General features: G+C 49.9%; 2 protein-coding genes across 2 annotated transcripts in view; one reads left to right on the top strand and one right to left on the bottom strand.

Annotated features, from left to right (window-relative positions):
• Window positions 1-10355: 10355 nt before the first annotated feature.
• plek (pleckstrin) lies at window positions 10356-83519 on the bottom strand. The gene is made up of 9 exons (XM_072506806.1): window positions 83426-83519; window positions 31716-31871; window positions 28915-29096; window positions 19366-19457; window positions 17480-17664; window positions 15272-15376; window positions 13153-13236; window positions 12603-12678; window positions 10356-11217 (listed from the first exon to the last, which is right to left on the bottom strand). Exons 1-9 carry the CDS (start codon window positions 83471-83473, stop codon window positions 11078-11080), a joined length of 1068 nt encoding a protein of 355 aa, XP_072362907.1. The 5' UTR covers window positions 83474-83519; the 3' UTR covers window positions 10356-11077.
• A 53878-nt stretch (window positions 83520-137397) lies between these two features.
• Window positions 137398-144179, top strand: part of cnrip1b (cannabinoid receptor interacting protein 1b) — a 20608-nt gene continuing 13826 nt past the window's right edge. Inside the window, exons 1-2 of the mRNA XM_072506819.1 lie at window positions 137398-137808; window positions 138672-138816. Of these exons, the coding sequence (XP_072362920.1) occupies window positions 137630-137808; window positions 138672-138816 (324 nt within the window). The 5' untranslated portion in view covers window positions 137398-137629. The remainder of the gene's footprint in view (window positions 137809-138671; window positions 138817-144179) is intronic.

A 144179-nucleotide genomic window follows, 5' to 3' on the forward strand; every position in this document is an offset into this window, starting at 1 on the left:
GCCCCTTGAAATCACAAAATCCGGGTGCCGGGAAAGTGCTCGTAGAAATATTTGAGAAAAGGACATCTCTTTAAGTTTCTGACAGCAGCACGAGTGGAAGGAGGTTTTTTGTGAAGCAGAAACACTAGCATGGGTCAATTGGACTGAATGTCATGTTTGTCTGCTGTAGATTCAACTTAATTCTCTGTACACTCTCAGATGGTGTCCAATACAGTAGTAAACATTCACAAAGTAAACCACAGCAAACTCCATTACCACATGTGTGTGCATAGTAATAGCTACTTATGGTTCTGTTCTACTTGACAGTTTGCATCGATACAGAATTGCTTCAGCTCTGAGGTTGAAATTGGCCAATGTATCACATTTTTAAAAATAGCACCAATGTCGGTGAAGTGTTTCAAAATGTGTTATTAAGCAGAAGGTTACTCGACATGCTATTTTAAAATGTGCCTCTGACTGGCATAAAGGGAACTCAGATATTGTCAGAATGCTGGGATGTCATTTCTGACAAACCACATAAGAAATGTTTCAGGAAGCTTCTGCGTCATTCAACCAACGTCCTGGGAGATCAGAGTTCCTGCACATGGTGACCAGCCGGATGTTGCTGTAGGACTTTTATCAATGATCAAGAAACATGAATTCAATACAATAAACTGGGCCCCGAGTTAAGAGCTGCATTTGCGGGAGTGGGTTTTCAACCCTCAAAGACGACGCAATGTAATGCTCAAATACAGAGCATGAAACTGGTCACGGACAGAACATAAGAACATAGGAAATAGAGGCAGGAGTGAACCAGTCAGCCCTTTGAGCTCAATCTGCCATTCAATGAGATCCTGGCTGACAGATATATTTCTGATTTTAAAAAACAGGTTAAAGGGACCTGGGCAACAGATGGGGAGGAAGATTTGAGACCAGGAAGAGATCAGCCATGATCGAGCAGGCTCGAAGGGCACAATTGACGACTTCTGCTCCTAATTCCTATGTTCCTATGTTCTACTTCAACACCATTTTCCTGCTCTATCCCTGTATCCCTTGATGTTTTTAATATGTAGAAATCTATCTCAGTCTTGAACATATTCAGTGACTCAGTCTCCACAGCCCTCCGGGATACAGAATTCCAAAGATTCACCACCCTCCCAGTGAAGAAATTCCTCCTCATCTCAGTTCTAAATGGCCTGCCCCTTATTCAGAGACGGGTCGACTGGTTCCAGATCATCCCCCTCCCCCCCTGTATCTACCCTGTCAAGCCCTGTACAAATGTTGTTTTATTTTCCATTGACTTGGAAAATATTGCCAATATTTTTAATTTCAAACCAAGTAAAAATGACAGTGACACGAGGAATGGGAGGGCAAGATGGGCTTCCATAGGATCATAGTATGGTTTCAACACAGAAGATGGCCATGCGGCCTGTTGAACAAATGCCAGCTCTCTGAAAAAGCAATTCAGCTAATCCCACTGGCCTGTCCTTTCCCCGGAGCCATGCAAATGTTTTGCCTTCAGACAATTACCCAATTCCCTTTTGAAAACCATGATTGAATCTGCCTCCATCACACTCTCAGGCATTCCAGATGCTAACCAATCATTTTGTTATTAAGTTATGAGATGTGGACATCACTGGCTAAGCTAACATTTGTTGCCCATCCCTAATTTCCCTTTGCAAGATGGTGCTGAGCTGCCTTCTTGAACCACTTCAATCCCTGAGCTATAGGTACACCCACAGTACTGGGTGGGAGTTCTCGGATTTTGACCCAGCGACAGTGTAGGAACGCCGATATATTTCCAAGTCGAGGTGGTGAGTGTCTTGGAGGAGAACCGCCAGGTGGTGGTGTTCCCAGGTATCTGCTGCTTTTGTCCTTCTAGATGATAGTGGTCTTGGGTTTGGAAATTGCTGCTTGAGGAACCTTGGTGAGTTACTGAAGTGCATCTTGTAGATGGTACACACGGCTGCTACTGTTCATCGGTGGTGGAGAATTTTTATGAAAGGGGGAGCTTTGTCCTGGATGATGTTGTGCTTCTTGAGTGTTGTTGGAACTGCACTCGTCCTCCTGACTTGTGCCTTGCAGATGTGGACAGGCTTCGGGGAGGTCAGCAACTGAGTTATTTGCTGCAGGATTCTGAGCTTTTGACCTGCTCTTGTAGCCACATTATTTATATGGCTGGTCCAGTTCAGGTTCTGGTCAATGGTAAGCCCCAGGATATTGATAATGGGGGATTTAGCGATGGTAATGCCTTTAAATGTCAAGGGGTGATGGATTCTCTCTTGTTGGAGATGGTCATTGCCTGGCACTTGTATGGCACAAATATTATTGCCACTTGTCAGCCCAAGTCCAGATCTTGCTGCACTTGGACATGGACTGCTTCATTATCTGAGAAGTCAGTAATGTTGCTGAATATTGTGCAATGTTCAGCGAAAATTTCTGATTTTATGATGGAAGGGTGGTCATTGATGAAGCAGCTGAAGATGAATGGGCCTAGGACACTACCCTGAGGAATTCCTGCTATGATGTCCTGGAACTGAGATGATTGACCTCCAACCACCACAACCGTCTTCCTTTGTGCCAGGTATGACTCCAACCAGTGGAGAGATTTCCCGGATTCCCATTGACTCCATTTTTGTTGGGCTCCTTGATGCCATACTCGATCAAATGCTGCCTTGATGTCAAGGGCAGTCACTCTCACTTCACCTCTGGCATTCAGCTCTTTTGTCCTTATTTGAACCAAGGCTATAATGAGGCCAGGGGTTCAATCCTACAGCCATTCTGCGCCGGAAAGCAGCTCGCCGTGGCATAGTGTGGCCATTGAAAACCGTGAGACCCCGCTCCCTGGATCTACCCGGTTCGCCATGCCTCACGAGATTCAACGCAATCTCGCGAGACGTTGCGATGTGAATTCGACCCACAATGGGCGGGTTCACCTTTTAGCAAATCTGCAGATTAGAGCGAGGCAGCTAGCCTGACTCTCATGTGCAGATTTCCAAGGTACCTGAGGCTCTAGGATTCAACCTCTTCATCTCGGAGACCTCAGGTGAGCGCTGTTTGGTACTGGTCCCCACAAACGGGGACCCGACGGAACGGAACTTGTGGGGGGGCACTGCCAGCTGGCAGGGGAACTGCCAGGGTTCCAGGTTGGCATTGTCAAGGTGCCAAGCGGACATCTTTTTCATGCACGTGATTGGGTCGGTGTTGCCTGGGAAGGGTGTGCTGGGGACCCTCCCATATTGCGTTCAGGTTGAGGGGGGAGGTTGGGGATTCTTCGGGGTCCTCGAAGATTGGGGCACCATTTTTAAATGGTGATCTCTCGCTACAATGGGACGTTCCGGCAAGCAGAGCTCCCCACTGTACAAAACGGGGCTAAGTGCGGCCTCAGCCGCAAGTTCCCCATTCAGGCCCCTTATTCAACATGAGTCGCGTTGATTAGCCATGTGATTCTTGGCACTGCTAATGCCGGGAAACGCGCGGCTAAACGCGCTCACTAGATGACTTTGTTCTCCTTTGGGAGAATCGCACCCCAGGAGCTGAGTGACTCTGGGGCAACCCAAACTGGGAGTCCATGAGCAGGCTAATGCTGAGTAAGTGCCACTTGACAGTACTTGACAGTGATATAAATGTAAATAATCTTGTCTTAACCCCATCTAATTTTCCCCTGATTTAAAGTAGTAAAAAGAGGAGGTTGAATGGATGAATGAGCTTTTGTCCTCTTCGATTTTTGTTATGCTCTGCGGTGAAAGTTTATTGAACTGTGATAAATTTATAGTTCAATCTAATCCTGCAGTGTACTCGGATGTCATGTGCAGTTTAGCAAGAGTTAAGCAACCAAAATAATCCAGAGAGCAGAAAGACATTTGAACGTGGGTGTACTTGCAAAAGCAAGCATTGGGCGTGGTGCTGAAACTAAGCAGCTGACAAACTGCAGCCGAACTGTTGAAATAAAGAAGCCTGTGCATCTGGCACCAAGTAACATTGTGGTGAATCAATTGAGCAGGTATGACAATTAAAGTGCTAAGATAAAAGCAGAAAGTTTTCCAATGTCAGGAGATTGAATGAATGCTTGTTAACATATACGATTTTCATGATAAACATGTGATAGTTACTTATTTTGCCCAAATGATGAAGCAGGGATGTACACAGTTCATTGATACAAGGCCTTAAAAGGTGCCTTACAAATAATTCCTCAAGGCTTCTCCAGCAAACATGTACGTAATATTTCTACTCAGGCCCACTGCCGCAACTCTTTTCCCATTACATTGACGACGTATTGGTACCGCTTTATGCTCTCATCCGAACCTGAATAAATTTATCGATTTTGCTTCCAAAGTCCAGCCCTCTCTCACCTTCACATGGTCCATCTCCAACACTTCCCTTCCATGACCTCTCTGTCTCCATTTCCGATGATGGACTGACCACCAATGTTCATCACGAACCCACCAACTCTCACAGCTACCTTGACTAACATCCTGCTTCCTGTAAGGACTCCCATCGGATTCTTCCAGTTTTTCAGTCTCCTATTCTGATGATGCCACCTTCAAAAACTGCATTTCTGACATGTCTGCGTATTTGCTTAACCAAGAATTCCCCCCGCCCTGTGGTTGACAGGACACTAAACCAGGTTCGACCTTTTCCCACATCTCCGCCCTCACCTCGCAGAACAATGACAAGGTTCCCCTTGTCCTCATTTTCCAGCCCACCAGCCTCTGCATTCAAAGGATCGTCCTGGCCATTTCTGCCAACTCCAGCATGATGCCACTAACAAAATCATCTTTCCCTTACTCCTCCTATCAGCATTCCATAGGGACCACTTCCTCTGTGACACCCTAGTCCATTCCCCCATCATACCCACCTCCCCATCTCCTTCCCATGGCACCTGCTCTTGCAATCGCAGAAGGTGTAACACCTGCTCCTTTACCTCCTCCTGTCTCACTGTCCAAGGGCTCAAAATCTCCTTTCAGGTTAAGCAGAGTTTTCCTTGTGTCTCGTTCAATTTGGTTTATTGTATACACTGCTCCCAATGTGGTCTCCACTACACTGGGGAGACTAAACGCAGACTGGGTGATCGCTTCGCAGAACACCTTCACTCAGCCCGCAAGCATGACCCCAATCTTCCTGTTGCTTGGCATTTTAAGTCAACACCTTACTCTCATGCCCAGATGTCTGACCTGAGACCTGCTGCAATGTTCTAGTGATGTCCACGCAAGTTGAAAGAGCAGGATCTCATCTTCTGATTATACACGTTACAGCCTTCAGGATCCAACATTGAGTTTAACAACTTTAGACTGTGATGTTTCTCCTCCATCTTAACCTCTTTATTGATATCCCATACATTTTTTTTGTTTCAATGCAAAAAACCTCCCTTCTCATCTTTGCTCCAATTAAGTCTGGGGTGGGAGGGCTTGTGGGCAACTGTGTTGATTGTCTCTTTAAGAGCAACAGAGCAAAGTAAGGGTCACCTGGCTTTGGGGACCAATGGCAACGTTGTGAATCACCCCAGGGTGTGGAGATCTCTCAGCCAAAGTGACATTTTGGGAGTAAGCTGTACAATTCTTATTAATAAATACTTTTAGTGTTCACTAATGGAAGTCTGTGAATGTGCTTCTTTACAGCATCCTTCCTATTCGGATGCCAATTGAGGCCCTTAAGTGAACAACTAATGCCTATTTAAGGACCCCCATCCTGCTGTTGTTGGTATTTAATCAGAAGCGGGTGAAGCGGTTGCCATATGGGGAGCCCAAAAAGCAGACCTGGCATGTTTACTTGCAAGCTTCCAGGGTGGGCACTAGCTCATTCAAAGGCACACAATGCTGGATTGAGGGATCCTACTTTGGGAAGGGGGTGGGGGGCCTGTTCAAATCACATCCTTGCCCTTTCTACGACCCTTACCTTGTCCACCCTAGCCAGTGACCCCCCCTCCACTCACCAGTGCTATGGATGCCTTGCTGCTCATGGGCCTCTGGTGGGTGCATTAGCGGCAGCTATCACTGCTCTCCAGATGAAACTGATGGCAATGAGGAGTTGCCAGCCTCTAATGGGCTGGCAACTCTTGGCAGTCTGCCCCTGGGGCCCTGATCCCGGCACACCTGCCATTGGCCATTCAAGTGCCTAACTGGCACCTAATACAACAAGCCTTCCACAAAGGAGGCGATGCAAGGCTCTCGCCAGCCAGCAGGTGAGACCACACCCCCTCGCCCCTGGATTAAATTCCACGCCATTGGTGGGGCTTGGAATTGTTTAAATTCTGGTCCACATTCCCTGCTACAAAGAAGCCTTCATTAGCTTTTTGGTCAGGCACTCCATTAAATAACAACCTGTATTTACATAGCACCTTTAAAGTAAAAAATGTTCCAATGTAACAGGAGACAATATGTGATGCAGAACCACTCAAAGAAACTAGGTCATAAAGAGAACATTCTAAAGGAGGACAGAGAGGTAGAGAGTTGGAGAGGTTTGGAGAGGGAATCCCAGAGCTTAGGGTCCCAGCGGCTGAAAGCATGACTTGTCGGATGGAGAGGAAAACTGCAGGGGATGGGCACACTGGAAATGTGGAGCTTGTTCAAAGAACAGCTACTGCGTGTCCTTGATAAGTATGTACCTGTCAGGCAGGGAGGAAGTGGTTGAGCAAGGGAACCGTGGTTTACTAAAGCAGTCGAAACACTTGTCAAGAGGAAGAAGGAGGCTTACGTAAAGATGAGACATGAAGGTTCAGTTAGGGCGTTCGAGAGCTACAAGTTAGCTAGGAAGGACCTAAAGAGAGAGCTAAGAAGAGCCAGGAGGGGACATGAGAAGTCTTTGGATAACCCTAAAGCTTTCTATAGATATGTCAGGAATAAACGAATGACTAGGGTAAGAATAGGGCCAGTCAAGGACAGTAGTAGGAAGTTGTGCTTGGAGTCCGAGGAGATAGGAGAGGTGCTAAATGATTATTTTTCATCAGTATTCACACAGGAAAAAGACAATGTTGTCGAGGAGAATACTGAGATTCAGGCTACTAGATGAGAAGGGCTTGAGGTTCATAAGGAGGAGGTGTTAGCAATTCTGGAAAGTGTGAAAATAGATAAGTCCCCTGGGCTGGATGGGATTTATCCTAGGAATCTCTGGGAAGCTAGGGAGGAGATTGCTGAGCCTTTGGCTTTGATCTTTAAGTCATATTTGTCTACAGGAATAGTGCCAGAAGACTGGAGGATCGCAAATGTTGTCCCCTTGTTCAAGAAGGGGAGTAGAGACAACCCCGGTAACTATAGACCAGTGAGCCTTACTTCTGTTGTGGGAAAAATCTTGGCAAGGTTTATAAGAGATAGGATGTATAATCATCTGGAAAGGAATAATTTGATTAGAGATAGTCAACACGGTTTTGTGTAGGGTACGTCGTGCCTCACAAACCTTATTGAGTTCTTTGAGAAGGTGACCAAACAGGTGGATGAGGATAAAGCAGTTGATGTGGTGTATATGGATTTCAGTAAAGCATTTGATAAGGTTCCCCATGGTAGGCTACTGCAGAAAATACGGAGGCATGGGATTCAGGGTGATTTAGCAGTTTGGATCAGAAATTGGCTAGCTGGAAGAAGACAAAGGGTGGTGGTTGATGGGAAATGTTCAGACTGGAGTCCAGTTACTAGTGGTGTACCATAAGGATCTGTTTTGGGGCCACTGCAGTTTGTCATTTTTATAAATGACCTAGAGGAGGGCGTAGAAGGATGGGTGAGTAAATTTGCAGATGACACTAAAGTCGGTGGAGTTGTGGACAGTGCGGAAGGATGTTACAAGTTACAGAGGGACATGGATAAGCTGCAGCACTGGGCTGAGAGGTGGCAAATGGAGTTTAATGCAGAAAAGTGTGAGGTGATTCATTTTGGAAGGAATAACAGGAAGACAGAGTACTGGGCTAATGGTAAGATTCTTGGCAGTGTGGGTGAGCAGAGAGATCTCGGTGTTCATGTATATAGATCCCTGAAAGTTGCCACCCAGGCTGAGAGGGTTGTTAAGAAGGCGTACGGTGTGTTAGCTTTTATTGGTAGAGGGATTGAGTTTCGGAGCCATGAGGTCATGTTGCAGCTGTACAAAACTCTGGTGCGGCCGCATTTGGAGTATTGCGTGCAATTCTGGTCGCCGCATTATAGGAAGGATATGGAAGCATTGGAAAAGGTGCAGAGGAGATTTACCAGAATGTTGCCTGGTATGGAGGGAAGATCTTATGAGGAAAGGCTGAGGGACTTGAGGCTGTTTTTGATAGAGAGAAGAAGGTTAAGAGGTGACTTAATTGAGGCATACAAGATGATCAGAGGATTGGATAGGGTGGACAGTGAGAGCCTTTTTCCTCAGATGGTGATGTCTAGCACGAGGGGACATAGCTTTAAATTGAGGGGAGATAGATATAGGACAGATGTCAGAGGTAGGTTCTTTACTCAGAGAGTAGTAAGGGCGTGGAATGCCCTGCCTGCAACAGTAGTGGACTCTCCAACACTAAGGGCATTCAAATGGTCATTGGATAGACATATGGACGATAAGGGAATAGTGTAGATGAACTTTAGAGTGGTTTCACAGGTCGGCGCAACATCGAGGGTCGAAGGGCCTGTACTGCGCTGTAGTGTTCTCTGTTCTATGTTGATGGGGTAGCAATGGATATCAGGGATATGCAAGCAGGCAGACTTTGAGGAGCGCAGACATTTTGATGGGTTATAAAGTTGTAGGAGATTGGGTTATAGAGTTGGAGGACATTATAAAGATAGGGAGGGGCAAGACCATGGAGGGATCTTAAAATAAGGATGTGAATTTTTGAATCATGATTTTGCAGATTGGGAGCCAATGTAGATCAGCGAACACAGAGATGATAAGCTAACAAAACCTGAGTGTGTGTTAAGTCACAGGCAACGGAGGTTTGAATAAATTGAAGTTTATGGAGGGTGTAATGGTCTCCACATACCCTTTACAATAAATAATAATCAACAACTTTTATTTAAACACAGAACTACAGGATTAAGCAAAATAATTCTGTTCGTCAAAGATTAAAGCAAATTATTTCAATATTCTCAACAGGCTTTATCTTAGGATACATGCCTTTCATGAACACAGAATTTCTTCCCCAGTCTTCAAGGATTAGAGTTCATTTTTGAGGTGAAGCAAAGTTGGGCCTTCTTTTTAAAAATGCATGCTACCAGCTTGTATTAAAAGCACCAAACATTTGTTTTTGGGAACAAATTCAAAAGATTGTGAAATCAAAGATGAAAACTAGGTTGGTCTGCTTGAAGGAAGTGAGATAAATCAACGCTTCCCAAACTATTTTCCAATGTGATCCCATTGTAGCATATGAAAATTAACGTGAAAACACACACCAGCAAAAACAATAATCATAAGGCAGCATGATAAGATTCAGTGTATAATTATTAAAGTTTGTGTATTATAGACCAACATACATCATATAAATATGAAAACTTATTTTTAAAGTACTTTGTAAAACGTTACTATTTTATGTGCTCACAAATTCATTACTTCATCTAAACTGCTCCTGCTCAAGGACCTTTGCCAGGAGGCAGTGGAAGTGTAGATTAAAGGTCTAAAGGTGGCTGATGTTGGAGCCCAAGTTGTTCTGTAGCTCCAGAGTGAGGTGTGGTCTTAGACAGGGCACAGCTCAGCAGGGCTCTTTGTCAAGGTTGGGAATGATCGATGTTGGGTTCAAGGTCAATGAAGTGACCACAGGAAGCAGCTCATGGTCTGACGGGGACAAGAGGTGAGCAAGGAAGAGCAGGGCTGGCTGCTGCCTTGTCCTTGGTGCTGGTGTGGGATGTGGAGGAGAGGTTTCTTGGCCTGGGCCTCACATCATAGATTATCATAGGATGTACAGTGCAGAAGGAGGCCATTCAGCCCATCGAGTCCATCTGCCCCTCTGCGTGATTCGGTCACTTCAGAACAAAGTAGTGTCCTGCCCGGTTACAGGGTTTTATATTTTTGAAAACGTTCTCACTTTGAATTCTGGCACAGTCCATGACAAATTGAACATCATTTATACGGCAGGCAAAGCATTCAAGTCTAATCCTAACCCGCCTTGCAGAATTCTCCAGTTGTCCCCGCAACTCTTTAAAGAGAGTTATATCTCCAGCGAAGATAACCATGACCCAACTCATACTTTCCGGCTGTTGAGAGAAAGCAGGAATGTGGAAGCTAGATAAGCATGTGGGAGAGAAGGGAATAGAGGCTATGCTAATAGGACCAGATGGACAGGGATGGGAGGAGGCCCGCATGCAGCATCAATGCCAACACCGACCTGTTGGGGTGAATGGATGGCATCACGGCTATGTAACTCTCTGTGGCAATGATTGGAGAGGGGTGGCTTTGAAATAAAATAAAAGGAAACACAGACAACATGATGATTAGTTGGAAGAAACATTTAATTTAATTGAACCACTTGTGAAATTAGTGAAAAATTTTGTTCTGACAGTCTCCTGTGAAGCATTTTGGGACATTTCACTCCATTAAAGGTGCTATATCAAATCAAGTGACTTATCTTTAAGACTGTAAACAAGGGAGAAAATATTTAACTACTTCCACTGCGGCAAATGAAATGAAATGTTTATTAATTAACTAATGGAAAAACGTTCTCAGTATAATCGTTTATTAATGAATATCTCTGGTGAGCCACCAATTTTATTTTCATCAAATACTAGTCCAGTAATCTCTACTAAATTTTTCAGTTCAAAAAATATCTTGCAGACGTCACAGGTAAAGAGTGACGGCTGGTTATCATTCACATTCCACATGCCAGTAGCAAAAGTGTATGTTCGGCACATTGAGGTCAAACAACATTAACTATAAATAACTATTGATATTTGGTACAGATAACAGTTAAGAAGATTTTAGAAGAAAAACAAATAAAGCATGCAATTAAGAAAATGGAAGTGAAACACAGCTGATAATTTCAGAAACATTCACAAGTTACTGAAACATTATTTTAGTCATCACATAGTGTACATTCATTGATTATGTTGCGGATCTCAGCAATACATGGTTTAAGATTTATTTTAAGTGCTAATGTTATGTGTTTTAAATAGCTCTAGAATACCAGCAATCAGGTTGAAATTGTTGAACACTGCCTTTACTTTCCAGTACTTGCTACACTTTTAATGACTTTAATCCACTCGGCGAGTTCTTCCCGTGTGGCAGCCTGTATCAGATAGTGCACTTCATCTGCTGTGATGATTTCAAAGAGGTTTCTCTTTACTTCAGATTTCTTTCCTGTAAAGAAAATACTTTGTATGAGATACTTGGCGGCAAATATTCAGTTAAAAAAAAAACAACCAATAAGTGTTTATTTACGATAAACTACCCTCCACCTTTGTAAAGGAGTTTTTGTAAAGAAGTTATTTCAAAAGTGTTTATCCCAAAAGGGGGAGGATTTATTGGGCTATTTTTTGTCTGGGCAGACTTCTGAGGTAACCAGTGATGAAAAACCTATTTCCATCCATTCAGACCCTCACTCCCCCTTTTTTATTTAACGACTATTTCTCTTTTTAATGTTTAATAATAATAATCTTTATTAGGGTTACAAGTAGGCTTACATTAACACTGCGATGAAGTTACTGTGAAAATTCCCTCGTCGCCACACTCTGGCGCCTGTTCGGGTACACGGAGGGAGAATTCAGAATTTCCAGTACAACTAACAGCACGTCTTTCGGGACTGGGGAGAGGAAACCGAAGCAGACACAGGGAGAACGTGCAGACTCCGCACAGACAGTGACCCAAGCTGGGAATTGAACCTGGGATCCTGGCGCTGTGAAGCAACAGTGTTAACCATGCTACCGTGCCAACTCCTTCCCTTAGTTTCACTAGACTGTTTCAGTCCCCAACACAACTCACAAAATGTGTTTTCTATAACTTGTTAATTGACTTGTTAATTAATTGATCCCATAATTTAAACCTATTTCTGACTAGATTTAAACTGCCTATTTGGCTTTATTGTTTGCTTTGAATTTTTTATTGTTCGCTTTTAATACAATGGGCAAAAGAAAGTCAAGCATGTAGAAATCTTTCAGCATGAAAGCTATTCCAATTTTGACTCCGCCATTTCAGATACCATTCTTTTTAAGGCAGTTAAGCATTGGGTATCTAGCAACAACAACTTGCATTTGCATAGCACCATTAAAGTGGTAAATGTCCCATGACACTTCATTGGAGTAGTAATCAGACAAAATGTGACACTGAGCCACACAAGGAGATATTAGGCCAGGTGACCAAACACTTTGCCAAATAAGTAGGCTTTTAAGAGACTCTTGGAAGAAGATTGGCACAGGGCTTTTGGGAGGGACTTCCAGAACTTGGGACCCACACAGCTGAAGGCACGGCCGCCAGTGGTGAAGTGATTAAAATCGGGGCTGCTCAAGAGGCCAGAATTGGTGGAGCGCAGAAATCTTGGAGGGCTGCAGGGCTGGAAGAGATTGCAGAGAGGGATGGGGCCAGGGAAGGATTTGAAAACAAGGATGGGAATTTTTAAATTGAGGTGTTGATGCCTCCGATGAAATTATTGTGAAATGATCTGAAATTATTTGAAGGCATTTTTCTTGAGTTCTTGATGTGTAACCTGGGAAAACAATCTCGTGGGTCAAATCAGGAGGGATACTTACCATCTGGGGGACCATCTGTAGCAGTCACCACACAGTTCCGCAAATGAATGGAACCAAGAGGCTGATCCTGGTCATCCTGTGGGGGGAGGAAATTGGGAAAAGAGTCAATAAATTCCAACTCAAAGCACGGGCCTCATTGCACAGCCAAATACCTTGAAGGATTTTGAGTAAATAAGGAGAGATTGTTTGCAATGGGAGGCAGGTTGATAACAAGAGGGCAGAGATTTGATGTAATTGGCAAAAGAACCAGAGGTTAGATGAGGAAAAATATCTCCAGTAGGTAAACTAGGGGAAGTAATGACCCTGTGCTTTCTTGTGAAGGCTGGAAGAGAATTCCATCAGGGCATGGCATGAAGGGCAGTATGTCCTTCATTTGAACTGCAGCCGCTACACCTGGGCCCAGATGGGAGGAGTTAAATTTGCGCCCTGGATTTTGGAAGTTAGAATGTTTGGAGGGGGAGAGGGGGGGGGGGGTGGTGGGGGGGAGAGCAACAGTGTACAGAGAAGTTTCTGGAGAGTGAAGTTTGAAGATAGTGCGCTCAATCCGTACCGCTGTAGGGTCATAGTAATGCAAATAGGCAGGATCATCTCGCAGGACAAACTTTCGGACTTTCCAGTTTCTCCTCCTGTGGCCCTGTTAGAGGGAAAAAAAGACAGTATCACTACCTTCAGTGAAACATTCCACAGCACATCTGTGCCCATTGAAAGCTAGATCAGCTCCCGATGGAACATGGCAAAGATCAGCTTTTTTGAATCCAGTCAGTGTGCTGGAACTTGCTGACAAAGATCAGTGGCCATCAGGCCTGTACTCCATGTCCTGTGCACATTCCTGCCAGATCTGACCGCTAATGCTCTGGTGCGACATTCTCCCCGTGTCTGTGTGGGTTTCCTCCGGGTGCTCTGGTTTCCTCCCAAAGTCCCGAAAGACGTGCTTGTTAGGTGAATTGGACATTCTGATTTCTCCCTCTATGTACTCGAACTGGCGCCCTAGTGTGCCGCCTAGGGGATTTTCACAGTAACTTCATTGCGGTGTTAATGTAAGCCTACTTGTGACACTAATAAAGATTATTATTGGTGCCACAGTGAGTATCACTGGGTCTCTGAAGCTGTAGGCAAGAACACACAAGGGAACATCCGCAATTAATGCTTGCAGCACCACAGAAGAGGTAAGGACCCTGGTTAAGTGCAATAACAGATCATCTCAGAGAGGAGTGGGGGGGGGGGGAGCAGGGATGCAAAGCAATGAAGAAGAGCGGAGAAGGGTTGAAAAGGAGAAAGAGCACCAGCCTGAACGGAGGGAATGGAGCCATGAGGGCCAATTGAAAGAAAAGAAAGGCTTGAATTTAAATAGTGTCTGTTACAATAATCAGACATCTCAAAATGCTTTCCAGCCAATGGAATACTTTTGAAAATTTGTTACTATGTAATGTATGAAACAGGGCAGCCAGTCTGCACACAGCAAGCTCCCTCAATTGCAATGCAATCAAGACCAGATAATCTGTGTTTGTGATGTTAATTGAGGGATAAATATTGGCCAGGACACTGGGGAGAGCTCCCTTGCTCTTCTTTAGAATAAAGCCATGAAATCTTTTGCACCCACCTGAACAGGCAGAGAGGGCCTCAGTTTAATGTCTCACACAAAAGACAACGGTTGGGATTCTCCGACCCCCCGCCGAGTTGGGGAACCCCGGGGTGATGCGCGAATCCCGCCCTGCTGTCCCGACGCCGGCTGCCCTATTCTCCAGCACTGTTTTTCAGGCGGCGGTGGGATTCCTGCCACGCTGGTCGGGGGCCGTTGACAGCGGCTCCCCCGGCGATTCTCCAGGCCTCGATGGGATGTGCGGCCGTCCAGTTTTGGCCAGACCCGCAGGTGTGAATTACTCACCTCACGCACGGCGGGATCTGGCAGGTACGTGTGCGGGGGCGGTCCTCGGCGCGGCGCGGGGGATCCGTACCCCAGGGGGGCCCTCACGGTGGCCTGGCCCGTGATCGGGGCCTACCGATCTGCGGGCGGGCTTGTTCCATAGGGGAACTTCTTTCCTCCACGCCAGGCCCTTGTAGGGCTCCGCAATATTGCCTGAGGGCCGGCACGGAGAACAGAACCCCTGCACATGCGCTGAAATACTCCGGCGGGTGCGCAGACATACGCTGGCTGGTCTGCGCATGCGTGGAAATACGCTGGCCAGTCCGCGCATGCGAAAGGTAATGCCGGCCATTCCGTGCATGCGCAAACTCGCGCAGGCCCTGAATTCCTCACTTTTGGGGGCTGTTGACGCAGGAGTGGTTGGTGCCGGTTTTCCCACCGGCGTGGGGACTTAGTCCCCAGAAGGGAGAATCCCAGCCCACATCTCCGACAGTGCAGCACTCCCTCAGTACTGGAGTATCAACCTGGAGTTTTTTTGTGCTTAAGCACTGGAGTGGGATTTGTAACCTGTGCCTAGTTACTCAGAGGTGAAAGTGCTACCACTGAGCCTCAGCTGCCCTATCACAATATCTCATGTTGTCACTTGTGAATTAAGCAGACAGTGTTGCAGTAAAGTAACATAAGAATGATACTATACTGTTATCCTTCAACTGGCTCCACCACGTTATTGCACAGGTGCAATGCTGCTGTCCCTTTAACCTTAGACTTTAGTAATATAACGCAGATCCAGGCCTTTATCACCAACCTGTTTCAGCAGGCATCCTTGTTTTATAATAACTCCTCGAAACTCCTCTTTTAAAAGTTCATCATCATCACTTGAACTTCCTTCACTGAAAAAGCCACTGTCAGCCTGTAGGAAGGGAACATGCAATATAGGTAAACACAATTAAACAGCTTCCCAAAGTAAAGCAATCCACGCAATTTCACCAAACCGATTAAGGCGTGGGTTGGATTTCGCAGCCGTTCCTGCTGGCAGGATCATACAGTCCCGCTGAGGGCGAGCCCCCGCCACACGTTCCCCAGCGGCAGAGGGTGCAAACAACGGCACACCCCATTGACAGTGGTGGGACCACTGCTGGCCAATAGCGGGCCACCTCCGCCCCAAAACACGCCGCGGGGGTTGTGGAAAATTCAGTCCCTGATCTTTAATTGCTGGTTTAGCACAGGGCTAAAGAGCTGGCTTTGAAAGCAGACCAAGACAGGCCAGCAGCACGGTCCAATTCCCGTACCAGCCTCCCCGAATAGACGCTGGAATGTGGCGACTAGGGGCTTTTCATAGTAACTTCATTTGAAGCCTACTTGTGACAATAAGCGATTTTCATTTCATTTTCATTTCATTTTTCATATGCAGCAAGGGGCGAAATCGTAGGAAACACGAACCCTCTCAGTAATACGGTCCTTTAGAATTGTATAGTGGAATTGTCTGACTTTCTGTGTGATAGCATGAGGGGTTTCTATGTTAAAAGTAATTGGTATTGAGGGAGTGCTGCACTGTTCGAGGTGCCACACTAAACTGAAGATACAAAATCTTGGTTAGACCAAATCTGTGAGCAGTTCTGGACACCACACATCAAGAAGGAAATATTGGCTTTGGAGAGAATGCAGCGTACATTCCCCAGACCCATGGGTTAGTCTATGAGGAACGGTTAAACAAACAACGGTTGTATTCCCTGGAATTTAGAAGGTTAAGGGGTGATTTGATCTGAGTTTTCAAGAGACTAAAGGGGATATAGAATATATAGAAAGAAACAATTCCAACTGGTCGAAGTCGAGATCAGGAGATTTAGCCTGTAAATCAGTAAATCTAATACTGATAATGTTTTATTATCCAAAGGTATTAAAGGATATGAGGTTAAGGTGAGTAAATGAGGTTAGCTCACAGATCACCATGCTCTCATTGAATGGGGAAAAAGATTCGAGGGGCTGAATGGTCTCCTGTTTCTCTGTTCTCATATTCTTATGTTTCCATGAATGTTTTATACCGACTTGAAGAAAGCCAGTGACATTCTCCTCATGTCCCAGGTAACAGTTATCCCCCAACTAAGATCGCTGATAAAAAAGCACATCTAATCATTTCATCTTATTGCTCTCGTTGGAACCATGCAGTGAGCAAATTGGTGTGTTCTCTACATTTAAATGGCGTGCGCACCACAAAATTGGCTGAAACGCTATTATTAAGCCTGTGGAAGTCAGGTGAAGAATTTAGAGACCCACAAGTGATTTTTAAAAAATTGAACAATTATCAAAGATCTGCCATGGAAAAAATTGAAGCTACCTACTCCACCAGAATGAAATGAAATCTAAGAACAGTCTTGCTCTGTTTTGCTCGATTACACATGAACAGGATGAGACCATTCATGTACTTGAGACATTCAATTAGACAGTGGCTGGTCTGCACTTTAATTCTTATCAACCCATCTGAGTTCCAAAACACCCTTAATCATCAAATTAAGGATTGTTACAACAGAGAGGAACAGAACTTGACCAGTTGTGTCTGTGCTGATACTTTAGTAGAGTTCTCCGAATAATCCCATTCCCATCATTGTTCAGTAAATTAGTTACCCAAATTTCTTCTGAAAATTACCACTGAATCTACTTCCTCTAACTTGTCAGGCAGTGCATTCCACATCACAACAACTCACTGTGTAAAAAAATGTTTCCTCACCATGCTTCTGGCTCTTTTGCTAAATGCCTTAAGTTATGTTCTCTGGTTACTGACCATTCTGCTACTGGGAAACGTCTCCCTTATTTACTTTCTCAAAATCGCTCAGGATTTTGACCATCTCTATTAAATCTCATCTTAACCTTCTCTGCTCTAAGGAGAACAATCCCAGATTCTCCACATTAACTGAAGTCCCTCAACTCTGGGTACCATTCTGGACCATTGTCAAACAAAAAATATCCTGAAGTGCCAGACAGGAAAAAGAATCAACAAAATATTCTGACCACTTACGAAAAAATAATATGCATCAGAGTCATCGACAAAGCAGCTTTCTGATGCTTGTTCAGCTGCTGCCTTGGCCTTTTCCTCAGCTGGCTGAATGTATGCATCGCAGATGAGGGCTGCTGCCAACATCAGCCCCTCCCGACGATTCCTGACAAAGTTAGATGACAGCAGCCAGTCAATCACAGAGGCACCTGCAATAAGATTTTAAAATTAATGAAAAAGCATTTCATTCCTTTTTCTAGCATTATTTATTCTCGGGATATGGGCAAAGCTGAGGAAGTTGCTGCAGAAGTTGTTGTGGGAGGACATTTTGAATCAATCACGTATTGTGGGACTGAAGTAACCTGCAGGTCCAGAGTAGGTAAGGGTGACAGATTTCCTTCTCCGAAGGAAATTTGTACGCCGCTGGGTTTTTGCGACAATTCGTCATCTCTCGCAGCCATTTATTTTTCTGGTGCAAGTCCATTAAATTCCAGATTTGTCAAATTCAATTTCTCAACATGTAACGGTGGGATTTGAGCTCATGTCCTCCAAGTGGTTAGTCTAATTGCAATAACCTTAATGGTTTTAAAGCCTTACTGAAGTGTAAATATATCAAATCCACAGATTTTCCATTGAAAACCAGGTCCAATTTCCAATGAAGAACTCAAGTCGGTGATGACTTGCTAAACAACCTGCATGTTGGGTATATTGAAGTAGGTGGGGCTTGTGCAGAGTCTCTCCCACTTTTTCATTCAGGTTAGTTAATACTACACTGGTGCAGTGCATGCCACAAGCATAGCAGATGAAAGGATGCAGGTTTAATGTTGAAGATGCCCTTCTCCTTGATGAGCAGCTAATAAGGCTAAAGCATCTCATCTACTCTATACATCATTGCCCAGCACTTTGGCACGATTGTGATGAATATTGTGATCAGTTTGCATTGTCAGCCAATGTATATCTTACTAGTTAACCCGTTTCTGGGAGTTTTCAAATCAGAGTTATCCTAATAGACTGACAATTAAAACTGATGAGCCCTCCCATCCTGGAGTTGTCTGGTTTACAGGCACCAGACATGCACCTTCACACCTCCGCACAAAGTTATAAACAAGGCCGGGCACATGAAGCCAGGATGTAGGAGTTTGATTAGCAGAGGTTATTTGAGACGCTGGCCATATGGGACTTTTTGATGAAGAGCATCTCAACTCTTCTTCATCACCCTAGTCCTTTCTAACCCATTGATCCCTGATGTGTCTGTGCATATATTAATGAAGCTACAGAATTGTTCCTATGCAACCCAGTAAACACCTGGGTACTATGGGTCTGAATTTTATCCTCCATTAGTTGCATTAGTATTGTTGCTAATGTACAATGGCTTTCATTGACAGTTTTTAGAATATTTAATCTCACCACTCCTTGATTGCTGTTACCTCCTCTTGACCTACAAGATTTCAGGATCTCTGCACTCCTATTCTGGTCTCTTGATCATGTCCGATTTTAATCGCTCCTCCTTTGGCAGCTATGCCTTCAGCTGCCTGGGCCCAATTCCTTCGTTGAACCTCATTACTTCTCCTTAAAAGCACTCCTTAAAAACTAACTCTTCTGGCCCAATATTTGGCCATCAGTCTATTATTTCCCTCTTGTTCCTTGTCAAGATTTTTTTAAGCGTCCTGAGACATTTTGATACTTTGATGGAGCTATATAAACATTAAGTTGTTCTTGCATGATGTTTGACCTAATCTATTTAGTCGCTCTACTGAGGGGACTGATGAACATGAACCTGTGCACCAAACGTCTGTGAGCCGAAGTGACAGAGAGTCTTCATACTGGAGGCTGCAATCTGCTGATGAGTACATAAGGCATCCCTCAATAACACTATCACATCGGAAAACATTCATTTGTTTTAAATTTACCTGCAAAGCAATGATTGAAGACTTTCTTGTCTTTTTGCAATTTCAGCTCTTTGACTCCTGTCTCAGGGTCCTTCATCGAAAGATATAAAGCACTAAACATGGGAGAGAATTTTTTTTTCTAAAATTAGGACCCACAAGCCAGTCTCTTTGTTACAGCAACCAACATTGAACACAATTTCAAATTTGTTTTTAATAGGACCATCAATAGGTCTATATTTGGTGAGAAAAGCAGAATAGATGAGGTTACGCACTTTGGTAGGAAGAATGGAGGCATGGACTATTTTCTAAATGAGAACAGGCTTAGGAAATCAGAAGCACAAAGGGACTTAGGAGTCCTAGTTCAAGATTCTCTCAAGGTTAACGTGCAGGTTCAGTCAGCGGTTAGGAAGGCAAATGCAATGTTAGCATGCATGTCGAGAGGGTTAGAATACAAGAGCAGGGATGTACATCTGAAGCTGTATAAGGCTCTGGTCAGACCAAATTTGGAGTATTGTGAGCAGTTTTGGGCCCCGGATCTAAGGAAAGATGTGTTGGCCTTCGAAAGGGTCCAGAGGAGGTTCACAAGAATGATCGCTGGAATGAAGAGCTTGTCATATGAGGGAAGCGCAGTACGAAGTCTTACAACACCAGGTTAAAGTCCAACAGGTTTGTTTCGATGTCACTAGCTTTCGGAGCGCTGCTCCTTCCTCAGGTGAATGAAGAGGTCTGTTCCAGAAACACATATATAGACAAATTCAAAGATGCCAAACAATGCTAGGAATGCGAGCATTAGCAGGTGATTAAATCTTTACAGATCCAGAGATGGGGTAACCCCAGGTTAAAGAGGTGTGAATTGTCTCAAGCCAGGACAGTTGGTAGGATTTCGCAGGCCAGATGGTGGGGGATGAATGTAATGTGACATGAATCCCAGGTCCCGGTTGAGGCCGCACTCATGTGTGCGGAACTTGGCTATAAGTTTCTGCTCGGCGATTCTGCGTTGTCGCGGGTCCTGAAGGCCGCCTTGGAGAACGCTTACCCGGAGATCAGAGGCTGAATGCCCTTGACTGCTGAAGTGTTCCCCGACTGGAAGGGAACATTCCTGCCTGGTGATTGTTGCGCGATGTCCGTTCATTCGTTGTCGCAGCGTCTGCATGGTCTCGCCAATGTACCATGCTTCGGGACATCCTTTCCTGCAGCGTATGAGGTAGACAACGTTGGCCGAGTCGCACGAGTATGTACCGCGTACCTGGTGGGTGGTGTTCTCACGTGTAATAGTGGTATCCATGTCGATGATCTGGCACGTCTTGCAGAGATTACCATGACAGTGTCGTGGTCACTGTTCTGAATACTGGGTAGTTTGCTGCAAACAATGGTTCGTTTGAGGTTGCGCGGTTGTTTGAAGGCAAGTAGTGGGGGTGTGGGGATGACCTTGGCAAGATGTTCATCGTCATCAATGACGTGTTGAAGGCTGTGAAGAAGATGACGTAGTTTCTCCGCTCCGGGGAAGTACTGGACGACGAAGGGTATTCTGTCGGTTGTGTCCCATGTTTGTCTTCTGAGGAGGTCGGTCCGGTTTTTCGCTGTGGCGCGTTGGAACTGTCGATCGATGAGTCGAGTGCCATATCCCGTTCGTACGAGAGCATCTTTCAACGTCTGTAGATGTCTGTTATGCTCATCCTCGTCTGAGCAGATCCTGTGTATACGGAGCGCTTGTCCATAGGGGATGGCTTCTTTAATGTGTTTAGGCACACATCATATGAGGGAAGACTGAGGACTCTGGGTCTGTACTCGTTGGAGTTCAGAAGGATGAGGGAGGATTTTATTAAAACTTACAGGATACTGAGAGGGCTGGATAGACAGGACTTGGAGAAGATGTTCCACTCGTAGGAAAACCTAGAATCTGAGGGCACAGCCTCAGACTGAAGAGACGATCCTTTAAAACAGATATGAGAAGGAATTTCTTCAGCCAGAGGATGGTGAATCTGTGGAACTCTTTGCTGCAGAAGGCTGTGGAGGCCAAATCACTGGGTGTCTTTAAGACAGAGATAGATAAGTTCTTGATTAATAAGGGGATCAGAGGTTATGGGAAGAAGACAGGAGGATGGGATGAGAAACATATCAGCCATGATTGAATGGGCTGAATGGCCTAATTCTGCTTCGATATCTTATGGTCTTATAGTTTTATAGACCAACCCAGAGTCTCTTTAACAAGGACCAATAAATAAAACCAAGAAAACTGAATGGGGGCAGTTCGACTAATAACACATCACTGCTTACTGAAGAGCTATGATTTCCACTTGAGAGACTCATTTTTTCTTTGGATAATTTTGTATGTATTGTACATACTTGCAGTCATGCGCACATGTGCACATACACATCCACATAAGTACCAGCAAGCTACTTAACTGAAGAGAACTGTAATGATATGCAGTAACAGTGTATATGGCAAGTATATATAGCCTCCGACCACTAGGTGTCATGCAAAAGAGGCAGGACACCTGCACCGGACAGAACCAGTCTTGGTCAGAGTTACAATAGCATGGTTAGAAGCTCCACAGTTTGGTTAGCAATAGTTTAGCCTACCCACAGTTTATTCAACATTAAATAACAAGTCATGAACTAGATATTTTGTTGTTCACTGATTCATTTATTATCATAGTACATGAACATAACAAGAACTGACATATTTATTTGTTGCCACAAAGAGAAAGGGTATGAAGGTACATTCTGGATTCTTATAAAACACAATGAGAGGTGTATTAAGGTTCATACAGTCAAGATAGTGATCTGCCCAAAGCCCATGCAAACACTCTGCTGACGTCACTGCACGTCACGTGATGCAGAACCAGCAAGAATGTATTCCCAGATACATAACACCCCTCGCCCTTTACTTCATTAGTGCAATGACAACAATTAATATTTGTACAACAGATGCGGGGTTTTCCATAAGTCCCCATGCCGACGGGAAAACTGGCGCAAACCACTCCAGCCTCAACAGCCCCCGAAAGTGCAGGCTAGGAGGGCGCCGGAGGGGCTGGCACCGTACCAGCCGGCGCCGAAGGGACTGCACAAGTTAACGCATGCGCCGAAGTGCTGGAGTCATCTCGCGCATGCGCAGACTGGCCAGCGTATTCTGGCGCATGTGCAGGGGGTTGTCTTCTTCGCGCCGGCCATGGCGGAGCCCTACAGGGGCCAGCGCAGAAGGAAGGAGTGCTCCCAAGGTACAGGCCCGCCTGCAGATCGGTGGGCCCCGATTGCGGGCCAGGCCACTGTGGGGGCCCCCCACCCCCGGGGTCGGATCCCACCGCGCCCCCCGAGGACCGTCCCAGCCGACTTACCTGCCAGGTACCGCTGTGTGGGAACATGTTTAATCCACGCTGGTGGGACTGGCCAGAAACGGACAGCCGCTTGGCCCATCGGGGCCGGGAGAATTGCTGGGGGGGGGCCACTGCGTGAACCCCGCCCCCGTCCAAAAACCGGCGCCGGAGGATGCGGCAGCTGACGTCGGGGCGGCGGGATGGGATTCGCGCCGCCCCCAGGGATTCTCCGAACCAGCGGGGGGTCAGAGAATCCCGCTGCAGATCCCCTTTTATATTGTTTCTGTACATAAATACATTTCAATAAGACAGTCTCTGTGTTGGATGTCTATTCCTTTTTGGTAGAATTTGGCGTTCCCAGTCTCCTTTTCAAAGTATAGCTCTCCAGATCTTCGAAAGGTAGAACATCTTGAAAAGATTCTGCAAACTCACTTTGTGCACCAAGTAACTGATCAGCACAATGTCACCAATCTCTTTCATCGTCCGTCTATACAATGTATGATATTGGACCTGGGATCATAGCTGGTACCATATCTCATTGGTGGTTTAATTACTAGCTAGCACTCTCTTTCCCTGGTTAAATATTCGTCTTTTAGAGATTCACTCCCTCCTAGCAATTTATGTTTGTTGTTGCCGTTTGACAATCTCTGGAGTTAATAAATCAAACTGAATCAAGTGGAGTTAACAAATCAAACTGTGTTCATAGTTTCCTCTTAAACAACAGCATTGCCGGTAAGATTTGTGTGGTAGCAAGTGCAGTGTTCCGGTAAGATATTAGAAATTTGCTTATTCTTCTCGATAATGTCTCCTAGTCCATTGATAAAATACTTTAACGATTACACAAGGAGCGAGATTCCCCAATCCCGTGGCAGAGTGTCCACGCCATCGTAAACGCTGTCGCGTTTTACAACAGCGTGAACGGGCCGCTCCGGGGACTAATTCTGGCCCCTACAGGGAGCCAGCACGGCTCTGGAGCGGTTTGCGCCGCTCCAGCTGCCGATCTCGGCATGAACTGAGCGCCGCGGGATCCGTGCATGCGCAGTTGCGCCGGCACCAACGCGCACATGTGCAGTGGCACCGGCGCCAACGTGCGCACGCGCAGTTACCTCCTTCAATGCGCCGGCCCCGACGCAACATGGCACAGGACTACAGGGGCTGGCGCATAGGAAAGGAGGCCGCCAGCCACAGAGGCCGGCCCGCCGAACGGTGGGCCCCGATCGCGGGCCAGGCCACATCGGAGGCCCCCCCGGGGTCAGAGTCCCCCTCCCCCACACAGGCCGCCACTCGACCCTTCCATGCCGAGGTCCCGCCGGCCCAGAGGAGGTTAGAACAGCGGCAGCAGGACACTGTTCTTTTCTTACGTCCATCCGGGCCGGAGAATCGGCAGGCCGGCCGCGTAGAGCAGCTCTGACCGGCACCACGCCAACCACTCCAGCTCCAATGGCGCCGATTATCTGCTCTGCGGAGAATCGCGTGCCAGCGACGGGGCGGCGTGATCCGTTCGCCAGGATTCTCCGGCCCGGCCCAGGGCTGGGAGAATCCCGCCCAAGATGTTTGGCTGATCCAGTTGTTGGATGATATGGAGCTGACTTGATATGGGGTATACCGTTCCCTTTTAAGTGAAGCATCAGCATTTGCATGCTGCTCTGACTTGCGATACTGGATATCATAAGTGCGTGATGACAATATCAAAGATCATCTTTGCCATCTACTAGCTACCAAAGAAGGTATACCTTTATATGGCCCAAAGATTGTACCCAAGGGTCGATAATCCATCAAAAGGGTAAAATAACGGAATTAAAGGTAATGGTAGAACGTTCTTACACCGAAAATGATGCTTAAAGCTCCTTTTTCTAGCTGAGCATAATTCATTTCTGTGCTAGTAAGAGTGCATGAAGCAAATGCTATTGGTCGTTCCTCTCCTGACGGCACAATGTGAGAAACAATTTCACCTCCCCTATAGGGTGAGGCATCACAAGCTAATTGCAACTTCATCTTTGGATTATAATGGACCAAAAACTCTGACTTCAGTAAAGCTTCTTTCATTCATTGTATGTATTTTCACATTCTTCTGACCAGTGCCAAGATTGTTTGACACATAGCAACATGTGTAAAATCTTCCATCATGTTGCTAAATTTGGCATAATAATTGATCAATCCTAAAAATGACATTTAGAGGATGTGGTGTTTCTAAGATTGCTAACATTTTCTTTGTCTCTGTCAGGAATTAGTGTTGGACTGGATGGCTGTGACTGATGGAAGCCTTGACAACTTTGCAGCCCTTGTGAATTGGGTGCCCTTTAGGGATCTGCTTGTCATTCTAATTGCAGGCGTCAATCGAATCAGCTGTGCCTCGTCTGCAACAAGAGGCAGTTATTTGCCTGATAGATTACCTCACCCTTCGTTGACGAGTGATCAGTTGTGCCAATGAAATCTGCAGAGCGAAATATCATGCCACGGAATGGAGTTTTTAACCCTTTGAAGCATTGGCTCCAGGCATTGAACTCCAATGCTCATACAAGCATTAACGTGACATAGATGACACTGATGTGTACCCCTATGCAAGGTGTGATGGTGATGTCTATTATCATCACTCACCTATTTAAGGTGATGAAAGGGGTGTCTTTGAGGACCCCTGTGTGGATGCAGAAAACTGTCTTTTCAAGTAACCCCAGGGTTAGTGGTGGGAAAGGGGGGGGGTTATTTGGAAATGGTCAGGGTAAGGTGCCACTGAGATTCTCAAGGGTCCATGTGCCTCATCCAGGTGAAGTTGAGAGCGGAAGGGGCAGCACGGTGGTGCAGTGGACTAGCACTGCTGCCTCACGGCGCCGAGGTCCCAGGTTCGATCCCGGCCCTGGGTCACTGTCCGTGTGGAGTTTGCACATTCTCCCCGTGTTTCCGTGGTTTCACCCCCACAACTCAAAGATGCGCAGGCCACGCTAAATTGCCCCTTAATTGGAAAAAATGAATTGGGTACTCTAAAAAAAAATTTTTAAGACATTGAGAGGGACAACTGTGGGGAAGTGACTATAGTGAGAGGGGAGTGTTGAGAGGAGAGGGTGTGAGGCTTAGTAGAGAGGCACTCACTAAGAGGGAAGTGCATGGGTGGATGTCCCAGAGGTGTATAGGGCTGAGAGTCAGGCTCTGTCAGGAATGCTCAATGCTCATTTTGATGCTCTCTTCTTTTCAATGCATGATTCTGGTGAATCATGAAGTCTGTCAAGTTGGCTTTTCTACTCATAGCAATCGAGCAGCAGCAGAGACATTGATGTGTCGCTGCATGCAGCCAGAACCAGCGGCCATCTGAGGAGGGTGAGTCTGGACCTGTAGCTGTTCCGGCAGCAGCACCGTGGATGGTGGAGTCCCGTAGGAGACACTATCGGCAAAGGGTCTACCGACATTGGACATCCTACATGTACATGTCGGAGCTTCAGGGCCGGAGAAGACTTTGCCTGTCCCGGGAGACCGTGGATCACCCTTTCCAGGTTCTGCAAAAGCTGGCACCACATGGAATGGGAGGACACCCACTGCCCAGACGGCTGCTCCGAACGTCTGTGCCCTGAAAGGGCAGCACGGGTGATCTGTGTGGCATTTCCCAGTTAGCCACACACAAATGCATTAGGGAGGTGACAGATTCCCTTCATGCGAGGGCTCACATACATATAAACTTAGACCGGAACTAGGCGAACCAGGACTCCAGGGCCAGGGGCTTTACCCATTTAGCAGATGTGCACAAGATGCAGAGTGTGATCGACTGCACCCAATTGGTCCTGTGGTCTGCATGGCATCACGTAGCACCATTCACAAACTGCAAGGGATTTCACTCCCTCAATGTCCAACTCGTTTGTGACCCCATGATATGCACCATTCAGGTGTGTTCGATGCAGTTTTGGCACCTGGACCAATCAGGGGAGTCCTCTGACACTGTCTCCAGAGGGTGGCCAGCAGTATTGTGATCTGCTGCAGAGGGGAAATCAGCTCAACCAGGAAGAGATGGATGAGCGCCACATCCCCCGGTTGAGGAGGAAGTTGAGGAGGGCTGCAAGGGACAACCCGAGGAGAAGGAGGAGGAAGGACCTCATGCCATGGCCAGGCCCTGCATTGATCAAAGAGCCAGGGACGCCCTCATAGCCACGACCAGGACTAAGGAGTGAAGAGCTCTCCCAAAATAGGGTGTGACATCTTATTATTCCTGTGGTGCCTGCGGTAGTTTCTCGTGATGGTGGGCAAGTTCATGGCAGGGCACTAAAGTCATTGGCCGGACTCTGTGGGAGAATGAGGATGACTTGCATTGAGGACTGAGTAATGCTCATCTCATCCTCAGAGATGTGTCTGACTCCTGTCTGATAGAGAGCTGAACGCATCCAGTCAATGACTGGGCTAATCATGGGGTTCAGACATGCTAGATGACCTCTCATCCCCTGCAGCCTCCGCCCGAGGTCAAGGGTCCAGGTGTTTTCCTTCAACTCACCTCCGGGTTGGGTAAGTCTCTCTACAGTTTGTCAGCCCATTGCCTCCTAATTACTGGAGAAGAGTGGCAGAAATGAGAGGCCAGGGTGTTGATGTTGGGGGCAGGGGGATGGGTGGCCTGTGCCAGCAGCAGCACGTCTTTACTGAGTCATCTGTGTGGTAGGTGGCAGAGACATAGCGCTGCCATTCTCACAGTCCACGGGGATGGAGCACTGAGTGTGCATGGGGGTTTGCAAAGCATGGCGCCATGAAATGACAGGATGGAAGATCTGCTGGTGAACAAAGTGATGTTTGGTACAAGAGCTATATTACAATGGAGACCTATCTCAACTGGTGCCTATGTTCACCCATGCCCACTAGATGCCTACAGTTTCTTACTATGCCTAGGTGTATCCCCAGGATCCACAGCTGAGATTGAGGTAGTCTGCTGCCTTCCACGCCCTGTTGCCTCAGCTGATCTTGGCGGGTAACCCATGGGGGGCCTGGATCTTGAGGTTCCAGGCCTACCTTCGGGCAGCGTGGGTGTTGAAGTGTTACCCTCCTCTATGAGCTGGGGTTGAGGTGTGTAGCTCACAGAGAAGGTGGTGTCAGATGTGACCGCTCATGTCTGTTATGCTTGAATTTGTCCTGTGGAAAGAAAAGTGTAGGCAGGAGTCCTGCCAGTTCAGATGGTTATGAGGAGTGGCATGTGTGGGACTGGACTGGAAGCGGGGAGGTGAGGAACAGTGTGAACAAGGAATACTTGGGGTGACTGTGGGGGTTGGGGGGGAGTGGGGGAGGAGGGGGAATCTTGTGGCAAGTGTTGGCAACCCGCGAGGTGTCTGGGTAAGAGACCATCTTGAAGGTGCGAGTGCTGTGTGAGGGGGTGCACCGAGAGACTGGAGGTGGCAAACTTGGGCCCTTCCAGGTTTGTGTGGTCTTCACAGCAATCCGTATAATGCAGTTACACACTTTGGAAAACCAGTAAATATTATTTTACTGTCTTTTAGGATAGCTATGTTTTTCACTGCTTTTTATTGAGGATGACCAGGGTCAATTGGACAGTGAATGGGATAGAATTATTGCAACCAGTCACAAAACAAATATCAAAGGATATGCACAGGAAATTTTGTAAAGCTCACACTGTGTAAGATGTCAAAATTTGAGTAGATAATTCAGAGTTAAGATAGACTGTGGTTCAGGCACGGTAATTCTGTTGATCCTATCATCATAGTTAGTCTTTTCACCATTATAGCCTCTATACTGTTGAAAATCTCTCACTGGAGAAGGCTTTGGAAATTGACTGAGAAGGTCATGAAAGTTGCCACCGAGGCAGGCTTTGGAAAAGAGGGTTCAGAGTGAATGCTCCTACCAGAAGAAAATTTGCTTTGTGAATGAAAGTATTACCTTTGTCTGCCTGTGGAAGTGGCATGAAAGCAGCATGTGCCATTACAGTATTGTTTAGTGGGAACTAGTATGTAAGGTTAAGAAACTACATGTAACCTGTTATTGATAGGGTTGAAGTTTAAAAGTTTAGATATTGTTTTCTTTTGTTTAGTTTTGATAAAGTTTTTAAAATAGTTTTTTTAAACAGATCTTTCCAACCACATTCTTAACCATGCATACTGTCATCTTACAGGCTCTGCTGAAACCAATGTCACAAAAGGCACTGGCTCTCATTTTAACAATACAATTTATCTATACTCTGTCTCGCCAGACTCGTCAAACTGCACAGACTAATCAATTTGCTGCTGTATTTGCAGAAGATGTAGACAGGAAAACACGGATCAATTGAAATTTTTACCCCAAATTGATATTTTCAGACAACTTGATAGACTTCCTTGTTGACTTGCGTGCAAACTTCTGTCCACCTTCGATGCATTCAATCGCTCTCTTAATGTCCTTCACCCAGGCATCACGTTCTTCAAGATGTGTAGCTTGCAGAAAATGGTCCTGATTCTTTGCTGTGTGAAACTTGAAAACAAACTGGGAAAAAGAAGACATCACAATAAGGAACTGCAAGGAGCCAAATCGATCAAAGAGTAATGATGCATAAAAGCAGTCTGATTTCTACGCAGCGAGTTGTTGTGATCTGGAATGTACTGCTTGAAAGGGCGGTGGATACAGATTCAATAGAGGAATAAAATTGGATAAATACTTGAAATGGAAAAATGCAGTGGTGAACAGGGGGAATGGAAACAATTGATTTATCTTTCAAAATATGCTCAAACTGCAACTGAATTTCAACACAGGGCCAGAAGATGAAAAAGCAGTGTACTTTGCTGTTGCACTGTTCATTAGAATCTACTGACGTACACTACATAGGACATTTTAAGTCAAAGATTGTATTATTAACATGAATTTCTCGACATTGAAACTATGGTTTCAAAGCTTGCATTATTTGGGTCAGATCCTAATGAAGAGGGAAATTGAACTGTCAGGTTTTTAGGGAAACTAAAACAGAGACTAAGGCTAAGGGTGGAATTTCCTTCCTGTTGGTGGGATCTTCCAGTCCCGCATAAAGCAACCCCCTGCAGCGGTTCTCCAGTGGTGTGACGGGTGAACCATGCAAAACACCGCAGACATTGGCAAGACTGGAAGATTCCATCCAGGGGCAATGATGAGTCACCTCTGCCGCTGGAAAACAGCTGCAGGGCTGGATGGGGGTGGAAAATTTCACCCTAAAACTGGTTGAAACCAGATAAAAGACAAAGAGCCTTCTGAGCTCACAATGTCCATTGATGCAGCTGAAAATAGGGAACCTGAAGGCTGGATCTCGGGGCGGAAATGCAGGACAATGAAGTTATTGCCACTGCTCGAGTTATTTTAAAGGAACTGATTGACCAGCATTGGCCTTACAGGGCACAGGGGTGTTTACGGTTTAAGTAAAGGTGATTCTGGTGGAGCCATACCATCAACACTGTCGTGAGCAAAGCCTGAGCATGTTCTGGATGTATTTGCGAGAGGCAGCATGGTTTTGTGAAGTGGAGGTCGTGTCTCACTAACTTGATAGAGTTTTTCGAAGAGGTTACAAAGATGATTGATGCAGGTAGGGCAGTGGATGTTGTCTATATGGACTTCAGTAAGGCCTTTGACAAGGTCCCTCATGGTAGACTGGTACAAAAGGTGAAGTCACACGGGATCAGGGGTGAGCTGGCAAGGTGGATACAGAACTGGCTAGATCATAGAAGGCAGAGAGTAGCAATGGAAGGATGCTTTTCTAATTGGAGGGCTGTGACTAGTGGTGTTCCGCAGGGATCAGTGCTGGGACCTTTGCTGTTTGTAATATATATAAATGATTTGGAGGAAAATGTAACTGGTCTGATTAGTAAGTTTGCAGACGACACAAAGGTTGGTGGAATTGCGGATAGCGATGAGGACTGTCAGAGGATACAGCAGGATTTAGATCATTTGGAGACTTGGGCGGAGAGATGGCAGATGGAGTTTAATCCGGACAAATGTGAGGTAATGCATTTTGGAAGGTCTAATGCATGTAGGGAATATACAGTGAATGGTAGAACCCTCAAGAGTACTGAAAGTCAGAGAGATCTAGGTGTACAGGTCCACAGGTCACTGAAAGGGGCAACACAGGTGGAGAAGGTAGTCAAGAAGGCATACGGCATGCTTGCCTTCATTGGCCGGGGCATTGAGTAGAAGAATTGGCAAGCCATGTTGCTGCTGTATAGAACCTTAGTTAGGCCACACTTGGAGTACAGTGTTCAATTCTGGTCGCCACACTACCAGAAGGATGTGGAGGCTTTAGAGAGGGTGCAGAAGAGATTTACCAGAACGTTGCCTGGTATGGAGGGCATTAGCTATGAAGAGCGGTTGAATAAACTCGGTTTGTTCTCACTGGAACGACGGAGGTTGAGGGGCGACCTGATAGAGGTCTACAAAATTATGAGGGGCATAGACAGAGTGGATAGTCAGAGGCTTTTCCCCAGGGTAGAGGGGTCAATTACTAGGGGGCATAGGTTTAAGGTGCGAGGGGCAAGGTTTAGAGTAGATGTACGAGGCAAGTTTTTTACACAGAGGGTAGTGGGTGCCTGGAACTCGCTGCCAGAGGAGGTGGTGGAAGCAGGGACGATAGTGACATTTAAGGGGCATCTTGACAAATACATGAATAGGATGGGAATAGAGGGATACGGACCCAGGAAGTGTAGATGATTGTACTTTAGTTGGGCAGCATGGTCGGCACGGGCTTGGAGGGCCGAAGGGCCTGTTCCTGTGCTGTACTTTTCTTTGTTCTTTGTTCTTCGTTCTGCATAAGTGTGCCATTTTGGTGAAGACTGCGCTGGTGAAACTTGGGTTGGTTAGGATCTGCTGTCAGTTGACTGGCTAAGCCTTCAAATAATAGAAACCAGAATTCTGCCTGAAGAAGTTCAGAACTTTGAAGAGCGTTGTGGCTGAAATTAGTGCCACACGCGTAAAAGTCATAGAAAAAGTGAAATCTTGTCCATTGTTTTTCTCGTTGGGGTCATTCGGTAAATTTGATTTGTTGGCCACCACGGGGATCATAACAATATCTATAATGTTTTTCTTACTAATTAATATTTACAAGCAACCCCCCAAATGAGATGCCATCAACAATTTGGATTTATATACCAATCTTTTGCTGTAGTTCAGACATGGAGATGTAACCATGCTCCCCTTTAGCGGAATGATTCCTTTGGGACTCCCATCATCTTTCTTGCTGTAAAATTCAAACACGTCTTCGTAAAGAACAACCCAAACTGCCTTCCAGGAATTAAACACAGTTCCCTGGAGTAGAAACAAAAGAAAATATCACATCAGGAGAGATTAATATCTGGAGTGATTCCCAGTGACTGACATAAATGTTAATTGTCATAGAATTTACAGTGCAGAAGGAGGCCATTCGGCCCATCGAGTCTGCACCGGCTCTTGGAAAGAGCACCCTACCCAAGGTCAACACCGCCACCCTATCCCCATAACCCAGTAACCCCACCCAACACTAAGGGCAATGTTAATGTTGGGGAAACCTTTATTTTGGACTGTCAAACTAACAAATCTCAGACCAATCTCACAGACCAGACGCAGTGACAACCAATTACTTCAGATACCTCTCTATGTAAGGGATTGTTATGGAGATAAATACCTACATAGGCCCCATTCCCCTCCAAGTTGCATAGTGACCTATCAGTACAGAATGGAGCTCTATCATCCTTTTCAACAAATCCACCTTGGTCCTGGCCTCACAGTGTGGACAAAAGAAGCCTATTGCAAGTTTAGAAGTTCCAAACCATGATGGAGAATGGCTTGAATGCCACAATCTTAACCCGGGCTGGGAATTTGCTGTAACTGGGAAATGGTCAGAGATACCCTTCATTCATTAAAGTACTGAAGGACTGCACAAGCTAAATTTGGCATTTACCAGAACAGATATTAATCAACAATTGAGACAGAAATTCCCGCAGCTTCCAATAACCTGTGAAATCCTGATGGCACAAATAAAAGCAGCTGTTAGAGCGTTAAATCCGAAGAATTACCCTTAAACACTAGGCTTCCTTTCGGTGGCTGTGTCTTCAGCAGTCTTGGCCCTAAACTCTGGAATTCCCTCTCTAAACTACTTCCCTTCTCTGCCTTTCCCTCCCCTTTAAAACACTCCAAAAAGCCTACCTCTTTGCCCATACTTTTTAATGGCTAATGTAATCAATGGTGCCAATCTTGTTTGATAATCGGTCCCTATGAAATGCTCTGGGGGTTTTATTACCGCACTGTAAGTTCTTGCCGTTGTTTGCAATTTGTCACAAATGTCCCTAGGCGGGATTCTACGTTTCAGAAACTAGTGTTGACGCCGGGACTGAATCGGTGAACTTCTATGACAGCTAAATTGGCGCCTGTCCCGGAGCTATTCATGATCTGTTGATGGGCTAGCACCAGCAACACGTGGAACACGAGTGATTCCAATGAAAAACGGTGTCCGAATCTCCAGGGTCAAATGTGAGTAGTGATTACCTTATTGACTGACTCATCCCTCCCACTGACCACATGTCCATTCTCCTGCAGGTCCTCCAGCCGACAGAACCGGCCCATCCCGGGCGGCACCCTCTCCTGACTCCAAAGAGAACAGCTCGGAGGAGAGATCCGAGGATCCAACCGTAAGCGTGGCACAGCTGTCATCCCCACCCTGCACCAGCGCAGATATGCGTACCTCGGTACCTACTGGACAGGCTTCTGGGGCACAATCTGGTGAGCACCACACAGTTGCTGCTGTACATCAGGTGGAGGCAGGAACTCCCAGTCGAGACAGCAGTCAGAGCTCTGCTGGATCCCAAGACACAGCTGGGTCCCAGCCTGATGCTGAATTTGCGATACAGAGGTACCCGGAGCTGATGGAGACGATAGGGACCAACCAGGGCATTCAGAGGGAGATGTCAGCGTTACTCCAGCAGATCCATAGCAGCTTGGAGGAGTTCCAGAGATTGAGGGCACAGGAGATGGGTCTGGCAATGAGTGGCATCAAAGCCAACACTGCTAGGGTGGCGACTGCAGTGGAGAGCCTGTGCACAACGACGGCATCATGAGTGAAGGTGTCCAAGGCTTCGCACAGCCGATGACAGCCATGGCTGAGGATCTCGGCAGATGTCCGACTCGCTGGAGGATGTGACCCAGTACCAGGCTGACCTTGATGAGATTCTGCAGGATATGTCCCGCTCTCAGATGGGCCTGGCCCAGGTGCTGCCATGCCCACATGATCTGCACCTTGTCGAGTCTCATGTGGGCTTGGCTGAGACGGTGCAGATCATGTGCCAGTCATTGAGGCAAATCACCGAGGGCGTCAACACCATGGTGCGGACCATGAGGGACCGCCTGGACTGGCAGAGCCAGGTGATGCAGGGTCAGCCGGGGCTCGAACCAGCTGCCCTCCATACTAAGGTGGACCTAAGGGTACCGATCGAGACAAAGGGGTGCCGGGTGCCAACCAGACCCGTCCCATGGACTGGGGATGTTGGCCACCAGCTCCCCCAAGTTCCACCCCTCTGATGATGTCATGTCTCGCAGTCAGCACACGGGACATGTGCCGGTGACAAGTGAGCGGGGGCTCTCCGGCCCCAGAGGGCGCCTGCCAGGGACATCCAAGACCATGGGATGAGATAAGCAACTGGTTGCCTCCACTTCTGATGTGCATCCTGGGGAAACATCCTGGTAGAGCTAGGAGGGCCAAGCACATTAAGGTACACTGAGGGCACCGGGGGGGGGGGGGGGGGAGCGCACCATCGGGAGTGGGGTTTGTGCGTCACATTAAACACCTTTTCGCAAAACCAGATGCCTCTGCCACTTCCTTCCACAATGCGGACCAATCCCCGGACCTTTGCCCATCTCGCCAGGCATCCTCCCCACCCCTCCGCCCCCATGGTGGCCCACCCCTGTGGAGAGTCTCCCACCCACCACAGAGCACTGGGGTCGCAAGCCCAGCACCCGCTGTCTCTCAGCCTGTGAGCAAAGATGGATATTCACCTCCTCGGCTCCCCATTGAAGTCCTTCCGCCAGATTCAAGTTTTTCAAAAGCAGCACTAATTGGTGCCACCGTGACCACTTGCTGGGGAGGCCGCTGAATGACAGGAGGCCGTTGGGTATGGAGTCACTCTTGTTAATTGGATGGAAATGGGGCTTAAGTGGTGATAATTACTCCCTCACCACGCTACAGTGAGATCCCAAATTTGCCTGTGGGAACGGGCCGGTTGTACCGCAAACTGTTTGGTGCCAGGCGCGGATATAGTTTTTGGCCTCTCCCGCTATTCACCGGCTTCGTTTCGCTTGAGCAAGAGCACAACAAGGCCGGAGAATCACTCCCTTAGTCATTTTTTGGGAGAATCACGCCCTTGGTCTGTGTAACAGAATCATACCAAGAAACTCAATCACTTTCACTTGAACTGCCATTGGAGGCTTCTGAAAATCAGCTGGCATGATAAAAATGGACGCTTTCTCAAGATGATCAAAGAAAGTGCTCCAAGGACACATTGAGGAGTTTTCATAGAATCATAGAAACCCTATTGTGCAGAAGGAGGCCTTTCGGCCCATCGGGTCTGCACTGACCCACTGAAAGAGTAACCTACCGCAGCCCAATCCTCCATCCTATCCCAGTAACCCCACTAGGGGCAATTTAGCATGGTCAATCCACCTAACCTGCACATCTTTGGGCTGTGGGAGGAAACACATGCAGACAGGGGGAGAATGTACAAACTCCGCACATTAACCCGAGGTTAGAATCAAACCTGGGTCTCTAGTGCTGTGGGGCAGCAGTGCTAACCACTGTGCCACCGCGCTGCCCATGTCAACTTCAAATCCTGGAAGCAGCTTATCCGGGTTTGCTGCACTTGACATAACCAAATAAGCAATGGTACAGCTTCATTTGAATGCAACAGCACATCAGCGACAGAGAGAAATACAAGGAGAGGGAATCCCAAGACAGCAACTCATCCAAAACCTGTCTGCAGCAGAACCTTCCTGATGCAGATCAGCCTTAGTAATCAGCTACATACCCACCAGAGTACTACCAAACACTCCTGATGATGGACATGGTCATCTTCATCTTGGTGGATAAACAAGAAGGTAGAGCCCAGTGCATGAGTCGCTACACCAGAAACATTGAAATTAAGATACCGAAGTATCTAACTGGTCCTGGGAGTCACTGGGTTTTATTCCATTGATCTCGGGGTTAGCACTGTTGCTTCAGAGCTCCAGGGTTCCAGGTTCGATTCCCTCCTTGGGTCACTGTCTGTGCGGAGTCTGCATGTTCTCCCCGTGTCTGCGTGGGTTTCCTTCGGGTGCTCCAGTTTCTTCCCACAAGTCCCCAAAGATGTGCTGTTAGGTAATTTGAATTTTCCCTCTGTGTACCCGAGCAGGTGCCGGAGTGTGACGACTAGGGGCTTTTCACATTGCAGTGTGATAGACATCAATTCAGACGAGACGCTGAGAAGCAGTGAACCGATGCTTTAATAAGCTAAATATATGCCGACCTGTAGCTCCTCCCGCACTGCAGGGCTGACCCAGGTCAACAGGCTTTATATCTCCACAGCTGGGCGGAGCCACAGGCGGAGCCAACAGCAGCACCAATAATAACATTCCAACAGTACAACAGCAACAAGCAATAAGAGAACAGCAATAACAATAAGAATATACAACAGTGGAGATAACAATACTAATAGAACAGTAGAACATATATACAACAGCCTTACGTAGCCATACATGGCTCACCACACAGTGTTAATGTAAGCCTACTTGTGACAAGAAAGATTATTATTATTTCCAATGAGCCAGAAGTACTTTGAACATGTGAAGCACTATTAAGCCACAAGCACATCACCAGTCATCATGTGTAAATTTGAGGAGCCTAACATCAGCATCCAGTTAGTGACTGAGAGTCTACATCACAATTTGGTTGAGTTTATGGTGCTCGACAAGCACCTCAGCACCTTCTGGCTGATTTACATTGCTGCAATGTTTCCCCCAGGGCAATGTGGAAACTGTTGTTTGTGTTGAGGATCTGATAGTGTCATTCTTAAACAACAGAAAATGCAAATGTTGTGCAAGCCAGCTCATTTCAGAGTCGCAATTCACAACTCTCTGACCTTCAACTTGCACAGACAAACCAAAACAACAATAATTGTGAACCAGTAGCCACAAGGGGAAGGATAGGAGATTGCAATCTTGCTTGTGTTGGCTTCAGAAGATTGAAATGCAGCAGTTCCCAAGCAGGAACTATACTGTTTTAAACAAAGACAAAAAATACTGGACAATCTCAGCAGCTGTGACAGTATGTTTTACATTCAGTCTGTCAGGTGGGAGTATTAAATAATTATTTACTCTATGCAGTGCATCAGCTGATGCTGGAGGACCAACAACTTGGTGAACGACGCTCTTTGATCAGCCCGAAACCTGTTGATCTTCCAACACAAGGCGTTGTCCCTGACCGAGTGTTGCAGACTGCACATTCCAAAGCCCAGGACTATGTGCTGAGGGATACACGAAAGCTTGGAGCAGCTGCTGCAAAGGTGCAATAGGAGAACATCGCTGTCGAAGACCTTTCAGCCATTCGGCACCAAGAGGAAGGGAATTATATAGAAGCCCCCTCGGGTGCATTATGCACATTGAATGTATGCAGTGAATATTACAGTAAGAAGTCTTACAACAGCAGGTTAAATTCCAACAGCTTTGTTTTGATATCACTAGCTTTCGGGGCGCTGCTCCTTCCTCAGTGAATGGAGAGGTATGTTCCAGAAACATATATGTAGACAAATTCAAAGATGCCAGACAATGCTTGGAATGCGAGCATTAGCAGGTGATTAAATCTTTACAGATCCAGAGATGGGGTAACCCCAGGTTAAAGAGGTGTGAATTGTGTCAAGCCAGGACAGTTGGTAGGATTTCGCAGGCCAGATGGTGGGGGATGCAACATGAATCCCAGGGCCCGGTTGAGGCCGCACTCATGTGTGCGGAACTTGGCTATAAGTTTCTGCTCGGCGATTCTGCGTTTCGTGATACATTGGCGAGACCATGCAGACGCTGCAACAACAAATGAACGGACATCGCGTGACAATCACCAGGCAGGAATGTTCCCTTCCAGTCGGGGAACACATCTGCAGTCAAGGGCATTCAGCCTCTGTGTCAAGGCGGCCTCCAGGATGCACGACAACGCAGAATCGCCGAGCAGAAACTTATAGCCAAGTTCCGCACACATGAGTGCGGCCTCAACCGGGACCTGGGATTCATGTCGCATTACATTCATCCCCCACCATCTGGCCTGCGAAATCCTACCAACTGTCCTGGCTTGACACAATTCACACCTCTTTAACCTGGGGTTACCCCATCTCTGGATCTGTAAAGATTTAATCACCTGCTAATGCTCGCATTCCAAGCATTGTCTGGCATCTTTGAATTTGTCTGCATATATGTTTCTGGAACATACCTCTTCATGCACCTGAAATGAAATGAAATGAAAATAGCTTATTGTCACAAGTAGGCTTCAAATGAAGTTACTGTGAAAAGCCCCTAGTCGCCACATTCCGGCGCCTGTTCGGGGAGGCTGGTACGGGAATAGAACCGTGCTGCTGGCTTGCCTTGGTCTGCTTTCAAAGCTAGCGATTTAGCCCTGTGCTAAACAGCCCCTGAGGAAGTGTTTGAAACAAACCTGTTGGACTTTAACCTGGTGTTGTAAGACTTCTTACTGTGCTCACCCCAGTCCAACGCCGGCATCTCCACATCGTGAATATTACATGTATTACAATTGTATTGAAGCACCTTAGAGTGCAACTTGATCGATGTACACAAATTAAATACCGTTTCATCATTTGTAATGACCATTTTGAAATGTCTGTAATTCTTTTTGATTGTATTGAAGCACCTCAGATAACATAATTATTGTAGAAAATCTGAATATTATTGCACTTTCTGTGATGTTGTATTTTGAAATCTTTGTAATATTCTTTCAGATATTTTGTGAGGAGAGTATATTTTTGCAAAACATATGTCAATTGAGGCTTAATGAGTAGTACTTTTGTCAATAAGTCAGAAGATTGTGGATTCAACTTTCACGCATGGACTTGCGTGCAAAAATAAGACTGTTATTGTGAGAGATGAGGGGCGTCATTCTCCGACACCCCAGCGGGTCGGAGAATGGCCGTTGGCCGCCGTGAATCCCGCCCCCGCCGGTTGCCGAAGTCTCCGGTACCGGAGATTGGGCGGGGGCGGGAATCGGGCCGCGCCGGTTGGCAGGCCCCCCGCTCAATTCTCCGGCCCGGATGGGCCGAAGTCCCGCCGAGAAATTGCCTGTCCCGCCGGCGTAAATTAAAGTAGGTATTTACCGGCGGGACAAGGCGGCGTGGGCGGGCTCCGAGGTCCTGGGGGGGGCGCGGGGCGATCTGACCCCGGGGGTGCCCCCATGGTGGCCTGGCCCGCGATCGGGGCCCACCGATCCGCGGGCGGGCCTGTGCCATGGGGGCACTCTTTCCCTTCCGCCTCCGCAACGGCCTCCACCATGGCGGAGGCGGAAGAGACTCTCCCCACTGCGCATGTGCGGGAAACTGTCAGCGGCCGCTGACACTCCCGCGCATGCGCCACCCGGGGATGTCATTTCCGCGCCAGCTGGCGGGGCAACAAACGCCGTTTCCGCCAGCTGGCGGGGCGGAAATCCCTCCAGCGCCGGCCTAGCCCCTCAATGTCGGGGCTCGGCCCCCAAAGATGCGGAGCATTCCGCATCTTTGGGGCAGCGCGATGCCCGTCTGATTGGCGCTGATTTGGCCGCCAGTTGGCGGACATCACACCGTTGGGGGAGAATTTCGCCCGAGATATCAAACTTTGTCCTGTCGTGTGGACATAACAGTTTCTGCTATTTTGAAAAGGAATAAAGGCGTGACCTGGTTAACATTTATCCCCTCAACCAACATCATTCGAACAGATTATCTGGTCATTATCACATTGCTGGTTCATAGCAGGACCACACAGGGGCAATAAAAGCAAAATACTGCAGATGCTGGAGAACTGAAATAAAAGGAAAATCTCAGCAGGTCTGGAAGCACCTGTGGAAAGAGAAACAGGAGGCACGATCTTCCGACCAGTCACACCGGCTGTATCCTCCGGTCCCGCCGACAGTGCAGCCCCGCCATGGGTTTCCCGATGGTGTGGGGTGGATTCAATGGGAAATCTCATTGTAAGTAGCAGGACCAGAAGTACCTGCCATCAGCCAATAGTGGGTCGCCTCCCACCACTTGGAAACATGCCACGGGGAGGCCAGAGAATCTCGCTCAGAGTTAATGTTTCACGTCCAATATGACTCTTCCTCATAAATAGGTTTCATTGCAGTTCTTCAATTTGCAGATGGATTAATTGCCTCGTGTTCTCTGGCTGCGTTACGCTTAAAAGAGAGCACAATGCGGACGGAGAATGTCGCGAGATCCCTCTCGCAGGCCTCCCGGCAGCCTTCGCACCTCGCAGGATTCACCCAAGTCCTGCAAGATGTCGGAGTCGGAATGCAACCCAATGGGGGCGGGGCTAAATGGCGCTCCCAGAAGTAGGTCCTAACTCTACTTGAGACCTACTCAACCAGGATGCATCGGCTTCCCTCGATTCTCTAGCCTCCCCGGGGAGGCTGCAGCAGGGCGGCGAATAGCACTGGTCCACACTAACGTAGACCAGATGGAATGGCACCCAGGAGTTCTCCCAGGTCATTGGAGGCCCCTGGGTAGCCAGGGATAGTGCAGGGTGGCTCCCAGACCGTGCCCCTGGAATGTAGGCATCTTGGCACCACCCAGCTGGCACCTCGGCACTGCCACTCTGGCACTGCCAAGGTGCCTAGGTGCACTGCCAAGCTGGCTGGGGTACTGACTGGGTGCCAGGCTGTCAGTGCAAGGATGCCCAGGTGCCAGGGTGGCACTGTTAAGGGTCAGAGCCAGAGAGGGGCTACACCCATGAAAGGAAGGTGGAGGGGATTTGAAGGGTGGGGCTGTGCAGGGCAGGTAAGTATGGGCCTCTGCGAGGTTGGGAGGTGATTGGTGAGGGTCCTGGAAGGGAGGGGGTGCTTTAAGGCGACTTGGGGGTCCTGAAGAGGGGTGCCCCAGGGACCCCGTAGCAGGGTGTCCTCATCTGGGGGTTGCGGAGTAGTATCCCTGTGTCTGGGGGGTGACATTGCCTATGGGTAGGGGATGTGGAGGACACACAAGCTCACTTGGAGATCGGGGCACCCTTTCAAAATGGCAGCCCGGTCTATGAGTTCAGCTTCCCAAAGCTAAAAAAAATTCTGAGGGCAGGATTCTTCCGCAAGAATGCCACGGGCAAGACGTGGACAATGGAGAGGTCCATTGACCTTGGGCAGAATTCTCCGGTCACCGGGTGGACGCAGCCGGAAAATCCCGCGCTAAGTGTGGGCTAAACCGGTGAGAGACTCCCCAGGGCCCAAAGTGACGAAGTGTAATTGAATAGCGGTGGTGAACCCACCGGCAAAGCTGGCAGGAAACTACCTGAAAAACCCACCACAAATGAACTTACAAATGTTTTGGGAGAATCGCATCCTTAATCTGTTTCAGCACTGAGGAATTAAATTCTCCCTGACAAGGTGGACGGGATTTTCCTTGCAACCTGCCGTGTGATCCCACTGGCGTGAATGGCCAGAATGACCTGGCTGGTATATTCTAACCAGATAGAGAATTTCCTATAACATAACTCTACCCCTGTGCTAGCTGATCTATGTTGGCCCCAGTTCGAGAATATCTTGATTCTAAAATTCTCTTTCTTGTTTCAAATCCCTCCATGGCCTCACTCTTTCCCTCACTCTGGAATCTTCTACAGCCCAGAAACCCTTTGGGATCGCAACACTCCTCCAATTCTGTTTTCTTCTGATTTTAATTACTCCGGCCATCATTGGTGGCTGTGCCTTCAGCTGCCTGGGCCCTGGAATCCCAAACCTCTCCAATTCTCCCTCTTGCTCTTTGTTCTTTCAACACTCCTTAAAAATCTACCCCTTTGACCGGGTTTCTGGTCACCTGCTTCTAATATTTCCCAAAGTGGTTTGAAGTTTAATAATGCTCCTGAAAAGCACTTTGTGTTGTTGTTGTGTTGGAGTAACAGATGCCAGCTCAAGGGAGCGGCACTAAAGGACAGTGAAGATGGAGGTGTAGAGGGAAACGCCAGTTTAAAGTGAAGGGAAGGAAAGTTGTACAGTCAATGAGGACAAAGGGGGCCAGAGAATGAATGAACAGATAGGAGAAAGAATATTCGAGTGAACTGGGAGGGATTAAAAATATGGGGGGGGGAAGAGAACTCCCATGAACGTGTGGGAACGGCAGAAGAGTGTCTTTTTGTTGGCCTGACACCATACAAATACATGTTTGTAATAGTTTACAATTTCCCCTCAAGAAATTAAGGAACGTTCTTGCAATTTCTGCTGTGAAGCTACACAGGAGATTGAATGTTGGGTAACTCTACAACTTCAGTTATATTTATCCCACTGCAGATTCACTTAAGAGACAATTGAATGCTGCAAGGGTGACGTCCTGCTCGGGCAGATGAATTAAGATGGGCTAAATTGTCCTAATGCAGCCATTATTGAGATTATTGAGATCCTGAAGGAGAAAACTTGTCTTTGTAAATTTCTGAGGGGAAATAGAGTGTGTACGAGGGGGCTTGGAGGGAATGTGCCTTTGTGAAGAGGGGAGAGTGTGAGCCTGGTTGGCTTGTATAAATATGTAGAAAAACAAATGTCAATTACATTTTCAGCAAATGTATAGATTTTTTTTTAAAACTGAAGTAAAAACATGCCTTAACTGAACTACAATGCATTCATTTTGTAAAAAAATATTTTGGAGGAAAATGACTCCCCGAATGTGTGAACCAGTAATAATAAGAGAGGGTGTGAGCACTTTTGGCTGCTGGGTATGGGGGGGAAGGGGGCTGGTGGCTGGGAATGAGAGAGGGCGGGGATATGGGAGATAGAAACATCTGAATGAATTACTTAGAATTTTACATTTATTATCTACTCCACTAGGGCAGCACGGTGGCATTGTAGCACATTGTAGTTCAGTGGTTAGCATTGTTGCCACACGGCGCTGAGGACCCAGGTTCAATCCTGGCCCGGATCACTGTCCATGTGGAGTTTACACATCCTCAATGAGTCTGGATGGGTCTCACCCCCACAAGATGTGCAGGTAAATTGGCCATGCAAAATTGCCCCTTAATTGGAAAAAAGAATTGGGTACTCTAAATTTTTTTTTTAATTATCTACTCCACTGAATGAGGGGATCAGAAAACTCTGTAGAAGAGGTTGCAAAAATATCTAACAGCACAATTAGAAGTGATTGGGATATCTGATGGGAGGGCAGCAGGCTGGTAGAGACTCGGATGGGAGAGAATGACTGTCCAGATAGTATTTTTAGAAGTGACCATCTGATTAAATGCTTGGTTGGATGAAAATGCAAACACCACTTGGTACCTCTTAATAAAAATTTAAGCATAAAAATGCTTCGAATTAATCTCACTAATATTAATTTAATTCAAAATTTTCCAAAGGAACAACTTTACTGGACCTTTCCCTTAAGCATGGAACTTACATCTGAATGCTCTCATCAAGAAAAAAGCAAATATTGAAAAGAGGGAGCAAGTTGGCCAACCTCTAAAAAATATATGTTCTTGATGTTTCAGCTGTGTAACCCTCAAGCATGGGTGGGATTCATAGAATCATAGAATCTACAGTGCAGAAGGAGGACTTTTGGCCCATTGAGTCTGCACCGGACCTTGGAAAGAGCACGCATTCAATCCCAAGCCTCCACCCTATCCCCACTTAACCTTTTTTTTGGACACTAAAGGCAATTTATCACGGCCAATCCACCTAACCTGCACATCTTTGGACTGTGGGAGGAATCCCACATAGACACAGGGAGAATATGCAGATTCCGCACAGACAGTGACCCAAGCCGGGAATCGAACTTGGGACCCTGGAGCTGTGAAGTGACTGTGTGGCTTATCTTTGTTTATCTTTAATGCGAAAGGGTAGCCTGCTTGGTCCTCACGATCTCACTTGAATCATGTTCAAAGGAGGACAGGGCAGACTTCAACCAGTTCCTTTGTGCCGTCTTCATCTTTACGAAAACAGAAAATCGAACCTCGCACATGTAGGTTGTCGTGAAGGGCAATAGCAACAAAATGCTTGTTTTACTTACCACTAGATACTTCTGGGTGATGCTACTCCAGAATGCTGACAGACTCATGGGCTTTTGGAGCATGTTTAATGTGGTATCACAGGTCAGCTACAGCAGCGCAGTATTTTAATTTGGACTTGGCTCTAAGTTAATAACTGACTCTGGGGTATCAGCCTCAAAATAAATTTTTCACCCACCACTTCTCTTTATAAATCTGAAACTTCTCCACTCATTTGCCAGTACTTCCTTGCATGTACCACATCCTTATTTGCAGCCTTCTTTGCATTGGCACAACTGACAAAACTAAACCTCAAGAAATCATCTTTATACTGCTTTGTTCCAGAGTTAATTTTCTTGTTTGTAGTCTGTTAACCAGAGGCCCTGGAGCTGTGTATAGAGCTAACATTAGCACTGCTCTGTCCTGTCCTGGACTCTCCTTAGCAGCTCTCCCCAGCAGAATCTGTTGTGAGATCCTGTCCAATATATGCATGCCTATTGAGTATCTGGAAAATGGAAGCAGCTCTACTCCGTGATTTGGCATCAAAAGCATGTATTCATTTAGAAGTGTAGCCACCTGAGTTGGCCAATTTAAAACGGCAAACGGCAAAGGCTGAAGGAAAATTCAGCCAACACAGGCAGAAACCAGCAGGTGCAGGTTTGCTGTGTATTTAACTCTGCAAAAGCCCAGACAGCATCGATACCAGCGACCATCAGCATAATAATGTAGCAGCCATCTACATACTAATGAGCAATCCCCAGGAACAATAGCAACATTTGGGACAAACAAAACTAAGCCAGACTCCCCGGCGCCAGCAGGAGCCAACACAAAAGAGGTTAACGGACACCTCAAGACCGCCCAACGATCAGGGAACCGCTCCAGTATTGGAGAAATCGAACCAAGCGATTGGAACGAAGTCCAATCACCTAGAACCAGGTACAGGGTCCGCCCCGAAAGGTGGGAAGCCCCTGGGGACTATAAGGTTAAGCCCCAAGTTCAAATTGCCCTCTTCTTCCTGACCGGGTCACCCAGCAACGCGAACCAACATTGACCGTGACCGGTCCAGTGGCCGCCGAGAGATCGTAAGTCTTAAGTCAACGATCGCTACGAGATAGGCGCTCCTAGCTATCAATCTGTACCAACTTCGAATCCTGCAGACTCAGAACCCGAACGAAAGGCCATTTGTTCCCCTGACCTGGTGGGCCAGTCCAAAGTTAAGTGCAGGCCTGTTAGTCGTAGAAGTAGCTTAAATGTAGAATTTGTGCATGAGTAGCAATTACTGTGTATAATAAATGTGCTTTGATTTAAATCTTACTAATCGGTGTATTGAGTTAGTGGTCATTACTCAAACTTGAACCTCGTGGAGGTTTCATAAAGATACCTGCCGACTCAAGAGCAAAGGTTATAAAACAGAGCCAATTGAACCAACCAAAAGTTAGCAACAGAAGGCAGCAGCGGCCACCAAGACAACTGTTTCACTGACTACAATGTGTTCAAAAGTGTAGAAAGGATTCATGTGAAAGTTACTGGAACAAGGAACTTCAGTCATGTAGCTAGATTGGAGAAGTTAGGACTGTTTTCCATAAAGAAGGGAAGGTTGAGAGGCACCCAAAATCATGAGGGGTCTGGACAGAGTAAATGAGGATAAACTGTTTCCACTCACAAAAGGATAAAGAACCAGAGGGTACAAAATTAGCAAAAGAAGCAATAGTGATATGAGGAGAACTTTTTCACACAGCAAGTGGTTAAGGTCTGTAATACACTGCCTGAGAGTGTGGTGGAGGCAGGTTCAATCGAGGCTTTCAGAAGGGAATTGGACTGTTATCTGAAAAGGAAGAATGTGCAGGCTTACGGGAAAAACTAGGTACGTTGCTCATTTGGGGAGCCGGTGCAGAGACGATGGGCTGAATGGCTTTAGACTAGTTTCCCTGAGTGAAATCTCTCAGAGTTTTTCTTTGGTAAAGTTGCTGAGGGTGGTGAGCTGAATGAAAGATTATAAATAAAATGCAGAAGTCTTGCTGCAGTAAAAGACTTCCAGGCAGTTTGTTTTCACTTGACCTTTGGATCTTTCCGGTATCTTTCAGAAAGAGAGAAAAGAAAAGAGGAACTTGTAAAATAACAGTTGGTTTCCAAGATGGAACATTCAGATGCTGAGAAAGCCACTCATTACATTCAGTGTTACTGCTTTCATATCTGATATTCCTGTCCCAGCACAAAGAGAATCGAACCACAATAACCAAAAGGATAGCAAAGGGATAGCATCAATTGACTCTGCCAATGAAGCACTTATGAATGCCACAGTAATTAAACATTGTGGAGATGGTTCTGGTCTCATTTGACTTTGGAAATAGGACAGTAATAGGCACAGGTTGTCATGTAAAATTTAAGCTGCTTTTATGCAACTTGTTGAAGGCACTGGATACTGCAAAGACTATGGACCTTAACAATATTCCGGCAATGGTACTGAAGACCTGTGCTCCAGAACTTGTCCCTAGCCAAGTTGTTCTAGTACAGCGACAACACTGGCATCCATCCGACAATGTGGAAAATTGTCCAGGTACGTCCTGTACACAAAACGCAGGACAAATTCGACCCAGCCAAATATCACCCTATAGATTTACTCTTGATCATCAGCAAAGTTTTGGAAGGGATCATCAACAATGCAATCAAACAGCACTTGCTTCGCAATAGCCTGCTCACTGATGCTCAGTTTGGGTTATGCCAGGGTCACTCAGCTCCTGACCTCATTATAGTCTTGATTCAAACATGGACAAAAAAGCTGGGCCGGGATTCTCCAACACCGCGCCGGGTCGGAGAAACCCCGTGGGGACGCGAGAATCGTCCCCCGACATGGCTTCCCGAATCTCCCCCGCCGATTCCCGGGCGCCCACAGGCTTCCCGCCACGTTGGTGGGAGGGCCGTTGAAATCATTTGGAAAATGCTAACAGCATGTCCACAGAAATCTGAAGATGTCTAGATAGCTAGATAAGCTGGTCAAGAAGGTATACTTGTCTTTATTAGCTGAGGCATAGAATATAAGAACCAAGAGGTAGTGCTTCTCCAGGCCCCGATGGGCCGAGTGGCCAACGGGTTCAGCCTAGTCGCACCGGCGTGGGTTACTCAGGTCCCACACGGTGGGACCTGGAAGGTGAGTCTGCAGGGGCCGTCCTGGAAGGGGGGGGCGGAGGTGGGGAGGATCCAACCCCAGGGGGAAGGCCCCCACTGTGGCCTGGCCCGCGATCGGGGCCTAACGATCGGGGGCAGGCTGGTTCCATGGGGGTCTATACTCCTCTGCGCCGGGCCCCTGCAGGGCTCTGCCATATTGCCCGGAGGTCGGCGCGGAGATGGGAACACCCACGCATGCGCGGAACCATGCCTCCCAAACAGCACTCTTGGTGTACAAGAAGGTAGCTCACCACCACCTTCTCAGCGGTAAATAGGTATGGACAATGAATGTTGGCCTAGCCTGCAAAGCCCATATCCTTTAAATTATTATTTTTTAAAAATCAATGGGTTAGTCAGATTTGCAAAACAATGCCAAATAGATTTCAATCCAGAAGCGTGAGGTAAATCATTTGGAAAATGCTAACAGGGCAAGGGAATACACAACAAATTGTATGTTATTGAGCAGTGCAGAGGACAGAAGTAATGCATGTCCACAGATCTCTGAAGATGTCTAGATAGCTAGATAAGCTGGTCAAGAAGGTATACTTGTCTCTATTAGCTGAGGCATAGAATATAAGAACCAAGGGGTAATTCTTGAACTGCATAAAACACTAGCCATGCCACAGTAAGAAAGATGTTAATGCACTAGATATGGCACAAGGGAGATTTATGAAGATGTTACCAGGAATGGAGAATTTTAGTTATCAGGACTGATTGGATAGTTTGGGGTTGTTTTCATTGGAACAGAGGAGGTTGAGAGAAGATCTGAAGTGTATAAAATTATGAGGGACCTCGATAGAATGGATAGGAAAATCCTTTTCCCCTTGGTTGAGAGTTCCATAACCAGGGGGCATAGACTTAGGGTAAGAGGTAGGAGGTTAAGAGGGGATTCAAGGTGAAGAACCAACAGGGGTAGCTAAAGGGAGAAATAATTGTGGGGCAAAGAGGGCATGAAGTCTTACAGAGGACAATGATCAGTAGAAAATTGATGCATGCCAACAAAGGGAGGACAGATGCCAATATGATGTACGCCTTTCAGGATCTACAGCAGCATGGGATTTCCATCTGTGAACCAATCGACTGCCTATAATAGGACACTCTTTGAGCTGGCAGTTCACCCATGCATTGAAATGAGCGGCCAACACAAAATCTGACATGAGTCTATGAAACACTTCTTTATATGCATAATAGGGATTAGGATTTGACTTAGTCTTGTAAGATTAAGGTTTTTACTCTCTTTTGACGTAAAGCTTGTAGCCTTGTACTGTAGAATCCTAGCAAATTACAACATAGAAGAAGGCAATTCAGCCCATCTTCTCTTGGCCAGCTCCCCCTACGCTTTCCCCATATCCTGGAAATCTTCTTTTCCCTCTAGTATTTATTCTCTTTTGAAGGATATTGCATCTGTGAATTTCAAATCCTAAACTATTGTTGTATAAAAATGTCTAACTTCATGTTGCATCGTTTCTTTCCAATCAACTTAAATCTGTTCCCTCTTCAGCCATTGGAGTCAATGGGCAAAGTTTTCCATGCCCCCATGGCATGCTATGATGTGCCAGAGGCAGCCTGCTATTGGCCTGTGGTGGGATTTTCTGGTCCTGCTGCTGTCAATGGGATTTCCCATTGTATTAGAACATAGAACATACAGTGCAGAAGGAGGCCATTCGGCCCATCGAGTCTGCACCAACCCACTTAAGCCCTCACTTCCACCCCAACCCCGTAACCCAATAACCCCGCCTAACCATTTTGGTCACTAAGGGCAATTTAGCATGGCCAATCCACCTAACCTGCACGTCTTTGGACTGTGGGAGGAAACCGGAGCACCCAGAGAAAACCCACGCAGACACGGGGAGAACGTGCAGACTCCGCACAGACAGTGACCCAGCAGGGAAGCGAACCTGGGACCCTGGCGCTGTGAAGCCACAGTGCTATCCACTTGTGCTCCCATGCTACCCATACAGGACCACAGGACCTGCAGCAGGGGTTCACTGCCGGAGGGACCGGAAAGTCCCATCGGAAGGAACGGCCGGGAAATTCCGGCCAATTTCTCTTTATGTACTATATCAAAGCCCTACATGATTTCAAACACCTCGATCAAACCTCACCATAGCCTTCACTGCTCTCAGGAGTACAACCCAGCTTCCACAGCCAAACTACGTAACTGTAATCACTCATCCCTGGAACTAGCCTAATAAATCCCTTCTGCTCCCTCACCAAAGTCTTCACATCCTCACTAAAGTGTGGTGCCCAGAATTTTTTAAAATTTGTTCATGGGATATGGGCATCGTTGGCTGGGTCAGCATTTATTACCATCCCTGAGGGCATTTAAGAAACACCACATTGCTGTGGAACTGGAGTCACATGTAGGCCAGACCAGGTAAGGATGGCAGATTTCCTTAGCAAACCAGATGTTTTTTTGTGACAATTGACAATTGTTTCATGGCCATCATTAGACTTCTAATTCCAGATTTTTATTTAACAAAAATTTCACCATCTGTTTGGTTGGATTTGAACCCGGGACCCCAGAACATTACCCTCGGTCTCTGTATTACTCATCTAGTGACAGTACAACTACATCATTGCCTCCTCTGAGGGTACACTACTACAGATGGGACTGAACCTGTGTTCTATATTGCAGCGAACATTAATAAAATAGTCAAGTAGCTCAGTCTGAGAATCCTTCACTATACGGGGGACATTTGGCAAGAAAAAACATTGCTAGCAATGAATATTTTTTTAAATTAAGGAATGATGAATAAGAGTCAGTGATCTTCAGGGTAAGATGCTCAGGCAAACCATGAGCAAACACAACAATGATCAACAGATTAGTCAGAAATATTGAGACACCATAACGAACATTCACACCATAATGAATCATCAAGGGTACGAGGATGGGTGTGAGTGACTAGAGACCGGAAAGGTCTTAAACTTTCATTTCCATCATTTGTACATTGCTGGGTTCTCCGCAACCCTGCGCCAGAGGGGGGGCGGGGGGGATCGACTTTTACGCCAGAATTGGGCCCGCCGCCGCTCCCGCGATTCCCCGGAGAATCGCTCGCCCGCGATTTACGCCACGCGGCTGGGGGGCCATTGCCAGAGGCCCTCCCAGCGATACTCCACTCCCAGCAGGCCAAGTTCCCGGCGGCGTGGTTCTAACCATGTATGGCCGGTCGTGACACACGCGCGGAGGCTGCAGATCAAGCACCGGAGGGGAGGCCTTATGGGCAGTCGGGGCAGCGATCGGGCGGGTCAGATGAAGCGGTGCAGGGCAGATTGGTGGGACCTTGTTTCTTGGTCCTGGTCCGTGGTCCGAGTCCGCCATGGCACTCGGCGCGGCCGCTGAAGGCCGCCGCCGAGCGCATGCGTGGACTCGGAATCGGAAGTGCGGGGGCGCATATCGCAGCCAAAGCTGCATGAATTACTCTGGGACCCTGCCAGCCCCCTGAAGGTGAGTGAATTGCTCAATAGTGTTTTCAGGAAAGTCTGGAGTGAAACGCCAGCATTTTTACACCGGCGTGGGGACATTATCCCATTTTTGGAGAATCCAGCCCCACAAAGAGACAGAGAGCAAAGGAATCAACAAGGGTTAGGTTCTCTATCCAGTGCAAAATTGGATATTATTGGTCACTTCTCTGTACAACTACCGCACATTGAGTTCGTCAAGACTTGGATAAGTTCAATAAAAGTTACTTGTAAACCAATAAATTAGTAAGAAGTCTTACTACAGGTTAAAGTCCAACATGTTTGTTTCAAACACTAGCTTTCGGAGCATTGCTCCTTCTTCCTCAGGTGAATCAATAAATTAGTGTCAAGTGTAAGAACCTTACAAGTCCCCAGCTGCTCCCACTGGGAAGATATAACTCTCACCCCACCTACCTCCCACCAGGAATCCAAACTCAAATCTAAGTATTTTGTAACTAATAAACTTTAGGAAGAGTTGCAGCTTTTCAGGAAATTATGTTTTGTGAGGGCCACAAAGAATCCAGCACAAGTTTGAAGAGCCAAGCAGAAAGTAACTTTATTTACAAGAAAAGTACACAGAGCCAGCCATTCACTACTGGTTCCTTCTCTAGCCGGTACCACATTGCCCAGCTCCATTTATACAGCTGTGCTGCTAATATCCCATTCCCCTGCTCCCCCCTCTCATTGGGGGAGCTCATATTCCTCAAGTATTCTGGGGTAACCAATTGTGCCCAGCCAAAAGGAAGTGGGCAGGTTATAACATGATGGTTATTGAATTTGAATGGAGTACATGTGTGGTGCTATAAAGCTGATAAATAACTATGAAAATGTGCAAGGAAAATGTACAGTCAAATAAGTCTCTTACTGATGTCAGGACTAAACACCACTTGCCGGTTGGGTACTTTTCAGCGGGTTGTTGTCCAAAAACAAGTTGCAGAACTGTCAGCATCGAGGAGGCATCGGGAGTGACTTTCATGGCCAATAAAAAGTGAGGCTGAATTGTAAAAGCTGTGTCATACAAATTAAAAGACACTTAAGCTTTGGAGAAGTACTGTGGCAGTGATTTGCAGTGCTGGATTGTAAAAATTTAAGTAGCTCTATGTGAAATAATGGGCTGTGTGGATGGTTAAAGGTTGATCTGTCTTGCAGGGACCTTGTTAGAGGAGGGGATAGGCTTTGAATTGAGTTCTGCTTTTTGGGTGACTATTTTTCTAAAGTGATTGTTTCTTCACTGTTTTTTTTCTGTTGTTTGTTTACTGGGGAATGTGATGCTTTTAAAATGTTTATTCATGTGGGGGGGGGGGAGAGAGGAGAGTACAATAGGGAGACAGACTGCTTGGTGCCAGGGGCGGGAGCTATCGAGTCAGCATAGGTCAGCTGACTCTCGGAAGCACAGTGGGGGGTGGACAGGTGTTAAGCTGGAGCTTGACTTGGGGGATTGGGTTTTTAGTGTTGTTGCTAGGGGGGGAGGGAGGGGGGGAGCTGCTTTGCTGACAGGGGAGGAACTGTTACTAGGGGACAAATGGGAGGTTGGGAACAGCGACAGCCCGAATGGGGACTCGAGGAAGCGGAGGGCGCGAGCTCGAGGCTGGCCTAAAAAAAGGGTGATGGCTGATCGGCAGGGGGTGGGGGGTTGGAAGCCCCCCATCCAGGTGACCACATGGAACGTGAGAGGAATGAATGGGCCGGTCAAGAGGGCTCGTGTGTTCGCGCATTTGAGGGAACTGAAGGCGGACATGGCAATGCTACAAGAGACACACCTAAAGGTTACAGACCAGACGTGATTGAGGAAGGGGTGGGTTAGCCAAGTGTTCCACTCAGGACTGGACTCAAAGACCAGGGGGGTAGTGATCTTGATCAGCAACTGAGTGGCATTCGAGGCAGGGAGAATTGTGTCAGACAAGGGGGTAGGTACATAATGGTGAGTGGGAAGCTGGAGGGGGTGCGAGTGGTACTTGTGAACAAATTAGGACGACGTTGAATTTATGAGGCGGGTGTTAAGTAAGATCCCAGACTTAGAGTGACATAACCTAATCATGGGAGGAGGCCGGCTGCGGCAAAGGAATTGAAGGGTTTTAGGGAACAGATGGGGGGGGAGTAGACCTATGGAGGTTTGCATGGCCGAGGACGAAGGAGTTTTCCTTTTTTCCACATGTCCACAAGGTATACTCTCGCATCGACTTTTTTGTTCTGAGCAGGGCGCTAATACCGAAGGTGGTAGATACTGAGTACTCGGCAACTGCCTATCATGCCCCGCACTGGATGGATCTCCGGGTTAGTGTGGAGAGAGAGCAACTGGAGACTGGATGTGGGGTTGCTCGTGGACGAGGCGGTCTGTGGGTGGGTTAACAAGTCCATCAGAACTACCTGGAAACAAATGATACGGGGGAGGTCTCTGCAGCGACAGTCTAGGAAGCTTTGAAGGCAGTAATCAGAGGGGAATTAATCTCAATATGGGCCCACAGAGAAAAGGCAGAACGGGCGAAGAGGGATAGGTTAGTGGAGGAGTTACTCCAGGTGGACAGGGGATACTGGAAGGCCCCGGACGTGGGGCTACTGAAGGAGCGGCGGAGGTTACAGGTGGAGTTTGGGCCGTTGACCACAGTAACAGTTGAGGAAGGCAAGGGGGGGGCAATCTATGAGTACGGGGAAAAAGCAAGCAGAATGTTGGCACACCAGCTCAGGAAAAGAGAGGCGGCCAGGGAGATAGGTAAAGTAAAGAGTAGAGACGGTAATACTGTCCTGGACCCAGCGGGGATGAACGAGGTGTTTAAGGACTTGTATAGTAAATTATATGAGTCGGAACCCCCGGCAAGGGTGGAAGGGATGAGGCAATTTCTGGATTAGTTGAGGTTCCCGAGGGTGGAGGAGGACCTGGTGGAGGAGCTGGGAGCCCCAATTGAGATTGAGGAAATAATCAAGGGGCTGGAGGGCATGCAGTCGGGCAAGGCCCCAGGGCCTGACGGCTATCCGGTGGAATTCTGTAAGACGTTTTCAGAGATATTGAGCCCACTGCTGGTGAGGACATTTAACGGAGCAAGAGAGAAGGGAGTCCTCCCCCCAACAATGTCACAGGCCTTGATTTCATTGATCTTGAAACGGGAGAAGGATCCGGAGCAATGCGGGTCATACAGGCCGATTTCTCTACTGAATGTGGACGCCGAACTGTTGGCTAAGATACTGGCCACAAGGATAGAGGACTGTGTCCCAGGGGTGATAGTGGAAGACCAGATGGGATTTGTTAAGGGCAGGCAACTCAAGGCTAATGTTCGAAGGCTTCTAAATGTTATTATGATGCCCTCAGAAGGAGAGGAGGAGAGGTGGTGGTAGCGATAGATGCGGAGAAAGCTTTTGATCGGGTGGAGTGGAATTACCTGTGGGAGGCGCTGGGAAGGTTTGGGTTTGGTGGGGGCTTTAAGGACTGGGTGCGGTTGCTCTATCAGGCACCAGTAGCGTGTATACGTACGAACCGGCTGAGGTCAGGGTATTTTAAATTACACCGAGGGATGGGGCAAGGGCTCCCCGTTACTGTTTGCTCTGGCAATAGAGCCATTGGCCATGGCCTTAAGAGCCTCTAGGAACTGGAAAGGGCTGGTTCGGGGGGTGGAGCACCGGGTCTCGCTCTACGCAGATGACCTGCTCTTGTACATTTCGGACCCGTTGGAGGGGATGGGGGAAGTAATGCGAATCTTGGGGGAATTTGGCAATTTTTCAGGGTATAAATTGAACATGGGGAAAAGCGAGATGTTTGCGATCCAGGCAAGAGGGCAGGAGAAAAGACTGGGAGAGCTGCCGCTTAGAATGGTAGGGAAGAACTTTCGATATCTGGGAATGCAGGTGGCCCGGAAATGGGAGGTACTACACAAGTTAAACCTATCCCGGTTGGTAGAACAAATGGAAGGGGACTTTAAGAGATGGGACATGCTCCCGCTATCACTGGCAGGGAGGGTACAGACCGTGAAAATGACGGTCCTCCCCAGATTTCTGTTTGCTTTTCAGTGCCTGCCCATCTTCATCGCTAAGGCCTTTTTCAAGCGGGTGAATAAGATTATTTTGGGCGGGTAAAACCCCGCGAGTGAAGAAAGTGTTGCTGGAGCGCAGTCGGGGGGAGGGTGGGTTGGCGCTGCCGAACTTCTGCAATTACTACTGGGCGGCTAATATAGCTATGATCAGGAAGTGGGTAGTGGGGGAGGGGTCAGCATGGGAGCGGATGGAGGCGGCGTCCTGAAAAGACACCAGTCTGGGAGCAATGGTAACGGCACCTCTGCTGTTCTCGCCGGCCCGATTCTCCACAAGTCTGGTGGTAGTGGCGGCTCTGAGGATCTTGGGGCAGTGGTGGAGGTATAAGAGAGTGGAGGGAGCATCGATTTGGACCCCGATTTATAACAACCACAGGTTTGTACCAGGTAGGCTAGATGGCGGGTTCCGGAGTTGGCAGAGGGCAGGAATGAGAAGGATGGGGGATCTATTTATAGATGGGAGCTTTCCCAGCTTGAAAGCTTTGGAGGATAAATTTAAATTGCCAGCAGGGAATAGTTTTAGGTATTTGCAGGTGCGCGACTTCCTGAGAAAACAGGTGCCGGCCTTTTCGCTGCTGCTGCCATGGAGGATACAGGATAGAGTAGTCTCCAGTACCTGGGTGGGAGAGGGGAAGGTATTGGATATTTACCAGGAGCTCTCGGAGGCGGAGGAAACTCCGGTGGAGGAGCTTAAGGACAAGTGGGAGGACGAGCTTGGAGGAGAGATAGAGGCGGGTCCATGGGCGGATGCCCTAAGCAGGGTTAATACCTCCTCATCGTGCACTAGGCTCAGCCTGATACAATTTAAGGTAATCCACCGGGCACACATGACAGAGGCTAGGATGAGCAAGTTTTTAGAGGTAGAAGATAGGTGTGCGAGCTGCGCGGGAAGCCCAGAAAATCATGTCCACATGTTTTGGGCATCCCCGAAGCTTAAAGGGTTTTGGCAGGGTTTTGCTAAGGCAATGTCCACGGTGCTAAAAACACGGTTGTGCCGAGTCCGGAGGTAGTGATCTTTGGAGTGTCGGAAGATCCAGGAGTTCAGGGGGCGAAAGAAGCCAACGTCCTGGCCTTTGCCTCCCTGGTAGCCCGGAGACGGATCTTATTAATGTGGAGGGACTCAAGCCCCCGAGTGTAGAGACCTGGGTTAGTGACATGGCTGGGTTTCTCAGTCTTGAGAAAATAAAATTTGCCTTAAGAAGGTTAATGTCAGGGTTCTCCCGGAGGTGACAGCCGTTCGTCGACTTTCTCGGGGAAAATGAAAAATGTCAGCAGATGCAGCATTCCAAGGGGGTGGGGGGGGGGGCAGATTGTTGTTGTATGGTTGAGGTGTGTGAAGATTGGGCTGGGGGGGGGATGTTTATTTTACCATGTTGATGTCATTGTTTTTGTTACTGTATAAACATTTTCAAATACTTTCATAAAATCTTATTTTAAAAAAAGCTGTGTCATACACATCGAGCCGCACTCATTCTTAATAGAGTTAGATGCTTGAAATTGATTTCAACTGAGATGTGTGTCTCAGGTTTGTTCAAGACTTTTTAATCCGTAAAGAATTAGAACCTGATTTTTCAAAGCTACTGAGGATTCACAGTAAGAATGTTAGCCTTATATGGGAAAGGATCACTGATTTTCTAAAGATTTTTTCTTTTAATATGCTGTTACATACCATCCTCATAAACAATCCATAAGTCTAAATGCATATAAATGTCCTGGTGTTTTCTTAACATCAGAGACTGAAGAAACTCAATCTCCTTCATTCCCATGGCAACTGCTGACTGCAGCACCATGTCTTATTGAACAAGTTATCCTAAAATATCCAAAGGCAAACATCCATTGATTTTCTTGAGTGGCAAAATAAAGAACCATTTTGAAATGGTTTATTTTCACTTCCACTGTGCTCTGAATCAGGAGATCAGGAGGTGCTGAATGGCCTTCTCCTAACCCGAAAAGTGACCACTGGTCTGATCATAATGGGGTACCGTGCAGCCTCATTCAATTTAAAGTAGTCCACAGGGAGAATATGATGGTTATCAGAATGAGCAGGTTTTTTGAGGGGGCGGAGGATAGGTGTGGGCGGTGCGCGGGGAGCCCATGAACCATGTCCACATGTTTTGGGCCTGTCCGAAACTGGAGGGGCTTTGGTGGGTGTTCACTGACGTGATGTCTGAGGTGCTGAGGATTAAAGTTGTCCCGAGTCCAGAAGTAGCAATTTTTGGAGTGTCGGAAGATCTGGGAGTCCAGGGGGCAAGAGAGGCCAACGTCTTGGCCTTTGTCTCCCTGGTAGCCCGGAGACAGATCTTGTTGGAATGGTGGGACTCAGGGCCACCGAAACCGGGGGATGTGGGTGAGTGGCCTCGCGGAATTTCTTAGGTTGGAAAAAAATCAAGTTTGCCTTGAGAGGGACTGTGGAGGATTTACCTGGAGATGGCAGCCATTCATTGACTTCTTCAAGGATAGTTAAGAAGTAAGTGGGTGGAGGGGGGTAAGTGGGGACTTTGGGGTTAAAAAAAGGAGGCCAGGGTGGGTGGAGGGTAATGTCAGGGAGGGTTGGGCACTGGGGTGTTGGCTATTTATTTGTTATATGATTACCTGTTTGTTCTCTTTTTGGTTTTGGTGGTGTTTGATGTATATATATAAATGCCTTAATAAAAACATTTTTGTAAAGAAGTGTTACAACTCCCTTGGCCAGTGCATGATCAATTCCACCCCACTTGACCTGGAGATTAAATTACCTTTATTTTAAAATACCCAAGATCTCGGCTGCCCAATAACTACAGTCACCAGGTTTGTAAATTTAAACACAAATAACTTTTTATTAACAGTAAGTATAATTAAATAGGCAACAATTGCAACTGGTTAACTACTATCTAATCACTAACCTCCCTTTTAGCTCACCCCACCCTCCATAAGCAACACATGGACAAACAAACACAGAGGGAAAAGAGGGGTGTAAAATAATGATGGAAGTAAAAGGATAACAGTCTTTGAGTCAGATGGATGTCTTCCAGTTAATTTCTTTCTTCAGTCTTGACTTTCAAGTGGAAGTTATCTTTTCCTTCAGCTTGTAATGATTTTCACTGTTGACTCACAGAAATAGCAGGCAGCCAGCATATGAGAGACAGCTTCTACTTTCAGGGTCTAGAAGCTTTTGCCTTCAGACAGTAGGCAGCAGAGGGAGAGAGCTGCTTCCACCTTGAGGGTGGCTTCTTTCGGGTTCTCTCCAAAAACCACACCCGACAGAAACCAATCACTGTTGGTTACCAGGCAGAATACTGTCCCTGGCTATTCCATTGGCCGCAAGCCAACCAATCAAAATGAATATTCCAGTTTCCTGGTTGCCACAAACTATGTCCAAAATACAAAACTTTATAACACAATGTACTATTTTGACACTTTGAGTATTTTACTTCCTCTGCTCAAATTAAAGGTATGTCTCCATTAACAATCCATGCACCAAAAGTGATCAAGACAAAACAAAAGAAATTGGAACTCAAGGAATCAACAGGAAGGGCCCTTACAATAGAAATACTATTATGCAAACTCCCCAGATACTTTTTTTTAAAATTGTGAAATGCGAACAGGCTTGAATTATTCATTTTAGAATACCCAATTGTTTTTCTTCCAATTAAGGGGCAATTTAGTGTGGCCAATCCACCTATCCTGTACAGCCTTTTGGGTTGTGGGGGCGAAACCCACGCAGACACGGGGAGAATGTGCAAACTCCACACGGATAGCGCCCCAGGCTGGGATCAAACCTGGGTCCTCAGAGCCATGAGGCAGCAGTGCTAACCACTATATCACCACGCCGTCCAGGCTTGAATTATTCTGAAGACTTTGTCCGCCTTCCCATTTTTCTTTTCCTTTCTCTTGGCACACTGACTCATTCAGGCATAAAGGCTCCAGACCAGTCTGGCTCCAGTATCTTGTCTAAGTGCCCATTCTTTGGGTTCAAATTCCTAAGCAACAGGGGCATTAATGCTTCAGCATAAATGGGTTAACAGCTCCTTTTGAATCCTGGTCCGATAACTATCATTTGAACGTGAAAGGTAATATTTGCCCTTCGCACAAAATGCAGTCCAAATCCATAATTTTTAACATTTCCAACAAGCGATTGACTATCTGCAACTCCCAGCATCCCCAAAGAAATTTTCCCCAATGTCTCAGCTTACAGAAAATTGGCAGAAACCTCAGATAAATGTTGTTGGGCGGCACGGTAGCACAATGTTGCTTCACAGCGTCAGGGTTCCAGGTTCGATTCTGGCTTGGGTCACTGTCTGTGCGGAGTCTGCATGTTCTCCCCGTGTCTGCGTGGGTTTCCTTCTGGTGCTCCGGCTTCCTCCCACAAGTCCCGAAAGATGGGCTTGTTAGGTGAAATGAACATTCTGAATTCTCCCTCAGTGTACCTGAACAGGTGCTGGTGTGTGGCGACTGGGAGCTTTTCACACTAACTTCATTACAGTGTTAATGTAACTTCATTACGGTGTTATTAAAAAAGATGGTTCGCATTGCTGCCTCACAGTGCCAGGAACCCGGGTTCAATTACGGCCTTGGGTGACTGTGTGGAGTTTGCACTTTCTCCCCATGTCTGCATGGGTTTCCTCCGGGTGCTCCGGTTTCTTCCCAAAGTCCAAAGATGTGCAGGTTAGGTGGATTGGCCATGGTAAAATTGCCCCTTTGTTCCAGGCTGAAGCTTTTATGAATGATAGCTAATAGGTTTTCAAAGTTTATTTTTTTAATATACATTTCAAAGACATGGACAGGGATTTCCCACCCACCAGGTACGCAGTACATACACGTGCGACTCGGCCAACGTTGTGTAGCCACCTAAATTGGCCAACTCCCGATTTAAAATGGCGAACGGCAAAGGCTGATGGGAAAGTCAGCCAACAAGACAGAAACCAGCAGCTGCAGGTTTGCTGTGTATTTACCTCTGCAAAGGCCAGACAACATCGATACCAGCGACCATCAGCACAACAAAGTAACAGCCATCTGCATACTGATGAGCAATCCCCGGGAACAATAAGTAACATTTTGGACACACAAAGCAAAGCCAGACTCCTCGGCGCCAGCAGGAGCCAACACAAAGGAGGTGAATGAGCACCTCAAGACCGCCCATCGATCAGGGAACCGCTCCAGTATTGGAGAAATCGAACCAAGCGATTGGGACAAAGTCCAATCACTTGGGACCAGGTACAGGGTCTGCCCCGAAAGGCGGGAAGCCCCTGGGGACTATAAGAGTTAAGCCCCAAGTTCAAATCGCTCTCTTCAGCACTCTTCAGCTCTCTTCACCTCTTCGTCCTGCCCGGGTCACCCAGCGACACGAACCAACATTGACCGTGACCGGTGCAGTGACCACCGGCTGAAGTAAGTCTCAATTCAATGCTCACTACGAGATAGGTGCTCCTAGCTACCAATCCGTACCAACTTCGAATCCCGCAGACTCAGAACCCGAACGAAAGGCCATTTGTTCCCCTGACCTAGTGGGCCAGTCCGAAGTTAAGTATAGGCCTGTTAGTTGTAGAAATAGCTTAGACGTAGAATTTGTGCATGAGTAGCGATTACTGTGTATAATAAATGTGCTTTGATTTAAATCTTACTAATCGGTGTATTGGGTTATTAATCATTACTCGGACTTGAACCTCGTGGCGGTATCATAAAGATACCTGGCGACTCGAGAGCAAAGGTAATAAAACAGAGCAATTGAACCAAAGAGAAAGTTGGCAAAATTACTTGGCGACTCCGCCGGGACCTGATCTAGAAGTGGCATAATAACTCCGGCAGAACCCAGAATTTGAATTAGAGATCCAATTGGAAACAGAAAACCACAAGTGTTCAAGCAGTTCTGATCATTACTCAGAATTCGGAAGTGTGTGTATGCATGCGTAACTAACAGGGCGATAAGGTAAAACTGCTAGATTTTTTTGTTGCGACAAAACTGTCGGAAGTTTGTATTTCGGAAAGTAGCGAAAGCCGTACCCGTATTTACAGCACCGCCTTAATACCCCTGTCCCAAATTTGAAGAGCAGCATTCGGATAGGAAAGATGGCATTGCAGGCAATGCAACGCCTCATGAACCCCGAGGAATTTGCGGTCGCAGCGACCAGCAGCAGTAGAGTGGGACAATCTCCCATTTGGGAAGAAGAGATCAGGAAATATCTCAAAGGGAAGGGATGGCCCCTTTGGAGTGAATTCTGTGACAATGAGGAATCAGGCCCCGCGAGTATGGGACATACTTGGTGGGAGACCCTGAGCGAGATCCACAAAAAGAGCTTAGGGAAAGCTCGCAAGCCGATGGCAATCGTGTCCTGCTTGGGACAATTGCGAGGCACAGAGGAGGTTGTTAAGACGCTCCGGAAAGAAGTAGAAGGCATACATCGAATGAGTAAGGTCGATGTAAGCGAGGTAGAAAAGGAGAACTTAGAATTGAGGAGGAAGTTCGCAGCAAAAGAGGGAGAGGTGGATGACGCCAAAAGGGCTCACCAGTCTTGTCTGGCGCACTTAAGCAGCTTCCAGTCCCAATATGAAAAGGCCTATCAGGACACGCAACGTGCAGTCCTGGTACGTGAAGAAACAGAGAAGCAGGTAGAAGCATTGCAGAGGCAGTGCAGCGAACCAAAGGCAGCGTTAAGAGCACTCCATGCTGCCACCACAGAGCAAAGACAAAGCTCACTAGACCACGCAAAGTGCCAGAAGCAGATTGCAGAGCTGCAATCACTGCTTTCAGTTCAGAAAGGATTCCAGGAAACCTTTGGAGCAAAATTAGATGAGGAAGACGGCCCTGATTGGGAAGAATTAAACGAGACAGCGCAGAGATATGTTCAGGGAACATGTGCGCAGGGAAAGCCACAGAAGAGGAAAGCATCCCAACCCCCCACAGAAGCGATAGTTCAGGCTCCAATGAACCCAGTTACCACCCACCACACAGCCACATCGGACGATGCGGAATTTCTATGCTCCACCCCCTTAACAGTGACCCAATTACGGGACGCGTGCGATAAGATCACACCATTCCTCCCCACTTCAGACCCCCACCATTTCTTTGCCAGAGTAAAGCAGCAGGCAACCATGTACGGCCTGGATGAGCGAGAGCATGTAAAGCTCACAGTTTTAAGTTTAGACCCTTCAGTCGCAGCAGCCCTTCCCGACCCACAGAATGTAGGAGGAGGCACCCTTGCAGAAATGCATACCGCGATCCTGGATTCGATCGGGTATAACCGGGGTGACCCCGTAGATGGCCTCAACAAATGCAGGCAAAAGAAAGCCGAGCACCCCATAGCGTTTGCTGGACGCCTGTGGATCCACTTTGCAGCAGTCCCCAGACAACATGGCCAAATGGACCCGCACCCTTATCTCCCATGCCACAGAAACAGGACAGAAAGCTTGCGCGTGTTATGATCCCTCAGAGGAGGCCCATAACGAAAAATGGGTGGTAAAAAGATTGTCCCGCACCTGGGAACAATCTGTACAAAGCAAACCCGCAGTTAAAATTCCCGAAGAAAAGCAGGCCGACGCAGATATAAAGGCAGTTACAACACACCAGAACCCCACATGGGTAAATGAAGGAAAGAACAGCCCCCCACCCAAGTCACAGCAGTGTTACAACTGTGGACAGTTGGGACACTTTGCAAGAGAGTGCAATGCCCCACGAAAGCCGCAGAGAGCCCAGCAGACGGGCACTCTGAGTAAGAAGAAGACAGAGCCCATTCATAGTGTTAGCGCCCGTTCAGATCAGACGGACCTGACCGGAACGGACTGACGGTGTACGGGCTCCCCCAGTTGGGTCTGCGACATCCTTTGGGATAGGTCCGGCCGACCGGTAGTTGCAGCGAAAATTCGGGGACAGCCCATCGAATTTCTATGGGACACAGGAGGGTCCCGCACCACAATAAATTCATCACCATGTTCCAAAAGGACACGTGGCCCACTACAGCCACTATCACCCTCAGCGGCTTTACAGGCCACTCACAGCAGGGACACATCACAGCCCCTGTACACATTCAAATCGGTAACATCACCACCAAGCACCCCGTGGTTTTAGTTGACCTGCCCCACACAGCAGAACACATTCTGGGAATCGATTTTATGAATTCCCACAACCTTTCATTTGATCCAGTCAACCAGTGTGTCTGGAAAATGGCAAAGTCTGCAAGAGCCCCCGCAATGCACAACATAGGAGAATACGCGAACAAAATTAGCGCAGTAGGTGAATTTTGGTTCAACCCGACCACGCTTAGCACGGACAAGCAGGTTAGGGCAGTTCTGCAAAAGAACAGGGCAGCATTCGCGACCCACAAACACGACTGTGGACGGATGACTTGCTCCGTACAGATCACAGGACCTGACCCTAGACCCCCAAAACAATATGGATTTCCCCAAGAGGCAGAGGGCGAAATCGCAAAAGTAATCGAAAGCTTATTAGAGCTGGGCGTACTTAGATCAGTAGCCTCCACTAATAATGCCCCGATTTGGCCAGTGAGAAAGCCCGATGGATCATGGTGACTGACCATCGATTACCGGGAACTCAACAAAATCACCCCCGCAGCAGCCCCCACAGTAGCCACAAGTCCCGAGACCAAGCTCAAGAAGGGACTCAATTCCCGATTCTTTACGGTTTTGGATGTCAGTAATGGATTCTGGTCCATTCCATTGGCAAAGGCGTGCCAGTACAAATTTGCCTTCACCTTTAAAGCACAGCAGTACACGTGGACATGCCTGCCACAAGGCTTCCACAACTCCCCCTCCATTTTCCACCGACAGCTGGCAAATGGTTTAGCCAAATTCTCTCGCCCCTAATGTCTCGTCCAGTACGTAGACGACCTACTACTGCAGACAGACACCAAGGAAGAGAACATTGAGCTTCTGTCCGAACTCCTGGAACTCTTACACTCAATTGGTTGTAAAGTCAACCCCAAAAAGGCCCAGATTTTGGAAGATAAGGTGATATATTTGGGAACAATTATCACACATGGTAAACGCGAGATCGAGCATAAAAGGATTGACTCGATTGCTAAATTGCCTCTTCCCCAGAACGTTTCAGCCCTCCGGTCCTTTTTAGGACTGGTTGGCTACTGCCGAAACCACATTGACGGTTTCGCCAGCAAGGCAGCACCCCTCTCAGAACTCCTAAAGAAAGGAGCCCCCTGGGAATGGCTTCCGCAGCATACGGATGCTGTGGACTGTTTAAAACAGACACTCATAGCAGCCCCCGCACTACAAGTTCCAGACCTGCTTCCCCTTACGCTATAGAGGTAGCAACCACAGACCGCACCCTTTCAGCCGTGCTCCTCCAGGAACGGCACGACCAGTTAAGGCCCGTAGCTTATGCCTCCAGAGGTTTAGATGCTGTGGAGCAGGGGTTTTCAGCCTGTGAGAGGCACCTACTCACAGTATTTTGGGCAGTTCAGTATTTTTCGTATATTACCGGACTGAACCCCATCACAATTCTCACCGAACACACCCCCACCCAACTTTTACTGGACGGACGAATCAAGGACGGTACAGTAAGCCAGATTAGAGCAGCTAGATGGACCCTTCTCTTGCAGGGACGGGACATCACTGTTAAAAGGACAAAGACCCATACTTTTTTAGCCGACAACTTACAGTACCCTGGAACCCCCCATGAATGTGAAATTATCTCTCCACACCACAACACAGGCCCCTTTATTGCTAAAACACCCCCCAGAAAGATAGGTAGTTCAACCCAGAGCCCCCCGCACACAGACACGTGCGAACCCATTAGGATATATGTGGATGGATCTTCCACAGTATTGGATGGGAAGCGCATAACAGGTTGCGGTATTTATGTCAAGGATGCGCAGGGACGCGCCCTGGAGGAAATATCGATATAACTACCCTTAGACGCGCAGGCAGCAGAGCTCACGGCCATCGCATATATAGTGGAACACCCAGATTCCTTCCCCAGCCCAGCAGACATATACACGGACAGCCTCTATGTCTGCAACAGCCTCACGGAATTCCTGCCCCTGTGGAAAGCAAGAGGATTTGTTTCCGCATACGGAAAACCCCTCCCCTCAGCCCCATTGCTCCGTCACATTTTAGAGAGAGTACAGAACAGGACTTTTGGGATAGTCAATGTTCGAAGTCACCATCGTTCCTCCCCCCCTGGAAATGTGAAAGCCGACACACTGGCTAAAGCAGGTTCCAGACACGGATATTTTTGGACACCCCCCGAAGGCGCACCAGTGAATGCAGTTCAGGTCTCACAGACTAAGATCGAGGATCTAGTGCAGGCCCAGAAGCAGGACAGCAATCTCAGGGAGATTGTAAAGGGAAACTACCCAGCACTCTACGAGTGGTTCAAAAATGCCCTGACCACACATGACGGTGTGGTGTTAAAAGACACCCTTTATGTGGTTCCTGAACAGGACAGGAATCAACTGATTTGCTTATTCCATGACGGTCATGGACATCAGGGAATCGATCCCACTACAGCCCCCCTCAAGCAGCTTTGTTGGTGGCTGAATTTAAAGGCCGATGTAAATCACTACATCGAGAATTGTCTTATCTGTGCCCAGAATAATCTGGACAGATATGCCAAAAAGGCTCAACTCAGCGACACCCGACCCGTTAATGGCCCCTGGACTAACCTCCAGATCGATTTTATAGGACTATTGCCCCCTGGCAGGAATGGTTATAAATATGTACTCGTGGTGATAGACACATTTACGAAATGGGTAGAAGCATTCCCAGCCAGAACAAACACTGCAAAAACCACAGCCAAGATTTTGACCCACCACATCTTTACAAGATGGGGACTCCCCCGCAGTATTGAATCCGACCAAGGTTACCATTTTACGGGACGTGTCATGGAGAACGTCCTCACGATATTTGGCATCACCCAAAAATTCCACATAGCATACCACCTACAGTCGAGTGGTATCGTGGAGCGCATGAATCGGACCCTAAAATCCACCCTCAGAAAAATGGTCCAGCAAAACAACACCACTTGGGACTCAGTCCTCCCTTTTGCGCTGATGTTTTTGCTTAATACAATTGCAACTTCTACAGGTTACACCCCACACACTCTCATGACCGGACGCCCCATGAAAGGCACAGAATATTTATTAGGTTTAGACTTGACCAGCCCCGAGGTGACTGCCCTCACACACGAGAAAGCAGCAGAGCAATTAGTTGAAAGTGTTAAAACGGCTCAGCTAGCAGACGCAGTAAAATTGGGCACAAGGAAGAAACAGAGCAAAGCTTGTTTCGACAAGACAGTGCATGCGACTGAGTACAGTGTAGGACAGCAAATCATGTTCTCCGTATATAACCCCAGCACATTCCTGTCACCAATGTACTTGGGTCCGTACTCCATTGCGGACAAAGTATGCCCTTCCGTCTACAAGATAAAGTATCCCAACGGAAAGACTGCGTGGTTCCATATCAACCAATTGAAGGCATATGGAACACAGTCTAACCACTCACACCACATCATGCTCGACGCAGCACACCACATTCCGCCCACAGCCAACGTAACCCTACCATCCCCCAACACGTCCAGCCCAGCCACGACCTCGACTCCACCCCCGAAATATACACTCCGCCCCAGAACGCCCACAGACTGCAGCAGCAGAGACAGCGACTGTGACTCGGACGATAGCCACAGCACGCCTCCCTACTATCCCCATGCAACAGGATCCAGACCCAGCGAATCTGACTGCGGTCCGAGTGATCCCTTCATGATCACTTTCCTAAACAAACCCCACCACCGACCACCGAACTACCATGACGACCCAGATTCCGTCCCCACACAACTCGACACCACCCATTGGCACAGAGACAACTCATACAGACTCGTCCGGAATGACGAGAGTGATCTGAAATCATACCAAGCAGCCCTATCAGCCCTGAAACACTCAAGAGTTTGGCACCCGGGAGAAGATGACGACCTTGAGTCTGACTCCCAAACCGAGACCCCCTTTGCGACCCTGTTCGCAACCGATAACTGAAGTGTCCAGATGATGTTTTAAAAGGAACCGCCTGGGAGAAAATGGTGTCCTTTCTGATTGAACCTGCAGCATGGTTTATGTTGTTCGTACTGTTTTGTTAAATGTTGTATGTCAGACCGGAAAAACATTTTTTCCACGGCCCCACGCCCTTTCAGCAGAAACCTCTGAGGACTTGCCCACAGAGACTTGTTACTGTCCCAGACGCCAGTTCAGAGGAACTCATCTGTCGACAGACGCCCGTTCGTAACTGCCCTTCTGGTTCGAAGGTAGAACCAATATGGCAGCCCCCCCACGATTACTACATTTCTTGCCCGTTCTTGTCGGTTGCTCAGGCAGTGGAGAAACGGCTTGGGACCCGCCCTGACTGGGAACCCCCCCTCTGGTCAACTACGCTCGGGTAGGGGAGACACGGCATTGGTAGCCGTCCTACCCGGGGATTCCATCCAACTCTAAAGCCGTCGCGGCCCATACGCACCTCGTTTTGGAAATTTTAGTTCAAAAAGTTTTGTTTTGTTTCAGGTAACCCTTAGGTTGCCAACCACATGCTATTTACATCCTGAAACATTTCTTGTTTCCACAGAACGCCAGAAGCTCCAGGACCGGAGAAGAGAAGAAAAGAAAAGAGAAGAGCCATGAGGACTTCCTTCGATTGGTTCATCATCATCACAATGGACATTTGGTTGCGATTGAACGCGAACCCCATGACCTCAAGCCCCCCAGCCGTTAATGTTTCACTTCCCCACAGTACCCAGAGACCAGTCACCAACGACACCGCACCATCTTGGTGTGACAGGTTTATAACCTGGTATTCCCTGTTCTACGTGATAGAATCCTTGTTGGTATTGGCGATACTCTGCTGCATCGTGCAGACTATGCGTCTGAGAAAATGGAGAAGGAGAGCCTACCGCGCTCGAACCCCGGTATATAGGATCAGATCCCCTATTTTCGGATACGACCAGACCCCCGACCCCCGCGATCTATAATAAAGAGCATTCATTTGCGGTTTTATTGTAAATAAAGAAATGTTCAAAATATTCATGAGCAATTGTACGATCCTGAGCTTGACTGCCAAGCCAGGAAAAATGTGTATCAACTGCTATGATTTTGTTTGTATGGTTGAGGAAGTTAGAGTGATGACATGTTTAAGTGAGTGTAGTGTATTAAGAATAGTTAGAGGTTCCCATTTTATTGTTTTGTAATGCATGCCCCTATTTGACATAGCACCCCTTAGAATTGTCAGTTAAAAATTTTTTGCATAGTTTTGGTCAGTGTAGAGGCCATGAAAGAAGTGCCCCCCAGGTCAGGGAATGGAAAGCAACATAGTTATGTGATCCTTCACGCTTCGCGTTAGGATCTCAAGGAGGGTGTGTAGCCACCTAAACTGGCCAACTCCCGATTTAAAATGGCGAACGGCAAAGGCTGATGGGAAAGTCAGCCAACAAGACAGAAACCAGCAGCTGCAGGTTTGCTGTGTATTTACCTCTGCAAAGGCCAGACAACATCGATACCAGCGACCATCAGCATAACAAAGTAACAGCCATCTGCATACTGATGAGCAATCCCCGGGAACAATAAGTCATATTTTGGACACACAAAGCAAAGCCAGACTCCTCGGCGCCAGCAGGAGCCAACACAAAGGAGGTGAATGAGCACCTCAAGACCGCCCATCGATCAGGGAACCTCTCCAGTATTGGAGAAATCGAACCAAGCGATTGGGACAAAGTCCAATCACTTGGGACCAGGTACAGGGTCTGCCCCGAAAGGCAGGAAGCCCCTGGGGACTATAAGAGTTAAGCCCAAAGTTCAAATCACTCTCTTCAGCTCTCTTCAGCTCTCTTCACCTCTTCGTCCTGCCCGGGTCACCCAGCGACACGAACCAACATTGACCGTGACCGGTGCAGTGACCACCGACTGAAGTAAGTCTTAATTCAATGCTCGCTACGAGATAGGCGCTCCAATCCATACTAACTTCGAATCCCGCAGACTCAGAACCCGAACAAAAGGCCATTTGTTCCCCTGACCTAGTGGGCCAGTCCGAAGTTAAGTATAGGCCTGTTAGTTGTAGAAGTAGCTTACACGTAGAACTTGTGCATGAGTAGCGATTACTGTATATAATAAATGTGCTTTGATTTAAATCTTACTAATTGATGTATTGGGTTATTGATCATTACTCGGACTGAACCTCGTGGTGGTATCATAAAGATACCTGGCGACTCGAGCGCAAAGGTAATAAAACAGAGCAATTGAACCAAGGAGAAAGTTAGCGACAGTTGTCCACCTCATATGCTGCAGGAAAGGATGTCCCGAAGCTTGGTACATTGGCGAGACCATGCAGACGCTGCAACAACGGATGAACGGACATTGAGCGACAATCGCCAGGCTGGAATGTTCCCTTCCTGTCGGGGAACATTTCAGCAGTCAAGGACATTCAGCCTCTGATCTCCGGGTAAGCATTCTCCAAGGCGGCCTATAGGACGGGCGACAACGCAAAATCGCCAAGCAGAAACTTATAGCCAAGTTCCGCACACACGAGTACGGCCTCAACCTGGCCCTGGGATTCATGCCGCATTACATTCTTCCCCCACCATCTGGCCTGGGCTTGCGAAATCCTACCAACTGTCCTGGTTTGAGAAAATTCACACCACTTTAACCTGGGGTTACCCCTATCTCTGGATCTGTAAAGACTTAATTACCTGCAAATGCTCGCATTCAAGCATTGTCTTGCATCTTTGACTTTGTCTATATATATGTTTCTGGAACATACCTCTTCATTCACCTGAGGAAGGATCAGTGCTCTGAAAGCTAGTGTTTGAAACAAACCTATTGGACTTTAACCTGGTGTTGTAAGGCTTCTTAGTTAAAAATATTCAATGGCCTTTGTCATGTTGGGTGTCCTGATACACGAATGAGCCAACACGGCGTAGATGGTACAACTTGATTTTATTGTGTTAACTAACAGATGCAACTAACTATAGACTAGGGTACGTTCGCTACCAGCTAACCTATGGACCTAGCCCTATCACTAATGTTGGTGAGGCACTCAGCACATGGTCTATGTCTGAGTGTCACGCTGCAAGCTCTGTGTCCCGAGCTGTCTCCGACCAGAATGAGCAGGAACTCTCGTGTTCCCCCTTTTATAGGGCGTGTGCTCTTACTAGTGATTGGCTGCGATGTTGTGTGTGAGCTGGTTGGTCCAAATGCCTGTCCATCAGTGTGTGTGTGATTGCACCATGATATGCTGATCTGCATATAATGACATCCCCCCTTTTTACAAGAAATATGTGCCTGCATGATAATAAATAAGATTGTGTACTGGGTGCAACTAAATATGTGTGTGTGAGATTAACTACAAAATGTACAGGAGGCTAACTATATACATAGGAAGATGCCAGGTGCAACATAAGACCAAAGGTGTACCAAGAACGGAACAAATGCAAACTCTCAAACACAGAACGATAATAGAAACATGTCAACAGTACTGTAAACCAGTTCAGTAAGTCCATGGAACAAAAGAAACAAAAACAGGCTCATAAGTTTAGTCTCTCAATGGGCGACAAATTCGGGTTGACAACCTCAAGGGTGGGTCAGGAGCCACCAGCTGAGGAATGGGCCTATTGACGGGCGAGAAAGGAAAATGTATTGTGGCAGGAAGCTCAACAAAGTTGACATCAGGGGCAACAGGAGGGCATGGCACCGGTGCAGAGTGTCGTAGCGAGCGCGGAGTCAAACGAAGGGCCCGCCGATTGCGGCGGCGAACAGAGCCATCAGGCATGCGAACAACAAATGATCGGGGAGCTACCTGGCGGAGAACCTCAGCAGTTGCTGAGCAGCCACCGTCCGGAAGGTGTATGCGGACATTGTCGCCAGGCTCCAGGGGTGGAAGATCAGTCGCCCGAGCATCATGTACCACCTTCTGCTGATCGCGCTGTTGTTGCATCTTCCGCAAGACCAGGGCATGATCGAAGTCAGGAACATGAATGGACGGAACAGTTGCCCTGATGGTGCGACCCATCAACAGCTGAGCCGGCGACAGGCCCGTGGACAGTGGGGCCGAGCGATAAGCCAGCAAGGCTAGACAGAAGTCAGACCCGGCATCAACAGGCTTGCAGAAAAGCCTCTTAACAATATGGATGCCCTTCTCTGCCTTGCCATTCGATTGAGGATACAACGGACTGGACATCACATGGGTGAAGTTGTAGGCAGTGGCAAAGGAAGACCATTCCTGACTCGCAAAGCAAGGTCCGTTGTCAGACATGACGGTGAGCGGAATGCCATGGCGAGCGAAGGTCCCCTTGCATGCCCGGATGACAGCAGATGATGAAGTGTTGTGCAGGCATATGACCTCCGGGTAACTCGAGAAATAGTCAATGAGAATAACGTAGTCCCTGCCGAGCGCGTGAAAGAGGTCAACGCCGACCTTCGACCAGGGGGAAGTGACCAACCCGTGGGGCTGAAGGGTCTCACGGGGTTGCGCCAGCTGAAACCTCTGGCAGGTGGGGCAGTTGAGCACCATGTTGGCGATGTCGTCGCTGATACCCGGCCAGTACACAGCCTCTCGGGCCCTCCGTCTGCACTTCTCGACTCCGAGATGGCTTTCGTGCAGTTGCTCGAGGGCAAGCTGGTGAATACTGTGTGGGATCACAATCCGATCCAATTTTAAGAGGATACCATTAACGACAGCCAGGTCGTCCCGGACATTGTAAAATTGTGGGTACTGTCCCTTTAGCCACCCTTCTGTCATGTGGCGCATCACACGTTGTAACAGGGGATCAGCCGCAGTCTCACGGCGAATATGGGCCAGACGTGCATCAGTGGCCGGCAGATTGGCCGATGTGAAGGCTACCTGTGCCTCGACCTGGCACACGAACCCCTCGGGGTCTGACGGTGTGTTGACCGCCCTAGACAGAGCATCTGCGATGATAAGCTCCTTCCCCGGGGTGTAGACAAGCTGAAAGACGTACCTCCGGAGCTTGAGCAGAATGCACTGGAGGCGAGGGGTCATGTCGTTTAGATCCTTCTGAATAATGCCGACCAGGGGGCGATGGTCTCTACAGTGAACTGCGGAAGACCATAGACATAGTCGGGAAACTTGTCAATGCCCGTCAACAATCCTAGGCACTCCTTCTCGATCTGCGCATAGCACTGTTCTGTGGGGGTCATGGCCCGCGAAGCATAGGCGACCGGAGCCCATGATGAGGTGTTGTCCCGTTGCAGGAGGACCGCACCAATACCAGATTGGCTGGCATCCGTGGAGATCCTTGTCTCCCGTGTGGTGTCGAAAAATGCCAATACCGGGGCGGTGGTGAGGTTGACCTTGAGCTCCTCCCATTCACTCTGGTGTGCGGGCAGCCACTGGAACTCCGCTGTCTTCTTGACCAGGTGGCGAAGCGCGTTGTGTGTGAAGCAAGATTAGGAATGAACTTCCCCAGGAAGTTGACCATCCCGAGAAAGCGTAGCACTGCCTTCTTGTCTGACGGCCGCTGCATGGCCGTGATGGCTGCCACCTTGTCGACATCCGGCCGCACACCCGACCGGGAGATGTGGTCCCCCAAAAACTTCAGTTCAGTCTGGCCGAAAGAGCATTTGGCTCGGTTGAGGCGCAGGCCCTGATCTCGAATTCGCGCAAAGGCATGCTGGAGACGACTGATGTGCTCCTGTGGCATTGTTGACCAGATGATAATATCATCTACGTAGACGCGTACCCCTTCGATGCCCTCCATCATCCGTTCCATAATGCGATGGAATACTTCGGAAGCAGAAATGATGCCGAATGGCATTCTGTTATAGCAGAACCTGCCAAATGGAGTGTTGAAAGTGCAGAGCTTCTGGCTGGATGGATCCAGTTGAATCTGCCAAAAGCCCTTTGAGGCATCAAGCTTGGTAAATATTTTTGCCCGAGCCATTTCGCTCGTGATCTCTTCCCGCTTAGGTATAGGGTAGTGCTCCCTCATGATGGTGGAATTCAAGTCTTTCGGGTCAATGCAGATCCAGAGCTCGCCGGATGGCTTCTTCACACACACCATGGAGCTGACCGATGGCGTTGGTTCCGTGACCCGGGAAAGCACTCCTTGGTCCTGCAAGTCCTGCACGTGTTGCTTGAGGCGGTCCTTGAGGGGTGCTGGGACCCTACGAGTGGCGTGAATGACTCGGGTGGCATCCGGTTTGAGCCGTATTTTGTACGTGTAGGGCAGTGTGCCCATGCCCTCGAAAACCTCCTGGTTGTGCGCGAGGAGTGAGTGGAGCCGCGCCCTAAAGTGTACATCTGGAAAGTCAGATGTGCCTTCAGGAGACAAAGTGTGGACTCGCCGAACGAGGTGGAGAATCTTGCACGCCTGTGCGCCTAACAGAGAGTCCTTCGAGGATCCTATGATCTCAAATGACAGCTTGGCCGTGCGCGAGTTGTGGGTGACTTCTAGCTGGCAGGACCCCGTGGCCGGGATGACGTTCCCATTGTAATCCACCAATTGACAGTGGGAAGGTAGAATGGGTGGTTTGACCTTTAATGCCTGGAAAGCTGACCATGCGAGCAGATTGGCGGAGGCACCAGTGTCCAGGCGAAATGTGACTTGGGATCGGTGGACAGTCAGGGTGGCACACCACTCATCGTCCGGATCAATGGTGTGGACTGGCAGCTGCTGGTGGTGCCTACTTGGGGACAGCCTGTTCTTAAGGATGACCGCAACGCGGAAGGGCTCGCTGTCGTCGGTGTCGCCGGTCTGCATGGTGTCTGGAGGTGAGCCAGTGAATGTAGGCTGAATGGCCCGCACGGTCGTGCGAGACTGGCGGAATTGTTGCGAGTTGGCAGGTTGAGGTGCTCGACAACAGGCAGTATAGTGGCCCAACCTGCCACAGCGTAGGCACTGTCGGGTTCTAGCAGGACATTGCCGCTTTAAGTGTGCAGATCCACAGTTGCTGCACGTTGTGACGTCATTGCGTTCGTTGCGTCACCGTGCATGCGCGGTGCGGTCCTGCGTAGTGCGCGCCTGCGCATCGCGTTCCTCTGCCTCAGCGTCCCCTCTTTTGGCGCATACAAGCGCAGGAGGCCTTGGAAAGCGCGCAAAATGGCCGCCCTCGTCAGGGCTGCGGGCCGGGAGGTACTCGATCGACTGGACCAGCTCCGCCTCGGGGGCCTCGTGCCGTGCCGTTTCGGCCGCCTGGATATGGCAGTACCGGCTGGTCGCGTTTTCATGGAGGACACAGGTCTCGATTGCAGTCGCCAGGGTGAGTTGTTTCACTTTAAGGAACTGCTGGCGTAGGGTGTCTGACACAACCCCAAAAACTATCTGATCCCTTATCATGGAGTCGGAGGTGGCCCCGTAACTGCAGGACTGCGCAAGGATGCGGAGGTGTGCTAGGTATGATTGAAAAGGTTCGTCCTTACCCTGCAGGCGCTGCTGAAATAGGTACCGTTCAAAGCTCTCATTGACTTCCAAGCTGAAGTGTTCATCGAACTTGAGCAGCACCGTTTTGTATTTTGTTCTGTCCTCGCCTTCCGCGAATGCCAGGGAGTTAAAGATGTGGATGGCGTGTTGCCCTGCCGTGGAGAGGAGAACGGCTATCTTCCTGGTGTCCGATGCATTCTCCCTGTCTTTGGCCTCGAGGAATAGCTGGAAGCGCTGTTTGAACAACTTCCAGTTTACACCTAGATTGCCAGCTATTCGGAGCGGCTGCGGCGGGCTGATGCTTTCTATGGATCAGGATGACGGATTGCTGAAATGGTGCAGGTAGGTCTCACAGTCGCTGGTCTGCGTCCACTCGTGGTATCATGTCGTGTTGGGTGTTCTGATACTCAAATGAGCCAACACGGCTGTAGATGGTACAACTTGATTTTATTGTGTTAACTAACAGATGCAACTAACTTTAGACTAGGGTATGTTCGCTACCAGCTAACCTATGGACCTAGCCCTATCACTAATGTTGGTGTGGCACTCAGCACATGGTCTATGTCTGAGTGTCACGCTGCAAGCTCTGTGTCCCGAGCTGTCTCCTCCAGAATGAGCGGGAACTCTCGTGTTCCCCCTTTTATAGTGCGTGTGCTCTCACTAGTGATTGGCTGCGATGTTGTGTGTGTGCTGGTTGGTCCAAATGCCTGTCCATCAGTGTATGTGTGATTGCACCATGATATGCTGATCTGGATATCATGACAACCTTGTTTCCACCGTTCTCTGGGGAAGAGAGTTCCAAAGATTTACAACCCTTTGAGAGAAAGAAAATTCTCCTCATCTTCGTCTTAAATGGGAGACCCCTTATTTTTAAACTGCTTCCACTAGTTATACTCTCTCCCACATGGGAAACATCCTTTCAGCATCCACCCTGTCAAATCCCCTCAGTATCTTGTTTCAATAAGGTCACCTCTCCACACAGTCCCAACCTTTCCTCATTGGATAATCCCGTCATTCAGGAGATCAATCAAGTGAACATTCTCTGAATTGCTTCTAATGCAATTATGTCTACTCTTAAATAGGAAGCACTAAAACTGCATGCAGTACTCTCAATGCAATCTCATCAATACCCCTTTTTAAAGGAGACAAGTCTTCTGAGTCAGGAAATTTCCTCACTCAACCTTCCTGCCTCCTCCACATGTTCTTTTCAACAGAAGTTAAAAGTGCATCTGTGTCCTGTCCCATTCAATATGTTCTTGACTGAAATCACTTGTAAGTGATTCATGGATTGAACTTGTGACCTATCTAGTCTGCGTGGTTTAATTTCATACCATGTAGGGTTGTAGGCCATTACCCCTATGGCCCACCCTTTCCTGTTCAACACCCATAAAGGAAAGAGCTTTTAAAATTTCCTTTGTTGCTCATGGTCATAGTTCTTGAATAATGGATGAGAACTTAATCATAGCATTATACAGTATGGAAAGAGGCCATTCAGCCCATCATGCACGTTCCAACTACTTTGTTAATCTCAATCAGTGCAGTGATAGGACTATTACAAATTAATCTCAGTACCCTTGAATTAGCGGAATTGAAGGGCGACACGGTAGCACAGTGGTTAGCACAGTTGCTTCGCAGCTCCAGGGTCCCAGGTTCCATTCTTGGCTTGGGTAACAGTCTGTGCGGAGTGTGCACGTTCTCCCAGTGTCTGCGTGGGTTTCCTCCGGGTGCTCCGGTTTCCTCACACAGTCCAAAGATGTGCGGGTTAGGTGGATTGGCCATGCTAAATTGCCTGTAGTGTCCAAAAAGGTTAAGTGGGGTTACTGGGTTACGGGGAGAGAGGGTGGAGGTGTGGGCTTGAATAGGGTTCTCTTTCCAAGGGCCGGTGCTGTCTCGATGGGCCGAATGGCCTGCTTCTGCACTGTAAATTCTATGATTCTGCTAAATCAGCTACGGTTTCATTTACATTTTTTTTACCTTTTCCAGGGCTGCTGTTTAGGTCTCTCAACACTTTGCTGACTACCTTCCAAATTGCACTGGATACCATAGGACCCCAATTTGTATGGACCAGTGAGGCTAAGTGCCTCTCTCCAGTGGGCACTTGTACTTGCCTCTGGCAAAAGGCACGGCCAGATATGGCATCGACATAACTAGTCAAATGCAATTCTCAGCACTCACCCACCATATATTGGCCTTCTCTGTGTCCGTACTATAAATACACAGGAAAGACTAAGTCTACTCCAGTACTGTGCAAAACCAATGTATTGTGGTCAGTTCCTATCAAAGAGGTACGGGTAATGCAACTTTTGTCTAATTTGAATATTGCCATTGTAGACTATAGTCGCTAGTGTAGTGGCAATGTCACAGGACTAGTAATCTAGAGCTCCAGGCAAATGCTCTGGGACATGGGTTCAGATCTTACTACTGTAGCTGATGAAATTTAAATTCAATTAATATATCTGGAATTGAAAGCTCATCTCAGTAATGGTAACCATGAAACTATCATCAATTGTTGTAAAAACCCATCGGGTTCACTAATGTCCTTTCGGGAAGGAAATCTGCTGTCCTTTCCAGGTCTGGCCTACATGTAACTCCAGAGCCATAGCAATGTAGGTGACTCTTAACTGCCGTCAGAAATGGTCCAGCAAGCCACTCAGTTCAAGGGAAATTAGGATGGACAACAAATGCTGGCCTTGCCAGTGATGCCCACCTCAAAGAATAAATTAACTGCAGCTACTGGTAAACCTGCATTCATGCATGCAAATTATTCAATGTGCTCTTCCATAGATACGTGTCACAGATAAAACCTGCGATCACCTTGGTCGTATCCATCATGTGGTGCATTTAAAAGGAAGCTTGCAGCTAAGGTTAATGGTTTTCTACGTGGGTGAAACTGAACAAAAAATCTAAGGCTGAATGCTGACAGAGATACATCGACAATGCACATTTTGACATTTATAAATTGATATTTATAATTGGTTACCACTGCAGCCTTTAATAGTGGCCCCTCATTCAGCCACACAAAAGCCACATCAGTCAGAGCAGGAAGTAACCATTTGAGTTCTTAATCAGCTGTCTGACTATTCACATAAAATGCTGACAGGAAACTTAAGGTTAAACATTACTCTGGGTGCTTTAATTATGTCGGGCCTTTGGAAATATTCTTTCCTCGTGTTTCACCAATACCACCACGCACAGCAACCAGTCATTTCAGTTGGGCTATTGTTTATAGACTACGGAAGCTGGAGAGTGTTGACTAAGCTAAGTCTTGAGATAGTGTAGGCGTGAAAAAAGTTTTTTGGGCAGCAGCAACAACTTACATTCATCTTTAACATCATGAGACAAAAACAGGCACCGACAAGCAAGGAGATATGAGGCAGGCCAAGAACACACTGGGGCTTTATGAAACACTTAAAAGGAGGAGAGGCTGATGCGAGATGGTGGGGATTGGGTAAAGAATTTTAGAGCATTGTGACTAGACAGGTGAAGACACAGCTACTCAGTGGTGGACATAGAAGGGGTGAGATGCATACACAACCAGAGTCAGAGGAGCAAATAGTTCAGGGGTGGTAGGGAAGACTTGTAAACCTGGAAGAGATAATGAATATGGGGCGAGCTGAGGCCATGAAGATATTTAAACACAAGGATGAGAATATTAGGTTTGAGGCTTTGGAGGTGCTGTGAGCCAATCCAGGTCAACACGTCAAGGATATTCGAGTGGAAACTTGGATATTGGCAGCAAAGGTTTGAAAGTGCTGAAGTGTACAGAGAGGGGCCATCAGTAAGGAAAGCATTGGCACAGTCAGTCTGGAAGTGGCAAAGGCAAAAAGGAAGAAGAATTAACGTTTCTGGTAAAGAGTCATAATTACCTTCCTCTATGCACAGATGCTGCCTGACATAAAACCCTAGTGAAACCACATTATTTGTGTAATGTGGGCTCCACACTGTGGGAGAGTCGTTGAGGCAATAAACTCACAGCAGCTATTAACGAGGATGAGGAACTACAAAGAAGAAAGACTTGTAAAAATGAGACGGTTCTAATTTAAATAGAGATGAAGGAGTGATTTGATAAAGTTGTTTAAAATGAGGAAGGGATGTGGCAGAGCAAATAGAAACAATTTGCAGTAATTGAGGCATCTAGAATAAGGAGACATTCTTAGGCTGGGCTGCCAGCTGATACTGCATGGAACAGACTGGCTGTTAGCTCTGCTGTACTGCCCTAAAATGGAAACCTGTGTGTTAAAAGGGTCTGTCCCCTGACAGAGGTGAGCTTTCCATCCTGCCAGTAGGCTAAAGGGAAGATTGTGGTGGCCACAGTGATTGTAGAACCACGGCGATAAGTCACTTCCCACCATTCATGGGATCCTGCCATTCATTTCTGCCAAGCAAGAAAGTCTTCTTGTCAGTGCCATAACTTTCACAAAACCAGTTGTGTGTAAATACAATTTTGTCTGTTGGAATTAGGAACCAACCTCTGGCAAACAGGAAATGCACACAAGGCAAGCTAAGGAACATTTCTCATTAATTAGAATCTGGTCCTACAAACCAGCCTTTTTCCCATCTTGCTTTTACTTATGGCTAATATAAATGTCTAACTTTACATTCAGATGGCTAAACCGGAGAATTGCGTAAGGAGTGGCATGTGTTTCACTGTGATATTTCCATTATATTTGTGAATCCAGAGTCACTATATGTTGCACGGTCTGTGCCGGGTGACCACAGTCACACACTGGAGAGGTTTTCACAGTAACTTCATTGCAGTGTAATGTAAGCCTACTTGTGACACTAATAAAGATTTGTGCATCAAGTGTGTGGATCAGCTGTGGTTTGTGCGGATATGATTTTTAAAGCGGGTAGAGAATCATTGAAGCCAGGGATCTACTATGAGGTGCTTGGTTGTGACTTCTGCAGAAATCCATTCAGCTTTCCGAGCCTCATCTGGGCTGAAGTCTCATTTTCAAAGGTTATTTGCATGGGTCCGAAAGGGTTTGCATGACTTTCAAGTCATGTTGATGAGGTCTTGGGGAAATGTTTGTGTTCCCATTATTCCCAAAACAGATTAGCACAAGTTGAGGGATAAACATTCGGATTAATTCAAAACTGAATCCAGCTAAAGCTTGAATTAATCTGCATCCTTTGCAAAAACAGTTCTCAGAGAAACGAGAATTGATTAAACTCAAGTGATGATGAGGAAGAATGAAAGTGCTCCCTTTACTGCCGTGTGGACTTTTGTAAATGAAGGGTCCTTCAGTTTCCTGTGGGTTTTCCCAATAATTTCACAGGATCATCAGATATTTTTAATAGCTCGTTCTGTCAGTTTCAGTACCTCCATCTGGATGGCTGTAGGCTGGTTTAGCACAGGGCTAAATTGCTGGCTTTTAAAGCAGACCAAGACAGGCCAGCAGCACGGTTCAATTCCCATACCAGCCTCCCCAAACAGGCACCGGAATGTGGCGACTAGGGGCTTTTCACAGTAACTTCATTTGAAGCCTACTTGTGACAATAAGCGATTTTCATTTCATTTGTCTTGGGCGGGATTCTCCGACCCCCGCCGGGTCGGAGAATCGCCGGGGGCTGGCATGTATCCCGCCCCCGCCGGTTGCCGAATTCTCCGGCACCGGATATTCGGCGGGGGCGGGAATCGCGCCACGCCGGTTGGCGGGCCCCCCCCGGCGATTCTCCGGCCCAGATGGGCCGAAGTCCCGCTGCTGGAATGCCTGTCCCGCCGGCGTGGATTAAACCACCTCTCTTACCGGCGGGACACGGCGGCGCCGGCGGGCTCCGGGGTCCTGGGGGGGGCACGGGGCGATCTGGCCCCGGGGGGTGCCCCCACGGTGACCTGGCCCACGATCGGGGCCCACCGATCCGCGGGCGGGCCTGTGCCATGGGGGCACTCTTTTCCTTCCGTCTTCGCCATGGTCTCCACCATGACGGAGGCGGAAGAGACCCCCGCCACTGCGCATGCGCGGGGATGCCGTGAGCGGCCGCTAACGCTCCCGCGCATGCGCCGCCCGGCAAAGTCATTTCCACGCCACCTGGCGGGGCACCAAAGGCCTTTCCCGCCAGCTGGCGGGGCTGAAATCAGTCCGGCGCGGGCCTAGCCCCTCAAGGTAAGGGCTCGGCCCCTCAAGATGCGGAGGATTCCGCACCTTTGGGGCGGCGCGATGCCGCACTGATTCGCGCCGTTTTTGGCGCCGGTCGGCGGACATCGCGCCGATTGCGGAGAATTCCGCCCCTTATTCCTGACATTAACTGAAGTAATTTCATGGTTATTACATGTTAACAGTGGGACTTCAGTTGTTTATATGTAAACAAATTGAAACAGTAGTTGGCCCACACACACTCCACATCATGGGCGGGATTCTCTGTCTCTGAGACTAAGGGCTGGATTCTCCGATTGCCGACGCCGAAATCACATTCGGCAATTGGCCGGATATCTGTTTTTACGCCAAAATGGGGCGCGTCTGCGTTTTTCGGACGCTCCGCCCACTCAAAATCAGCATCATCGTGAGTACACCGCACGCCGTTGGGACGGCCTCAGGACTTCACCTGAAGCTCTGCCCCCGATGCTCCGCCCCCGATGGGCCGACTTGCCGATGGCGTGGGGCGCGTGTGCTCACGGTTTTTGGGGACGTCGGTGGCGGCTGCGGACTGTGTCCAGCGGCGCCACAGTCGGGGGGGGTGGGGGGGGCCATTCCGCATGCCTGGGGCTTCGGCATGGGATGGGGGGACTAGTGTGGGGTGTTCCGGGGGTGGTGAGGAGGGTTACAGGGGGACATTATCTGGCAGGCCGGGTCTGTGCGCGGCCGGTGCCATATTGTATGGCGCGACCGCTGCAGGTCGCCGCCGTGCACATGTGCGGCCACGGACCCGGCAATTCTCCATCCGTATCTGTAGATAAAGCCTGGGTTGTTACGTGGCGCAGCTGCTAGCCCCCCACCAGGCAGAGCATCGGTGTGGGGGCGGCGCTGACTTTTTGGTTGTAAGACTAGACACATGCTCCGGAGGTTGCCTCAGAATCGGCGCCACACCTGGACTGATTCTGCTACCATTGAGGGGCTAACGACTGTACCGTGTGGAACACAATCGATTCCAATGAGAAACTGTGTGGGATTCGCGGGGTCCGTGATCGACACCCGGGAGGCTGACAAGCTGCAGCCACACATACACATTACACTGCTTACACACACTTACCCAGCCAAAAAGACGGCACTGGTTGTGCTGGAGCATGCCCATATTGCTGATGGGCTGTCTGTGGCCATAGGGCACTCAGGGGGGTGCCCTGGGGGGGGACCTATATGACCCTTGGCACCAAGTTCGAAGTGGGCTGTTAGCGGTGTGCGCAGCTGCATGGCTGCCTTGCCGGCTGTGGCAATAGTGTTCCCTGGCCTGTCCACCCCGACCCCACAGCCCACCTCCTGGCTGCCCCCCACTACTCCCCCCCAGCCCTGGCAAAAGTACCCTGGCCAGCAGCACAACTGTCAGCAAACTAAGGCAATGTTGGACACCGTCCGTACCCTCTATCTCTCCCTCAGCAGCCGCCATGCCGGTTTCACGATTTTTAAAAGCACAAGTGAACCGCACCATCGGGAACTCGGCCCATCGGAGGCGGAGAATCGCGGAGGCCCTGAAGAGTACCGGGTGGGGCACGCTAATGATATGCAAACGGTGCCTACTGTACATGCGGAGTGAAATACATTGACGCTATTTTTGAGGTGACGGTGAATCGTAATTTGGTGTCATATTGGCGCCTGCTGCAATTTTGGCATCGGAAGCTATTCTCCGCCCAATCGCATGTCCCGATTTCAACGTCGGTTAACGGAGAATCCTGCCCATATCTCAGAGCACTCAAACCCTCACTCAAACCCAATCTCAAATTCTCCGTGTGGAACTCCTAGTGCAATACTTCTTGAGTTCGCTGTCCGAAGGCAGCTCCAGCTCACAGTACCATGGATAGGGCAAATGAGGCAGGTCCCAAATCCCCTTGCTATTGGCATTAATCTGATCCACACTGGCTACCGAAACCCCAGGATTCTAAGAAGCTGTGGCTACATACACATTGTGCTCTGCAGCTATGGGCAGTGATGGTAGTGGCTCCAAAGTCTTTCCATCACATGGATCTCTACCACTCTTACCGCTTGCCATGGTCGCATGTTGGAAGGATTTTGCAGGTTGTCACTCAACCTGTGTGGCCATGTTATGAACATACCTTCCTTGGCCACCAAGTCCTGGAATAGGACTTGAACCTGGATCTTTTGCCCTCAGAGGCAGGGCTGCTATCCACTGCGCTACAATTAGGGGGAAAATATTACAGGGATTGGGGAAAGAGCAGGAGTGTGGTAATAACTGGCTACTTCTATCAAAGAGCCAAAGCAGACACAATAGGCTGAATGGCCAACTTCTCTGTGATATCAATTCATACATCTAATTAAGTAAATGCAGCAATGGCCACATGGCACCGGAATAGATGAACCTGCAGATGGACTGAATGGCTTCCCCCTGTGCTGTAACCATTCGAATGACTGCGATTCTTCAAAACCTCAGCAATGAAATACAGCTAGAAAAACACTCAGCTCAGCAGCTTACACCAGAAAACGTATTCCATATCTCAAAGTGTCTGTGACTTGTCTCAAATGAAAGAAGCCGTGAGAAGACAAGTTTGTTATTGAATCGGAAGAACCGTTCGCCCGAGGGGAGTTCCCTGTGGGAACCTTTGTGTACCTTCTGGATAAACAGTGACTCAACAAAGCGAGTCTCAGAAATCACCTGAACACTGTTCTTAAAAGTTTGCAAACTGCTGACAATGAGTGGGTCAAACAAAAACCATATCTGCCTGGCTTACACCAATAACTTCCACCCAATGAAATAGAGTCACTTTTTGTCTGAAAAATTGGCAAATGTAAAAGCTGATGGAGAGTATAACATCGATACACCAGGTGCTAGTGGAACAGGGTAAGATGTACAGTACACACATACAGGAGCATTATAGAATCATAGAATTCCTACAGTGCAGAAGGAGGTCATTCAGCCCATCAAGTCAGCACTTACCCTCTGAAAGATTACCCTATCTAGGCCCACTCCCCTGCCCTGCCCCCATAACACTTAGGGGCAATTTAGCATGGCCAATCCACCTAACCTGCACATCATTAGATGTGGGAGGAAACTGCACATGAAACCCACACAGACACGGGGAGAACGCGCAAACTCCACACAGTCACCCAAGGTCGGAATTGAACACGGGTCCCTGAAGCTGTCAGGCAGCAGTGCTAACCACTTTGCCATCATGCCGTCAGTTTATCGCACTCATATTTGGCCATTTATTTGCTCTAAAACTAGAAGCAAAAGTGGGGCAACAACTTGTAAAAACTAGAATGCAGTTACATTGGAAAATAATCAGAGATATCCTGAAGTTGCTTATATTAACAAATTGTACAGAATTTTCACAGGAATACAGAGAGGTCTTTCAATTGCCCAAGACAGAACAGAGACTGATCGCAAGTGAACCTTTAAAAAAAATATTGATTAACTGTAGATTAATTTTAATTCCCATTACTCTCTTGCAAAATATAAACTGCTGGGAGCTACGCGAGCAGCTGCCGAGAGCAAGCAAATAAGTTACAGATCTGAAACTACACCCCGAGTGACAATGGTTGATCCGATATATAATGTACCTTTTTGACAAGATAACCCTCCCGGATAAGTTTCGCCTCTGCCTCCATTGCTGTTGGTAAATTGCCTCCTGACCTTACAGGCTTCAGACTGGAGTGAGATTGTCAGTGGCTGCTCACCACAGAGCCCCCCCCCCCTCCCCCCACCTCCCAACGCCTTTTAAAATATAAAACGTTAGTGCCTCACTGACACATTGCATCATGAGCAGAGAAGTAACAGTTTCCGCTCCCAGGTCTGTTAAAACCTCAAGAAATTATGGCTGTTATAAATATAGCCTGTTTACTGAGAATAGACGGTAGAGAGAGGTGGATTTTACTGTTACGGATAACAGGATCCCAAACCATTTCTCATGCTGCAGTGAATTTACTCCATGGGAACAATGTTTTTATATCATTTGAAATGGCTACTAATATGCACTGTTTCACAACCCTTGATCAGGCTGCCTTTTAATGCCACATCTGAAAGAGGGCATCTCCAGCTGTGTCGCACACCCTCAGCGTTGCCCTGCTGCCCTGGGTAGAGTGCTCAAGTCCTTGAAGGTAGGGCTTGAACAAACAACCTTTTCATCATGGGTTTGGGCACCACTGGCTGGCTAGGGCATTTAAATAGTCAACCGAATTGCTGTGGATCTGTAGTCACGTGCAGGCCAGGCTGGACCCCCCCACCCCACAAAGTAAGGACGGCAGACATTAATGAATCCCGTAGGATTTTTACAACAATGGTTTTATAATTTAATAATACGGGGCTGGTTTAGCACAGCGGGCTAAACAGCTATCTTGTAATGCCGAACAAGACCAGCAGCGCGGGTTCAATTCCCGTACCGACCTCCCCGAACAGGCGCCGGAATGTGGCGACTAGGGGCTTTTCACAGTAACTTCATTGAAGCCTACTTGTGATAATAAGTGATTATTATTATAATTATCGCTAGACTTCTGGGGCGGGATTCTCCACTACCGGTGGGGCGGGGGGTTCCGGCGTAATGGGGTGGCGGGAACCACTCCGGCATCGGGCCACCCCAAAGGTGCGGAAGTCTCCGCACCTTTAGGGGCCAAGCCCTCACCTTGAGGGACTAGGCCCGCGCCAGAGTGGTTTGCGCTCCGCCGGCTGGCGGGATAGGCCTTTGGCGCCACGCCAGCCGGGGCCGAAAGGTCTTCGCCAGGCGACGCATGCGCGGGAGCGTCAGCGGCTGCTGACGTCATCCCTGCGCATGCGCAGGGGAGGGGGTCTCTTCCGCCTCTGCCATAGTGAAGACCATGGCGAAGGTGGAAGAAAAAGAGTGCCCCCACGGCACAGGCCCGCCCGCGGATCGGTGGGCCCCGATCGCGGGCCAGGTCACCGTGGGGGCACCCCCCAGGGCCAGATTGCCCCGCGCCCCCCCAGGACCCCAGAGCCTGCCAGCGCCGCCTTGTCCCGCCGTTCAAAAGGTGGTTGCACCACGCTGGCCGGACAGGCATTCCAGCAGCGGGACTTCGGCCCATCGCGGGCTGGAGTATCGGCGGGGGTGGGCCCGCAGACCGGCACGGTGCGATTTCCGGACCCGCCGAATCTCGGCGTGGGGTCAGAGAATCCCGCCCCTGATTCCAGATTTTTATTGAATTCAAATTGCACCATCTGCAGTGGTGGGATTTGAACCCAATCCCCAGAGCTTTATCCCAGGTCTCTGCATTATTAATACCACTATGTCACTGCCTCCCCTCTACTTGACCCCAAAGGTTGCCACAGAATCACTGATACTTTAAAAAAAAATGTTTTTAAATATTGTTATGTAAAGAGAGAATTTAATTTACCAGAAACAAGAGTGTACAATACCAATGTAAAAAAGGGATGTTGTAGAGTTAATATTAGAAAAAAACCCAGCAGAGAGCCAAGATGAAACAGATACCAGAGGGAGACCCACAAACTCCTCTGGGGCTAGTTTTGCCCCCTTGAGATCTATCCTAAGTACCGGTGTGGGGGCCCCTGCTCGCATGTCCCGGTGGTCCACCTCCACCACTGTGCAGCTTTGGGGGGGTTCGGCGTCAGCCGGGTGCAGTTTGGTCCTGCCGTTGTGGTCAGTTCCATCTGCGCCTTCACCCTTTATCCCTTCCAGTTCCCCTTTCCTGCTTGCCCTGCATTTCCCTTGGTGTCATCCCCCCCTCCCCTCCAACCCTCTGCTCCTCCCCCCCCCCCATTCCTCCCCCTCCTTTCCCTTCTCTCTTCCATTGTCTGTTTTGTTTCTGTCCCCCCCCCCCCCCCCCCCCCCCCCCCCCGTCCACCCCCCCCCCCCCCCGCCCCCCCCCGTCCCCCACTCCCCCGTCCCCCCGCCTCCCTTTGCTTATTTGTTGCTGGTCACGAGCAGGTCTTGGAGCAGGCTGGTGAATAGTCTCCATACATTGTGAAATCCTTCCTCTGATCTCCAGATGGTATATTTTATTTTCTCCAATTTGAGAAACTCTGCCAGATCGGACAGCCAGTCTGCGGCCTTGGGTAGCGCTGCTGATTGGCAGCTGGGCAGGAGTCTTCGGCGGGCAATCAGGGAGACAAAGGCCAGGGCATCTGCTCCTCTCACCTAAAGAGTTCTGGCTGCTCTGATACCCCAAAGACCGCCACTAGCGTATACGCCTCCACCCTCACCCCCACAACCTTGGACATGGCCTCAAAGAAGGTCATTCAGTACCCGTCATGCCTGGGGCAAGACCAGAACATGTGGGTGTGGTTGGCCGGGCCTCCCTGGCACCATTCACATTTGTTCTCCACCTCCGGGAAGAACCTACTCATTCTTGTTCTGGTTCAGTGCACTGTGGACTACCTTTAGCTGCGTTAGGCTCAGCCCTGCGCATGTGGAGGTGAAGTTCACCCTGTGCAGTTCTTTGATCCAGAGTCTTCCCCCTATTTCTAGTATCTTTTCTAGTATGTGTCCGTACATGTCAGTGCGGTTACCATCCCCTAGTTCGTCCGCGTTCAGAAGTCTGTCCAGTAGTGAGTGTCCTGGATTTGGGGGAACCTGTCTCTTTGCAGAGAAAGACCCACCTCTGTAGGTCCCTTTTAACCTCCTCCATAAATCTTGCTTGGTTCCATTTATAGATCCGTGCCTAGTCATGTGCTATTTGGATCCCCAGGTATCGGAATTAGGTCTGGGCCAGTTTGACCAGCAATTTCCCAAGACCTGTCTCCCCCCCCTACACACACACACACACACACACCCGCCCCCACACACACCCTTGCAAGTTCACAGGGAAGATTTTGCTCTTGATCAGGTTGACTTTCTAACCTGAGAAGACTCCAAACTCCCTTAAGAGTTCCGTTATTCCTCCCATGCTGGCCAGGGGGTTTGAGGCGTAGAGGAGGAAGTCATCCATGTAGAGTGAAACACTCACTCGGTCTCCCCTTTAAATGCCTTTCCACCCCTTCGCTGATCTGAGAGCGATTGCCAGTGGCTCAATTGCCAGGGCAAATAATAGAAGGGACAATGGGCATCCCAGCCTCGTGCCTCTGTGCTGCCGGAAGTGTCCGGAGCTGGTGGTGTTTGTCCATACGCTTGCCATGGGAGTGCTGTACAGTAGTTTCACCCATGTTGTGAATACTAGTCAGAACCCAAACCATTCCATGAAGAACCTCCATTCGACTCTGTCTTCTCTGCATCTAGGGAGATGATCACCTCTGTTGTCACCTCCCCGGGTGGGATCATGATCATGGTCTGTATGACTTGCACTCTGCCGGGTCTTTGTCCTTTTTAGGGATCAGTGATATCGGGGTCTGTAGGTCATTGAACACCTCCCGCATATGTGGGGCCAGTGCTGGCGCATATGTTTTAAAGAAGTCCACCTGGAACCCATCCAGACCCGGTGCCTTCCCCAACTGCATGGAGTTAATACTCTCCATGACTTCCCCCAGTTCTAAAGGTGCTTCTAGGCCCTGCTCTTTTCCTCCCCCACGTCTGGTTTGTCCAGCCCATTGGGGAACTGCTTATTCTTCGAGTCCCCCCAAGGGCTCAGAGGTGTACAGCTCTTGATAGAAAGTCACAAAGTCCTCATTGATCTCATTTGGGGCTGTGACTAGTTTGCTATCCCTATCCTTCACCTGGCTATTTCCCTCTTACTGCCTGCTTTCTCAGCTGGAGAGCCAGCAAGCGGCTGGCCTTGTCTCCATGCTCATAAAAGGCCCCCCCCCCCCGTTTCTGGTGGAGCTGGTTAATTGCTTTCCCGGTGGAGAACAGATCAAATTCCATTTGTAATTTTTTCAACTCCGATAGTAGTTCCACAGTCGGGGTGTGGAGTACCGCCGATCCACCTCCAGTATGGAGTCTACCAGCTGCTGCCTCGCCGCCCTTTCCTTCCTGTCCCTATGAGCTCTGAATGCTATTATATCCCTTCTTTCCCTGCCTTCAGTGCCACCCGGAATGTGATCTCCCCATTCAAGGTGGCATGGTAACACAGCACTGGGACCCAGGATCGATTCCCGGCTTGGGTCACTGTCTGTACAAAGTCTGCACGTTCTCCCTGTGTCTGCATTAGTTTTCCTTCGGGTGCTCCAGTTTATCTCACAATCCCGAAAGACTTGCTTGTTCGTTGAATTAGACATTCTGAATTCTCCCTCAGTGTACCTGAACGGGCACCGGATTGTGGCGACTCGGGAATTTTCACAATAACTTCATTGCAGTGTTAATGTAAGCCTACTTGTGACACTAATAAAGATTATTATTCTGGTTGCAGGTTGCATACCCATCGATGGCTTGTGCATTCTCTCACAGAACGCCTTGTCGGTGAGGAGGGCTGTGTCCAGGTTCGATGGGGCGTTGGGCCAGGCTCGGCCCCAACTTCACACCTACGTAGTATGGTGCATGGTCCAAGATTACTATTGCGGAGTATTCTGGCCCTAGCACCCCTGGAAGCACCAATTTCCCCACTACAAAGAAGTCGATTCTGGCGTTGACTTTGTGGACCTGGGAGAAGGAGAACTCCATTTCTCTTGGGTGTGTGAATCTCCATGAGTCAACCTGCCCCATGTGCTCAATGACGTGCTCAGTTCTCTCGTCATGGCCAATTGTTTCCCCAATTTGGGGCTGGATCTGTCCATCCGTGGGTCTTGCTTGCAGTTGAAGCTCCCCCATACTAAGTCGTGGGACTCTATGTCTGGGATTTCTTTCATGGTCTTTTTTATAAAGTCTGCATCGTCGCAGTTGGAGGCATACGCATTTACCAGTACCACCGGTGCCCCTTCCAGGGCACTGCTAACCATGACAAACTATCTCCCCAGGGTCCGTCACCTTCTATGTCGCTGTGAATGTTATCCTCTTATTGAACAGTATAGCCACCCTCCGAGCCCTTGTCTCATAGCGTGCTTGGAATGTCTGTCCTATCCAACTAATTCTTGCATCCAGTCAGTCCTTTTCCCTCAGGTATGTCTCTTGGAGGAAGACCACATCGACCCTCAAGTTTTTCAGATGGGCAAAGACTCTGGATCTTTTCACTGGGATGTTAAACCCCCTGACATTCCAGGTGACTATTCTGATGCAGGGTTTCTGACCCCCCGACCACTTCTGTGGGGTGAGCCATATTCTCCCTGTGGATGTGTCCCTGCTCTCCAAGGTTTCTCTTTGTTTGGGGCCATTCAAGATGGCCGCCACAGCCATATTCACTATATGAATGTGCCCCTGCACTCCAGGGTTTCCCTTAGTTTGAGTGCCATCCAAGATGGCCGTCATTGATTTTGTTGCTCCAGCTGCCGCCATGTGTTACTTGTTGCAACCAGTGCTCTGTCCTCCCCCTCATGAAAGCCCACCTTCTCAACCTTGCCCCTCGCCTGAGGTGTGGTGATCCTCAGGTTAAATCACCACCAGTCAGCACTCCCGCTCAAAAGGGAAAGCAACCTATGGTCATCTGAGACTATCTATGGCGACATTACCTATTTATCCTCCACACCCCCACCCATTCCCCAACCGTTCTGTTGCTCTCTACCCACCCCGCCCCTCCCTTCCTGGTTTGGTATCCTTCTGCACCACTCCCCCCTCTGCCCCAATTGGCCTCCAGGATATGCATTTGCAAGAAATCGAAGTAAATTCATTGTTAACAATTGTCCCTTTGTGTCCATTACTTTTGCTGAATTCCCAGCCCGTTCTCCCGGCGCGGTGAAGTAATGTTCTTTAATTTGGTGGTCACCCACAGTTTGGCCGGGTATAGAAACCCGACCCAAACCTTTTTTTCATCTTTATTGTTCATCTTAATAGCTTACATTAACACTGCAATGAAGTTATTGTGAAAAGCCCCTAGTCGCCACCTTCCGGCACCTGTTCAGGTACACAGAGGGAGAATTCAGAATGTCCAAATTATCTAACAGAACGTCTTTCAGGACATGTAGGAGGAAACCGGAGCACCCGGAGGAAACCCACGCAGACACAGGGAGAACGTGCAGACTCCACACAGCCAGTGACCCAAGTTGGGAATCGAATCTGGGACCTTGGAGCTGCAAGTCCACAGTGCTACCCGCCGTGCTGCCCGTACTCTTGCTCTTAAATAGTGCTGAATTGGTCCCATTAAACTTAGCCTGGAGCTTGGCCAGGTCAGCCCCAATGTCCTGGTACACGCGGATCATGTGCCTTGCCGACTTGCAGAACCGTGTATTTTGTGTCCAGTTCAGGATCTGCTCGTTGTCTTGAAACTGGTGGAGCTTGGCAATAATGGCCCGCGATCGTCCTCCTGCCTTGGGCCTTTGCCGGAGCGATGTGGGCCCTGTCCACTTCTGGGGACTTAGGGAAGTTTTCGCCCTGACTGGCTCACCCAGCATCTGCGTCACGTACTCTGTAGGGTTTCGGCCCTCGGTGCCCTCCGGTAGTCCCATTATCCTGAGGTACTGGAGGCCAGACCTGTTTTCTTGGTCTTCCACCTTCCTCATGAGCGATCCCTGGGCTGACACCAACTTTGCCACCCCTACTTCCAGTGAGGCGATCCAGTCTCCTTGGTCGGTGGCTCCCTTCTCGAGTTCCCGCACCTTAGCCTCCTGCCCCTCTGGTCATTGCTCCATCCTCTCCAGCACCTCTTTGAAGGGGGCCAGGGTCAGGACGTCTGCGTCTGCTGACTTTACTGTTGCCATGACTTCTTTTTTGTGTGGCATCTCTGTGCCCTAGAAGCTCCTGTGTTAGGAGCTCCAACAATTCCTATTGGTGGGTAAGCCGGCGTTTGTATCAGCAGTTCTACTCACTCCACCATCTTGCTCTGCCTCGCCCCTCATGTCCGCAGCCTCGTCCTTTCTTTCCTGGCTTTTGCTGCCCTTATTCTCTTTTCGGCCCCTTTGTTGGTTTGGGGGCATATCTTCGGGTACGTGGTGGTTTCAGGGGAGGGTGGGGGATTTTAGTTGGCTTACCAGTCAAAAATACTTAGTTTGCAGTTTCCAAGAAGAGAGCCACCTTCCCTGTGACTACTCAGCACATCCCGCTACCAGATGTCCTCTGAACCACTGAGACCTAAATCGAGGAAGTAATTAATGCTCTTCAGCTTCTATTGCCAGTGCACCAGCTCAAACACAGTTTAGAAATAAGAGGTCTCCCACAAGACAGAGATGAGAAGCACTTTTTCTCTCTCAGAGAGTCATAGATATTTGGAACTCTCTTTTCCAGAGAGAAGTGGATGCAGGGTCCATGAATATTTTTATGGCAGAGATAGATAGATTCTTGACTAACAGCGGAGTCAAAGGTTACCGTGGGTAGGTGGGACTGTGAAGTTGTGACCACAATCGAATCAACCATGATCTTATTGAAAGATGGAGCAGGCTTGAGGGGCTGAATGGCCTACTTCAGCTCCTAATTCGCATGTTTGTAGTAGACTTAGGGTGTGACAAAATGGCCTTTGGAGCGGTCTTGTAATGCAGTGGGCAGCATCCTTGGTTCGCTGTCAGAAACTCCTTGCTTGAATCACACTCCAAGACTTGATGGTCGAGGAATGTGCGTTCAGGGTGCGACCAAACAAGGTTGCGTATCAACCTGCAAATCCTTCCAATACGCACAAATGATGGGTGGCATGAACGGGAGAGATTCCTGGTCAGCCATGTGATGGAAAGAATATTGGAACTTCTACCATCACTATAGCTCCAAGCTACAACATGCTTGTAAAAGTGTCGAGAACTGCGCGTCCGGGAGCGTGTTGTCCTCTTCTCCACCCAGTAGTTGGGTCGGTGGAGGCGGGGGGGGGGGGGGGGGGGGGGGGGTCGCCGGGGGGGGCCTGCGGGTGCCAGTTCTTGAAGTAGCTGGGTAGTGGTGGAGGGAGACGGTGTAGGATCGGGGTGGTGGTGATGGTCGCTGGGGAACCTGCAGGTGACAAATCCCAGAGGGAGACTGTGTCCTGTCGCCCGTCATGAGGAGCAGGACCTTCTCGACGAGGGGATCTGATTTGTGGTTCCTCGCATGCTTCCGGAGGAGGACGGGCCCTGGGACTGTCAGCCAGGACGGGAGCGAGACCCCGGAGGTGGACTTCCTGGGGAAGGCAAACATACGTTTGTGAGGGGTCTCGTTGGTGGCAGTGCACAGGAGCAACCGAATGGACCGGAGTGCATCGGAGAGGACCTCCTGCCAGCGGGAGACTGGGAGACATCTAGACCATAGGGCCAGGAGGACGGCCTTCCAGACCGTGGCATTCTCCCTCTCCACCTGTCCGTTGCCCCGGGGGTTGTAGCTGTTCGTCCTGATGGAGGCGAAGCCCTTGCTAAGCAGGAACTGACGCAACTCGTCGCTCATGAAGGAGGAACCCCGATCGCTATGGATGTAGGTGGGGAACCCGAACAAGGTGAAAAGACTGTGCAGGGCCTTGATGACGGTGGCAGAGGTCATGTCAGGGCATGGGATGGCAAAGGGGAATCTCGAGTATTCATCAACAACGTTGAGGAAGTACACGTTACGGTCAGTGGAGGGGAGGGGCCCTTTGAAGTCGATGCTGAGGCGCACAAATTGGCGAGAGGCCTTTACCAGGTGCGCTCTGTCTGGCCAATAGAAGTGTGGTTTGCACTCCGCACAGACCTGGCAGTCCCTGGTCATGGTCCTGACCTCCTCGATGGAGTAAGGCAGGCTGCGAGCCTTGATAAAGTGAAAAAAACTGGTGACCCCCGGGTGATAGAGGTCATTGTGGAGAGCCCGAAGTCGGTCTACTTGTGCGCTGGCACATGTACCACGGGGTAGGGCATCTGGGGGCTCATTGAGCTTCCCAGGTCGATACAAGATATCATAGTTGTAGTGGAGAGCTCGATCCTCCACCTCAGAATCTTGTCGTTCTTGATTTTGCCCCGCTGTGTATTGTTAAACATGAAGGCAACCGACCGTTGGTCAGTGAGGAGAGTGAATCGCCTGCCGGCCAGATAATGCCTCCAATGTCGCACACCTTCTACAATGGCTTGGGCTTCCTTTTCGACAGTGGAGTGTCGGATTTCGGAGGGTACGAGAGGGGGTGCAGGGGTCCACTGAACTTTAAAGTAAGGCTTTGGAGGTGGCACTGGAAGTCGAGCCCCAGTAATAGGGCAGCGCAGAGATGGGGAAGGACGTAGAGCTTAAAATTAGTGTACTCTATTCCTTGTATGGTAAGGGTCGCGACCCAGTACCCCCGGATTTCTACTGCATGGGATCCGGAAGCCAGGGAGATTTTCCTGGTCGCGGGTAAAATTGGGAGGGAGCAGCGCCTTACCGTATCTGGGTGTATGAAGCTGTCTGTGCTCCCGGAGTCGAAGAGGCAAGCCGTATCGTGCCCGTTGATCCGGACAGTCATCGTAGATTTTGTGAGGTGATGAGGCCAGGACTGGTCGAGCATGATGGAGGCGAGCTTTGGAAGGTGATGGGTAGGCCGGTCGCAGGAGGCGCCGGTCAGCGTACGACCGGGTGAGCAGCGCTCCCGGGAGGCTGCGGAGCGGTCCCAAGATGGCGGCACCCATGGGTCGCGAGGCGGGTGGCATCGGAGATGGCATCAAAGATGGCGGCCCCCATGGGTCATGCGTGGCAGGTGGAATACAAGATGGCGTCAAAGATGGCGGCCCCCATGGGTCGCGCATGGCAGGCGAAATCGAAGATGGCGGCGAAGATGGCAGTGCCCATGGGTCGCACATGGCAGGTGGCGCGGCAGCTGGGGGCGGCCCGACAGACAGCAGGCAGCACTGCTGGGCCTAGGAGTTTTCGGGAGAGATCGGGCCTGGAAGGCTTTCACAAAGTCGCCCTTCCTCCCACACCCGCTGCAAGTCGTGTTCCGTGCAGGGCAGCGTTGTCTGGGATGCTTACCCTGGCCGCAAAAGTAGCACTTGGGGCTTCCGGCGTTGGCCGGCTGCTGCACGGCACAGGCTTGCGCCGCACTCGAGTCGGATAATGGCGGCGTCCACAAGGTCCACGAGGGTGCCGCATGGTCGGAGGTGTCGGCCTCCATGTTCTGGAAAGCCACCTTCAGCTGCACTGTCTCTGGGAGGCCGGGTGTACCCCCTTCTAGCAATCGCTGGCGGATGTAGTTCGATTTCATGCCTGCGACATAGGCATCTCTGATCAACAGCTCCACGTGTCGGGTAGCCGATACCGCCTGGCAATCACAGTTCCGGCCGAGTACCCGCAAGGCACGCAGGAATTCTGCTAGTGATTCCCCAGGGTGTTGTCACCTCGTGGCAAGAAGGTGCCTAGCATACACCTCGTTTACACACTTTATATATTGTCCCTTCAGCAGCATTATCGCCTCCGTATACGAGGGGGTGTCCTTGATGAGGAGGAAAACTTACGGGCTCACCCGTGCGTTGAGGATCTGCTTCTTTTGGAGGTCGGTGAAGTCTTCGGTGGAGGATCCGAGGTACGCTTCAAAGCCAGTGCTCGAATGTTGCAGTGGCGCCGGCTGCCTCTGGGTCCAGCTTCAGGCGATCAGGCTTGAGCGATGAATTCATCTTGGAAGTTTAGTTTATTAAATTGACATGCCATCAATGAACACAAAACGGGTTGTGAACGTAACTGAGGTTTCAATAAACTAAACAGAAAGCCTCCTGGCCTCTGAACCCGAACTGAGGCAGCAGCAGAGACGAGCCACCTTTATACCGTGCCCGAGGGGAGGCGGTGCCATCGGGCAGTGGCTTACGAGGGGTGGGGCGCCAATGTCCCAGGTTCGACCCTGGCTCTGGGTCACTGTCCATATGGAGTTTGCACATTCTCCCCGTGTTTGCGTGGATTTCGCCCCCACAACCCAGAAGGTGTGCAGATTAGGTGAACTGGTCACGCTAAATTGCCCCTTAATTGGAAAAAATGAATTGGGCACTCTAAATTTTTATTGAATAAAAGAATATAAAGCTGAGGGTAACTGTGAGATTCTTTTTCTTAAAATAAATTTAGAGTACCCAAATCATTTTTTGCAATTAAGGGGCAATTTAGCATGGCCAATCCACCTACCATGCACATCTTTGGGTTGTGAGGGCGAAACCCACGCAGACACGGGGAGAATGTGCAAACTCCACATAGATAGTGGCTCAGAGCCGGGATCGAACCTGGGACTTCGGCGCTGTGAGGCAGCAATGTTAACCACTGTGCCACAATGCTGCTCTAACTGTGAAATTCTTGGGTGAGGTTCCATGCGAGGCGGGATTGCAAGGGCAGAGTGGGGGACTCAGGAATGGGTTACATCCCTGCCTCATGTGGAATGAAGACCCTGTCACTTCAGGAAGCATAATTACAGTTTGAGTAGAACTCACATTCAGACAGAATTGTGAGGTCTAGGGCAGCACGGTGGCGCAGTGGGTTAGCCCTGCTGCCTCATGGCGCCGAGGTCCCAGGTTCGATCCCGGCTCTGGGTCACTGTCCGTGTGGAGTTTGCACATTCTCCCTGTGTTAAATATTTTTATTCTCCTCCTTTTTCACATTTTTCCCCAAATTTACACCCAACAACAAACAATAATCAGTAACGAAGGTAATGTCAATCCCCATATCAATAACAACGATCCAATCCTTCCACCAAACCCCAGACATTAGCCCGCATGTTAACATAAACAAATGACAAAAAGGAATAAGGAATCACCCATAGTCACCATTAACACATACTGTCCCCCTCCCCCAACCCCCCTAATGTTTGATGTGATCCAATTCACGAAAGTGCACAATGAATAACGCCCATGAATTGTAGAACCCCTCCATCCTTCCCCTCAGTTCAAATTTGACCTTTTCAAGCGTTAAGAATTTCAGCAGGTCACCCCACCACGCCAGGGCACAGGATGGAGAGGTTGATCTCCACCCTAACAGGATCCACCTTCGGGCGATCAATGAGGCAAAGGCTACAACATCTGCCTCCGTGCCCGTTTCCAATCCTGGCTGGTCCGACACCCCGAATATGGCCTCCTGAGGGCCCGGGTCCAGTTTCAGGTGCACCACTTTAGAGATTACCTTAAAAACCTCCTTCCAGTAATCCTCCAGCTTTGGACAGGACCAAAACATATCAACGTGGTTTGCGCCCCCCCCCCCCCCCGCAAGGTTCACACACATCTACCCCCTCAAAGAGCCGGCTCATCCTCACCCTTGTAAGGTGCGCATCAACTTCAGCTGTCTCGTACACGAGGTGGAGGCGTTCATCCTCCGGAGCACCTCACACCAGAATCCCTCCTCCATATCCTCTCCCAACTCTTCCTCCTACTTTGCCTTGATCCCTTCCAGCGGCGCCTTCTCCTCCTCCAAAATAGCCCCGTAAACCGCCGATACTACCCCCTTCTCCAGTCCGCCTGTCGTCAGCACCTCCTCCACCAATGTGGAAGCCGGCTCTACTGGGAAGCTCTGTATCTCCTTTCTGGCAAAGTCTCGAACCTGCATGTATCTAAATATTTCCCCCTGCTCCAGCCCATACTTCACTCCCAGCTCCTTCAATCCCGCAAAACGACCCCCTAGAAATAAATCTTTTAGTGTCTTAATTCTTTTCTCCACCCATCGACGAAAATTTCCATCCCACTTCCCTGTCTCAAATCTATGGTTCACCCGAATCGACATTTCCCTTGACCCTGCCCCCAACCCGAAATGCTGTCGAAACTGCCTCCAAATTCTCAACAAAGCTATTACTACCGGACTCCCTGACTATCTCCCGGGGCCGTCGGGAGTGGCGCTGTCACTACCGCCTTCAATCCCGACCCCCTACCCAAACTCTCCTCCATTCTGACCCATTGCGAGTCAACCCCTCTGACCCAGCTATGTATCTTCTCCACATTCACCACCCAGTAATAATACATCAGGTTCGGAAGACCCAAACCCCCTGCCGGCTTTCCTCTCTGTAGTAGCACCTTTTTAATTCTGGCCACCTTCCCTTCCCATATGAACGAGGTAATCATCCCTTCAATCCCTCTAAAAATGCCTTTGGCAGGAAAATCGGCAGGCATTGAAAAATAAACAGGAATCGCGCAGCACATTCATTTTAACCGCCTGTACTCAACCCGCCAATGACAGAGGGAGACTATCCCACCTTTCCAGATCAGCTTTCACCCTCTCCACCAAACTAGAAACGTTGTACCGACGGAGCCCCCCCCAATCTCGGGCAACCTGCACCCCTAGGTATCTAAAGTGAGTCCCTGCCTTACGGAATGGCAGCGTAGCCATCTAAGAAGGCCACATGCAAAGGACCATGGGGATTATGGCCAACCTAGGACTCAGACAGATCCAGAGCGATGTGTATTTGAAACACAGGTAACCAGACCTGATCGAAACCCCCCGCTCGTTTGCATTTTAATGGCCCATTTTCCCAGGACAATAGAACTCCAATCAAGCAACCGGTACAGCCACAGATTGATCGGTGCCACTCCCTTTATTCAGAAAGCCCATCTGCCACGGGTAATGACCGCGAAGGACCTGCCAAGCTACCAAGGCACCCGCCCCTTTATTGGCCGAAATCAAAGACAGTGATCAGAGCCCTGTCAAACTATTGAGTCCAAGGTTAAGGACTGGCCCAAAGAGCACAAAATCCCAGAGGGATAAAAGAGAACACAGCCATGTGTTCTGTCTCTTTCAGATCCGGCCTTTGCCAACCCAACTGTAGCAGGAACAGCCAGCCAAGTTCAAGGCCAACGATCGCTACCTGACAGGTGAGCCCAGCAGAGACAGAGCCACTTTCTTCGAACCAGCCAAGTGAAATCCAGATAAAGGCCTTATCCATTTGCACAGTGCCGGTCACCCTGAAGTTAAGTATAGGTTATTGTAGCTGATTGGTGTAGTTTAACTCATAGTAGATATTGTGTTTGCATGTCGACATAACTCTTGTGTATGTAAATAAACCACCTTTTGAACGAACTAACTGGTTGTGTGGTCCTTTGATCGATATAAGGGAAGGCTTGTGGTTAAACAACATCATTAATATTAGCGACAGTATTGGCGACGCTGTTGGGATCGAAACGGGCAACATTATTGGCGACTCTGGCGGGACTTGATTAGAAGTGACTTTGTCACTCTGAGAGAACCCACAAACTTTGAATCCAATTGCAAGAAAGAGAAAGAACCACAAGTGCAAGTCCCATATTGACCAAATAACTGAATTTCGGAAGTGTGTACTAACCCGCATGCGTACCTAACAGGAAGAGTAAGGTAAACTCGTTAGAATTGTGTACAACTATCGAGGGATTGTGAGCCGGGAAGTAGCTTGAGCCATACCCGCTGTTCAAATCACTGCCTTATTCCCCTGTCCCAAATTAAAATTAATGGCAGTCTACGGACAATTGAACCGCGCACACCTAAATGAGGAGGACACCACTAAATGGTCCCGCACCTTAGTCTTGCATGCCACAGACACAGATCAAAACGCTTGTGTAAACTACGACCCCGCAGACCACACACACAATGAAGTTTGGGTATTGAAACGACTTTCCAGAGCATGGGAACAAACCCTACACCGATAGACAGATCAGGATGAGATAGAAGCAAACATGCACCCAGTTAGGGCTAGCCAGGACCCAGCCTGGATAAATGAGGTTAGACACGAGGGACAGCACCCCAGAGCACAGGCACCACAAGGTTGTTACAATTGTGGCCACATGGGACATTACGCCCGCGATTGCCGACAAAACCACCCGAACCAGCACCGATACCAACAACCAAACTCCCCACCTAGGAACAATGTTAGGCCCATGCATAATGTTAGCGCCCGTTCAGACGATTCAAGGTTTAACTCCATAGATTGACGGTGTTCGGACTCCCCAACTTGGGTCTGTGACACACGCTGGGACAAATCAGGCAGACCAGTAGTTACAGGCACAATCCGGGGACATACAGTCGATTTTCTTTGGGACACAGCAGGATTCCACACCACTTTGAACTCTTCCACCATGTTCCAACAGGACAAATGGCCCACCACAGACACCATCACCCTGAGTGGATTCACCGGCCACATACAGCAAGGATATATCACAGCTCCCATACCCATTCAGATAGGGAACATTAGCACCAGACACCCCGTTGTTTTAGTTGACTTACCCCAAACAGCAGAGCACATTCGAGGCATTGATTTTATGAGCAGCCATAACCTTTCGTTTGACCCAGTAAACAAATGTGTCTGGCGAATGGCCAAAACAGCTACGGCTCCCAGTCGGGGATTATGAAAACAGGATTTTCTCAGTAGGGGACTATTGGTTTAATCCGCAAACAATTAGTGCAGACCAGACGATTAGAGAGGTCCTCCTAAAACACAAAGCTTATTTCGCACAACACAAACACGATTGTGGGAAGATCCCAGGTACGGTAAAGATTTCAGGTCCCGATCCAAAGCCGCAAAAGCAATACGGTTTCCCACAGCAAGCCGAGGGTGAGATTTCGAAGGTTATTAATAGCTTGCTAGACCAAGGAGTTATTCAACCCATAGCGTCCACAAATAATGCCCCAATTTGGCCCGTAAAAAAGCCCGATGTTTCATGGCGACTAATGATCGACTACCGAGAACTTAATAAGGTAACCCCTTTAGCAGCCCCCACTGTTGCCACGAGTCCCGCGACCATGCTCAAACAGGGAGTACAGGCAAAATATTTCACAGTGCTGGACATCAGCAATGGCTTTTGGTCCATCCCATTAGTCAGGCCTCTCAGTATAAGTTCGCGTTTACGTTTCAAGGGCAGCAGTACACGTGGACATGCCTGCCACAAGGCTTCCATAACTCGCCCTCCATTTTCCACCGACAATTGGCCAACGGACTTTCTAAATTTTCTCGACCCGAATGCCTCATACAATATGTAGACGATCTGCTCTTGCAAACGGACACAAAAGAGGAACACGTAGAGCTCTTATCGGAATTACTAGGCCTACTGCAATCCATCGGATGTAAGATCAACCCCAAAAAGGCTCAGATTTTAAAGGTAAAGGACCTTTATTTAGGCACCATCATCACCCACGGGAAGAGGGAAATTGAGCAAAAACGGATTGAGTCCATCGTTAAATTGCCCCTGCCCCAAAATTTCACTGCACTCCGGTCATTCCTAGATTTGGTAGGATATTGAAGAAATCATAGAGATGGTTTTGCCACCAAAGCAGCCCCAGTCTCAGAGCTCCCTAAAAAGAACGCCCCATGGGAATGGCTTCCGCAGCACACAGACGCCATTGATGATTTAAAATGCACCCTAGGCACAGCCGCTACTTTACAAGTTCCAGACTTGCCCTGTGCCATAGAAGTAGCAACCACCGACTGAACCTATCAGCAGTGCTCCTGCAAGAACCACACGATCAGTTAGGACCCGTAGCCTATGCCTCAAGAGTATTAGACCCCATAGAGCAAGGATTCTCAGCCTGCGAACGGCACTTGCTTGCAGTCCTTTGAGCAGTACAGTACTTTGCGAACATCACAGTCCTTAACCCAGTAACAATCTTGACCGAGCACACCCCCACACAATTATTACTAGACGGTAGTTTAAAGGACGGTTCAGTCAGCCAAATCAGAGCAGCTCGCTGGACTCTACTATTACAAGGCAGGGACATTACAGTAAAATGCACCAAGACCCACACATTTCTGGCCGATAATCTCCAATATGCAGGGGCCCCACATGAGTGCCAGATCATAGCAGCCCAACACCACAAAGGACCCTTTATCCCAAAGTCACTACACCCACGAGCAGGCAGTAAGACACAGAATTCCCCAGCCTCAGGGGATGCTTTAAAAATTTATGTTGACGGTTCCTCCACAATCAAAAATGGTGTGAGGATTACTGGTTGTGGAATTTACGTAGAAGACGCGCAGGGACGCCCACTAGAAGATATCTCTTTAAAATTGCCCGGCCACCTAGGTTCACAAGCAGCAGAACTCGCAGCCATTGCCTATGTAATTCAGTACCCCGACTCTTTTCCAACTCCCACAGACATACACCCAGACAGCCTGCAACAGCTTAACAGAATTCCTGCCCCTCTGGGAATCTCGAGGTTTTGTTTCAGCCGATGGAAAACCCTTATCCTCTGCCCCGTTGTTAAAGCACATGCTCAAGACAGCCTCAGACCGCACATACGGTATTATTAAAGTAAGAAGCCATCATTGCTCATCCCCACTCGGTAATGTAAAGGCAGACGCCTTAACCAAAGCAGGATCATGCCATGGTCACTTCTGGCAGCCCCCCAAAAGCAAACTGATACACTCAGTCCAGGTTTCCCAGACCAATATTGAGGATCTATCTCAAGCCCAAAAAGCAGACGACACCCTCAAACAGGTTTTAGATGGTAACTTCCCAGCCCCCTATGATAAATGGAAGGACGCACTGACTGTACAGGACGGCATAGTTTTAAAAAACGGAATTTATGTGGTCCCCACCCAGGACAGAAACCAGCTCATTTACCAATTTCATGACAGACATGGACATCAGGGGATAGACAATGCCATTGCCCACTTAAGACCTTTGTGTTGGTGGCCTGATTTTAAAAGTGATGTAACCCATTATGTCGAGAATTGCCTTATCTGTGCTCAGAACAATCCTGAACGTTATTCAAAGAAAAGACAATTACGTCACACCCGACCTGTTAGTGGCCCTTGGACAAATTTGCAAATCGACTACATTGGCCCCCTTCCCCCTTGCAGAAATGGTTTCAAGTACGTGCTGGTTGTAATCAACACCTTTACTAAATGGGTAGAAGCATTTCCTTCACAGACAAACACAGCAAAGGCCACCGCTAAGATTTTGACCCTACAGATATTCACACGCTGGGGTATCCCCCGCAGAATTGAGTCACACCAAGGTTCCCACTTCACCGGCAGAGTCATGCAAAATGTTTTAACAATTTTGGGGATCAGGCAGAAATTCCATATAGCATATCACCCCCAATCCAGAGGCATTGTCGAGAGAATGAATAAACTTTAAAAGCAACAATTAGGAAGATGGTGCAACAGAACAATACCACGTGGGACACGGTCCTCCCATTTGCTCTCATGTTTATTCGGAACACCATTTCCAGTTCCACAGGTTTCACCCCCCACACTCTCATGACCGGACGGCCCATGAAGGCGATTGAATATTTATTAGGCCTCGATTTGGCAAGCCCTACAGTAACCGCCCTCACCCACGAAAAAGCAGTCCAACAGGTTACAGATAACATTAAAGCGGCACTACTCACTGCAGCTGTCCGGCTAGGTGCTAGAAGGAAGCAGAATAAAGCCTGCTTTGACAAAACCGTCCACCCCGTAGAGGGCACGAGTACAGTCGGTCAGCAAGTAATGGTTTCACTTTACAACCTCAGTTCTTTCCTCTCCCCCAAATTTGCAGGACCCTACTCCATTTCCGACAAAGTGAGCCCCTCCATGTACAAGATAACGTACCCCAACGGTAAAACTGGTTGGTTCCACATCAACCAACTCAAAGTCTACAGATCACAATGTAGCCACTCCCACCACATCTCTCTGGCTATAGGAGACGATCATGCCCTGCCCATTGACAACCTAGTCCAATCCCTACGCCAACCCTCCACCAGCCATGCCGGCATTTATCCCTTGTCCACGCCCACAGACCCGAACTTGTCTCCGCCACAGGTACAGACCTTCACCTTGAACTTGACTCCGACGACAGCGAGAGCCTCTCGGATTTGATTACTATCCCTGAACACTGCCGCGATCTCTCTGCCCCCAGTCACCCCAGCCCACGGAACCACGACTTAGATATCTTTGACCCCCTATATGCCCTCCCCCAGCCGCCACCACAGCCACTGCCCGACCACAGTAACTTGCCCTCCACTCCCACCGCCCCTACACCTCACGACAAATAAGCCCCTCTTTGGCACCACGACAACTCTTGCAGATTAGTAAGGCACGACAATTCGGATTATCCGACAGCCCACGTGGCCAAGGCACAGAAACGACAGACACGAGTCTGGCATACGGGAGATGGTGATGATTCCGATACTGACTCTCGTTTCGGTAATGCTTTTACAACACTGTTTGGTATAGAACCCTGAGGTGTCCAGATGATGAGAAAGAGACACCGCCTAAGTAATAAGGTGTCCATGTTCTGATGGAGCCTGCCCACCTTTTTCCTTCTTCTTTGTTCTACGACATGGTTTTAATTCATGTCGTCCAACACAAAATGACTCTTCTGATTCGAGGGTACGATGCCCTATGACAGTTAAAGGCACAAATTTGTCGAGAAACAGATCACTGTTCTCCCAGTCTTTATGACAAGTTTCCACATGACTACAAACTCTTACCGACCACCCAGGTCACCCAGGTAGGGAGTAACGGCACTGATCCCCGCCCTACCTGAGGACCCCCACATGTATCCGGTTAGTTAAGCTCGGGTAGTGGAGTAACGGCACTGATCCCTGCCCTACCCGGGGATTCCATCCATTCTTATCCTGCAGCGGCCCACATGCACCTCATGTTCCCGTCACTTCATACACTCTGGAATGGTTCTCTACACTTTGCACTGTCTTTGGCAGGCCTTAGTTTCACTTTCTCTACTCTCCCTTTGGTTGTAGTTTAAAGAATGCATTTTGCCACGTTCTGTACACCCACCCCTTCTTTCCTTTCCCTTCCGCGACCCCCTGGTCGCTCCCCACCTGCTATTTACACATACAACACGATTGGGTGCTATACACGCTGCTACACGCGGACTACCTCTGAACCCTGGGACGAAACATTATAAAACTGGCCGCCCTGAAATTCGGCTGGTTAAGATAAGCCTCAACCACCACTGGTTGCAAGTAAAGAAAAGACTGGTCGGAGAAATTGTCCACCCACTCCCCGCATCGACCACAAGCTGCGAGAGTCTCTGTACTTTAAAAATTTGCATTTTCTTGTCACTACATAATGGTATTTCAAAAAAGAAAATGAGGGAGTCACACATGGTGACAATCATGATTGGAGTAAGGAGAGAAAGACTAATAAAACGAGATATTAACCGAAGATAATAACAGATACTATGCTTGCACCCCCAGGATCACCCGGAAAACAGAAAACACAGGATGAAGCAAGGACTGCTGACATGCGTTTGGATCATCGCTGAACTTCTGCAACTGCGCGCGCAACGGATCTTCGTTACAAACCCCACACCAGCCCCGAACACTACCACACAACAGGCCACCACCAGCCCGGACACTACACCACACATAAAGACAGACATCGAAACCCCCACTTGGTGCAAAAACATTGCCAAATGGAACCCCCTTTCATACACAGTGGAGGCCCTTCTAGTAATTGCAATAATCTGCAGTGTCATTCAGACACTCCGACTCCGTAAATGGTGAGCAAAAGCCTCCCGCTCCCCGATATATACAGTCCGAGCCCCCTTCTTTGGAATTCAACAAAATTAAACGCATGTACTAATCGCTGCTAAGAATAAACCATGTACCTCTTTAACTTTATTAGGATTAAGTAGAAATGTGATGCTGCTGTTTTAAATTTTGTACTGTATATAGGTTCTTTCAATATTCACCAGCAGCATGAGAGTAGCTTAGATTGTGCTAGCTAGAGATCAACTGTGCGGATAAATTAAATGTTTTATATTGACCTGAATTATAGTGACCGTTAGAGATGAATTAATTTAGGAATGTATTAATGAATTATAAGGTAAATGTCCCAAACCATAAGATAAAGTAGAGTAGAACCTTGCCTTGACCAAGGGTGACCAGTCCACCAAGGATGGACAGGGATCAATAGTGTGATCCACCACGATTCATGTTCAGGATCAAGAGGACGGGATGTAGCCATCTAAGATGGCCACCTGCAAAGGACCATGGGAATTATGGCCAACCCAGGACTCAGACAGATACAGAGCTGATGTGTATTTGAAACACAGGTAACCAGACCTGATCGAAACCCCCCGCTCGTTTGCATTTTAATGGCCCATTTTCCCAGGACAATAGAACTCCAATCAAGCAACCGGTACAGCCACAGACTGATCGGCGCCACTCCCTTTACTCAGAAAGCCCAACTGCCACGGTTAATGACCGCGAAGGACCCACTCAGCTACCAAGACACCTGCCCCTTTACTGGCCGAAATCGAAGACAGTGATCAGAGCCCTGTCGAACTACTGGGTCCAAGGTTAAGGGCCACCCCAAAGAGCACGAAATCCCAGAGGGATAAAAGAGGACACAGCCATGTGTTCTGTCTCTTTTGGATCCGGCCTGTGCCAACCCAACTGTAGCAGGAACAGCCAAGCAAGTTCAAGACCAACAATTTCTACCTGCCGGATGAGCCCAGCAGAGACAAAGCCACTTTCTTCGAACCAACCAAGTGAAATCCAGATAAAGGCCTTATCCATTTGCACAGTGCCGGTCACCCTGAAGTTAAGTATAGGTTATTGTAGCTGAGAGGTGTAGTTTAATTCATAGTAGATATTGTGTTTGCATGTCGAAATAACTCTTGTGTATGTAAATAAACCACCTTTTGAACTAACTAGTTGTGTGGTCCTTTGATCGATATAAGGGAAGGCTTGACTTCCGTTTGTGACCATGGAGTGATTGGTCACATAAAGGGCTGTTCATGTTCAAAGTCACAGAAAAGGGCTCTTTTTACCCAGATCCGGGTGGCATTATGATGAAAAGGCGTAGATGAATGTTAGTGGAATAGTTTACCCCTGGAATGGTATGTCTTCTGATCATCGGATCCGGCTGAAAAGAGTGAGAGGTTTGGCTGGAAAGTTGAAACAGTCTTGTGCTTCACAGACAGTCTCTTCCAGCATGCAGGCGGGGAGGGGCAAGCTGTAAGGCCCCAGATACAGGAACTGATGACGTTTATCAAGGAGGATTTCCATAAACAGAGGAAAGAAATGCATGAGGATCATGCAAAGGCCATTGCAGAAGCTGTGGCACCCCTGAAGAGTACTTTGGAGTGGATGGAGAGGTGTTTGGAGGTGCAGGGGTCTCAGATTCAGGAGATTGAAGGAGTGATCTCGGACCACAGCGTTCGTGTGGTGGCTCTGGAGGCGGCGGTGGGGCTCCTAAGAGACCTTTGTAAAACGCTGAGGGCAAAGATTGAGGAGCAGGAGAATACCTCGAGAAGGCAGAGCCTGCGAATGGTGGGCCTGCCTGGGGGAGTGGGGAGTGTGAGTGCCACGAGGTGCGTCTTGAGGATGCTGGCGGGTTTGGTGGCAGAAGGGGTGCTAGATAAGGCACCTGAAGTGGATCGAGTGCATAGGTCTCTGAGGCGAAAGCTTAGAGCTGGGGAGCCGCCGCGGGCGGTGATCGTGAGACTCCATAAATTTGTGGAGAAAGAGAAAATTCTACGGTGGGCCAGGGAGAAGCGTAGCTGCGACTGAGAGGGAAATAACGTCCGGATTTATCAGGACATCGGAGCCAGGTTGGCAAAACGGTGGGCAGGTTTCAACAAGGCCAAGGCGGTGCTGTACCGGCGGCAGATCAGGTTTGGGGTGCTCTACCCGGCGAAATTATGGGTGACGTTCGGAGGCCGGGAGTATTATTTCAAGGCCCCTGAAGTGGCCAAAGACTTCATTAAGGAGAATAAACTGGGGGAGAACTGAGTGGACAATGCTTGGGAACCGGGGTGCTGGCACTATGTAATGGTCGGGAGCATGTTTGAAGTGGGTGTAGGGATTGGGGGATTTTTGCCTTTTCTTGTGGGGGGGGGGGGGTGGTTTCTGTTCAATGCTGAGATTGTAAGGAGTTGTAGGGGTGAAAATCTTATGTGGGGATGGATGTTCCCATCCTCCCTCCTGTTTTATGGGACTGTTTGTATTTAACATCTGTTTGTTTGCTTTTGGAGAAGGCTACCTGGAGTTCAGGAGAAGTCCTTGTTTGGGTGGGGCAGGGTAAGGCCAGCAGGAGGCCTTCTTCTTTGAGCTGAGGAGTGGGGGGGGAGAGGGAGGGGGAAGCCATTAGGATGTGCCTTTGGGCAGGGGCAGCCTCACTAGCAGGTTATGCTGGTGAACGGAAGTGAGGTGGTGATGGAGAAGGCCAAGAGGGGTGGCCGGGGGGAGGGGGAAGGGGGGAGTGGGGGGGGGGGGTGGGTAAGAAGAGGAGGGGGAAAAGCGGGAAGGGGTTTCTGCGACGCGGCAGGGGGTGAGAGATGACATGGTCAAAGGCGAAGAAAGGGGCCATCTAGGATGGGCTAGGTACAGAGTGGAATTAAAGGGGCAAGAGTTAAGTGGAGAATATGACGGATGGTAGAGGGGATTGGGGGCGCAAGCCTCCGGTAAGGTTGATAATGTGGAACGTCCGGGACTGGATGGGCCGGTTAAAAGGTTGCGGGTGTTCACGCACCTTAGGAGCTTGAAAGCGGGGATTGTCTTTTTGCAGGAGACACACCGCCGTGTGAAGGACCAGGTTAGGTTAAGGAAGGGGTGGGTCGGGCAGGTTTTTCACTCGGGGTTTGATTTGAAATGGAGGGGTGTGGCGATTTTAATGAGCAAACAAATGGGACTTATGACTGTGAAGGAGGTGAGGGATCCAGGTGGGAGATATGTGATTGTGAGTGGGGTATTGGAAGGGGCACCGGCATTGTTGGTAAATGTGAATGCCCCAAATTGGGATGATGTGGGTTTTATGAGGGGGTTGCTGGCAGCAATCCCAGATTTGGCCACGCACCAGTTGATCATGGAGGAGATTTTAACTGTGTCCTAGAGCGGAGGGTGGATAGATCGAGCCCCAGGACGATGGGTAGGGTAAGAATGGCAAGGGAGCTGGGGGGGTTTATGGAGAGGATGGGTATGGTGGATCCATGGAGCTTTCAGAACCCAGGGGGAAGTGAGTATTCCTTCTTTTCACACGTCTATAAGGTGTATTCAAGGATTGATTACTTTGTAGTGTGTCGCAGATTTTGGTTGGGGTGGAGAGGGCAGAGTATGCGGGGATAGTTATCTCAGACCATGCACCCCACTGGCTTGATATTCGGTTCAGTACGGGACGAGAGCAGAGCCCGGGGTGGAGGTTTGACTCGGGGTTGTTGGCGGATGGAGGTTTTTGTGATAAGGTGCGGTTGGTGATTAGGGATTATGTGGCGTTCAGTCAGAATGGAGAGATGTCGGCGGGCATTTTCTGGGAAGCGCTGAAGGCAGTGGTCCGGGGAGAAATTATCTCATTTACAGTTCGTGCGAATAAGGAAAGGAGGGCGGAACATGACCGTCCAGTGAGCGAGATAGTGGAGGTGGACAGGGAATATTCGAGGGTGCCCACCGTGGAGGGATTGGCGAGGAAGAAAAAGTTGCTGGGGCAATTTAACAGGCTGACAACAGGGAGGGCAGTAGGGTAACTGCGTAGGGTGAGAGAGGTGCAATACGAGTATGGGGAGAAGGCGAACCGCATGCTGGCGCACCAGCTGCGGAGGCAGGCTGCGTCCAGGGAAATATTGAAGATCTGGACTGGGGCTGGGGTTGTGGTGTCAGAGCCAGGGAAGATAAATGAGGCATTGAGAGAGTATTACCAGGGACTTTCTGAGGCAGACCCAGGAGGAGAGGAGGGAGACATGGGGTGGCTTCTGGACGAACTGGAATTTCCCCAGGTGGAGGAAGCAAAGAGGCAGGCGTTGGAGGAGCCCCTGGGGCTGAGGAAGGTGCTGGATAAAATCAGGGGTATGAAGTCGGGGAAGGCCCCTGGGCCGGATGGGTGCCCGTCAGAATTTTATAAGGAATTTGCGGCGGACCTGGCACCACATCTGTTGGGGGTGTTTAATGAAACACTGGAGAAGGGGGAGTTGCCGGAGATGATGAAGCAGGCAGTAATCACACTAATCCCCCAAAAAGGGAAGGATCCGGTGGAATGTGGGTCGTATAGACCCATATCACTATTGAACATGGATGTGAAAGTATTGGCTAAGTTGTTGGCGGAGAGGATGGAGGATTGTGTCCCGGGGGTGGTTGCAGAAGATCAACCAGGCTTCGTGAAGGGCAGGCAGCTTGCGAGTAATATAAGACAGTTGTTGACTGTGGTGATGAATCCGTCGAGAGCTCTGGTACCGGAGGTGGTGATGTCCATGGACGCGAAGAAAGCATTTGATCGGGTGGAGTGGCGGTGCTTGTTTGAAGTTTTGGGAAGGTTTGGGTTCGGGCCGAGATTTGTGGCATGGGTGCGGTTGCTGCATGTGGCGCCAAGAGCGAGGGTGAGGACGAATGATATGAGCTCACAAAGCTTTGACTTACACAGGGATACGAGGCAGGGGTGCCCGCTGTCGCCACTGCTGTTTGCGCTGGCCATAGAGCCATTGGCAATGGCTCTCAGGGGGTCGGCAGAGTGGCAGGGGATAATGAGGGGACAGAGGGAGCATCGGGTGTCGCTCTATGCCGATGACCTCTTGCTGTATGTTTCGGATCCGTTGGAGAATATGGGAAGGATTATGGGCCTGTTGGGGAGGTTTGGAGGGTTCTCGGGATACAAGCTGAATGGAGGGAAAGCGAGGTATTCCCGCTGAATGAGCTGGCACAGTGGGCCAATTTAGGGGGGATGCCATTTAGGTACTTGGGGATTCAGGTAGCGAGGGAATGGACGGGGCTCCATAAGTGGAACTTAACGAAGCTGGTGGAGGAGGCCAGGGAGAATCTTAAGAGATGGGATACACTGCACTTAACATTGGCGGGGAGGCTCCAAGTGGTGAAAATGAATATTCTGCCAAGGTTCTTGTTTATCTTTCAGGCTCTCCCGATCTTTATACCCAAGGTATTTTTTCGGAAAGTGGACACAATCATCTCTGACTTTGTATGGGCGGGGAAGGTGCCGAGGATGGGGAGAACCCTGCTACAGAGGCAGAGGCAGAAGGGGGGGTTGGCGTTGCCAAACTTGCTTCATTATTATTGGGTGGCGAATGTGGACAAGGTGCGGTGGTGGTGGGAAGGAGAAGGGGTAGAGTGGGTTAGGATGGAGGAGGAATCTTGTAAGGGGTCTAGTTTGAGGGCTATGATGACGGCAGCATTGCCAATGGCTCTGAGTAGGTATTCAGTGAGCCCAGTGGTGCAGTCCACGGTGAAGATATGGAATCAGCTGAGGAGGCATTTTAGGGTGGAAGGGATGTCGGTGCTAACGCTGCTGTGCGAGAATCATGGGTTTGAGCCGGGGAGGATGGATTGTGTATAAAGGAGGTGGAGGGAAGTGGGGCTGGTCATGATGAGGGATTTGTATTTGGAGGAAGGGTTCGCCAGTCAGGAGGAGATAAGGGAGAGGGTAGAGCTGCCGAGGGGTAGTGAGTTCAGGTATCCACAGGTTCGGGACTTTGCATAGAAGGGGTTCCCTAGATTGCCGGGATACACCCTGCTGGAGCGACTGCTGCTTCCGGATGTGGACGAGGAGGGAAGAATTGGGGATGTATACTAGTGGTTGGGGGAGCAGGGAGGCGAGCGGGTGGTGAAGATCAAGGAGAAATGGGAAGCGGAGTTGGGAATGGAGATCAATTGGGGAGTATGGAGTGAGGCACTGCGAAGGGTAAACGGGACCTCCTCTTGTGTAAGGATGAGCCTGATACAGTTTAAGGTGGTGCACAGGGTGCATATGACTCGGGCGAGAATGAGTGGGTTCTATCAGGGGGTAGCAGATGAGTGTGGAGGTATGGGCAGGGGCCAGCGAATCATGCGCACATGTGTTGGGGATGTGAAAAATTGGGAAGATTCTGTGTGGGAGTGTTCGCGGTCTTAGCCAGGATAGTGGAGGAGGGAGTGGACCCGGACCCTTTGGTGGTGATACTTGAGGTTTCAGAGAAACCGGAGCTCATGGAGAGGAGGGAGGCCGATGTCTTGGCCTTCGCCTCTCTGATTGCACGGCGGCGAATTTTCCTGGAGTAGCGGTCGGCATCGCCACCGGGGGAAGCAGCATGGTTGGGTGACCTGTATGACTTCCTGCGGTTAGAGAAGATTAAAGTATGAGTTAAGGGGCTCAGCAGGGGAGTTTGAGAAAAGATGGGGAATGTTAGCTTGTGGTTCACCAACATCATTAATATTAGCAACAGTATTGGCAACGCTGTTGGGATCGAAACAGGCAACAGCAGCACCCCCCACCCCTACCCCACCCCTGGCCGAGTCACCACAAAATATTCACTCTTGTCTAGATTTAATTTGTACTCTGAGAAGACCCAAACACCGGAAACAGCTCCAGTATTCCCCCTATTGACTCACTTGTTCCGACACGTATAATAACAAGTCATCAGCATATAAGGGCACCCTATACTCTATCCCCCCCATACTATCCCTTTCCATATCCCCGAACTTCTTAAAGCGATGGCCAATGGCTCAGTCGCGAGTGCAAACAGCAGGAGGGGCATATGACATCCCTGCCTAGTCCCACGGTGGAGAGGAAAGTATTCTGAGCTGATGTTATTTGTGTGGACACTGGCCCTCAGCTCCTTATATAATAGTTTTACCCAGTCCACACATCCGGGTCCAATTCCAAACCGCTCTTGAACTGCCATCAAGTACCCCCATTCTACCCGGTCAAATGCCTTCTCGCATCCAATCCCACACCACCTCTCTTTCCTTCCCCTCCGCCGATACCATAACCACGTTCAATACCCTCCTAATGTTCGAATAGAGCTGCCTCCCTCTCACAAACCCCGTCTGATCTTTACCTATCACCTTCGGGAGGCACTCCTCTAGCCTACCTGCCAGTACCTTCGCCAATATCTTTGCGTTCACGTTTAAAAGTGATATGGGTCTATACAACCCACACTCCGTCGGATCCTTATCTTTCTTAAGTAACAGGGAAATTGATGTCTGCCCTAAAGATTGTGGCAACACCCCCTTCCCTACCGCCTCCTCATACATCCCCACCATCAGCAGTACCAGCTTATGTTTGAATTGTTTATAATATTCCACCGGAAACCCATCCGGCCCTGCCACCTTCCCCGACTGCATCCTCCCAATCGCATCTTTTATCTCCTGCTCCACTATCGCCCCCTCTAATGTAGCCCTGTCCCCCTCCCCTAACTTCAGGTACTCCAGCCCATCTAGAAATTCCTGCATCTCCCAGCTTCTCCCAGGTGGCTCTGGCCTGTACAACCTCTCATAGAATTCCTTAAAGACCTTGTTAATCTGATCTGGAGCTACCACCAACTTCCCTGCCCTGAACCGCACCTGGACAATTTCCCTTGCCGTAACCTTCCTACGGAGCTGACCCGCTAACATACCTCTCTCCATGCTCGTAAACTGCCCCCCTTGCTCGCCTCAGTTGGCGTACCGCTTTCCTGGTAGATAGTCAGTCAAAGCTCGCCTGGAGTTGCTTCCTCTTTTCCAACTGTGCTAGGTCCCTATCTTCTGCATACCTCCTGTCTACCTCCAGCATCTCATCTATTACCCTCTGACGTTCCAACCTCTCCTCTTTGTCTAGCCTAGCCTTGAACGGGATCACCTCCCCCCTCACCACCGCCTTTAAAGCCTCCCAGACAATCGCCTTTGACACCTCACCCGTGCAGTTAAAACCTACATATTCCTCGGTTACTTTTTCAATTTTGTCACAGAATCCTCGGTCCCCCAACAGTCCCACATCTAACTTCCACCCCGGTCTCTGTACCGTCCCCTTCTCCAGTACCATTTCCACCCAATGCGGAGCATGATCTGGTATTGCAATTGCCGAGTACGCCGACCCTTTAACCCCAGCCAGCAGCGCCTTCCCCACCATGAAAAAGGTCAATCCGCGAGTACACCTTATGGACCGCTGAGAAAAACGAGTACTCCCGCTCCCTCGGGTGCAGAAACCTCCAAGGGTTCACCCCTCCCATTTCCACCATTAGCCCAGCCAGCGCCTTCGCCCCCCTGACGGTACCAGCCAGTGCGGCCGTGACCTGTCCAATTGTGGCTCCTGCACTAAGTTCCAATCCCACCCCCCACTATCAGTTTGTGTGTGTCCAAGTAGGGGATGGCCCCTCACACCTTCTTTGCGAATCCGACGTCGTCCCAATTGGGACCACATACACTTACCAGCGCCACTAGCCTCCCCTCCAGCGCCCCTGTCACAATCACATAACTGCCCCTCTAATCTGCAGCCATCTTCTCCATCGGGAACCGTACCCTTTTGCTGACCATTACCTCTACCCCTCGAGCTCTTCCGTCAAATCCAGAATGAAACACCTGACTAACCCAGCCCTTTTTAAGTCTCACCTGGCCCTTCACCGTCAAGTGAGTCTCCTGCAGCATTGCTACATTGGCCTTCAAACTTTTAAGATGCGCGAGCAATCTTGACCTCTTGACTGGGCCTCTCCGCCCCCTCACATTCCATGTGACTATCCTAACTGGGGTCTCTTATCCATCATCATCATATCACCGGGCCCTGCCCCATGAGTCTAACCCATCCCTTTCTATTATTAACATCGAACCCCCTCCCCCCTCCCAGAATCACCCCCGCACGTCCCCTCGTGAAAATCTCCCCCAGTATCGATCCTCCCCCCCCCCCCCCTCACCTGCTCGCCTTATAGGCCCATCCAAACCTGCTAACCAGGCTCCAATGTCCGCAGCCCTCCTCGCTCCTCATCTCCGTTCACTAGCCGACTTTAGTTAGCTAGTGCGGGTTGTCACCATCTCCCCCAAAAAGGCATACTGCCCCTCTCACCCAGTCCCAGAAGAAAAAGAAAAACAATCTAACCCATGCAATTCAATTAAATAACATATAACAATTGCAATAAAAAAAAGGAGCAAAAGTGCCAATCAAACCAAACAAAAACTTAAACACTATAACAATGTGAAGTCAAGTAAGTTACAATACAGGTCAGTGAAAAGAAAGTTATAACATTTATACATTTTCCAGCTCCCCAATCACAGTCCACGATCTCTCTTCCAGCTCCGCTCCTCACTTCTGTCCCAAGCCTTCTGCCTTCATGAACACCTCAGCCGCCTCCACTGTTTTAAAATAAAAATGTTGCCGTTGTACATCACCCTCAGCTTTGCCGGATGTACCTGACCAAATCGCACCCCCTTGTACAGTGCCGCCTTCACTCGGCCGAACGCCACTCGTCTCTTTGCCAACTCCACCATCAAGTCCTGGTAAATCCGAACTTTAGCACCATCCCACTGCACCTCCTGCTTCTGCTTCGCCCAGTTTAACATCTTCTCCATCATGTGGTATTTATGGAAGCAGATAATTACTGCTTTCGGCAACTCGTTTACCTTGGGTTTCGGCTTTAACGACCGATGAGGAATCTTCACCCTCCCCCATCAACTCCACCAGCCTCTTAGCAAAGTACCCAGTTGGACTTGAGCCCTCAGGTAAGCCCACAATTTTCAGATTTTGCCGTCTCGAGCAGTTCTCCAAGTCCTCAAGCTTTGCTTGGAGTCCTCTGTTGACCTCCACCACCCTCTGTAGTTCATCTCCCATTGAGGTGAACTGGTCGCTGTGCTGCGACATGGCCTCCTGCACTTCCTTCATCTTTTCACCTTGTTCTCTCACCTCAGCCGATGTCTTTGCCACATCCACCGTTACCGGGGTGATTGCCTCCTCCACCAATGATCTCAGTGCGACCGCCATCTCCTTCCTCAACGCCTCCATGTGCCTCGCAAACTGCTTCTCCAGCTCCACAGCCATCACCTCGGTCATCCTTTCCACTGTAAGTAGTGCGGCCACACCACGCGGTCCGGTATCCGCCATCTTGTCAATGCTTTTACTGGTCCTCTCCTTTGGCGGCGAGCCCGCGTCTCCGCCCTTCTTCACAGCTGTTTTTGGCATCCCTTAACCACTTAATATTTTTCTTCTTCTCGAGATAAATAATAAAATAATAAAATAAATTTAAAATTAAAAAAAAAATTAATTTAATAATTAAAACATTTCAAAAATCAAAGCTCAAAACATCTCATCTCCTGGGACCAGACTTCAAACATCCCAAACATGCATTTTCAGCGGGGGCCACCCGGTGTGCGCTGCTCCCCCTCTACATTTGTGCTGGATTCAGGCTTTGCCTCATCCCCCGCCGCTTGCTTTGGGCTCAATGCCCCTACTCCTCTGGTCACGGGGGTCCCCACTGGCCTGACCAGGCACCCGCCCTCAGGCCCCAACGGCCAAAGAAATCCCGACCGGCAAAACCACGAGGAAACCCGGAAAACGCCGAAATGCCTCGGACCGGCAGGAGCCCCTCTCCAGCGTGACCGCTCCGCTCGCACACGCCACCGGAAGTCATTCTCCCCGTGTTAGCATGGGTTTTGCCCCCACAACCCAAAAGATGTGCAGGCTAGGTGAATTGGCCACGCTAAATTGCCCCTTAATTGGAAAAATGAATGGGTACACTGAATTTTTTTTTAAAGTACTGTGAGGTAAAGGGGTTAATGTGTATAGTATTTTAATTCCACTTACCTGAGAAGTTTGAGTGTCAGAAATTAGCGTGTTGGGCTGTGAAGTGGGAGAATGAGGATGCCCTCTAGGTATATGCTTGTCATGCTAATTGCAGTCTTCACTCTAATCAGCCATACGTTGTCTGCCACATGAGGCAGTAATTTTTCTGATATTCTACCTTACCCTTCAATGACTAGTCAACTGTGCCAATGAAATCTGAAGATCTAAACATCAGTGCCACTGATTGGATTCCCAAGCATTGAACTCCAATGTTCATGCAAGAGTTAACATCACACAGATTGCACTGATGTGTACCCCAATGCAAGGCTTCATGGTTACATCTATCATCATTCACCCCATTCTAGGTCATGAAGGGGGGGGACCTTTGAGATGCCCCACAAGGATGCAGAAGCTGGCCCCATGCATCTATTTAACCGCACTGTTTGGGGGGGTGGGAGGGGGGGGGCGAGGGGGGAGGTTGGTTGAAAGATTGCCACTGAGAGTCTGGAGGGTCCAGACCCCCAATCCTGGTGGAGTTGAGAGGGACAACTGTGGGGATTTGCCAGTATGAGATGGGAGGGTGTGAAGCCTAGTGGAGAGGCACTCACTAAGGGGCAATCACATGGGTGGAGCTCTAAGAGGAATGGGGGGCTGAGGTCATGGTTCTGTCAGAAATCCTCAACGTTCGCTTTGCTGTTCTTTACTTTTCAGTGCATTATTTTAGAGAATCATTGAGCATGTCCCGTTGGCTATTCTACTCATAGCAATCGAGCAGCAGCAGAGACATTGTTGTGCCTCTGCACATGGCCAGGACCAGCGTCTTGCAGAGAAAGGGGAAGGTTGGGCCCAAAATTGTTCTGGGAGTGCACCACCATCGGTGACACTACCAGCAAATGTTCTTCTGATGTTGGACATCCTACCTGCACATGTCAGATCTTCAGAGCCGGACAAGACTGCGTCTAGCTCCAGGGACTATGTTTGACATGTCCTGCAACATATGGCACCACATGGAATGGGAGGACACCCACTGCCCATGGCCTTTAAAATTACTGCCGCTCTGAACGTCAGCACAAGGGCAGCACTGGTGATCTGTGTGGCATTTCCCAGTCAGCCACACACAAATGCATTAGGGAGGTGACAATTCCCTTTGTGCAAGTGCTCACATGCATATAAACTTGGACTGCGACCAGGCAAGCCAGGGCACCAGGGCAATGTGTTTTACCCACTTAGCAGGCATACCCCAGGTGCAGGGTGTGATCAACTGCACCCATGTGGCCCTGCGGCTTCCATGGCATCACGCAACACTATTCATGAACTCCGTCAATGTCCAACTTGTTTGTGACCACACAATGTGCATAGTGCAGATGTGTGCCCGTATACCTGGGTGTGACCATGATAGTTACATCTTGGGGCGCTCGCAAATCCCAGATTTGTTTGATGGAGAGCAGCGTCTGGAGGGACAACTCCTCGGGGACAGAGGTACCCATTCAGGAGTTGGCTGATGACACCAGTGTGGAGGCCACAAACACCTCCGGAGAATCACTACATGAGGTTCATGCTTAAATGCGCATGCTGGTCGAGCAGATAATTGGACTGCTGAAGATGTGGTGTGTCTGGACCAGCTGGGGAGGGGGGTGGGGTGGGGGGGGGGGGATGTCCTCCAATACAGCCCCCAGGGGGTGTCCCACAAAACAGTGGTCAGCTCCACTTTCCACAATTTGGCTGCAGAGGGTAGATTAGCTGGGCAAGAAGGAGATGGAGGAGTGCCACATCTTCTCGGATGAAGAGGAGGTCGAGGTGGGCGATGAGCCATTACCCACGGAGGAGGAGGAGGTGGTCCATGTCATCAGCATCTCGTATTTATTGAGTCATCAGTGTAGGAGATGGCAGAGGCATAGTGCAGCCATTCTCACACTCCACAGGGAGAAAGCAACGAGTGTGCGCAGGGGTTTGTGGAATATGGCGCTATGAATTGATAGGGTGGAGGATCTGCTGTGAACACAATGAGGCTTAATACAAGAGCTATATTACAAAGGTCACATATCTCAACTAGTGCTGATGTTCACCCTTGTCAACTAGATGCCTACAGTTTCTTACTCTTCTTTTCGCTCCCGCTATGCCTAGGATCCAGACCAAATTTCAGGCAGCACAGTTTTTGCAGTGTGGCACCCCTCGGTGTGTCGCTCACAAAGAGGCGAGTGTCAAATAGACTCAGTGGAGGGTCCCGGCCTGTCTCCTACTGATCCTCTTCCCTTTGGGTGTCCGGGCGTCGCTGTGCTCTTCCATAGGTAGACAAGCAGCTGGAGTGTGAGCTAGAAGCCCCTCTGTCCTCTGGTGCTGACTCTTGTGGATTCTTACCAGTGCCTGCACCATGCAGTTGAAACCCTGCACCATTGAGCTCATGCCCTCAGCCATTGAGGCCACGAGCTGAGCCATGGAGCGGACATCCCCGCCATGGAGTGTGCCAAGGTCTCCACTGTGGATGTCACCTTCGTAGTGTTGGCCTCATTGCGTAGGAGTGACGGAACCATCTCCTTGGACAGAAGACAGTAGGCCTTGCAGCAGAGATGCTGTGATCCCTTCCTGATGTTCACGACTCTGCCTTTGCAGTTCCATCAACTCTGGGTCGACCCGACGCCGGGACACATCATCGGCCAGAAGCTCAGCAGTGTCCTGGGCTCCTGTCATCCCTGCGAGTGCCAGATCCCTGGGGCGTCTCTTCCTCCACCTGCTGTGGATCTTCAGCTGTAAGGTGCTCACCAGTGAGTGACCCAGTAGCCTGCCTTCTAATTAATGCCACTGAGGTGTATCTGCACTGGTGGACGGTGTGGGTGACAGATGTGATGCCCCTTCAATGGTGGTGTCTGTGAATTCTCCCTCTGAGTTGCTTCGGTCAGTGGTACCAGGAGGTGTGAGGATGGTCCAGGCATTAGTACACCATGGGGATTGCAGCGGAGCAGGGAAGAGGGCCCCCTGACAGTTAGGCAACCCACGAGGTGGCTGGGTGAGAGATGAACATGTAGGGCACGAGGAATGGGCGAGGGGGTACAGTGAGAAATTGGAGGTGGCAGGCTTACCCTGGCTGCCTGAAGATAATTAATTTGTTTTTGGCATTGATGCCCCGTCCACTTCTGGGGAGAGCTGGCACTTACTAAAGCAGCCACGGCCTACCAGGCAGGGTTGGTCACCTTGCTGCAGGGACGTCTTCTGGAATGGGGGTACAGGAGGTCCTGCCTCTGCTGGACTCGATCCAATAGTCGGTGAAGGTTCCCTCCGAGAATCGTGGAGCAGACATCCTGGCTGCTATCCCATTTAATGGATCCGGAACTAGTGCTGGTGAGTGCTGTGGAAGTGCTTCTATGGAGTGATTGCAGTAATAAAGGGTGAGCGAATCAGCGGGAGGCTGCCAATAGCATGATTCACATGAAGGAGGGTCAAAATTCCGTGAGATTTCCCACTGACGCCGCCAGCGGGATTCACACCATTTTTCTCACCGGAACTGACACTTTGCTATTGTTTGGTAAGATTACATCCAATGAGTTAAAAATTTAGCAGAGGCTTTCTGGATGATTGTGGATGATGAATTCAACATGGTTAAATTGATTAATTCAGTGCTAAAATAGAAAATCTTATTACAATGGTAAAGGATAGAGCAAGGGTATCATCAGTTATACACAGAATGGCACAGAATATACAACATAGGAACAGTGCTTTCAGCCCAGTGAGTTCTCACAATAATGCAAGTTTAATGTTGAAATTTGGTATGTGATAAATATTCTGGGAAGAGTTTTGTTTTATTCATTCGCAGAATGTGGGCTTTGTTGGCTAGGCCAGCATTCATTGCCCATCCCTAATTGCCCGTGTGAAGATGATGGTGATCTCTCTTCTTGAACCGCTGCAGTCTGTACAGTCCACAGTGCTGTTAGGGAGAAAGTTCCAGGATTTTGACCCAGTGACTGTGAAGGAACGGCAATATATTTCCAAGTCAGGATGGTGAGTTACTTGGAGGGGAACGTCCAGATGGTGACATTCCCATGTATCTGCTGTCCTTGTCCTTTGAGATGGGAGAGGTCATGGGGTTGGAGTGTGCTGCCTAATGAGCCTTGATGTGTTTCTGCAGTCCATCTTGTAGATGATACACATGACCGTTACTGTCCGTCGGTGGTGGAGGGAGTGAATGTTATTTTTTATTTGTTTATTGGATGTGAGTGTCGCTGTCATGGCCAGCAATTATTGCCCATCGCTGAGGGCACTTAAGAGTCAACCACATTGCTGTGGATCTGGAGTCACATGTAAGCCAGACCAGGTAAGGATGACAGAATACCTTCCCTAAAGGACATTAGTGAACCAGATGGGTTTTTACGACAATTGACAATGGTTTGACAATGATAACCATGAGACCATTGTCATAAAAACGCATCTGGTTCACTAATGCTCTTTAGGGCAGTGATTTTCAAACTTTTTTGCCCAGGACCCATTTTTACCAACTCGCTGATCTTCGCGACCCACGCCGGCCAACCTTCATGACCCACGCTGCCCTTCGTGACCCACACCGCCCGAACTTCGCAACATACCATTTCGCTTACCTTTAATGCGACAGTTGATCCTGCTTGGTCCTCACGATCTCACTTGCTTTGTCATTCAAATTTCTGCTAAGGACTTCAACTGATGATTTAAATTCTCCCTTCATCCTTCAAGTAAAATCAAGAGATTTGTCCTTGAACTCGCCATGCTTAATCTACAAATGCCTTGAAGTATTGAGGGTTTTAATCTTTCATTCTAAAGTGCTAAAGTATCAAATCTAAAATATAAATAACTTTGATGCTTTTTTTTCCCTTGCACAATAACACACAAGGGCTTTGCATCCTGATTCGCATTGGCATAATTAGTAAAGCCATATCTCAAGAAATCATCTTTATACTGCTTTGTTCCTGATTTCAACTCCTTCTTAATGAGCTGTTCATCAGAGGCCTTGGAGCTCGCACCAGCACTGCTTTGTCCTGCCATGGACTCTCCTGATAAGGACTCGCCAGCAGATTCAGTTGTGAGATCCTGGCCTGTTTGTGTCTCTGGCCCTCTCATCCTTTTTACAAACTGATCCATCTTCAGTTCTTCACACACTTCTGGCAGTTACAAAATGGAGAAATCTCTCCTCCGTGATTTTGCGGCCAAAGCACAGAACATGTGCCGTCAGTGCCGGGTACTTGATCTGCTCTAAGCCACCACTTCTGGTGGGAGGACTCTGCCATTTTTGGAAAGAAATATAGTCCTGGAACAGTGCGCTGATGTCAGGAGGAGACAGTACTGGGACAGTGTGCTAACGTCAGGAGGAGACGGTACTGGGACAGTGCGCTGATGTCAGGAGGAGACGGTACTGGGGCAGCGGTAGCACAAGTGGATAGCACTGTGGCTTCAAGTACCAGGGTCCCAGGTTTGATTCCCTGCTGGGTCACTGTCGGTGTGGAGTCTGCACGTTCTCCCTGTGTCTGCGTGGGTTTCCTCCGGGTGCTCCGGTTTACTCCCACAGTCCAAAGGTGTGCAGCTTAGGTGGATTGGCCATGATAAATTGCCCTTAGTGACCAAAAATGTTAGAAGGGGTTATTGCGTTACGGGGATAGGGTGGAAGTGAGGGCTTAACTGGGTAGGTGCAGACTAGATGGGCCAAATGGTCTCCTTCTGCACTGTATGTTCTATGTTCTAATGACGAGATTCAAAAAAGTACTGCATTTTCTGTAAAGCACTTTGGGACATTCTGAGGTTGTGAAAGGTGCTATACAAATGCAAGTCATTCTCATTCTAAGAATTTACTGCCACTTTCTGTCTCACATTTGCTGCAATCTCCTCTCAGTTGCCCTAATTTACAGTAATGTTGTTGTTTATTGTCAGGGCATTTTGCAATGTTGTACCTTACTGTATAGATTGACCATAATATCATTCCTCTTTACTTCACTGAGTATCTGTCGCTGTCTTATGTTAAATAACATGGGCTGGATTCTCCACAGCCCTGCGGCGAAATTGTGTTCGGCGTGGGGGCGGAGAATCCAATTTCACAACAAAATCGGGCGTGATCGCGGAGTACTCCACGCGGCTAGGGGCCCATTGACAGAGGCCAGCCCAGCGATCCTCCGCTCCCGACCGGCCGAGTTCCCGACGGCATGGAACTAACCTGGTATTGCCGGTCGGGAAGCTCGCGTTGCGGCTGCAGGCTCAGTTCGCTGCCACCTTGGTGGTGGGGGGGGGCGGGGGGGGGGGGCGGTATCGGACACCAGGGGGCGGGTGCCCTATAGGCAGCCGGGGCACGGATCCGTGGGGTCGGATGCTTGGGTGCGCGGCCGATCGGAGGGGTCTAGTTTTTTTATGTCTGCCTCCGTGGTCCAATGCCGCCATGGTGCTCAGCTGGAGGCCGACGCCATGCGCACACTCAAAACCGGAAGTGCGGAGGCCCATATCCGCAGCTAAAGCTGCGTGAATTATCTGGGTCCCTGTTAGCCCCCTGCAGGGCTATGAATTAGTTCCACTTATTCCCAAGAATCTCCAGAGTAAAACCCCAGTGTGGGGACATAGTCCATTTTGGGAGAATCCAGCCCCATATTTCTCCAATGCTCCTGGGCGGGATTCTCCGCTTGCCGATGCCGAAACTGAAAACCGCGATTGGGCGGAGAATAGCTTCCAATGCCGAAATAGGGGTAGGCGCCGGTTTGACGCCAAATCGGGTTGCTCTGGCACCCCGAAAATGGCATAAATGCGTCACTCGTCGCGCGGGGTAAAAGTACAGTAGGCATACCATTAGCAGGCCTGACATCATGGGCTCGATTCTCCGGAAATGGGACTATGTCCCCACACCGGCGTAAAAATGCTGGCGTTGCACTCCCCAGTTTCCTGCAAAAAGTAAAAGTCGATTCACTTACCTTGAAGGGGCTGGCAGGGACACGGATTGCTTCACGCATCTTTTGCTGCACGAAAGGGCCCCTGCACTTCCGGTTCCGAGTCCGCGCAAGCGCACGGCTGCGGTCTCCAGAGGCCGTGCCGAGCGCCATGGCGGTCTCAGACCGCTGACCAACACGCGAGGTTCCCAACCGACCATACGTAGTTAGAATCAAGCCATCGGGAACTCAGCCTGCTGGGAGCGGAGTATCGCTGGGCAGGCCTCTGGCAATGTCCCACCATCTGCACGGCGTAAATCGCGGACACACGGATATTCGGGGCTCAGAGATTCACCAGAGCGGCACTGCGCACGGTTCTGTCGTAAACATTGATTCTCCGCCCCCACGCCATACGCGATTTTGGCGCGGGGCTGCAGAGAATCCAGCCAGCTATGCTCTGGTGCCTTCGCGATTCACTGTCTCCGATGGGCCGAGTTCCCAATGGCATGGTTCACTTGTGGTTTTGAAAATCGTGAATGTGGCGTATGGCTGCTGAGCGAGAGAGAGGAGGTAGGAAGTGGCGTGGATCGACTGCGGGCTGCAGGCCTGGACACCAGCCATGCTGGATGCAGTGGGGGGGGGGGGGCCTGTCAGGGCTGGGTGAGGGGAGGGAGCAGGGGACGACAGGCCGAACAGCCAGGGTGACCCCCCCCCCCATGGGACTGGGGCGGTGCCCGGGCACCGACCACCATTACGGCAGCCACCTTGCTGTGCACCCACTGACCACCCACCCCGGCCCCTGGTTCTACACAGTGGCACCGGCTGTATCGGTGCAAACCAACCCCCGGACCCCATCCCCCTCGCCACAGCGTGACCCGCCCCCCGCCCCAGAACACCCCGCCCAACCAGCAACCACCCACCAGGGGACCACCCAGGGCCACACCCAAGGCAGCCCCCAGTGAGGGCAGTGCCAGCCAACGGTACCCTTGGCAGCAGGGAGGGGCCGGATACCGATGGGGCATGGGTAGAGGGGTGGGGGGGGTGCGTGAGGTATGCATGGGCGGGGGCCGCAGTGCCAACCAGGCCCACCGTGTAATCCATGGAACCTGGCTGGGCACGGGAGTAGACGCCATGCTAACATGTTGGCCTTCCACCTCCTGCAGACAATGGCATTTGGACGTCAACCTGCATTGCTGGCCGCTGTGGTGATGGCCGCAGCCCTGCGAGATGCCCTGCAGCCCCGTGTGCGGGGCCGCTCAGAGTTGAGGGGGAAGCCGCAGCAGAGGAACGGGCTGCAGAGGGGCAGATGACAGCCGCACAGGCTGGGAGGCCAGCCGCCCAACAGGCCGAGGAGGAGGGGGTGCCATGGAGGCGCCGCATGAGGCCTCATGTGTACTGGCGCCGCATGTCATTCGAGGACCTGCTTGTGACGGTCGCCCTCAACCTCTATGCGATGGGGTCCTTCCAGTCGCGAGGGGGGTCATGTCTGGAATTTCATCCGTACCATCACGGATGCCCTGTATGCCCAGGCGGATCAGTACTTCCAGTTCCATGTGGACCGATCCCACCAGGATGCCCAGGCAGCGGGGTTCCCTGCCATCGCCTGGGTGCCCCAGGTACAGGGGGCAATAGACGGGATGCATGTCGACCTACGGGCACTGGCGGATAACAGGCCGCTGTACACTAACTGAAAGGGTTTTCACTCAATGAACATCCAGCTGGTCTGTGATCACCAGCTGTGCATCGTGCACGTCTGTACGTAATACCCAGGCAGTGTGCACGACTCCTTCATCGCTGATCCCTGACATGTTCGTGGGCACCCCCCCCCTCCCCCCACCCCCCCCCCCCCCCTCCCCCACCCCCACCCCCCCACCCCACGCCGGCTGAGAGGTTGGCTGCTGGGTGACAGGGCTTATCCGTTGCGGCCTTGGCTTATGACACCTATTCGGAGGCCACAGATTAACGTGGAGACCCACTACAATGACACCCATACAGCGACCAGGAATGTGGTTGACATGTCCAGGGCATTCTGTGGAGGCGCTGGCCGAGCCTAGGACAGTGTTGCCGTCTCACAGGCAACCATGTGCCAGAGCCACCTGGAAATCGCAGCGGCGCTCCTGAGCATGGCCCAGTCACAACAGGCCATGGCTGGGAATGTCGGCGGCATTGCCAGGCATAGTGCAGAACAGAGGGAGGTGGCACAGTCCCAGAGGGAGATGGCACAGTCACTAGCTGATATGACATAACCCAGAAAGTGGTGGCACAGTCACTAGGTGATGTGGTGCAGTCCCAGACGGAGATGGTCCACTCCCTGTGCTCCATGGCTGTGAGCATGCAGATCCTGGTCGAGACCAGAGCGGGTCTCCAGGACTGGCAGTGCCAGGTGGCTCGGGTGCCTCAGGGATTAGCTCCGCTCGCACTCCCATCCCATTGATGAGCCTGAGGACCATTGGGCACCCCGAGGGAGGAGGAGGTGATGGGGCCCGATGATGGAACACCGCAGCACCTCAAACTCGCCCCCTCCTGTCCCTGGTGCATCTGGTGGGCAACGGACAGAACAGGACAACACCATGCCACCTGGGACGCCGAGCAGCAGCCGGGCCCGACCAGACTCGGCCGCCCCAGAAGATGCCCGCCAACAGGATCCCAGGTTGCAGGGCGAGAATCACAGCAGGCCGCCTCCAATCCTGCTGTGCCATCTGGGTAACTACCAAGACATAGTGTTAGGGCCTGTAAGGCCAGAAAGTTAGATACCAGTTAAGTTGGCACAAGTGCAGAGCACAGTTTAGTGATAGGGGCTGGGGCACAAATCTGTATATACGTTGTCACGTTAAACACCTGTTTACGCTGTTACAACCTGTCTCAGTGCTCTGTCAGATGGATGTGAGGGGTGGGCTGGTCTGCGGTGGCCACGGGGAGGGGGGCAGGTGGAATGGGCGGATGTTGTGGGTGGCCTGGGCCCGTATCCCTCCGACCATCCCCACCACTGTCACCCCAAGGATGCGATGGGACTTTATGATGACCTGGCCAGCTCACATGCAGGAGTCACCCAGGTAGGTGGTGGAAAGTGCTACCATGGGCAGGGGTCAGACATTGTCAAACAATGCAGAGCACCAGAGCTCATCGCAGAGCAGGTTGTCATCATTCTCCATCCTTTTTTTTTAAATAATTTTTATTAAAGGTTTTCATAAAATATCAATAACAAAATGAGAAAGAAAAAAGAACCCAACAGGGTTAAGTACAAAACACAATCTAAAAAAGCAACCCCCAAACCCCTCCCCCCCGTACCTAAATAATAAATTAACATTAACACCCCGAATTAAGACAACAGGTGTATACACCCCCTCAGACTCTTCCAGTGTAAATAACATAAACAAAAATAAAGTAAACCACCCCACCCCCCCCCCCCCCACCCACCGAGCTGCTGCTGCCATTGACCAATGTCTAGAGTTCTGCCAGAAAGTCTAAGAACAGTTGCCACCGCCGAAAGAACCCTTGTACCGACCCTCTCAAGGTGAATTTCACCCTCTCCAATTTAATGAACCCTGCCATATCGCTGATCCAGGATTCCACACTTGGGGGCCTCGTATCTTTCCACTGAAGGAGAATCCTCCGCCGGGCTACCAGGGACGCAAAGGCCAGAATTCCAGCCTCTTTCGCCTCCTGCACTCCCGGCTCCTCTGCCACCCCAAATATTGCGAGCCCCCAGCCCGGTTTGACCCTGGACCCTACCACCCTCGACACCGTCCTCGCTACGCCCTTCCAAAATTCCTCCAGCGCTGGGCATGCCCAGAACATATGGGTGTGATTTGCTGGGCTCCCTGAGCACCTAACACACCTGTCCTCACCCCCAAAGAACCTGCTCATCCTTGTCCCGGTCATGTGTGCCCTGTGCAGCACCTTAAACTGTATGAGGCTGAGCCTCGCGCATGAAGAGGAAGAGTTCACCCTCCCTAGGGCATCTGCCCAAGTCCCCTCTTCAATCTCCTCTCCCAACTCCTCCTCCCACTTACCTTTCAACTCCACCACCGAGGACTCCTCCTCCTCCTGCATCACCTGGTAAGTTTCCGAGATCTTCCCCAATCCCACCCACCCCCCCGAGAGCACCCTGTCCTGTACTGGGTGTGGCAGTAGCCGTGGGAATTCCACCACCTGCCGTCTGGCAAACGCCCTTACCTGTAAGTACCTGAAGGTGTTCCCCGGGGGGAGCCCGTACTTCTCCTCCAGCTCACCCAAGCTCGCGAAATTCCCGTCCACAAACAGGTCCCCTAACTTTCGTATGCCTGCCCTGTGCCACCCCGAAAACCCTCCACCTGTTCTTCCTGGGGTGAACCGGTGGTTCCCCCGTAATGGGGTCCACGCCGAGGCCCTAACTTCCCCCCTATGCCGCCTCCACTGCCCCCAAATTTTGAGGGCCGCCACCACCACCGGGCTCGTGGTATACCTCCTTGGAGGGGCGGCAGCGGCGCCGTTGCCAGCGCCCCCAGACTCGTACCCACACAGGATGCCGTCTCCAGCCTCTTCCATGCAGCCCCCTCCCCCTCCATCACCCACTTGCGCACCATTGTCGCATTGGCGGCCCAGTAGTACCCACAGAGTTTGGGCAGCGCCAGGCCCCCCCTATCTCTACTCCGCTCCAGGAACACCCTTCTCACCCTCGGAGTCCCTCGCGCCCACACAAACCCCATTATACTCCTGTTAACCCGCCTGAAAAAAGCCTTCGGGATAAACACGGGGAGGCACTGGAACAGGAACAAAATCCTTGGGAGCACCGTCATTTTGATTGACTGCACCCTACCCGCCAGGGACAGCGGCAACACGTCCCACCTCTTGAACCCCTCCTCCATTTGCTTCACCAGCCTTGTAAAGTTAAACCTATGCAGGGCCCCCCAGCTCCTGGCCACCTGGACCCCCAAATATCTGAAACTCTTCTCCGCCCTTTTTAGTGGGAGCTCGTCAATCCCCCTCTCCTGGTCCCCTAGCTGAACTACGAACAGCTCGCTCTTCCCCATATTGAGCATGTACCCCGAAAAGTCCCCGAATTCCCTAAGCATCCTCATTACCTCTGGCATTCCTCCCACCGGGTCCACCACATACAGCAGCAGGTCGTCCGCATAAAGCGACACCCTGTGCTCCTCCCCACCCCGCACCAACCCCCTCCAGTTCCTCGACTCTCTCAGTGCCATAGCCAGGGGTTCAATCGCCAGTGCGAAGAGCAGGGGGGACAGGGGGGACCCCTGTCTCGTCCCTCGGTGCAACCAAAAGTACTCGGACCTCCTCCTATTTGTGGCCACACTCGCCATCGGGACCTCGTACAACAGCCTAACCCACCTGACAAACCCCTCCCCAAACCCGAACCTCTTCAGCACCTCCCACAGGTACCCCCACTCTACCCTATCGAAGGCTCTCTCAGCGTCCATCGCCACCACTATCTCCACCTCCCCCTCCCTCGCCGGCATCATGATAACGTTCAAAAGCCTCCGCACATTCGCGTTCAACTGTCTCCCCATCACAAACCCCGTCTGGTCTTCATGAATGATCTGCAGCACACAATCCTCAATCCCCGTGGCTAAGGCCTTCGCCAGCACCTTGGCATCTACATTTAGCAAGGAAATCGGTCTGTAAGACCCACATTGCAGGGGATCCTTGTCCCGCTTCAGGATCAAGGAGATCAGTGCCCGGGACATTGTCGGGGGTAAAGCCCCCCCCTCCCTTGCCTCATTAAAGGTCCTAACTAACAGCGGGCCCAACAGGTCCATATATTTTTTATAGAACTCGACCGGGAAACCGTCCGACCCCGGTGCCTTCCCCGTCTGCATGCTTCCTATCCCTTTGATCAGCTCCTCCAGCTTAATCGGGGCCCCCAGTCCCGCCACCAGTCCCTCTTCCACCTTTGGAAACCTCAATTGGTCCAGGAAATGGCCCATCCCTCCCTCCTCCCGTGGGGGCTCGGATCGGTACAATTCCTCGTAAAAGTCCCTGAAGACCCCATTGATGCCAACCCCACTCCGCACCACGCTCCCTCCCCTGTCCTTAACTCCCCCGATCTCCCTAGCTGCGTCCCGCTTCCGAAGCTGATGCGCCAGCAACTGGCTTGCCTTTTCCCCATACTCGTAGACCGCCCCCTGGGCCTTCCTCCACTGCACCTCCGCCTTCCTGGTGGTCACCAGTTCGAATTCGGCCTGGAGGCTGCGCCTCCTCCTCAACAATCCTTCCTCAGGTTCTTCTGCATACCTCCTGTCTACCCTCACCATCTCCCCCACCAGCCTCTCCCTCTCCCCCACTCCCTCCGCTCCTTGTGGGCCCTGATGGAGATCAGCTCTCCCCTCACCACCGCCTTCAGTGCCTCCCATACCATCCCCACTCGGACCTCCCCGTTGTCGTTGGTCTCCAAGTACCTCTCTATACTTCCTCGGACCCGCTCACTCACCTCCTCGTCCGCCAACAGCCCCACCTCCAAGCGCCACAGCGGGCGCTGGTCCCTCTCCTCCCCCATCTCCAAGTCCACCCAATGCGGGGCGTGGTCCGAAATGGCTATTGCTGAATACTCGGTATCCTCTACTCTCGCTATCAGCGCCCTACTCAAAATGAAAAAGTCGATTCGAGAATAAGCCTGATGGACATGTGAGAAGAATGAAAATTCCCTAACCCCCGGCCTTGCAAATCTCCAAGGGTCCACCCCTCCCATTTGGTCCATAAATCATCATTCTCCATCCTATGTACCAGACCCAGTGATACTGCCAACCCAGGGCCCACAACCCGTAGTGTGGCAGATGTGAGGCCAGTGATGTGATGCTGTGTCCATGGTCATTCCCGTCTCCGAACCCCCCCCCTCCCCGGAGCCGATCAGAGCGCCCCGTGCACTTTTGCCCTGGCGCACATGTTGTGCGGCTTCCCGTGCCTCCCTGGGCTCCATGTCCTGCCCACCCTCGCCCTCCCCCGCATCCTCCTCATTGGATGAGACCTCGCGTTCCGCCTCATCCTCCAGCAGGTCGCCCCTCTGTTGCGGGATGTTGTGGAGGACATAGCAGGCCGCCACGATGCAGGCGACCCTTCCAACATCATACTGCAGGGCCCCTCCAGACTGCAGGGCCCCTCCAGAACAGTCCTGGCACCTGAACCGCATCTTCGGGAGGCCGAAGCACCGCTCGATCATGCTCCTGGTTGTTGTATGGGAGTCGTTGTAGCGAGTCTCGGCATCAGTCTGTGGCCTCTGGATAGGCGTCATCAGCCTCGACCGCAGTGGATAACCCCTGTCACCCAGGAGCCAAACCTCCAGCCGGGGCGGCGGGGGGGGGGGGTCTTGAACATATCAGGAATCGACAAGTGTGCCAGGATGAAGATGTCATGCACACTGCCCGGGTATCGGGCACAGAAGTGAGTGATATCAGCTGCATGTTTATCAAATGAAACCACTTTCAGTTGGTGTAGAGCGGCCTGTCAGCTGCAGGTGCTCGAAGGGGGACATGTATCCCGTAAGTCATCCCCTGGACCCAGGGCATCCCGTCGATGGCGGCGAATCCCACAGCCCGGTCATCCTGGTGGGCTCGGTCCACATTGAAGTGGATGTATTGTGCCCCCTGGGCATATACGGCCTTCATGATGGCACAGATGCATCTGTGCACTGAGGACCGTGAGATCCCGGACAGCTCCCACTCGGCACCTGGAAGGAGCCCGTGGCGTAAAGGTTCAGGATGACTGTCACTTTGCCAACCACCGGGAGCGGGTGTCCTCCCCATACCATGTGGTGCCAAGTATGCCATCATCTGGCAGATATGTCGCACTGTCTCTCTGCTCAGCCAGGGTCTTCAACAGCATGCCCAGTCCGGCTGGGTGAAAGGCTGACTTGTTACCATGCTCAACCAGGCCCAATGGGTTATATTGTGGCCCCGGTTGGCATTGCGGGTTCTGCCCCTGCATGTCTGTCCCCCCGACCTCTGCACCCCGGGCCCCATCGGTGGCCGGCACTGAAGGGGCTTCTGGCCCTGGTGCAGTCCCTGATGCCAGGGGTACCATTAGCTGGCACTGCCCGTGCCAGCAGTACACTCCGCAGCCCCGTCTGGCACCCCCGTGGGGGCTACTGTGGGTGTTTTCTTGGGTGGGCCGCCGGCGGGTGCCAGCTGGCCAGGGGGGTATGGCGGAGGGTGGGATGCGGGGGTGGAGCACCCATACGGCCGGTGTCACTCTGTAGAACCAGGGGCCAAGGTGGGTGGTCAGTGGGGTGTGCAGCAAGACGGCTGATCTATGGTGATCTATGCCTGGACACTGCCCCAGTCCTGTGCGGGTCACCCCAGCCACGCGGCCTATTCCCCCGTTACCTTCCCCAGCCCTGGTAGGCAACCCCCTACTCCAGCCTGCCCGGCCGCTGTCCAGCCCGGCAGCCCACACTCACGTCTCTGTGTGCTCCCTCCTCTCTCTCTCCCCCATCAGCCACAACGCCAGTTTCACGATTTCTAGAAGCACAAGTGAACCTCGCCATCGGGAACTCGGCGCATCAATGGCGCAGAAACTGCACGCGTTGGACTCCTCCACCTGCGCCTACAGGTGCTGGATGCTCACCGACATACCCTCATGTAGTCCCTGGCTCTGCGACTGCATCTCCACAATCAATGGGACTGTCCATTCCAGAACCCCAAAACCCATCTGGACGGCAGCTAGTTCCTGGGGTCGGAGAATACCTGGTCAGGCCCGCTAATGACATACAAATGGTGTTTACTGTACGTACGTTCCGGACCCATTGACGCTGCAGTCAAGGTGGAGAATTGCGATTTGGCTTCAAATCGGCGCCTGCCATCAGCACCGATTCTTTGCCCAATCGCGTTTCGCGATTTCGACATCAGCCAATGGAGAATCATCCCTCCCGTGGCCTGGGATTATATGTCGGTGACAAAGGCAGGGAAAAGCACCTTTTCTGCAATAGTTTTTTTTACTGATATCATGGGCGTCATTCTCCGACCCCCCGCCGGGTCGGAGAATGGCCGTTGGCCGCCGTGAATCCCGCCCCCGCCGAAGTCTCCGAAGGGAGAAAAGTCGGTGGGGCGTTAATGGCGCCGCTGCCGCGGAGAATGTCACGGGTCTGCGCAAGGCAGCCCATTTTCGGCCTGCCGATATTCTCCCTTCCGGATGGGCCGAAGTCCCGTCGACGTGATGACCGTTCACGTCGACGTGAATCAAACCTCCTTTTCATCGGCGTGACCCGGTGCTCCAGGCTCACGCCGACCAGCGAGGAGGTGAGTGACGGCCTGGGGGGTTGGCTCTGGGCAGGAAATGGCGTGGCCGCAGACTGATTGCCTGAGGAGAGGTGTGTCTCGGCTTGTGTGTGTGTGCGGCGGGGGGGGGGGGGTGGTTAGAGTAGGCTGGGCTCCGGGGGAGTGCCGGGAGGGGGTCCGTGCCGGGGTGGAGGTTGGGGGTTGTGGAGGGGGTCCGTGCCGGGGTGGAGGTTGGGGGGGGGGGGTCCGTGCTGGGGTGGAGGTTGGGGGTGGGGAGGGGGTCCGTGCCGGGGTGGAGGTTGGGGAGGGGGTCCGTGCCGGGGTGGAGGTTGGGGGGGGTCCGTGCTGGGGTGGGTGTTGGGGAGGGGGTCCGTGCCGGGGTGGAGGTTGGGGAGGGGGTCCGTGCCGGGGTGGAGGTTGGGGGGGGGTCCGTGCTGGGGTGGGTGTTGGGGAGGGGGTCCGTGCCGGGGTGGAGGTTGGGGGGGGGGGGGTTCCGTGCCGGGGTGGGTGATGGGAGGGCAAATGAGTTGGTCCACCTGGCCAGGTGCCAGCCTCCAACAGTTGGACCCATGCGGTCCATGCCACCTGGCTGGGGGGAGGAGGGGATATGGGCAATGATGACATGTCGTCGTTCCCCTCCCCCCCACCAGGCCGTCATGTTTTCAGACCATCCAGCGATGTTGGCCGCCGTGGTGGCAGCCGCTCATGTCTATGTTGCCCTGGATGAGGAGGAGGAGGAGGAGCGTGCCAGAGAGGCGGCGCAGGCTGCCGCAGAGGGGCAGGCGGCAGCCGCCCAGGCTGGAGGGACACCTGACCGACAGGACGAGGAGGGGGAGGAGGACGTCGCGGCCCCACGGCAACGGAGGCACCCGAGGGCGCCCCGTGTGTACCGGCCCCGGCAGTCATACCAGGACCTCACGGACCGGGAATGCAGGAGGAGACTCCGGATGAGCCGGGAAACCGTGGCACACATCTGCCACCTGCTGGCACACCTGTCACCGCGTGGCACTGGCGGGGGACACCCTCTCCCCGTGTCCGTCAAGGTTACGGTGGCCCTGAACTTTTATGCAACGGGGTCATTCCAGGCACCGAGTGGGGACCTGTCCGGCATATCGCAGACATCGGTGCATCGGTGCATCCGGGCAGTGACAGATGCCCTTTATGCCATGGCGCACCGCTACATCCGCTTCCCCGTGGACCGGGCCAGCCAAGATGCCCGGGCCGTGGGCTTCTCTGCCATTGCCGGGTTCCCCATGGTCCAGGGCGCGATCGATGGGATGCACGTCGCCGTGCGGCCACCTGCAGATAACAGGGCCGTGTTCACTAATAGGAAGGGGACCTATTCGATGAACGTACAGGTGGTCTGCGACCACCGCATGATGATCCTGCACGTCTGCGCCCGTCACCCAGGCGGTGTACACGACTCATTCGTGTTGTCGCGGTCATCCATCCCCGGCATGTACGAGGGACGCCATCCCCGGCTGAGGGGCTGGTTGCTGGGCGACAGGGGCTACCCATTGCGATCGTGGCTGATGACGCCTATACGGAGGCCACGCATTGAGGCGGAGAACCGCTACAATGATGCCCATGTAGCGACAAGGGGAGTGATCGAGAGGTGCTTTGGCGTGCTGAAGATGCGTTTCAGGTGCCTGGACCTCTCTGGGGGCGCCCTCCAGTATCGGTCAGATAGGGTCGGCCGCATCATTGTGGTGTGCTGCGTCCTGCACAACATAGCCCAGCAGAGGGGCGATGTGCCGCAGGCAGAGGAGGGCGGAGTGGAGGAGCAGCAGGAAGAGGCCCAGTCCTCCCCAGATGAGGGGGATGGGGGCAATGGTCAGGGCAGACGGGGTAGACACAGACGGGTGGCTGTCCACCGTTACCGGCTGGCCCAGCGGGCACGGGACAGACTGATAGACGCCCGCTTCACTGACTAGATGGGCGTGGGAATCGGGTAGTATGGCCACAGACCGCACACCATGACAACAGCCGACCACCCACACCCCCCACCCATCCACCCACCCAGCACCCTCACCCCCCTCCCCAACCCCACACACCCCACCCGCATGCACACCACCCCCCCACTCCCAATTGCCGATCCACCGGCGGCACAACGGGCCGGGCTCACCCAGTTGCGGGTGGACGCGTGTCTATCGCTGGCCATGGAGAATGATGACAACCCGCCTCCGATGAGCTCCTGGCTCTACATCGTTGGACTATGTCTGACCCATGGCCACAGTACCACCATCCACCTGGACCATCCCTGCATGCGGCTGTGACACTGCAGCGCACGGTCCCGTCCTCTGCCCGGGGGATGTTGATGGCGGCCCAGGGGGAAGGGGGCAGACTCACCTGGGGCTGAGGTAAGACCACCCCTCACACACACACTTGCGCTCAACGTACATGACACCCCCGCACACTTTGGACAGAGCACAAAGGCAGCTTCGGTAGGTGTAACATTGACTTTAATAACCAAAGGAGTTCATGCACGTGCCCTAGCGCCTAAAACTCATCTGTGCCCTGCACCCGTGCCAACTTACTCAGTGTCTAATTGCTTGGCCTTACGGGCCCTTTGACTACGTCTACGTGGTTCCCCAGACGGTACAGCAGAACTGGAGGTGGACTCCTGTGATTCCTGCCCTCTGACACTGGATCCCTTTGGCGGCCATTTCCTGGGGCGTCCTGGCCTAGATGGGCCAGGCTGCGGCCCGGGCGACTGGGATGGCGAGCTGCCAGCCTGTCCTGCCCGTTGCCCACCCGATGCACCTGGGACGGAAGGGGGGGAGTCCGAGGTGTCGCGGTGTACCGGGACCTCCCCTACAGAGGGAGCCGGGACGGACCGCACCACCTCCTCCTCCCTCGGGGTGCCCGATGGCCCCCAGGCCTCTACATGGGTGGGGGATGCGAACGGACTGGCCATCCGACGCGCCCCCGACATCTGGCGCTGCCAGTCCTGGAGGCCCGTGCTGGTATCGACAGGGGTCTGCAGGTTTGCAGCCATGGAGCCCAGGTGGTTGTCGAACCCTGTCTGCGACAGTGCGACGCCAGCTCGCACATGGCCACTGGCGCCGATGCCCTCAGCGATGGCCTGCTGAGACTGGGCCATGGCCTGCAGAGACTGGGCCATGGCCTGCAGAGACTGGGCTATGGCCTGCTGAGACTGGGCTATGGCGTTGAGCGCCTCTGCCATCTGGCGCTGGCACTGGCTCATGGCCTCCTGTGAGAGGGCAGCCATTTCCTGGGCCACAGACGCCGCCTGCACGGAAGGCCCCAGGCCTCGCAAACCGTTCCCCATGTCTGACACCGTCGCACCCATTGCCTCCACCGCGGACGCCACCCGTGCGGTGTCAGCCTGGGTGGCACGCATGACCGGGACCACTCCCAGCTCCTGGACGCGGGTGGACTCCTCCACCTGCGACCGCAGCCGCCGCAAGCCACCCGTCACCCTATTCGCTCGTCTCCGTGTCGGTGGTTGCATCGGATCTATGTGTGGATGTGGTAACTGCAGGAACCCGGGATCCATCTGGGCGGCAGATGTTCGCTTGGCCTGGGCTGCCCTCCGACCGCCCGGTCCCTCTGCTGCTCCTACCTCCACCTGCTGTGCCGGGACGGCTGTGTTGTGCGCACCAGTGAGTGTACCAGACGCCTCATCACTAAAGTGCCCAACCGTGGTGAGTGTTTCTGCGATGGTGGAGGGTGTTGGTGACAGCAGTGGCGTTGTGTCGTGCTCTTCGTCCCACTCTGAGTCCATGGCACTTTGGGGTGGGGGTTCGTCTCCACCCATCCACTCTGAGTCACTGTCCGGTATTTCGTCTTCCCGGGTAGGGGTGTCCTGGGTAGTGCTGTCCCGGGTAGTGCTGTCCCGGGTAGTGCTGTCCCGGGTAGTGCTGTCCCGGGTAGTGGTGTCCCGGGTAGGGGTGTCCTGGGTAGTGGTGTCCCGGGTAGGGGTGTCCTGGATAGTGGTGTCCTGGGTAGTGGTGTCCTGGCTCGGATGTGACGGGGGCCTGTGGCTGCCCCCCTCATCGCTGGGTGGTCGCTCCCGCACGTGATGGGGGTGTCGTCTCCCTGTTGCTCCAGGTCTCTCCGTCTCCCGTGGTCTCCGAGGGGCATCCTGCGGGCGTCGCATGCTGGAGGGTTCGGGTCTCTCCGTCTCCTGTGGTCTCCGAGGGGCATCCTGCGGGCGTCGCATGCTGGAGGGTGCGGGTCTCTCCGTCTCCCGTGGTCTCCGAGGGGCATCCTGCGGGCGTCGCATGCTGGAGGGTGCGGGTCTCTCCGTCTCCCGTGGTCTCCGAGGGGCATCCTGCGGGCGGTCTGCATCTGCGGGGATGGGTGCCTGGACGTTTGGTCCTGCGATACACAATGAAGCATGCATGGTTAGACATCAGGCAGTGATCAGGTGATACGGGAGAGGGGGATATAGGGGAGGGGGGATATGGGGACGGGCTGTTGGTGGCTCACTTGCTCGTGGGGCCCCGACCTCTGCATCAGCAACCTCCCGGTCCTCAGGTCCGCCAGCCAGTTCCAGGGCCCTTTCCTCGTGTACGGTCAGTGGCCTCTCATCAGCGGGCCCTCCTCCAGTCCTCACATGCTCCCTATTGTTGTGTGCGCGCTTCTCCTGGGGGGGGGGGGGGGCAGGGGTAAAAGGCAACAGTGTTAGGCAGGTATATGAATGCACGCCATCGGTTGCGCGTGCATTGCAGAGGTTAAGGTTCGGGCTGGATTCACTTGGGGATATGGGGGAGGGGGGGATATGGGGGAGGGGGGATATGGGGGATATGGGGGATATGGGGGAGGGGGGAATATGTGGGGTATGGTGGAGGGGGGATATGGGGGATATGGGGGAGGGGGGATATGGGGGAGGGGGGATATGGGGGATATGGGGGAGGGGGGATATGTGGGAGGGGGATATGGGGAGGGGGATATGGGGAATATGGGGGAGGGGGATATGGGGGAGGGGGGAATATGGGGGATATGGGGGAGGGGGGATATGGGGGAGGGGGGGATATGGGGGAGGGGGGATATGGGGGATATGGGGGAGGGGGGATATGGGGGAGGGGGGGATATGGGGGAGGGGGGATATGGGGGAGGGGGGATATGGGGGAGGGGGGATATGGGGGATATGGGGGAGGGGGGATATGGGGGAGGGGGATATGGGGGAGGGGGGAATATGGGGGATATGGGGGAGGGGGGATATGGGGGATATGGGGGAGGGGGGATATGGGGGAGGGGGGATATGGGGGAGGGGGGATATGGGGGAGGGGGGGATATGGGGAGGGGGGGATATGGGGGAGGGGGGATATGGGGGAGGGGGGGATATGGGGGAGGGGGGGATATGGGGGAGGGGGGGATTTGGGGGAGAGGGGATATGGGGGATATGGGGGACGCTCACCCTGCCTGCTCTGACGAGGTCGTTCACCTTCTTGTGGCACTGGGTGCCTGTCCGTGGTGTTAGGGCCACAGCGGTGACGGCCTCTGCCACCTCCCTCCACAGACGCCGGCTGTGGCGTGGGGCAACTCTGCGGCCGTGCCCGGGATACAGGGCGTCCCTCCTCTGCTCCACCGCATCCAGGAGCGCCTCCACATCGCGTGACTCGAACCTCGGGGCTGAGCGACGGCCAGCCATCAAGTCGGGTGTTGCGGTCGGCTGTTCCGGTCGGGTGGGGGGGAGCTGCGCGGCCTTATGAGCCGTCACGCCGTGCAGCGCGTATGACGCTGCACGGCGTGAACCACTGCGCAAGCGCGGATCCCGTTACGTTGCTGCTAGCCCATTTCGGGCCGCAGACTATCGGCCCATTTTTATGACGTGACGCAAGTGGGATTTGCGCCGTTTTTTGCGCCGATCGGCGGAGTTTCCGCCGATAACGGAGAATTTCGCCCCATATGTGTAACATTCTTTCTTGTAAGTGATTGGAGAATCAGCTTTAAAGCAAAGCTTTTTAAAGTACATTTGGTTAACCTTTGGGCAAGTTCTTCATGCATGGATATTTAATACTTGACCTTCATATATAATGGAAAGGACTCATTCTGCGATTATAGTGAATTATATTCAACACATATTCAACACTGTAGATGTTGGAAATCTGGAATAAAAAGAATGAATGCTGAGAAGCACTGAGGCAACATCTATGGAGAGAGAAATGTACATATCATTGACATTTATTGGTTTGTGAATATTCATTCAGAAACCTCTCATTCGCAAAGTGCTTGTACTGTAAGTGACCGGGTTTTGCATTTGCACAAAATGTATAAAGATGAGGATATTAAATGCACCACGGCATGTTTGCAGCTCCCAAGAATTGCAGTTCATGAGGCAGTGCCTGTCAGTGTAGTGCTGACGTCTGTGTATTGCAGCAAGGGATTAAGTCTGCAACCAGTGTGGATTTAGCCCTGCCGGGTTGATGTTTGCAGTCCTGCTTGTACAGTCGGCAGATCTGGAAAGATTTCTACTGGCTCTGCTGCACAGCCCATGGGGTAAGAAGCCAGAAGCTCCTTTCGGCAGCCCGTTTAGTTCCATTCGCCTGTCTCACCGCCAACATTGAGGCGCCCAGCTCCTCCAAGCCCCGACCATGGGCGAAATTCCCAGTTTAGTGAAAATCGCCGTCTCTCTGAAAATCCAACCCAGTGACGGTCCCGTGTATTTCAAAGTGGACGGCCAGCGATTCGGGCAGAACCGGACCATCAAACTGCTCACGGGGGCCAAGTACAAGGTCACTGTGCTGCTGAAACCGGGGGTGGTGTCAGCCAAGTGAGTATGGAAGGCGAGGCTGCTGGGGGCGGGGGGAGCTTTCCCAGAGTTGGGGGGCAGCCAGTCGGTGATGTTTTCAAATGGGGCGATGCTTTTTTTCATTGTTACAATTTGCTGCAGTCGGCTGCACCTATCCTCCCCTGTGCTGCCTTGCTCAGTGTGTCAGGATTCCTGGGAAAACCTATCCTGGGGCTTTGAGCTTCCTGCAGAAGATGCTAACCTTCCAAGGCACGGGTTAAAACTCATAGCGAATTGTCAGTACTTCCTCCAATCTAGAGGGCCGATTAAATCGCTTGATTCTCGTTTGATAACAGAAACACTGCGAAAAGAAAATGCTACACAGCCGTCTTCTAAAGATGTTTTTAAATGCTGCATCTGGTAGGCATTTGCACCAATGGCTGTTGTGCTATATCCAATGGCTGGTCGTTTAATAAAGGACAGAAGGTCCAAGGTTGGAAAACAGACTGTAGGTACCCAAACGACATTGAGCCAAGGCGAGCTGTGAACATCCTGATGGGCATTTTACCATTGTCTCCACAAAGACCACCATCTCTCTCTCTGCCTTGCTGAAGCAAAGTGGAGAATCTGCTTTTATTTCATTAAATATTTACCGATTCTGCTTGTCAAATGTGTAATGTATAACCTTGCCTGCATGGTATTCATTATTTACACTTTGCACAAGTCAAGATCAGTACATATATGGTTGGCTCTTAAATTGGTTGGGGCCTACTCTTTTATCCAAAATGCACAATAATCTTAGATCTGGCTTTTATTTGCACATGCCCGGCTGATTTGTGGTGATATGAGTAAAGCTGTTTGAAAGGCAATGCATTAGCTGAAGGGAGGGTCTTATTTGATTTCAGGTCTATGCTGATCGGTGCAGTGCCTATTCTCCTCGAAGAGAAATCGAGGGACCCGCAAGTGGTGGATTACACCGGCATCTATGACACTGAAGGAGTGGCTCACACCAAAAGCGGGGAGCGCCAACCCCTGCAAGTTCATATCCAGGTAAAATAAAAACAAGATTTAAAGGCTCAATCCAGATCTACAGTGTCCATTTATTGTCTCTGATTTTAATTTTTGACATTTACTAAATCCAGTTTAGTTAGAGCAAGAGGAAACAGATTGTGTTAAGGGGGGAAGAGTGTTGAAATTAATAAAAGACCGGTTTCCCTTTCACATTGACAGATATTTCCATTTGGTGTTGCATTGGGAATCGTGGATTCCCCAGAGATCCAGCTCCCTCTGAGGTTTTTCATTCCAGAGAATGATAGATTTTCCATTAATTATTTTGCGAGATTCTGCATTCATAAAATAACAATTCCCTATATTCTCTGAGATAATTGAATTCGGAGTGAAAAAAAAAGACATTCTATACAACAAAAGTAGGGTGGGAGAAGATTAATGGCAAGCAGGGTTGTAGTTTGGAAGGCTAGCCTTTTACTGTTGCTGTTTCTATAGCGGGATCTCAATAATCAATGTTCTTATCCATTGCTATTCATGGACTTTCCTTTATGTGATGTGCCCTTGAATTCCTGCCAGATTCCCCCCTTATAGAGCCAAAATTGTGCCCTTCAGAACCTCCTCCTTCAGGTACCTTGCCCTAAGAGGACATTGGCTACCATGGACTTCCATTGGGTTGGTCCATAATTATGCTTGGCAACGTGCTGCAGTGGTCTTCTGAGGTTCTTCTGACCAGGAAACTCAAGAAGACCATAAGACATAGGAGCAGAAGTAGACCATTCGGCCCATTGAATCTGCTCTGCCGTTCAATGAGACCATGACTGATCTGATGTAATAAATAATCCTCAACTCCACTTTCCCACCTTATACCCATAACTCTAGATTCCCTTACTGATTAAAAATATGTCTCTCTCAACCTTGAACATACTTAACGATCCAGCCTCTACAGCCCTCTGCGGTAAAGAATTACAGATTCGCTACCCTCTGAGAGAAGAAATTCCTCCCCATTTCTGGCTTAAATGGGCGACCCCTTATTTTGAGATTATGCCCTCTGATCCTAGACTTCCCCACAAGGGGAAACAATTTCTCAGCATCTCTCCTGTCAAGCCCCCCCTGAGAATCCTGAATGTCTCATAAAGTCACCTTTCATTTTTTTCCAATGAGTTCAACCTCCTAATTCTCTCCTCGTATGAAAATCCCTCTATAGGATCAACCTAGTGGACCTCCTCTGGACTGCCTCCAATGCCAGTATATCTTTCCTTAGATAAGAGGACCAAAATCATTCACAGTATTCCAGGTACGGTCCATGTATAGCTTTAGCAAGGCTTCTCTATTTTTATACTGCATTATCAAAGGCCAAAATTCAGTTTGACTTACCTTTGAACTGCTGAACTTGCAGGCTAGCTTTTAGTGATTTAAGCACAAGGACTCCCAAATCCCTCTGAACTGCAGTTTTCTGCAGTCTTTCTCCATCTAAATAATATTCAGCTCCTTTATTCTTCCTACCAAAGTGCATAACTGCACATTTTCCTCCATTATATTCCATCTGCCAAGTTTTTGCCCACTCATCTATCCCGTCTGTATCCCTCTGTAGACTTTTGTGTCATCTCGCCACTTGCCTTTCCACCTATTTTTGTGCAACCCGCAAACTTTGCAATGGTACTTTAATTTCCCTTGACCAAGTTGTTGATATATATTGTAAATAATTGTGGCCCCAGCACTGATCCTTGTGGAGCTCCACTCGTTAGAGGTTGCCCCATCCGAAAATGCCCCTCTTATCCCAACTCTCTGTCTTCTATTAGTTATCCAATCCTCTACCCATGGTAATATACTGCCTCCACCACCATGGACACATCTTATTAAATAACCTTGTGTGCGGCACCTTATCACATGCTTTTTGGAAATCTAAGTATGTTACATATACTGGTTCCATTTATCTATCTTGCTCATTACCACCTCAAAGAATTTTAATAAATTTGTCAGGCATGATTGCCCCTTCATGAAGTCATGCTGCCTCTGTTTGATTACATTATGCAGTTCTAAATGCTCTGCTATTACATCCTTTATAATATTTTCCCAATGATATAAGTTAAAGTAACTGACCTATAGTTACCTGTTTTTGTCTCCCTCCCTTTCTGAATAAGTGTGTTACATTGGCAGTTTTCCAATCCTCTGAGACTTTTCCAGAATGTAAGGATTTTTGGAAGGTGACCACCAGTGCATCCACTACCTTTGTAGCTACTTCCTTTAATAACCCAGGATGCAACCCATCAGGTCAAGGGGACATTTTGGCTTTAGCCCCATTAGTTACCCTAGTACTTTTTCTCGAGTGATTGTTACTGTATTCCTTTTGCTCCTTAACTATGTCAGATTTTTGGAATGTTATTAATGTCTACCACCATGAAGACCAACACAAAATATTTATTTAACTCCTCTGCCATTTCCTGGTTCCCAATTATTATTTTCCCTGCCTCATTCTCTAAAGGGCTAATGTTCACTTTGGACTCTCTCTTTTGATGCATTTAAAGAAGCTTTTACTGTCCATATTTTTTTTACAATTCTTGCTAGTTTACCCTCATAGTTTATCTTCGCCCTCTTTTTTTTATCATCTTTTGTTGGTTTTTAAAACTTGCCTAATCCTCCGGCATATCACTAATCTTTGACACATTGCCTATTTTTTCTTTCAGTTTAATACTGCCCTTAATTTCCTTGGTTAATCATGGTTGATCTCTTCTTTCCTAGAATCCTTCTTCCTCACTAGGGTATTTCTGTGTCGTGAGTCATGAACTATTTTCATAAATGTCTGTCATTGCTGATCAACCATCTTCTCTGCTAAACTCCTTTTCGAGTTCACTCCAGCCATCTCCACCGTCATACCTTTGCAATTGCCCTTATTTAAGTTGAGTATGGTGTTTCTGGCCCAAGTTTCTCACGCTCAAACTGAAGGCTAAATTCCACCATGTTATGGTCACTGTTTCCTGGGGGATCTCTTACTCTGAAATTGTTTACAAAACCTGCTTCATTATACATAACCAGATCCAAAATGGCCTAATTCCTGGTTGGCTCCATAACATATTGTTCTTGGAAATTGTCTATGAATCCATCCTCATGGCTACCACTGCCAATTTGATTTTCTCAATCCACGTGAAGATTAAAGTCACCTGTGATTAATGTATTGCCTTTTTAACATGCCCTCATTATCTTCTGAGTTATTTTCCATCCTAAAAATAGCTACTGTTAGTGTTTTCTCCCTCTTGTTATTTCTTACCTCCACCCTTATGGATTCTCCCACTCTTACTGCCTTCCAGCAGGCATATTGGAAGGATTTGGAGGCTGATAATCAACCTGTTTGGCCACATTAAGAACACACCTTCTGAGTCCTGAAGTGGGACTTAAACTCAGAGCTTCTGGCTCACTGTGCCACAATACGTCCAATGCCTTCCACCAGCATTGTGATGAAAACTCTCAAAATAGCACCTGAAACAACCCATCATGAATATTGCTGTTCAAAGAAGAGTAGATTGATGTGTTAAAGAAAGAAAAACTTACATTTAGATAGCACTTTCCACAACCATCAACTTTACAGCCAATTAAGTACTTTGGAAGCGTAGTCACTGTTTAAATCTCAGAAACACAACAACCAATATACGCAAAGCAAACTCCCACACACAGCAATTTGATCATGACCAGATAATCTGTTTTAGTGATGTTAATTGAAAGACTGTTCACTCCATTCAGCCCATTATTTTCAACAGAGATGATCAAGGAGTTGATAGGGCAGAGGGATAGAGAGATAAGATAAATACGATTTCCTCTGATTGGGGGAGTGCAGAACAAACAGGTATAACATTAAAACTAGAGCCAAGCCATTCAAGGATGATGTCAAGAAGCATTTCCTCAAACAAAGGATGGTAGAAATCTGAAACTATCTCCCCAAAAAACTGTTGAGGCTTGGGGGTCAACATAGAACATAGAATATACAGTGCAGAAGGAGGCCATTCAGCCCATCGAGTCTGCACCGACCCACTTAAGCCCGTAACCCAATAACCCCTCCTAGCCTTTTTTGGACACTAAGGGAAATTTAGCATGGCCAATCCACCTAACCTGCATGTCTTTGAACTGTGGGAGGAAACCGGAGCACCTGGAGGAAACTCACGCAGACACGGGGAGAACGTGCAGACTCCGCACAGACAGTGACCCAGCGGGGAATCAAACCTGAAACCCTGTGCTGGGAATCCACAGTGCTATCCGCTTGTGCGACTGTGCTGCCCACTTGTGCTACCGTGCTGTCAACTGTAAAAATGTCAAGATCGATAGATTTTTGTTCAGCAAAAGCATTAAAGGCTGATGGTATCAAACCAGGTCGATGGAGTTCAGAGATAGGATTAGCCATGATCTAGCTGAATAGCAGAACAGGTCCAAGGGGCTGAATGGCCTCCTCCTGCTGTTTTGTTCCTCAACCATGTATAATCTTCACTGCAATAAACTTGACTCAATTCATTCGGCCCTTCAGAGAAATAAACAGCAAAAGATAAAACCATCAAAATATATTTAACTCTGTGTAATTATTTCCTGAACTCCAATATACCAATCGGGGAGGCCATTCGCCCCCTCAAGCCGCTTCCAGTAGTCAATGAGGCCATGGTTGAACTCTTGCCAAACTCCAGATACCCACTTTTGACCCAAACCCCTTAATATCTTTGGCTGACAGGAATCCGTCAATCTCGGTTTCAAAATTAATAATTGACCTCGCATCAATTGACATTTGCAGAAGGGAGAGATGAGCCTACTAAATATATTTTGCCTGATTGCAGAAAGTGGCTGCTAGTTTGTAAAAGTGAACTATGGAGGAATTTGTGGGGACTTTTGGCATTGCAATTTTTCGCTGCCAAGGCTGCCAAGAGTACAGTAAACTGGGGCTGCTTTCTGAGTTGTCGTTGAAGGAAGCAGGAGACATTTAAGTTATTGTAGTATGCTGAGGTAGAGATTAAAGTATATCTCAAGGAGTTGTTAATCACGTAGGGCATGGCGGGGCGGGGGGAGAGATATTTATCTGATGCAATGTGTATCAGATAATTTTTTTCCTGGGCCTTTGAAATAATTTTTCATGTCAGTGCAGATGGAATTTTGTGGCAGTGATTGGCACAGTGAGGATTTCCGTCTGCTGTAAATCACTGAAGCCATGGGCATTGTGAGACGTGCTGCCAGGAAAGGGTCTGCAAAAAGGAATTTTTGCATTTATGTAAGGCTTGACATTACACTAAATGATTTAGATGGAAAATATATAAATGTTTCTAGTATAGTCTGGTATAGTGGGAATATTCCAAAAGGTTTGAGACATTTCTTTTTTGCAATTATTTTTATTGAAAATCTGAAAGTAATTTTTTTGGGAAGGAGAAACAGTACTT

The sequence above is a fragment of the Scyliorhinus torazame genome, chromosome 1 (assembly GCF_047496885.1).
Source record: "Scyliorhinus torazame isolate Kashiwa2021f chromosome 1, sScyTor2.1, whole genome shotgun sequence".
In the NCBI taxonomy this organism is placed as follows: Eukaryota; Metazoa; Chordata; class Chondrichthyes; order Carcharhiniformes; family Scyliorhinidae; genus Scyliorhinus; species Scyliorhinus torazame.

Bases quoted from the DNA above. Each gene is read 5' to 3' on its own strand.
- plek (XM_072506806.1), bottom strand. From the start codon at position 83,473: ATGGAGGCAGAGGCGAAACTTATCCGGGAGGGTTATCTTGTCAAAAAG. The intron at 31,872-83,425 runs GTACATTATATA...TTTCTACTCCAG, and splicing joins AGGGTTATCTTGTCAAAAAG to GGAACTGTGTTTAATTCCTG. The intron at 13,237-15,271 runs GTTGGTGATAAA...TCCCTCTAACAG, and splicing joins AAGGATGCCTGCTGAAACAG to GGCCACAGGAGGAGAAACTG.